The following is a 144179-nucleotide window of genomic DNA, read 5'->3' as shown; positions in this document are numbered from 1 at the left end:
AACCTTTTAGCACACAGTTTTACTGGGAATACCTGAGCAAACTGATAACATTGCTGCTTTTATGGTAGTCTTGTTTCTTACATATCACAGCAGGCTACTTCACAAAGCATTATAGGGTTGTGTGTATGTGTGTGTATGTGAACCTCCATCTGCACATTCAGGTAGCAGCTTGAAGGAATTAACCAATATTATCTATAGTAAAAAGTACTACAGTGGGAAAGATAGCCATAAAAGAAAATAAACTATCATAAAAGGGTTTTTCAAAATGACCTGCACTGCAATCATTGCACAAGTTTACAGCTGGGTGAAGACGCTACTGTTACCTGCCAAACATAAATCCAAACACGTTTCTGATAATAGTACTGTTTCTTCCAAAGAGCAAAAATAGGTCAGCTATGGCTCAAAATAGTCATTTCTTCTTTGGTTTGAGTATGTCAGATTGAACACAAGTGAAAGCATACATGTGGTAGATCGTTTGCTAAATATCATATTAGATGGAAATTGATTAGGAAAAACAGAATGATGATCAGAATGGTGTTCCTCAGCTTCCCCTGTCTGTCTGTGGTATACTTCTATGCATCACTAGCATTTCAATGAATGCACAAAAAATGACAAAACAATATCAAAGTCTCTGATGGACATAGAAGTGATGCTTTCCATTTTTCATTTACAAGAGTCAAAATCCAACATATGTTTTGTCTTTTTTCCTTCCTAAAGATGCAGCTACACCTTCTTCACAACAAATAGGCAGACATCATCTGTGGATTTCTAAGGAAGATAAGATTTTCAAGTATATATTTATACTTCCAAAAAATAATAACAAAACTAGCATTTGCTTGTAATTTTCCTTGTCTATATTTAACAAATTGTTAATAGAAAAAGAAAACAGTAATGATGTGTGCAAAAATAATTTGTAATTGACATCCACAGAGAGAAATACTATATGATGCTTTTTCAGCTCCCTCTGCAGACTAGATTATAAGAAAAGTTTTCAGACAATCTGTACTCATCCATGCTGACTTACATGAACTTCTGCACTCGTGTGAATTTTATCCACCTCCTGGTTATTATTCAAACCTATTTTTTTCTGTGATTTAATTAGTGCTGGGTCTAAGCTGGTGCACATCTTTCACATTGTGTAGCTTACTTCTAAGGTACATCTCTGTGTCTACTACTCCTGAATATCCCCCCTGAGTGTTCCACTAGGGGGCTAATAGGGGCAGCCTGGGAAGGTTAGAGATTAAATCTTACTTTGGAGTTCATTAGGTCATAGAACATTTCCTAAAGTGAATTAATACAATGGCTTTTTTTTTTTTTCTGTGGGTTGCTTTTTGTTGTTCTGTTTTTCCCTGAGGCATGCTCTGGCGTAACTGTTGTTAGTGAAAGCTTTGCATTTTTTCATACAATTTTCAGTCTATGTTTACAGATTAATAAGAGCTAAAATAATAATGTGTTCAGTCCTAGCTATTATGACCTAGGTACTTAAGAAGTATTTTTAAAGGAGGTTAGAGAGTAGTAAGGATCAGGATGTAGTAATTCTACTCTTACACTCACTGTCACCTCATTGAAATCTTAAACATTTGGCGTTTTTATTTCTGTGCCACAGCCCATCTGCCTTTAAGCGGGTACTACCTCACTGTGATGTAATAGTTTCATCCACATGTTGTTTACATAGTGCTTGAAGAGAAAGAAATAATTCAGCAGAAAATAAATAATTCTTACAGATTGCACTGCATTAGAATTAAAATGTATTCTTTGTGCCTGTTGCCAGAAACAAGTGGAAATAATATTCCCATTAGGAGACCTTTGATCTAATAAGAATACTTATATGTATATTGGTATTCTATCAACAAAGGACATAGAATCATAGAATGGTTTGGGTTGGAAGGGACTGTAAAGATCACCTAGTTCCACCCCCCTGCCACAGGCAGGGACACCTCCCACTCGACCAGGTTGCCCGAGGCCCCATCCAGCCTGGCAATGGACACCTCCAGGGATGGGGCATCCACAGCTTCTCTGGGCAACCTGTGCCAGTGCCTCACCACCCTCAGAGTAAAGAACTTCCTCCTTATGTCTAATTTAAATCTACCTCTTTTAATTTAAAGCCACTGCTCCTTGTCCTATCACTACATTCCCTGACAAAAGGGACACATTCCCTCACCAGCTTTCCTGTAGGCTCCCTGTAGGTACTGGATGGCTGCTGTAAAGTCTCCCCAGACCCTTCTCTTCTTCAAGCTGAACAACCCCAACTCCCTTGGCCTTTCTTCATAGAAGAGGTGCTCCAGTCCTTTGATCATCCTAGTGGCCCTCCTCTGGACTTGCTCTAATGTGTCCATGTCCTTCTTGTGCTGGGGGCCCCAGAGATGAACACAGCACTCCAGGTAGTGTCTCACGAGAGCAGAGCAGAGGGAGAGAATCACCTCCCTTGACCTGGTGGCCATGCTTCTTTTGATGCAGCCCAGGATATGGTTGGCTTTCTGGGCTGCAAGTGCACATTGCAGGCTCATGTTGAGGTTCTCATCAACCAATGCCCCCAGGTCCTTCTCCTCAGGTATGCTCTTAATCCATTCTCCACCCAGCCTGTATTCATGCTTGGGATTGTCCCAGCCCAGATGCAGAACCTTGCACTTGGCCTTGTTGAGCTTCATGAGGTTATGACATCTTTCATAATTGCACTGTAAGCAGCAGAAAGAGTATTGTCAGAAAAGATGGCCAAGATTCGTAACACCCTGTTCTTCTGAAGGGCGTTTGTTTTGGCATCTCCTACATGCATAATTTCATTATCAGCTTCCAAAGTGGTACGTACAGCTTAGTGGAGATGAAACCTCATGGATACCTTGAAGAAACCGTTTGGGTTTCAAAACACCATCAAACCTGAATTCAAGTTTGCTTTGTCAAAATATATGAAATATTGTGTCATCTGTAAGTAACTCTAAAATTATTCTTATCATTGACAAGCTAAGATAAAAGTAAAAACCAAAACAAACAAACAAACAAAAGCAACAACAACAAAACCCGACCTATTTATTAAGGAAAATATACAAATAAATAACACAAAGCCAGGTTTACAGAAATAAATGAAAACCATCTTTCTGTCTGCTTGCAAAATTAGATGTAGTGTTTTATCACTCTGTTATTCAGCTGACAAGCTGATTAGGTATTAACGGAAGTATGAGAACTCTGACCTTATTCCTATCAGAACTTTTATTTTCTTTAAATACTGAATAAAAAACAGATCTAGAGAAAAAGTTTTGCTGTTTAACCAATGATTTTCTGGTCATTTTGTAAGAGTCTGTTCAGATGTAGATCTCTGTTATCTCCCTCTTCCTTCTTACCAACCACATCCCCTCCCCTTTGCATCATATTTTACCTTAACAATCAAGGTTTGAGGTTGATTTTATATTATACTATTGAATTTCACTGTATTCAATTAAATCATTAACAATTGATTAATATATTACAAGATAAAACACTATATTCCAGCCAGTAGTGTTTAAATACTCTGTTCGATGTTTTCACATATAGAGACTTCCATTTCATTCAAAATCTTAAGCATATCTATCATATGATGGACAACCAAGTCAATAGGATTATTGCTTGGGGTTTGTTTCTTTCTCTTGTGTTTCTCATGGACAAAGGTTCCCAGATGCCTTCTGTGGGTGTAACTCATCTAGAGCAGCTGTTCCCTAACCTCATCTGTGAGGGATGCTCTTACCATGTTATCTCTGGGCTACCAGAGTATCTAGATGAAATTCTATGAACTAAGTTATACAGGGGTCTGGCTTAAGGGGTCTGATCCAAATCCTCCAGCTGTCTGTTCTAGGAACATATGATATTTTTTCTAAAGGTCCTGTAATGAAAACAAAGTAAGGAGAATAAGCTGCAAGTAAGATAAACACTTGAGAGGGAGAGAGGGAAGCAATACACAAAGCTCTCACTTGTTTTTCTCAACCCTAACCAAGCTGGGACACACACTGGCAACATAGCACTGTTCCCTCTTAACTGGTCTTTTTGGCAAATGAGCAATAGGGTTAGTTTTATATATAAGATGCTGGAGAAATAAATTTCCAGATCAAGTGTAGATCATAATGCTTCTGATCTTGGCTTGGGAGAATTAGATTGTCAAATACAATTTTTATTTTAAAGATGAAGGGCCACCACGGAGACCAGGACGTGAGAAGAGCAGATACTGTGCAGGACTTCAAAAAGCAGAGCAGCTAACAGGCATAGTCTTTTCCAGTATGCTGCTTCCCCCTCGTAGTGCTAGGTAGATGGCATTTGAGAGGAGTTATCTTCTGCAGTATTAGCCAACAACAACCTTTATGTACATTTGAAGAACACGTATTTATTTTAGGATCTCTGCTCACTTGATTCTCCCCTATCAATATAAAGTGAAAGGACCGGTCAACTCCTCTCACCAACTTTTAGAGTGATTAATCCATTTTAAGGCCTATCTGAGTTGTAGCCTCTGGGAGAGCTCTTCACTACAACTCTAAATAGCACAGTTGGACCAGACTGGCTCTGGGTCATGCAGTTGAAATTGATAGACAATGCCCTGATACCTGGATTTTATTCAAATCAAATCCAATAGATTTTAGGAATATTAAGTAAATAATGTACTTCAGAACTGCTACCATATACTATTTTTTATGGAGATTTTTCTAGCTGTTGGCCTGCTTTTATGTTATTAGATTGCTTAGTACTCTAAGGTTGGGACTTATACAGTAAATTGTTGTGCATTTCAACATTTAATTCTAGACAAAGAAAATAGAACTTGGAAACTGTTTCTGTAATTCAAAAAATTGCATTGTTTTGAAATTGTGTATAATTATATAGTTTTACACTATATTTCTAATATAGTGTAAAACTCTTGTTATAGTGTATAATCAAGCATTTAATTAATTATAGTATATAATCAAGCATTTATATTGAATAATTATATATATAATTATAAAACTGGGTAACTATATACAATAGTATATATTATATAGTCATGCAGTTATAGCGCATGCTTATTATTAAACTACAGCTATATACTGTTGTTACCCTTGATCCTAATTCCTCTTCTGCAGATTGCATTTTTGGATATCTGTTGTCATTGTTGTGGAATATGTGGAGCTATAAATTCTTCGTGCTCTATAATCTCAGTCATATTGCTATCTTAACAACTCACATATACACACACATCCTAGGATAATATCCTGCTTCTCTTATGCATAGAATCATAGAATCACAGAATGGTTTGTGTTGGAAGAGATCGTAAAGATCACTTAATTCCAACACCCCTGCCATGGACAGAGACACCTCCCACCAGACCAGGTTGCCCAAAGCCCCATCCAGCCTGGTCTTGAACACCTCCAGGGATGGGGCATCCACTGCTTCTCTGGGCAACCTGTGCCAGTGCCTCACCACCCTCTGAGTGAAGAATTTCTTCCTAATCTAAACCTCCTCTCTTTTAGTTTAACGCTATTCCCACGTGTCCTATCACTACACTCCCTGACAAAGAGTCCTTCCACACCTTTTCTGTAGGCCCCCTGTAGCTACTGGAAGGCCTCTGTAAGGTCTCCCCAGAGCCTTCTCCTCTCCAGGCTGAACAACCCTAACTCTCTCAGCCTGTTTTTGTAGGAGAAGTGCTCCAGCCCTCTGAATTCTCACATTCTGATTTAATGCTTTACTAATGTGTTACTAAATTAGCCAATAGTGAAATATCTCACAGAAAATGGGACTTGTATTTACAAGGTTACACTTCTCAAGTACCACACAGATAGACAAGAAATAATGATTTTTAGCTGTCAACAGCAACAAAGGAAATCAAGATAAATCCATATTCAGTGAGATGACGACCTGGATGTACTGGGAGTGTATAAGGAAGAACTTGAAGTAGGGTTGTCATATCTTTTTGATTGGATGAATCTTCCAAAACTAGTTTACCTATAATAACCTATACATTCTCTGAGAGCCAGGCTACCAGTTTATTTGGATGGTCCTGTCTTGTAATGAGATCTCTATAAAACTCTGGGTAGTAGCTTAACAGTGGTAAGTGTCCTATTGTACATCTGATCTTGAAGATCAACCTGATAGCCTAGAGCACTGCTTCATGTAATCTTAAATACCCAATATACTCTGATATATCTCTTTTGAACTAGAGGAACTGCAGTGTGTGAAGGAGATAGGAAAGTAATCACATACTGAGACAGTAGATTTTAAGTCCACAGCTGATGATGATGATAAAGCCAGGTGGAATGATTTAAATCAAAATTATTTAAATAATCAATTTTAATAAAAAATATTTCAGTCTGCAGGTCATAACCTTGATTTAAATAAACACTTTTGATTTTATTTTGCATTTGTCCTTGCTTTCCTAAGGAAAGGTTAATACACATTAACCGTTAACTATTAAAATACATTAATTTGCAAGTAAATATACATTTTTACACCCAGTTTGTTTCTTCTTTTTAATACGATATATTATAACAATATTCATTTATTGAAGCAATTAAGGCACAGCATATATTTGCTCAGATGATTAGGTTTTTTAATTTCTTACATGTTTTCACAGCTTCTTACAGTTTAATGATGGACAATTATGTAATATAATTTCACTTCTATTAAACTAGGCATTTATATTTCATGTGTATGTCCATATCTCAAGCTTAGAGATTTTAGTTAGACTAAAGCATTTACGTCCTCTAGAGACTATACTGCCTGCATAGGGAAAAAATAACAGTCTAGTATTTCACCTCTACCTAAGACTATCAGGAGAAAATAAATTACATAGAAAAAGTCCTCATAATGTCATATTAATGTACTTATGTTCCACTAATAAGAAATCCTTTTGTGCACTCCACATCAAAGTCCTTGTCAACTGAAACAAGGTGACAATTATTTCCCACACCCTGAGTCTGCTAATCACTGTGATGTGGGGAATGTGAGCACTGTTTATCAGCTAGTCATCAGAGAAATATGACTTTTTTGTACCAAAATAGTGGTGGTTTCACAGAAGCACTCAGTGTCTCATATCCAAACATGGCCAATGTTTGACTCTTCTGAGGGTTATTTGATTTTTCTGAAGGATGGACTAGATGCTGTCAGGGGTCTCAATACCTGTTTAGATTCTAAAGTTCCACTTTGGAATCTAAATTGCTGTCTGGATCAAGCCCTAGGTTCCCATTTATACACATCTCATTGTTAGTGATATTTGATGCTTTGGACATCCTGTTCCAACCACTTCATTGGTCCCCTTGAATGATTACTGAACTATAAGATAAGCAAATTAAATATCTTTCAGGTCATTTGCATCATGGTTTCTTTAGTTATCAGGGAACACACATTTATGTCTATCATTTGGTGCCAGGCCAATAGCCAACATTTCCAATATCAAGAAACCAGGCAGTTCGCATCAATCAGCTCACTGCAAATTGGCAATTAATGTGATGGCTGGATGGGTTCACATGAGCATAACGTTATTAATTAAACAGCAGCTGGGTTAATCAAGATAGCAAAAGTAATTTGTTGGAATAAATATTTTATTAGTGTGTCCATCAATAAAGCAAAAGAAGAGGTTTTAATTAATTCATTTATAAAAATATTCACACTGTGGTGGCTGTAGCTCTGTTTAAGGATCTGGAAAGCGGTCTAAACTGCAGAAGGTTATATTCCCACTTCACCACTTCCTACTAATTGTACTGTAGAGCTCTAATTACAAGTATGTTAGTTACAAGCCAAACATTGCTGTCCGCCACTGAGCACCTATACCTGACAACTGATGTCAAAGGGCTCTTTTCCCTCCTTGTTGTTGTATTCTTTCAGAAATGTGCATTCTACTTTTTAATTACAGAAAGTTATTCTTGAAATATGGTGGGTTTTGATACTTCTCAATGTGATTAAAGACCTGATTTTTCCTTCTCCACCCCAAAAAAAAAAAAAACCTGAGAGTGGCTAAATATATATTTTTTTTAATTCTCTAGGTATTAATTAATAATCAGATTGAGGAAAGTCTATGTTTTAAACACGTATATGCCATAAACATAATATGTAACACTGATTTCTGTCTGTTTGAGGAATATTTATCTGCTAATGCTGAGAAATACAAAGAAATACTGAGAAGCAGAAAGAGGTTGCTGATTCTGCAAGAATAAGATCATAAATAAGGCAAAGACATTACAACAGCGTGTTTTGAACTCTAAAGTCAGTAGGAAAAGGTTACTTTAAGAAGATCTACTGAAAGATCAAGGTGTAAGCTATTATGACTGTTAAAACATTCAGGTTTGCCAAGCCTCATACTTTTTTGGAGGGAAGACCTCCCAGAGTATTTTTCCGTGTTGCTTTCTTCTTTGTGTCTAGTAGATTATTACCTATGAGAGAGGAAATCTCTTCCTGTGCTGGGAGGATGAGAGGTGAAACTAGCATTCTCACTGAGTTTGAGTACCAGAAAAAATATGAAATACAGAACTGGATAACAGTAAATAATTCTAAATTGTTGAGCTTCCTTCACAAACTTTCAACCCACAAAGACTGTGGGCTGAACTGTCACTCCTATTTCCAATACTCTGTCTGTACCACCTTTGCTTACATCAGGAAGAAAAGTAAATGTTTTCAGAGTGCTCTGAAACTTAGCAAATTTGGGATTTACTGCTGAAGGCAGAGGGTGAGGACACCCAATCATCAGCTTTAGCTAGCCTACACCATAGAGTAGCCAGACAGCAAAGGGTGATGCACAAATAAAAACCTGGTCTTTTCTGTAGTCAGATTCCAAATATTGTTATGGGGATGGCGCGGAAGAACTGCAGAGGTTGGAGCCTATATCTTGAATGACACCAGCACACATTATAAAGCACAAAAAAATATGTGCTTCCTGCAAGATATTCCACAAAGCAAGAGGTCACCCCCAATCCAGGGCACATGCCAAGCTGCACTGCCAATTTACTGGGCACCATTGCTGAAATGCCTGTGACCACTTGCAATTCCCCTCATATCCAGTCTGTTATGTAGGCTGAACTCTATTTAATCATGGCCTATAGTCTTCAAATGTCATATGATATAGCTAGTAACCTGATATAGAGGTATAAAAGAGGGAGAATTACTAGGACAGGTCCATTTAGAATTGTCTAATCTGTTTTATTGATTTTTCTTCTTTTTTTTTTTTTTGATACCACAGGTTTTCCATGAATTGTTATTGTCCTGAAAAGCTGTACTACAATTCATTCTTATCATGTTCATTATTTATTCAGCAGCTTTGCTCTTCAAAATATTTCAATCACATGCTTAGGGAGAAGAAACAAACCCAAGTGACTCATACAGTCAAATCTCACACTGTCAGTGGTGAGCTGGAAGTACTGTAAATAAACAGGTGACATTTCCTCTTGAAAAGCCACCTTTTTTCTGTTTTTTGTATGATACTTAATGCAACAGCAGTTTAATCTATGTGTAATGTTTGGGTGGCACAAGCAATATACCTTAAATATAATGGTTTTTTTTTGTTGTTTTTTTCTTGATCCCTTGAAAGCTTTTATATAATCATGCTTCAGTTAACATAAATGAAAGACACTTCGACCCAATGTCCACCTGATAAAGGCTGTGGCAATTTCTCCCAGTAAATATGACTCCCCAAATAACCAAGGAAGCTGCCAATGCTGCAGCTTGCTCAAAGTCAGAGGAAAGCTGGATTAAATTTACTGGCTCATTTTCCCAAAACACCGGTGAGGTGAATGCCCAAGAGAGGAAGCTGGCAGGACTGGGCTGCAATACTGTGACAGCTCTCATTCACACTGAACTCGGCCTGGGTATACTGAAGCTCAATTCTCCATGGGGAAGATTAATCCCTTGGAGGAGGATTAAGCTACAGTGAACTGAGGCCACTTTATTTCTGAATGGAAAAGGCCACACAGGGATTTAATGTGCTTTATCTTACGTGCATTGATTTCACAGCTTTAGTTAATTCATCTTAACTTCCCTGAATTCCCTTGTGTGGACAAGCTTTTTGTCTGCAGAGAGGATCTTGGAGCTGCTTGTAAAGCTCCTGCTGTAGCCCGAGAAGAAAGCAGGTTAGAATGATTTCTGTGCCAGTGAAGGAGCTTATACCTGTCTAGATACTATTAAATTACCTCCTTCTCAGATGGTTGATCCATGACACCCTTAAAGGAACTATTTTAATTAAAAAAAATAATCTCTAAGTTATTTTAGAAATCTCTCATGAACAGCCTCTTCAAGGCTTTCAGATAGCACAAATTGTGTACAGCTGCACAAACAATATTTTCTCAAGCATGGACATGTCTGGGCAGTGCAGTTTATTAGGTTTTCTTTCCCAGTAGAATTTTCTTCATCTTTGGTGATGGTCATAAGAAAACACTTTGTCTGTATGAAAAGCTAATAAGCAGAGTTTCTATTCCCTGGTCCTAAGATTTTAATCCCTTCCTCTCAGTTGCACAAGTGACACAGATCTGGGCTGGGAAGAAAGTTTTTGTGGGAGCTGCTGTTAAAATAATGGCATGATTTTGCTGGTGTTGTCCTCTGAGGAAGTGAGTCTGCTCTTTTCTTGCATAGTGAATGTGGTTTGCAGATAGGCCCTTCTGATAAGGTGTTTCCTAATGCTGATGAATCATAACCCAACTTCACTGTTTAGCTACATCATGATTTTTCACGTATCAAATTAAACTTTGGCCAAGAAGTCCTTCACTGGATCACTTTATGTAAGACAAATGACACCTCTTGTGGATTCTGTAATACCTTTACTATAACTTAATTCTATAGCAGTCAGTAAATATTTTATCTTTTTTTATATGTTAATTAGGTGCTTAGGGGGCCCTCAACATTGAATGTCAACAGAGCCATGTGAGCACAGAAGTATTCAACAAATAAAGGAATGTACATAGTAGCTTAACATCAAGATCCAAGCACTTTCTAACATGGTGTTCAGACCTAAGGTTTTGTAGTAGCACTCATCAGTGCTGATCTCAGTGGGGCTAGAAAAGAGAAAAAGATTTTAAAATATAGTGCGACATGAGCGAAAGAGAGAAAGTCTCTTTAATTTAGCTGTTTGTGACCACTCACTCTGAAATTTACATATAAATTCAGGAAATGGAAGCAAATATTTTCTAAATATAGCTGTGATACCTGTATTTATACAGCATTGTAATAAAAGCTTAAAAAGTGTTCAGAGTGTTCTAATGATTGCTTTTCCTTTTCTTTCATGCAGCTGATTGGATTTGTGTATGCCTGTTACGTGATCAGTATTTTCATGGAGGAAGAGGACAGCTGTAAGTACTGATACACACCTATCCATCTCTGGAGCTACAGTACCTGGGGTGAGACTTAGTCTTGCATTAACTACCAAGATGAAGAACAAAGTTTGTAAAAATGGCAGAATCTGACAGTCAAGTACACAACCAATTTTGCTCAAACCCATACTTACACTGTAGTACTTAGGTACAATAACAGTCAGGATTGTACTTACTGAACTTTTTCATAGGGATCTGTGAAACACTTTCATGAACCAGTTATACTGCTGAAAAGGATGTGATCCATGCTGCATATATACATGAGTTTTTATGTATGTATATTTAAATTTGAACCAAAGCTCATGAAGACATTTAGTCTGTTTTTCCAAATGACGGTTTTATCGGCAGTAAAGTTAATGCAGATGACAGGTCAAGCCATTTACAGTGTACTGTATTACTCTCATCAATAATTAGACAGACCTATTCAGCACTTAAACGTAACTAGATCACACATCAGAAATGCTGACCCCATGTTCTTAACATGCTTTTATCAAGAAAAGACTTATATACATACCCATATATTGTTCAGTGTTCGAAAATGTGAATATCTTTAAAAAAGCATTTATCAAAAACAATTAAATGGTCATTGGAAAAATATGAATATGTTGAATGCTTTGGTAGGAGGCTGTGCGAAAAGTGACGGTGAGAACTGCCTAACAAACTCGCTATACTCACACGACTATCATAGGTATTGTTAAAAGCAGTAGTGAAACTGCAATGAGAATGAGTAAACAGGAGCAAACAGAAAAACAAGACTATTCAAAATAAAAGTGTTTGTGTCAGTTACCTCCTCTCATATGTAAGGAATTAAGCAGTATATCTGCCTCTTTAGGACCAAAAAAAAAAAAAAAAAGCCAAGAAATACATCACATTATGGCTATAGGATAAATAATATACAACCAAATATTTATTCCTAAAGTTTTACTCATAAATCTTAACATAGTTGTTTTGTTTCTACATAGAATAGCACCAGTGGGTGAGATAAATAGAGCACAAAAATAATTCATGTCTTAAGAAAGTATTTGGTAATATCTTGAAAATCTTATTGAAAACATAATTCAGGTAATTCATGGCTGTGATGGAAAAACAGACTTTTTGACTGAAAACAGTGTGAATATATTTTTCCACTGTTACAAACAATACTGTGTTCAGTTCTCCATCCTAATGTGACAGTTATTAGTGTCAAAAGCATTCTCATGCTTTCATTTAGGTTTCTAATAGGAAGTAAGTATATCAAAGAAATTCTCAGATAATATTTAGTGGGAAGAAGTCATAAGAATGTTGTACACATTATTCACTTTGAAAAGGCTAAAGGAACCTGGAGCAGTAAATGAGAAATATGAACACTTGGAGAAGCAACATAAAATGTAGGTCTTAAGGAGGAGCAGAAGCCTAAACAACACTCCCTTAGAAAGCTACAAACTGCTGATTGTCAGGAACTGGTAATACAGGATAGCTCCAAAGGTGAGGGTGGCAGCAAGACATATGAGATGTGGACCAAAGTCTACAGAGAAACCTAGAGACCACTGTTCTTTTCATACAGCTGTGGTGAGTCATGACAGAATCTAGGGCTTCGTATTGATGTCGGGAAACTTTGTGTATGAGACAACTGCTAACAAAATTCCTGGAAGGGGGAGGCTTCACTGAATGATTGGGAAGGCTGGCAGACTGATGAGAAAGACACAGGCTACTGTACTTTTAGAAAAGTAATGCTGTCTGGACGAGCACGCACACATACAGACACAGATATCTGTACCTGGGAAGATAGGCTCTTTACTTTTTCCATAGGTGTTTTATAAATATTTTTAGTTTGTTTAGTCCTTCGTAGTGTGCTTCACATATCAGTGTTTTATGCATGTGTGAAAGAAATACAAAACTCAGATCAAAGAATATAGCATATTATTCTCGGAAAATACCATCACCTGATAAAGAGCATAAGCAGTTTACATTCGGGGCCCCGCAAGGGTTATTGCCAAGATAATGGCCTTATTCACTTACAAAATGCATTTACCCCAGACCTTCTATCCTCAGACTGCTACCCACCATTTTCTGAGAGTTTCATGCTGTATGATATCAACAGAGATCAATGAGAATTCTCAATCAATGAGAAGGGACAATTGACTTATTTATTAAACAATAAAGCATATCAAATGCTAAGGAGATACAGTACCCAAAATCTACCCAGTGTCCATTCTCCATAAAGGAACCGTCTATCTACATTTAATTTCTGCTTGTCTTCCAGAACTATCAATGGTAACTTGGTTGTTTTGGTATGTACAAGTGAAAATCATCTTACTCATCTTGGAAAGTATGCTGTAATTTATCTTTACAACCTTCATTAGGATTATTTCAGTTTCCCATTTTGTACCATTATAGTCTTCCACATTCTTGTGTGAATATATTATTATTATTATTATTATTATTATTATTATTATTTAGCAGAGGATTGTCTGGGACAGAGAAAAAAATCTGTGTGCTGGAAGTGGAACAAAACAACAGAACTGATACATCTAGGAGGTTTACACAACCAGTGGAGTGAAATAATTTCTAGTTTATTGCTTTTTAATATGTATTTTTTCTAAGATCCCAAATCCAATCAGAAGCAACTAAATAGCCCTTTGGTATCTCACTTTGGGCTAATTTGTGTCTTAATGCCCATTTGTGTTTTAGAGTCCTTCATTTTTATAGATAAATACATTAAAGAAATGTTAACTTATTTATATCAATTCCACAGCTATGTTTTAAATGAGGAAACATCCATGCAAGGCACAGTGAGAAAATTATTTGGTTTGGTAACTAGAGAACAGAAAAATGAATAGGGCTTATTCTGGAAAAATTCATATTGTTAACTTGCAGCATAATGAACAAAATTTATTTAAAAGAGAAGTATAGTGGTTCTTCAAAATAGTCAAGTTTAAATTATACAGTTATTACAGTAGGATAAAAGTTCAAGAAACTGCAATGAAATAGCAATTTTATGCATTTTAATATGATGCAACACGTTCTTTTCTTAGGTAAATGCAGCCATCATATTTTTGCAGTAGTTTGCATGCAAGAAATCCTCAGCCATCTGAGAGTCACAGCCTCCCTAATTAAATACATTCTGCAATATTCAGTGCATCAAGTTAACCCCAGTTCTTGGTCTGAAACCTGTCAGGCAGACTTAAAAATTAATAATAGCTGCCTGTTTAGCCTCTGTGCAGTGCTTAAATGGATTTTGAGGCTGACATTTTGGCTGATGGACACTTCTCTGAACAGTAATAATGCTTGAAGAAACATTTATTTCCAGCTATTGCTCACCTTTACCTACATTCCAGACTGTAGTTAACTTTTACTTAGAAAGAAGATGATAGCAGGTCAAAAGGAATAAAAAAGAAGACATGTAAAAGGCACGCTGCTGTAGTGGGGTTAATACCTTCCATCATTCATCCTAATGAAAAAGTCTATTTATATCTCTTCCTTTCATTTTTTTCATTTCTATCTTTGTAGATCTATCAATCTATATAAGCCCTTTTGAAGGAACAGAATAAGTGAAATCCGTAATCATAAAAGCCTGTCACTATCCTGTTTGTGAATCATTTTCTCCAAAAAATGAACTCAGAAGCTTGTTACCACCCTCTCAGAGTTACAGAATGGTTTTAATAAAGTGGAGTCTGGGGACTAGGAAAAATACATTGTTAAAAATGTTATTAAATTTATAAATATTTTCTGGACTTTCTTTGAGAAACAATAGCATTATTGCTGCTAAATACTATTTCATAAATATGACATTGACACATCTCAAAAGTGATAGTTCTGTACTGTATGTGAATATGTAAAGTGGAAGCTGAGTTGCATTTAAATTGCATAAGGAAAAAGACATGAAAATAGAGAGGAAGATTTATGACAAACCTACAATCGTCCTTTCACCATTCATTATAAAAACAAGCCTGAAATATCAAAAGGTCAATCCAAGGAAGTTCAAGCCTCCTTTGTACATAAAAGAAAATAAGGGAAAGGGCTTCCATTCATCATAAAGGAAAGTTTTATTCAACAAATAGAACACAAGAAACACAACAAAATAGAACACAAGAACCACACTTGTGGTTCTTACCACAAGAACAAAGTTAACAAACACAAATTATTTTTTGTTTGTCTCTCCCCTGAACCAGTTGTTTTTAGAGCTCAGTTGTATTTCATAACAGAAGACAATAACCTGATTTTTAAAAAGGAAGTTTCCCCCATACTGCGTTATCTATAGGAACCTCCATATGCTATCATTAGACAAATATTAAGTAAACCAAATTATTAACAACGCTGAAAAACTACCACAACGCTTTATCTGACATATGGCATTACATTTATACACAACATTAAGCATCTGTTGTCTGTAATCTAATGCGAGAGAAAGAATTTTTATTTGCTTTTAATTTTTGTAGTTACATAGGAGGTCCAGCAGTGATAAAATTCTTATAAATACGCTATGTTTTGCAAAAGGAATGAAGAGCTAGCACAGTAGCTAATAGTAGTAACATATCCATATGTCTGTGTGATTACCTTTACATATAAATATACATGTTTACTTAACTAAGCAGTATTTGGGAATCCACTACTACTATCTTTACATCAATTGCAATTTCCCATATGGTTGAGTCCATTTAACTCCTAAAAAATATGATTTTTATAATAAAACAGTTAACATAAAAGATGACCAAGAAAGAGGATACTGCACTACACTTCTGTTGGGCATTACCAGATTCAAATATGCCCAGATGACGACTATCTTAAATTATCTCACTGAAAATGAGTACTTGTGAAACTTTCCAAACAGCAGCCAAAGATCATCACTGAGCTTTAGCACTCACCAGTTTCATCTTTAGGCCATAATGACTTTAGATATTGACACAAAATGTGCTGTTACTGACCAGCAGATAAACATGCTTGACACAGACCTTTTAAATGACAGTAAGTTTTGCTTCCTGGCACTCAAACACCACTATAGCTTCCAGGTTGAGAATATTCTCCTGGCTTTGGCATTTCTGCAAAATGACAATGACTATCAGTATTTTTGGAAAGCTTGAAAAGAGATTTGCATCTTTCTGTTCATCTGGAAGAACGACCCAAAACCACAGAATTTGATGTACCAGTTCTGGTAAGACAAAGGCTGCTGTCATTGCCTTGTAGCTGTCCACTATAAAACAGAGAAGAGAAGCAGATGACATATGATCAGAAATACCACCACAAGTATTCAGGAGGCTCCCTCAGCTCAGCAGTGGCCCAGGCCAACCCCACCAGACATTTAATGGAGCCAAATGTCAGCTTCCAGCTTACGTAGACTACAGAGGCCTGTCCAGTTGGGAGTTTACTGACTAGATGCAGACTCACCTATTTGCTATCGTACTTACTCCACTTTCTCCCATACAGTAAATATACAGGATAAACCTATTATTGCAACAACATTCCATGGTCTTACAGTCCTGTTAGTGTCCTCCTACCTATCATTAGCTTTAATGCATGTTCAGTCTTATATTGAACTTATACAGTGAATTCTGAAGTATTTAATGAAGGAGCAAATACATATGGGACATTATGCTATTTAAATTAACACTACATTCTTTTTTTTTCTTCTTTCTTTTTTCCTTTTTTTTTACATTAATTTATTATACAATTGCCTGAACAAGCATTTGTTCTTGTTCCTATGGAAATAAGTACATAGATATAATTCAGAAAAACAAAGGTAAAACCTCTGAAGTAGCATAAAATAAAAGCTGTTAAACAATATAAATACTGAAGACCAGAAGAAGTCTTGATCCTAGTTAAGCCAGTGGCAAAAAAAAATACAGTGGAGGCATGATTCCCCCTTCTTTATTCTGCTTTAAAACTGTAGATGAATAATCCATTTCAGGAAAACAACTAAGAACAAAACACCCATTCCGTCCTCTGCTTTTACATTCCTCTAGCAAAATGTACAAAATAGTCTTTGTTTCCATATGTAATCTCCATGGACTGTTACAGAACACCTTGTTCTAGCTGAGAGATGGTCTTTAAATAATAGATAGTCCACAATATACAAAAGGGGAAGTCTTGGCTCTGGAATATTTCTAGCAGCAGCAAAAGTTATCTGCCTGAAAGTATCATAAATTTAATGTGGAATGTAACATGTAAGGTTTAACCAAGTAGGGTGTAGATGAAGTATGAGAGAGTAGCAACATCTAAAATACATGTAAACAAATTCAGTTTTTCATTGATAAAGTATAGCCTGCTATAATATGCGACTCACGTAACTTGAAGAAATTCTCGCAGAGTTTCTGTACCACTTGAACAAAATACTTTAGTACATCTTCAGTAAAGAACTCATTTTTTACTGTAGAGTTGCCTCTAATTTCCTCTCCCATCACCAAATTTAATTATGCATTAAACTCTGAGTATCTTTCCTGGCATAGGTATGAAGATGATAGTCTAGATGCTATTTTCATGCTAGCCAGCAGCTTATTTATTTTTCATTAAAGGATAAGGGTAAATCACTCATTATAAGAGTCCTCCAGTGCCTATCCACAATTCTTCCTACAAACATGAGATGGAAATTTCTTCCTGAAATTCAGTAGTAAACTATCACCTCAATCACTTTATCACAAAGAATTTTTGTTGAATATTCCACAGAATATTAATAGATGAGAGCAGTACTATATATATATATATATATATATATATATAATATTTAAATGGGCCTTCATTTAAACATTTAGAAATATTTTAATGGAAAGCAAAATATTTTTATTTTTTGCAGGGTGTACTAACATATTTCTCTGAACAGAGAAATGTGTCAGAACACTACTAGGGCATATATTGGCCAATTCTGACCTTTATGCATAAATAGATGCATATAAACATATATATATGTAAGTGGATGTGTATATGTGTATGAATGTTTGTGTGTATTGATATATATATATATCACACACATATTTTGTTCCAAACATAGGTAAATACAAACTCCCCTTAGCCTTTAGTTGGTTTCCAGACTGATAACTAGAAAGGACAGCATTTAAAGGCTAGTTCATTACTACCTTATAAATTCCTGTTTTGCAAATGTGATTAATGTCAAACATTTCTGTTGTTGATTCTGAATACTATATACCACACCCCAGGTATATATATACATAGATTAATATATACATAAAAGACAACTTGCTTCAAATAGGTATATAATTATAATAACGCATTTTTCCTTAAGCTGGGAATCACACCTTCCTTTAAGATTTCTTGGTTTACTACTGTAATAAATAATATTCTTACTAAAATGGAAATACCATTCCAATTTAGAGGCAATATACTGTATACTGACAGCTCGTTGACATTTCTTAGCTCCATTCCTTGGTCCCCAAATACTCACAGTATGCCCTTTTTTAAAACTAGCAGATTTGATTCAAGCTTCTACTTAGCTAATTTAATATTGATTTCATTTTAGTCTCCACCTTCCACCTCCTTGGCCTTTCTGTTTAAATTAGATCTGCTTTTAAATGGATGCCATCTCAACCCCCTGTTGCCAGCACCTTAGCCTTTTCACTTAAATTGCATCTATTGTTAAATCAATCTTACTCCAGCATCCAGCATTCCTCTCCTGAGCTTTCCACTTGACATCACACACAGGCCTAAGTGGTGCCTGCTCCTGCCCCTAGCTTTCACCCAGCTTCTCCATTAAAATTAAATCTCTTTCCAAATCCATTTTCCACTTGCAGTTGCCACCTTCTTACTTTTTCATTTCTAAATGGCAACAGCTTTGTGTCTGTTTTAATTTGTGGAGCTCGAAAGGAAATTTTCAGATTCCTATACTTCCATACAAATACCATCTCCCCCAAGTCTTAAGATACAGGCAGATGGGATCTTCCAGTTTCTGGCCCTCAGCTTAAATAAGATCCATTTCATTGTTTTTGTTGCCTGAGTGGGAATTTCCCTTAGCCTAGTTACCACATCATACCTAAGAGCTCTATATTGTAACAGCTTTAATTCATCTTTTTAGTGTGAGATGTGTAAGCATGGACCTAGTGGTGGGCCTGTGTTATGGAGGCGGCATACCAAGTCAAAGAGGATACACATTTAATGAGGCCCTATACCAGCAGGGAGCTGGCCATAAATTATCTTGGTAATACGCTGGTAAAGAATCTGGGGATTCAGTGAGCTGAACAGTTACAATTGAGACAAATATTCCCACTGCTTCCCGCTACAAATATCTCAACGTGTTTGACAGACTCGGAAGGCTTATGGATGAATTGGCTTTTTAGGTGGTCAGAATTTTCAATGCCTTTTCCTTTATGCCTACGTCTGGTCTGAGAGAGTGACACTGAAGTTTCATCTTAGAAGAAAGAAATGTCCTCCCTTTTTCTTCCTTGCAGACAATAACCTCAAAAATGGGCAGATCCATACTGACCAGATGAGAGAAGAGACTGTCACTAAATTTCCCTGGAGCTGAGATTTATATTCAATTCCTGTCTATCAATACTAAGCTTTGAAATACAGTAGTTAAAAAAAAAAAAAAAGCCAAAGCTTCTCATTTCTTGTTTTGAGGGAGTATCTCTGATAGAAATCATATACTATGGGTCCCCTTGCATGTAATGTTTCCCAATGTATATATGAACATGATTGCCTTACAGACCACTTGAACAATTACTTTGCAAAGGAGCTACAGTACAAATTCTAAAAGAGATGGCTAACCAGCACAACTCAGTGAAATACATTAAATCAAGCTATGAATATCATGTCTCAGTCAGATAATTTTGGAAGATAATTTAATTGGCAATGTTCTTTCCCCAAATATGGCAAAGTCAAAAAAATACGAATTAGTTATCCATAATTTTAGCCATCTCAGTTCTAAATTTAATAAACCTAAAGACAACCAGCATGTTTAACCAAGATAGGTTGTAATTTTTTTTTCTTGGAAAAGGAAGGGATACCAATGTTGATTAATGATAATATCAAAGCAAGAGAAAGACCCACACAAATAAGGTATCACAAAGATTTGTTAGAAGAACCACAAAGAAAAACAAGATATTCAAATTTGTTTTTTGCTAATCCTTTTTTTTTTTTTAAACCCTATTGATTTTTACTGTAATCTGTTTTTTAGTTCTGTGTACTGAGTGTCTGATGCCATCAGGCTTTCAACCCTTCATAAAATAATCTTTCTAAATTCCTCCTATTTGTAAGCCAGGAATTGTTGTCTATATTTTGTACTTTTCAGATTTTTTTAGTTGTAGCATTTCAATAGTCCTAATTTTCAGGATATAAGAGAAGCAAGATTTATAACAAGAGACGCTGTCTTATTAAATCAGTTGATTTAGCCAATACAGTTTTCCACTTGGGTCAGCTGGTCATATAAAGTATATCACCTCTCCATAGAAAACCTACTTTTCAAGAATAGAATAGAATAGCATAGCATAGCATAGCATAGCATAGCATAGCTCTGTTGGATGGGACCTTCAGCAATCATTGACCATTTCATGGCTAACCAAAAATTAAAGCATATTATTGAAGATATTGTTCAAATGTCTCTTGAACACTGACAGACAAGGGGCTTCAACCACCTCTCTAGGAAGCTTATTCCAGTGTCTTTACCTTCGTGGTAAAGAAATTTTTCCTAATGTCCAGTCTGAACCTCCCCTGGTGCAGCTCTGTGCCGTTCTTACATGTCCTGTCATTGGTTCCCAGGGAGCAGAGGCCGGCACCTCTCTCTGCTTCCCCTCCACAGAAAGGTGCAGAGAGCAGTGAGGTCACCTCTTAGCCCTTTTTTCCAGACTAGATGACCCAAGGATCCTCAGCTTCTCCTTATGGAGCATGCCTTCAAGCCCTTTCACCAGCTTTGTTGTCCTCCTCTGGACACACTCAAGTATCCTTGAATCCCTGAAAGAATAAAAGCATTCTTTTTATATTGTAGAGCCCAGAACAGCACACAGTACTCAAGGTGAGGCAGCACAAATGCTAAATATCTCAGGAGAATCACCTCTTTTGGCTGGCTGGCTGCACTGTGTTTAATACACCCTAAAATGTGGTTTGCCTTCTTGGCTGCCAGGGCACACTGCTGCCTTGTGTTGAGCCTCCTGTCGACTGTATTATATTTATTGCAGTTAATCTGTGTTGGTTATGTGTTTTATTAGCTCTTTATCATAACAAGACTTTTCTTATGAATCCTCTGTGATCTAGGACATAGCTGGACTCAATTCAAACTTCATTTTACATTCTTTTGTTTTGAAACAGTCAATATTGACTGTTTCAATACAGTTGGTTTTGTTAGCTGAAATTTAATCTCAGTACATCTGTGTTTTTCTCAATATTACAGTTTAGGTGAAGCAAAACCAAATAATGCTGTGTTACTCTCACTATTTATAAGATGACTCTTATTCCTTGGCATTGATTTCCGCACATTTTCTTTTCCTTCATAATCATTACAATTAATCAGGACAATGTGCTATTTTGTACAACTGTAATTCAAGACTCACAAGGCTTTCATAAAAATGTATTTTTTACTTCATCTTTCTTCAGGGAGAGAATTTTTTATTGATGAAGTCACTATTGCATTATCCTTCTTTATCATTAACAGATTGATTCCCTGGTGGCTTCAAAATGAGTATTAATCCTGTTACATACTCTATTTCCCTTTTGCACATTCATCTTTCTCCTAATATGAAACGATACCAACTTTCTAACAATGAGAAAAACATTTTCCTAGCCATCATGTTTTCTGACACACAGGACATTTCTTTTTTTTCCAGTCCATCATAAGAAGTGTCCATCATCCACTGGCCATCATAAGATCCAGGTTTTTATTGCTCTATATTATTAGCTCTATTTTCATAGCTGAGAATGTAGTCATATATATTGGGTGTTTTTGAAGAGCTACTTTGAGAGAGAAGAGCTTAATTAGTGAGAGCGATGGTAATGCCAAATATATATATATATATTAAGAGATCAGCAAGACAACTTGAAGATGAAGAAAGAGCAGGAGAAAAGCAGTAACATATGAGGTACAACAGGTTTCCTCATTTGCAGAAAAGCACTTACAGAGAAAAAACAGTGCTCACTGATGCATTTGTGTGTGATTAAGTAGGAGACTTACCAGGTGCTTCTGCAACAGCTCTGAAATGGAGCATAGTGGATGATCTTATTCTAGGAAAGACCGATGGCACCATAGAAGGACTTAATAATGCATTTACAGAGACTGGAGAATGTTGGTTTGACACAGATCAAGAGAAGGATTATTTTGCTGGCTTCCCCATCTTGAAAAACTAAGGGCAAAAACAAAGGGAAGATCAGAGGTCACTAGTTTCTGCTCATCCAGAGAGATAAAAGATTGAAAGGAGAAGACTGATAATCTGGAGATCACAAAAGGAGTTTATCCAGTTCTATTTCTGATCTGTAGACTTGAATTCAAAGAAGGCACAGTAGGACCACAAGCTTACCTGCTGGTTGGTCAAAGAAGGACAATGTGGGAGTTACTGCTAGCATGAGGAAAGGGACGTTCTATCAGTGCTGGAGGCAATTTTGTCTGCTTAGCAGAAGATAAAAGGTAGTTTGGAGCTTAAAGTTGCTGAAACCATGGAAGACGTGCAGTAGAAAGCATTGAGATCTGCCTCCTCAAGGACTGAGGCAGACCATCACTAAGCATGATGGTTATGTCCATGCTGTGAGCAGGATTTGCAAAGGAGGAAATTTATACAATGCCCAACAACAAGAGCAAATGTCATGTGGTAAATCAGGATTTCTATGCAGAGCTTCAGAGATGTTCATGGGGTCAAACACAGGATGATAAATGAGAAGCAGGTTTTTGGAAATGGAAACTGCTTCATCTGTGTGGTGGTTTTACCCTGCTGGGCTGCTGCACTACAACCGCTCTCTCACTCCCTCTCTTCTTCCCTCAAGGGCAGCAGGTCCCACCAGACCCTGTTCCACCGGGGGCTCCTCCACGGGCTGCAGCGTGGAGATCTGCTCCATGTGGGACCCATGGGCTGCAGGGGGACAGCCTGCTCCACCAGGGGCCTCTCCACAGGCCGCAGGGGAACTGCTGCTGCCTGCCTGGAGCACCTCCTGCCCTCCTGCTGCACTGACCTTGGGGGCTGCAGGGCTGCTTCTCACCCCTCTTTCTCCCAGCTGCTGTTGCACAGCAGTTTTTTTCTCCTTTCTTAAATCTGCTCTCACAGAAGCCAAACCAGCATTGCTCCCTGGCTTGGCTCTGGCCAGTGGCAGGTCCCTTTTGGAGGGGCTGGAGCTGGCACTGATCTGCCATGGGGCAACTGCTGGGCTCTGCTTACAGAAGCCACTCCTGAAGCCCTTCCCTACAAAAACCTTGCCACATAAAAAAAAAAACAGTACAATGTGAAATGTAAAACAAAGTTACACAATGTTAGTGTGCCTGATGCTATGGAGAAGAAAATACGAGATCAATATTTTGCTACAAAACCTCATACCTGAACTCTCATACTATGGGAAATAAATTTTACCAGGTTTGTCAAGTTCAAGATATCAAGTCTGTCAAGTTAAAGATGGTAGGCTGTAACTGGACCACAGCAGTTAGCTACTAAACAGTGAGGAAGGGTCAGGAAAAAGGGAGACTTTCCTGAGTGACTGCAAAAAAAATTAACAGGAAGAGATATTAAGCAGATTTTTAAGCCCTATATTGAAAATATCGTCATTAAAACAAACAAACAAACAAAAAAAAAGACAAGAAAATTTGCACCATGGCCTGAATGTGACAGAACTGCGGTCATCCAGGGCTTTGAGGTAGATGTGTACAGATCCTTTTATTGAGAACTCCCAAAGAAAAGAACAACACTAAAGTAAAAATAAATAAATAAACTATAGACTAGTACAATTAAATAGCAAACTCAAAATTACTAGATCATAAAGAACAGAAATGAGAGGTTTATAACATTTCCTCCCTTTGTGTCCATGCGGTTGGCGAACCACTCTTCTCTTCTGAGTCCTAACTAGGTCTCTGGCTTTTTGAATTGCAGAAAACTTTGCTCACCTTCTCCAGTCCTTAGCAGTGTCTGCTCTACATCACCTCTAGGGCCCACCTGGTTTGCTGTTCCTCTCCACAGCCTTGTCTTGAGGAGAAGACTGCCAGCATCTTGTGGTGCTTCTCTCAGTTGTGTCCTGTTCTATGAATGCCACACAAGTGTGCTCTCCTGAACATCCTTTGCTCACTCCCACTCAACCTTCATAAGGGAAGCGAAGATACAAAGATGTGAAGCAAATATTATGTCACAGAGGTTGCTAGCAGCAAAGTTCAGGAACAGTCTTCCATCACTAGAAAAGTGGGAACAAAAATCCAGAATCACTCAATGATACAAAGGGTCCCTCCTGTCCCAAAACCTAAATTATTAAAATAATGTTAATATCTTCTGTCATGAATGGATGAAATGAACTTTCTTCTATGTACAGAAATCCAGAAGAAATTCCAATACAGGAACTCCAAATGTCACAAATGTTTTGAAAAGCACTGCTTTATGCCAAGTATTTGATTTGTAAATACTTTGCTCTAGGAAGTTTATCTTTAATTATTCAATAGAATTGAACAGGTTATACATTATATAAGGGGATATTAATTTTGCATACTAAAATGTCCGTGTCTTGTACTTAAGGTTAAAAACAGCAGTTGAGATATTCTTAGATATACAATAATCAGGCAGACTTAGATGTTGTCTTAAAGTAAATATTTGGGTCATACTGACAAATAACTGAAGCAAACAGAAATTGGTATGTATACAAAGAACAAAAGTCCAGAAATAGAGCCATCTGGGACTCAACTGACAGGGGGGAAAAAAAAAGAAAAAGAAAAAAAATAATAAAGGAACAAAACACCTAACTTGTGAATTAGCAATGAACTGTAAATGGAATAGATCAATTCCAGTTGGTCCTAGCATCTGTACTAAACATTTTAAAAAGAGCTCTGTAGTTTCTGGCACCAAACTCAGCAGCAATATAAAGGCATACTAATACATAACATATCTTCCTGAATCAGACTACCAAAAGAGATCAAAGCATATCTTCAAAAAGCAGATTCAGAGTTCTGCCTGTTCTGAAGTCAGCTTGGACACATTTATTGTGAAGATCGTGTGTTTGGAGATGGGATTGAAGTTGTAGCAGCCTTCTATACAAGTCTTTATTCTTGACTATTCTGCCAGTTTAGAGGACTGACTGGGTATGCATAGCAAAAACTCATTGGCGCTGTCTCTGTCTTGGTACTACGTGAGCTTAATTGGTAGGCGTAGTTTCTGGGTATTTATCATCTTCTGTGCATGGATTATTTTCCTTTACCAGCTTAATTTGTATAAATGCAGTATGGTAATGTTAATGGTAAGAAAAAGAGAGATTAGATATAAGGAAGAAATTCTTCACTCAGAGGGTGGTGAGGCACTGGCACAGGTTGCCCAGAGAAGCTGTGTTCAAGTGTTCAAGTCTAGGCAGGATGGGGCTTTGGACAACCTGATCTAGTGGGAGGCGTCCCTGCCCATTGAAGGGATTTGGATCTGGATTTTCTCGTGACACCCAATGACAGGACAAGGGACAATGGGTGCAAGCTGAAATATAGGAGGTTCCGCTTAAATATGAGATGAAACTTTTTCATGGTAAGGGTGACAGAGCACTGGAACAGGCTGCCCAGGGGGGTTGTGGAGTCTCCTTCTCTGGAGACGTTCAAAACCCACCTGGACACGTTCATGTGTGACCTGATCTAGGTGTTCCTGCTCCAGCAGGGGGATTGGACTAGATGAGCTTTCAAGGTCCCTTCCAATCCCTAACATTCTGTGATTCTGTGATCTGGATGATCTTTAAGGTCCCTTCCAACTCAAACCATTCCACTGAAAAAAAATAACAATAATAAAAATCCCAGAGCATTCTGCATCAAAGGAGATTAAATTAGAAAGGGTGCCAGAGAGGAAAACATTAATAATTAGTGAAATCAAGTGAGCTAAGATTTTTCATTTTCCTAATTTTCTCACTGTATAAAAAAGACTGTAATCACATATAAATTCTATAGGGGAAATACTTGTACCAAGTTTATTATCACCCATATTGAAAGGAATAAGAAGTTATAAATTGGAATCATTTGTAACTTTCTTTGGTCATAGGCAGAAAGAAAGCTACCATTCACTTTCTTTGAAACAATCTTATTTTAGAACTAGCAATAACACCTTTAAATACTAGCCTTGGGGGAAGAAGGGAGGGAGGGGGAAGCTTTATTTGTTTGAAGTGGTTTTAGACATATTTTCCATACGCTTTTTTTCCACAAATAAATGGCAAGTTGTTTAGACATTAGTCATTAGACAAGCATTTTAGCCATCAAGACAAAATTTAAGAAAAACGAGGAACAGAATAGTGACCTATATAGGAAGAAAATGTATCATCAGAAATATTTCATTAGGACAGTCTGATAGAAGAATAACATAAGCTGTAGTCAGCTATGCAGACATGTATAGGATGTCTGATTTGTTTTGCTAAACAGATGAAGCTTTGATATATATTTAGAAAGAACACAATAAAACATTTTAAACCAAAATGGAAAACTGTTCCTCAACAACTTAAGCTTCAAGTATGGATTTGCAGAGAGCACATCATGAAAAATGGTGTTTGCTTAAGCCTAAAAGAAAGAATCCCTATATATTTGCAGCTTAAACTGCTTTTTCTGGTTCTATGTTACTGTTAAGTACTCGTGATATGTATTTTTTTCTATAGACCTTATGGGTGATGACCATACTCTACCAGGAACTTTTACCCTGTAATGGCCATGAGTCCTTAATGACTTGAAAATGATTGATAAATATTTCCTTTAAGAAAATACATGCAATCAGGCAGCCTGCCTTTTAACTTCAGTAATGGCATGGAATGGGTGTAAATAGCTGTCAAAGACATGGCATGGAAAATGTTTTGGAAAGATTTTTTCAGATTCAGAAGGGCTAAGGAAACTGGGATGAGAAGGTTTGAGCCACCTTCACCTCCTAACATCTTTGATGTTCCCCAGACTTCTTTCATCTTACGGGGCAGCTGCATCCTTGGAGAATAAAAGATCTGAACATCTGATATGAATATCTTGGTTGTCAAAACACTAATAAAATTAGAAGAGAGTTCAGTAGCAGAGACCATAGTTAAGATTTTCATACCAGTTTAAGGCAGCTTGTGAGAGGATGTTTCCTTCAGTGCAGTCCTGCAGAGAAGTGTGGTGATCAGAGTGGGACTCACATTTTAAAATGTGGGGCAGTTTTTAAAATGATGATCTATCTCACTAGGTGAAGACAAAAAAGAAAATCTGGTGCCAAATCATAATAATTAGAGTGGAACCATGAAATATTCCGCTCCCAGCTTCTGGTTATAAAAGTTTATGCAAGAGGTTGTTTCTCAGTAGTTTGCTACTACTTCTTGCTGTCTTCATCTTATTACTATCTTCTAATACTTCATAGAGACAGAAAAACAATCACAGTGGCACATTATTACTGATGTTTCTTTTTCTTCCTTTCTTAATTGTCTTGCATGTTTTCCCTCCTTTAGTCCTCTCCATAAATAAGAAGCTATTCCTGGTATACTGCAAAGCAATGTGTGATTCTTCTGCCACATGACTAGAGGCTCAGATACTCAGATGTAATATGAAGTGTGATAGTATTGGCTCCTAACAGATGTCTGGATCAATCTGAGTAGTTCAGACGTAAGAACGGTGTATCTTTTGACAAAACTGAAAAAGTGAAGACCTAATGGTAAAACAAACAAACAAACAAAACCCACAGGTGCTTATCTGGAAAATTTATATATGCTACAAGTGCAAACATTGGAAAGTCCAAACTTTGGACTTCGTGCATGTAGCACTGACTTAACATTTTCCCCATTTTTGCTTCTTTGTCATAGGCTTTGGCTCCTTGTCTTACTACCTGTCACTTACTCTAACTGGTTACAACCACCCCAGCTACATACTTTTCTTAATGAATGTGATTGCATTAATATATTGCCATTCAAAAAATCTTAGCGCAGTGGGAAAAAAATGCAATGTAAAATAGTATTTGGAGCCCCATTGGTTAATAAAATCTTCTGTACGTAAAAGCACACAAGCAAGTAGCTTCTAGCCTGCCACTCTGCGACTGGGGACAGCTGAAGGTGCCATCCATTCCAGCCATCATTTTGAGGGCTTATCCTGATTTATAAAATGGAAAGGCAAACATCAAGAGAATCTAAGCTATTTCAGCACAAGAAGCTGCACGTTTTACTAAGAATTATGCTATCTGCATATCACTGCTCTGTTCATACCCTGCACCTCCCTCCAGGCACACTTAGGATGTGCCAGCTTTGAAAGGAGAAATTAGTGATATACCTATGGGCTGACAAGCTCTGGCAGCTGTTTGCACAGGGCCTGCCAGCAGGTCAGTGGGATATTGCCAGAGAAGCTGAATTCCAGATGAGAGGGTGGCAAAGGAGAAGGTATTTTTTCAGATGTCTGATTCTTCTGTGCTACCTTCAAAGGGAGAGGAAATTTTAACTGGCATATGGGTGAATGCACTGCATTAATAGTAGTGAGGCATACCTAAATGTCATCCATCTACAAAAGAATAACCCTCAAAATTACTGATGACAGTGGATACACCTTCTTCAGCTAGCAGCATGTTGCACTTTTCTCACTCAGACAGATTATGACAACTATTCCTCTGATATGGCCCATGAGTGAATGAACATCATTTTAATGGACTACCCACAGTGGGCAGCCAGCACAAATTTGCACTTCCAAGCCCAGCAGGTAGTGAACTCTAAAAGAACATTTCACACTGGCCATTAAGCATCCAGCATGACCACAAAACTGAGGTGACACAAGGAGAGAAAAATTCCCTGGGAATATGGATCATGTTTTGCAGCCAGCTGCAGATAAAATAACCAGTTTCTGCTGTAACCTGCTATTATCTGTGGGGTGCTAAAAAATCCTCTCCCTAGGATTTTAAGTTTCTCTCTGCATGACTGCAGTTAATGACTGGACTCCATGGGGTGTTCCTTGTTTAGTGACTGAGTATCTCTACTGATGACATGTTGCTTTAAAAAAAGATAATAATAGTGAAGCATAGAACTATAGAACTGTATGGAAAATGATTTTATTTTTCATTGAACTTACTTCCAGTTGTATGCAGCTTTCTGAAGTTAATTGTTGTAATCCTAAGAATGTATGGCAGGTATTATCCATAATCCATTAGTCAGGAATAAACAAAATCAATTATTCAATATCAGCCTTAAACTAATGTTTTCCCCTTGGGAAACCTATACAAATGTTATTGCTCTTTACTTTTGCCCAATTAAATGTGCATACATCTCTCTAGATGTATGCATCCTAAAATTTCAGTCAATGTAAAGTTTTATTTAATGGCCCTTCGCAGTCTTAGTCCTGGGAGTCTTCTAGACATAAATGCTGAAAATGTCAGGTAAAATCAGAGAGAATTTTTAGAATGAAAGGTAACAATTCAAATAACTGATGATGAATCTTCATATTAAAGAGCTATCAGCCATAAAATAGAGTGCATAATGGAAAATGGCACATTCAATTGTCTTGTATGATAGAGCAGCTTCTTGCTTTGAGAATTATCTTCACAAGAATTTTAAGTCAAACTTCAGCTTTAGTACTATATAATACGTCTTTCACTGCAAAATAGAAAGCCTCAGCTGAACGGATTTGAACAGCTCATCTCAAAACTTTTCTGATGGTGCTATTAAATATGTTTTCTTTGTCAAAGACACATCTATGTTGCCAATCATTAATACATACCGACTTCATGTCTTTCTCCAAGAGACCTGCTTGTAGAAGAACTAGTTACTTTAAATTCTCTCTCTACTTACAGTTGCAGATTATGTTGGTGATTGCTGAGAGGAATGATGTGTGGTTCTGAAGTGGTGAATTATCTCAAAAACATACTTGCTAACTCTTTCTATCATGTCCTCAGGGGAAAAAAATCCTCTTCTGAGAGCAGGGAAAACTAAGGTGTATAAATAACCACACACGCACAAAAATAACAATAAAAAAGAATCTATTACTACAGACATGATTTCTTCCAAAAATGAAGCAGTAGTTATGTTTTACATTATACATCTACATATTTTATAAATCAGTTTTTACAAGAGTATATCTGCAAATGTATCTCTTGGTCCCATTAGTGCTTAGAGCAATTTTGATTTTTGGTGTTTTATTTTGTTATAGCATTCTGAAGGGGGCTTGCAACGTGAAAGAAAAGCAGTATAAGGAGGAGGTGAAAATAGGTTGGGTCTGACACTCGGACTGGGCTAGCTGGTGAGCGTAATGTCCTGCTCAGGCAGTTTCAAGAAAATACTCTTGCAGCTGAGGGGATGCTGCATGATTGAAGTACATCAAGTTCAGTTTTCATCTAAGCTACTCCTTTTCTGGACTCAAGAGGAGAGGCAATTAAAATCATCAGCAGCATTTCCACAGATTTTATAGGACATTTCATCAGTCCTTCAGTCTCTAAGCCTCATTTCTCCATCCCCTTCAGCCTGGATGAGCACTCTTTCTTTCTCTGTTTGCCTTGTACATACAGTGCTGGGAAAGGGGCTGTTTCATATTAGGTGCTATGGTGGTTTTACTCAGCTAGACAGCTGAGCTCCACCACAACCACGTTCTCACCCGTCATCCTCAAAGGGAAAGGGGAAGAAAATATGACGGAAAGGGCTCAAGGGTTGAGATAAGGGCAGGGAGATTGCTCAACAATTATCGTCACACGCAAAACAGACTCAGAATAGGGAGATTAATCTAATTTATCACCTACTACTAACAAGCTAGAACAGTGAGAAAAAAAGCAAGCTAAAACCACCTCCCCCCCAGCCACCCTCTTCCACCTCCTCCCCCCGAGTGGTGCAGGCAAATGGGGAATGGGGGCTGCAGTCACTCCCTGATGCTTCATCTCCGCTGCTCCTTCACGGTCCCGCTCTGCCCCTGCTCCCCGTGGGGTCCCTCCCACGGGATGCCGTCCTTCCCGAACTGAGCCTGCGGGGGCTGCCCACAGGCAGCAGCTCTTCAAGAACTGCTCCCACATGGCTCCGTACCACGGGGTCCATCCCCCAGGAGCAACCTGCTCCAGCACGGGTCCCCCACGGGCGGCAGCTCCCCCCAGACCCCCTGCTCCTGCGTGGGCTCCTCTCCACGGGCTGCAGCTCCGGCCCGGGGCCTGCTCCTGCGGGGGCTCTCCATGGGCCGCAGCCTCCTCCAGGCCACATCCACCCGCTCCACCGGGGGCTCCTCCACGGGCTGCAGCGTGGAGATCTGCTCCGTGTGGGACCCATGGGCTGCAGGGGGACAGCCTGCTCCACCAGGGGCCTCTCCACAGGCCGCAGGGGAACTGCTGCTGCCTGCCTGGAGCACCTCCTGCCCTCCTGCTGCACTGACCTGGGGGTGTGCAGGGCTGCTTCTCAGCCCTCTCTCTCCCAGCTGCTGTTGCACAGCAGTTTTTGTTTGTTTGTTTGTTTTTCTCTTCCCTTTCTTAAATCTGCTTTCCCAGAGGCCCAACCAACATCGCTCACTAGCTCGGCTGTGGCCAGCAGCAGGTCCATTGTGGAGCTGGCTCTGATCTGACATGGGGCAGCTGCTGGGCTCTGCTCGTAGAGGCCACCCCTACAAACCCCCACTACCAAAACTTTGCCATATAAACCCGGTACAGATCCTCATACAGTGATTAACGCGATGAGGACATAAATTCAGTTTAGGTCTTATATACGTGCTTGTGTATAAACAAATAAAGGCAGTTGCCTTTCATGTGACCAAAGAATCCTAATGTGCTGTGACTGTCAGTTCTACATTGCTTCTGTAAAAAGCCCTCCTAAATCATCAGAAAAATCACCTTCATCCCAAACTTGCGTTTAGATTTCTGTGGTAGCTTGGAAGTGTGTCTTCTTGAAGCTGTTGAAAATCTTACCAAGAGTAGCAAGATACAAGATTTAGACTAAAACATTGTAATTTAAAAATCATTATGACCGTAAAAGGAACCAAAAACTTATCAAGGGCAGATATCCCCACATTGTTTCTGACAGAAATGTTGAAAGAAATTGGAAGGATTCTGAAAAGACTCACTGTCCCCACAAATTCAGAGAAGATTCTGCTGCTTTTTCACATCCAACTGTTATCTATTTATTCTCAACTCAGTGGACTCACTTGGTTTGTCGTTTCCTTACATTCATGAGAGTCCATTGCTTTATGAAAGTTGGGGAGAAATTAGGTTCATGAACTAAATAGTTTCCACCACCTGAATTTCTAAACACTTCAAAAGGAGCAGAATCTGAAGAATTATGAAATTTATGCTGAGATTGCTCTTGAAACAAGAAGCTACATTATTCTACAGTGGTTTTTATCTACGTACTCTTCAGATATGTGAATAAGCATGCGTGCTGAAAGGAGCATGCATGTCTGGTCAGCGAGCTGCTGCCTAGTCTGGCCAGGCACAGTGCTATGTGGACATTTTAGATGACAGACCACAGAGCCTTCTGGAAGACACTTCCACAGTATTTTTACTTGTTTATTTCTGTTATGCAAACCTGTGCATGTGTTTACTATTTTTTTAATATAATTTGTCCATACTTATTTTTCAGTTGACATATTTTCATTTCCATTTGTTCATTTCTGGCACTGTTGTATTTTCAGTTGATTTCATAGGCGGACTTGACACATACTCCTACCGACAGCCCCCCCAGGAGCATGTTGAGTTAAAGCCTGTAAAGCCTGTAGGTAAGGTTCTGGTCCTGTGGACCACATTAATCCTTCTAACTGGACTGAAAGCTAACTTTCTCCTGAAGTAATTTTGGCATGAGGTTACTAATAATTTAATTATACTTCAATTAGAGCTTAATTAAAAAATAATCCACATAAAACATGATAGTAAGGACACTTTGTCATTGATGACACGTCTGCTAAAACAAAGATTAGTAGATATCACTACATCTGCCATGACATGCCTTGGCTTAACACAAGGAGAGGCTTGCAGTAAAGGATGGGATTGTTTCCTGTTGACTTTTTAGCAAAAAGAGAGCTAGTTTATGGCTTCTGCTTCATAAACCTTAATGGGATTAACCCATTTATGAAAAAGCAGAACCTTCTAGCTACTGGAAGACAAATGTTTGCTGAAAAAATGCTAGTTGGCTTAAAATCTATGTGTAGAGTTTCACTGAAACCTCATTATCTCTTTGTTGTCAGTTATTTGCTCTCACTACAAAAATCATGGTTTTCATAGAGTCTTCCTATGAAGTACTCTCTGCTACCTAATGAATTAATTTGGATACATATCTGTTCATTTTATATGAAATAAATTAAAGTACAGGGAGATGTTAGCAGCACATATATTTTGGCAGAAGCTAAGATAAATTTAAATATATGATATTTCATAGTATTACTGGTAAAACATAAGATGTTCATTTGGAAATTCTTCTTAGATGTTTTTAAGTTGTTGCCTCGATGCTTTCCATCTTTAAATTGATATTTGGGCCTTTCAGGCATCTTAAATGCAGCACGAAACCCAAGTGCAGCTAACTGACTGAACTTGATCTAATGACTTACTGTATTTTACTTATCAGTTAAGAGAATTAAAATGAGTTTGAAGGTTTTTCCTGGTGTATGCATGGTTACATGTTCTAGGAGTTTTAATTTAAAGAGGACAGTTGCTAACAAAATGTTTTGAGTGGGCACTTGACACCCAAACTCTGCTTGAGACTTTACTAATATTTTCATGTTTTGTAAATACATTTTACACATGCTGCAGCTTTCAGTTTGCAGAAAAAAAAATGAACAAAATTTTATTCAAATTTAGTGAGTAAAAATTGTAGGATTATGAAAGCCAAGAAAGGAGAAAAGCCCTATCTCAGTGTGACAGTACATGTTAGAACAGGAAGAAATATCACATTAAGACAACAACAACAACAAATAATGAGGAGTTTGACATGATAATAAGTATACTCTCTGTGTTGGAATATGTATTTTCAGTAATATTTCACTAGATGCTGGCTTTACTGCATTTTATATGGGAAAGATGACAGCAGAAAGGAGGTTTGACCATTCTTAATACGATGCTTGAGAGAAATTGGTATCTGGGAAGAAGAAAGCCACAGCTACAACATTTACATCTCTCCATAAACAATTTTAATCTCTAAAGCTGTGTTGAGGTTAGTTTTAAAACAGTCGTTGAGCAAACTCAATGTAACTAAAGGAGAAAAATAATAATAATAATAATAATTTCAGGAAAGATTTATATATACATTATATACATTCCTGTAAAATCTGTTCATTTACGTAAAAAAAAAAAAAAAGACATAGAATATGAGAATTTTTTCGTTAGCAGATTTAGGTTAAATAGCTTGGAGGATACGGGGGATGTTGGTGAGCTTTTTATACTGGAAAATAAATGACATCTTCCCATTTCCTATGGATAGGTATTCTTGTACAGGTGAAAGGATCTTATCTGGCTTCTTTATGGCTGCTAGAAATATAAAACTGTAAAACAAATTACATTGTATTTTCTTCTTTATTGATGTCATGTTTTTAGGCACTGAAAGCTACAGAAAGCATCTTTACTTAAGCAAGGAGGAAAAATAATATCAGTGATCAAGTCTGAATTAAATTGCTGGAAACCATTTGAACAGTCGGAGGATTGTGCCAGAAATTTGCAGATGCTTATCCGTCTGCAGCACATCAGCCTTCCTGACATCTTTTAAGAAGTTAATTGCTATCAATATCAGTTATATGTAGTCTGAAAATCCATAGTATCACTAAGAAATGTGACTTCTGATATCCAGACTGTGAAAAACTCCATTTCTATTCATTGAGAAGTGAACATGAATAATGCCTGTTAAATACATTAAGAGCCTTAATAAAGGTTATAGATCTTTTACCATCTTCCCCACTTTACTCATGGGAAAGATTAGTGTGATGCTTTTTATAGAGAAAAGCCTGGCTGTATACCCCGCTTTCTCATCCCTTTCATCTCCTTTCTTTCATTCATAAATTAAATAAACATAAGACATTGAAAAAAAAAAACAAGGTTCTGTGGCCTCATTGAAAGTATGTAGAAGACATTCTCAGTTTTTATTGAGTACTTATACTCAGTATGATACGTGCTTGGTGCTACAATACTTGCTAATCATTAACAAGTCTGAGAGTCATTTTCCTTTTCGTCTCTGAGTATAGATTAAATTTGAATCTGTGCTCGCAGGGAATGTTCTTAAACACAAATATGAACAAACATAGCATGTCTGCTGTCGGTTCCGCCTATAACTCCATTAGGCCATTGGACTAGCAGAAGGAGAATCTTTGCCCTGAACCATTCAGTTTCAATTAAAATGTGGCGGGAGGGACAACAGAGGGAGTGGAAAAAAATTGTCATGTTCTCTCTGGGACTGAAACACATAGGTTTTAAAGAAGACTGTTGTGTTTTCATTTGTTCCAAGCATAATATCTAAAGCCAGGTCACCTGGTAGTAATTAAAATTGCTTCCACGTACTGCTAGATGTAAAATAGAGAAGTATGGAGATACGAAATCAAAACAAAACGGAATGTTGCATTTCAATTTCATTGTTTTGTTTTGTTTCATTATGATTATTAATGATTTGAAGAAATTTAAAATGTTGCATTTTGGTTTGCACTTGGGTTTTTTATTGCTGTTATTATTTGGTTGCAGAAGTTAAACTTTACATGTGCACCATTACTGCTGGGATGAGTAGGTGTGATTCATTGCTACTATAGTTTTGGGTAGCCCCATCTGGACAGGCACTGAACCCCTAATTACAAAGAAGACAGAGCATTTCTACAGATGTTCCTAGCTTCTGCTTGTGGAATTGATGCAGTGTCTGGGAAATGACCAATGGAGAGGTTACTGCTCTATGATGGGTCTATGTGATCCTGCCCTGTTTGTATCTTCTCCTGAAACTCTAGCCACCATGAAATTGCTACAAAAAGCCATCACAGATTTTCCAAAATTATCCAGGAGAACATAGCTTACAGGCAGACATGAAAATACATAGATTCAGCAGGCGGGTGACTGTAATGAAGACTATAAATGTGTGAGTCCAGCTGAAATGTACATTTGTAATCAAATGAGAATTCTATAACCTGGTGAATATACATCTTACGCTGTTAAAATATATTATGCTGAAAATAATTTATTATTATGTGAGCTTCAGGCATTTTTCACCACCTCCTGTATTTTTCCCAAAATGTTTTTTTTTGCTTTTCTGGTATGCATGATGCAAAGCTACCACTTTGTAACCAGCCTTTCATTTTTGACCTTATTTCTGTGTCTTACAGCTGAGGAAATTAGTGTCTAGAGGTGTTTTATCCACTTGTTCATTAGTTACTAACCTGTCAGCTGCTGTTAAGGTACTTCTCACAAATAAGATGTACAGAACAGGTTTTCATTTGTTAGTAATTCATATATTCTGTTTTATAGGTCGAAGTAAGTAATGAGCATTGACTCAAGACTTCTGCTGTTGTAGCTGAAGAAACAGATTTTAGAAGAAAAGACCAACCTTGTGACTCATCCTTCTGGAAGAAACCCACCATCCGTTTCTCACGGCATGGGGATTGTTCTTCCCACAGGCTCAGTGTCATTATCAGCATTGTTATTTGGTAGATCCTTGTAGATTATCTGGAATTTTTGAATGATTTCCTTATATGAACACTTGTAAATTGTAAATTTTTTCTTTTTTAATTTAATATTTTTACAACATTTAGTGTTGAGGCATGAAAACAAAACCTGTGAAAACTATGAGAAGGATGCATCTTTCTCAAGGAAGACAGTATTTTTTAACTGACAGAATCATACTGTGCCTGGTCAAGATTGTGTCAGTAAACAGTGATTTTGACTCCAAAACATACAGCACGAGTCAAAGCCTAACAGTGTAAAAGAGATCATTTCAATGCTGTGTTTAAAATCCACAATGTCCACTCCTTGTATTTTCTTAACTGCTGTATGCAGTAGGAATTGATCTATGACTCTTCTTAGCTGTTCCAGCACTAATGTACTCATCTCATTATTGCAATTCATATATGGCTCCTTCTCCTTCCCTAATCTCTTTTGCCCTGAGCCCATCAACAATAATGTCTCTGATTTGAGAGGTAGAATGACCACTCTATGGATGTCAGTCTCTAGGAACCTTTAAATCCAGGGCTCTTTAGGTGTCTGTGTTTTGCACATTTTTAAACTCTTTTCCTCCCTTCTCCCAGGAAGAAGCCAAGCATGAATGTACAGTATAAGGCACCAACTGCAGCCTTAGAAGCCTCTGGGGACTAACTTTTCTCTTAATTTAAAAGTAAACAAGCAAACCTGAAAATGTGTATAAAAATTTGTAAAGTTATTTGTAAATACTTCTAGACAAAGAACATGTATGTAACTCTGTGGTATTTTGTTTTCTATTCTGTCACCACTAGCATAAAGTGATACACAAAAGCTACTTTCTTTGGGCAACTGGTATTTTTTTTTTTTACCAGAACTTTGTGTTTCTCTCTTCTTAATTGTTATTTAAAATAGTGTGCACAGTTGTATACACCAGAGAGTTATGTCTCTTCACAGAGCCTCCGTGCCTCAGCATCAGCATAAATTCATCAGGGTTTGGGGGCATTTGCGCTTTCTCATTTTGTGGTTTCTTTGGTGGGATTGTCAGGAAGGACATTCCTTTCAATATGTTTATCTTTACCTCTCAAATAGAAGCTGAATTAAGGGCCTTTGTAAATGTCCTAAATAGTATTCGGCTGGTAATTTCTGGTCCAACAGCACTCAGATTCTCAGTTTCCAGTCTTCTCTTGAAGGATGCATCCCCTGTCTTTTCCAGTCTGAGCAGACATGAAGTAGATGAAGGCTTGTCTTGATTCTTTCCCTTATAAATTCTATTTGTATTATTCGTTGGTATGAACGTAATGAGAATGTTAATAAATATAATAGAGGTAGAGTCTATTGTTTCTAGGTGACAATGCTCTAGTGGTGCATGCACCTGTTTCCCAGTTAGCTGCACCAAAGACCTCATCATCTTTGGAGAAAATATCATCTGAACACAGGTTAACCTTCCCTGAAATCAAGTATGAATTAAGTGTTAAGACAAAGTCAACAGAAATGACAACTGAATAAAATTCTTTCTTAGTATTCTTAGGGTTGGATATACCTCAAACAGTATGTGTTTGTTTGTAAAATCAGACTGCCAAAACCAGGAATGTACATGAATATAATGTCCTTTTGTACTTATACCTTCCCTCATACACGATGTTCTCTGCAAATTACATGGTTCGCTCAATCTTGAATACTTCATCTTAGCACTCAAAAAATAGGTATTTGTGACAAAACTAATATAAATGATATCATTTTTGAGGCATTATGAAGAAGATAACAGTGAGAATTGCTTTATAGTTGTAATATTTTAATAAGGCAAAAACATTTTTATCTGCTTGAGTAATACTTTACTTCTGCTTAGCACAAAAGATTATTTTGTTTCTTTCTATGATGCCTTAAACAGTGACAATGTCTATCCAGCCACTGCCTGCAGCCTTCTGTGTTTGAAATGGCTCCAGGATTTCGGAGACTAGTATATCTGAGCACTGTTCAGAGCCCAATGGTTTTCAGCAGCTTCCGTGTTTTACCTCTCTCAATTTCAGAGAGTCCATGATGTGGGCATCTAGCACAGATTCCTGTGATCAAGGCAGTTCCCATTTCGGTTTTACATTTCAACACTAATTTCATGGCATTAATTACTATGAGCTGGCAGATCAAAGGCTTCCAACTGAACACAGTGCCACTCTCAGGACCAAAGGGAGGAAAGGGAAGGAGCACTACATCCCAGTCAGTTGCAGTTTCTCCTCCAGAAGATAATATACTCTGTTCTGGCAGAGTTTTGGAAACATATATTAATTTTCAACCAAGACAGAAACATCTGCTGGACAGTATTTTACAAATTTGACTGAATGTACCTCTAATATGCCTTTCTGTGGAACCTTCAGATATTCAGCTTTCTAATGAAGAACTGTGGGCGTGCCACAAAAATTCTGCAAAGACGGAACTGACTGCTCTTCCATCTGAGATATTGATCACTTTTTATCTGGGGAACATAAACTACTACATTCCAAGTAAGCTTAAAATCTTGGAATCGTTACCAATACAGCAAGTCTGCCATCTGTCTCATTTAATGAACAGAACAAACCTGATTGAAAGGAATTTGTCTTCATTAGAACAAACTAAAACACACACTGCAATGCTGAGGAAAACTGTCATTCTTTTCTAAATTAAGACACAAAATAGTACCAAGTAATCTGTACATGCTGGAAAAAAAATATTAAGAGTAATAAATGAACTTGAATGTTAATTTCTGTGTCCTCCAATACAGTATACATATCGGGTAACATTTTGATAAGGAGTCATGAGAAATAGTTCCTTTATTTTTGCAACACATTCTTTCAGTAAGGTGTTAGGTGAGTCACAGAACAGCCAGTTGCATAGGAAATAAATGTTGGCTTTCTAAATAAGCTTGGATAGTTTTGTTAAGCTTAACTGTAACATGCATTTTCAGGAAATGACTAAATCTGTACTGCAAAAGAGAATTTGCCAACAATCCTCACATTTCAGAGTAGATTATCAGTTGGTGTAAACTCTCTTGGTGGCATTAATAACTCATACTGTAACAGTTTATAACAGCTGAAGATCTGTCCTTCAGCCTTCTACACCTTTTTCTATTCCCCAAGTTTCTGCTTAATTCAAGTTTTACAGAGAATCAGATTTGCAACAGTGCTTTGACTGATAGCAGAACTGGAGATGTGACTGCAGAAAGATGGTATTACACATTCACTAAGGACTGAGCCAGGTACAAGCAGTGGTTTTTTGTTTTGTTTTGTTTTTAAAGCAGCTGATTTTCAGTTTTCAGGACCTGAAAACTGGAATTGTATAAAGAAATATTTATGAACCAATATTTGCATGAGTGACATAGAGCGATTATGTATTAAAATTCCTGGTGTTGCTGGAGGTATTATTGATTGGGCTGATGATCCCAGCTCTTTCCGATCCATAGAGATTTTTGGCTCAAAAAATTGAAATTAATGTATTTTTGAAGATCAGTTATGATCCCAAGTTGCTCTCTAAAATTGAACAGTTTATTACCTGGATTTGGTGAAGGGTCTTTATAGTGCTAGGATATGACACTAACTACTCTAAAGAATTTCCAGTGGAGCTATATCAGTTAAAACCATGGGAATTGTGCTTGTTTTTATTTAACACCTGCTTTCTTTCAGTCATACAGTAGAGCCTGTTAAGAAGATGGTATTTAACACATATTAGTAAGAATATCAGAGTCTGAAGAGTATGGGAGCTGGTTAATGTGTGGCAAAATTAACTTTTCCTGTCTAAAGCCCTGGAACCACACATTTGGGCCACTCAAAAGGATATAGTCCTTCCTCAAGAACGGCAGATTTTCTCCCAGACTATTAGTGGCTGTTTTCTCTTTCAAACACCTTTCGATTGAGGCTTCTTTCATTCTTTGCAGCTGCCCCGCAGGGATCTGCTCCATGTTTAGGTCTTGAGTTTCACCTCTCTCCATCCAGTTGTTCACAGCTCAGGCATAGCAAAACCTCTGTCACCTTCAAGCCCCACATTGGCAGGTGTTTTTTTACAGTGGCAACTGCTCTGTGCTTCTCTGCACCCAGCTGTCTGCCTGCCTTTCACGTGGGGATTATCTGATCTAAAAAAGCCAACCCAGCAATCTATCAAGTTCCCTTAACAGACTTTGACGGTGGCAAACAAAAATTGACATCCCAAACTAATTGGCCTGCCTCCTTGTAGAATCAGTCTCATCTAGTTTAATTATAATAAATTACAACCTGGGAGCTCTTTTGTACACTGAAGAAGTTTCTTTTCAAGTTGGCAAAATGTTACTTCCACATACACCTCCCACATCTGTGGGCCATTTCTTTTTCACAAACAAATTCAGCTCTTACCCACCATGCCAAATGCCTTGATAGAAACCAGTTCTTTAGTGCCTGAAATAGCTATGGGCCATGTTATTGCTCACCAGAACAATGCTTTTAGAGCAGGGTGGCTGTGTTGTACCCTGAGTTCACATCGGAGGTTTGGTGGGATAGCACTGCATGGTATTGAGGATGCCCAACATCCATACAGCCTTAAAGGAGTGCTCTCTGTCCTCCCTATCCAGGGAGCTGACTATGCCTGAAGTATAACAGGTGATAAGCCTGGAAGATTAGTTAATTTGCACTGAAATAGTGTTTACAAGCATTATGGACAATTGGGATTCAGATCTATGCAAACGGGCACATGAAGAAGATGCTTCATATCAAGGTTACTGCTGCAGGATCAACCCTTAGAGCTATATCTGCATTATATTCTGGTGGTCTGCTCACAGCTTCTCAGGGTGTCCCTGATCACCCTGGTGTACCAGCAGCACTCTGCTTCACTGTAACCAGTCACAAGGCTGTCCTTCTTAATAGCTAAGGACACAGATCAAGCCTGTACTGCTTGCTGTTTGACAGCTACATGTAAGATGTGCTTCTTTCCACAGTTCGATAAGCAATGGCTGATAAATGATGGTTTCTCACCATAATTTCCATTTTCTTCATACAAGTCATAATTTGAATGATTTTATTTGATTTTAAACAAATTAAGCATCTGGATTTAATTCCTTCCTCCACATGAATACCTGCTAGTTGGTCACACACATTACACAGTCCCGTGTGTGACAGCTTTGTGGCATAGCTGCTATTGCATGGTCTATTGCCTCTCAAAGCCAGCAGCAGACTCAGAAGATAGTCTCACTAAACAGCATCCATGCATAAATAATACTGGGAAGGCGAAAAGGATTCTCCTTGTTTTGCTTATTCCCCTGGGACCTAATATCACAGCTTTAAGCCTTCTGTCCCAGTTTCCTATTTATTTCACACCAGTCTTATGCAAGCATGCTTTCAAAACACTCATGTGAGTCCCTGCCAAGCAGACTCGCTGAAGCTGAATTATAAGTTGGCTGAATATGACTCAAAGAGTAATCTAATTTCTCTTTTTCCACAGCATTGCGTACCTGCCCAATTAGTAGAGCATCATATGCAAGGAAGGGCTACAGCATTTCCTAGTATGTGACATACTTGGAATGAGAACTGTGTTACACGCAAGCAAACAGATCTGCTCCCCACACTGTACAACATAACATCACTAGGGTGTATCGATCCTGCTTTATCTGTATAGCCAGAACCAGAATGGCAAGCAGATACAAAGACCCAAGTGCTTGGGCAGAAAAGCCAACAGCTCCTCTAAACCACCTTGGTCTGATATTCATAATCCACGCAGCAGGACGTTGTTTTTCTTAGCAAGTAAAGCTGCCTGGCTTAAAGGTTGCAGCCAGATCCTCAGGTGTGTGATAACCAATAACCCTGTGTGTTGCTCTTACACATATATATTCACACCCGTGTTTTGGTTTATAAAGGCCATAAGTCTGTTTGCTCTGAAATTTCGATGAGCAGCTGTATCTAGACTGCTGTGGGGAGTGTTCCTTGGAGTGTTTTAGAGACCAAAATAACTCCTGTGGAGACCACTGCCTGCCTGCAGGAGCACACATAAGACCCATCCAGGCTGGCAGCTCTGGAGGAAACCCAGAGGAGCCCAGGGCTCAGAGAGGAGCAAATGGCCCTGACTGCCACAGCCAGCTCCCACCCATGGGCTCTGTGGCCTGTATCAGCCTGCTGAAAACAGCCCTGAGAGCCCCATCGGAGCCCTCCCCTACTTTGCTGGGAGCTGCATTTAACTGCATTTAAACCCAGGCCCTGAGATTTGCTGTGGCCCTGCCTGTGACTGGCCAGGGACCTGACTGACCCCGACTCCCACGTGGAGTGCCTTGTCCAGTCCTGGGCTCCTCAGTACAAGGGAGACTTGGAGCTACCGGAGAGAGTCCAGCAAAGGGCCATGAAGATGGTGATGGGACTGGAGCACCTCTCCTATGAGAAAAGACTGAGAGAGATGGAACTGTTCAGCCTGGAGAAGAGAAGGTTTGTTATAAACATTATGAAGCACTTCTTTACTGTGCAGATGATGAAGCACTGGCGCAGGATGCCCAGAGGTTGTGGAGTATCCTTCTTTGGAGATATTCAAAAGTCATTTGGACATGGTCCTAGGCCCTGTTTGAGCAATGGGTTGGACCAGATGATCTCCAGAGGTGCCTTCCAACCTCAAACGCTCCGGGATTCTGTGACCTGACTCACTGAGGCCCCTTCCTGGCACCACCTCAGACCTGCCTTGTCACGGCCGCCTTTTCTGGTGAGCTCTGGATGGTGGCCACTGTCCTTGTTGGGCACAGGGGGAAAGGGCCCATCACCTGTGGCTCCTGGCTTGCCTCCTCCTCTTGCTAAGCATCCTTCTCCCCCTTCCCCTGACAGAGGCTTACATCACACCAGTGTTCCAACCTCATCTCTTCCACCCTTCCCATCCTCACTCTGTGGGCTGGGAAGAAGAACCTTGTTTTTGTTTGTTAGTTTGTTTGTTTGTTTTGTTTGTTTTTCCTATATAAATTATCCTCCACTGACAAAATAACCTCCCTTTTGCATCCCTTCACCATAAGGGCTCTGGTGATGAAAATAAGATGGATATAACAGACTGTGTTTACAGGGGATGAAAGACCCTGGCATGTAGTCCATTTACTGATTTATGGCTTGCCAGGAAGTTTTCCAAATCTGCCAGGAATCTTAGTGTTAGGATTAGAGAGGTTTTGGCCTTCTTTCCGCAAGCAAGCAAATATGAAAAGCTGTGCTCAAAAATGAGTTTATAATGATGTTTGAAGATGAAATATTAAAGTCATGTGTTCTTATAAAGATATTATACAAATTTAGACTCCACCTTTTTAAAAGTGTTGTGTGTTGGGGGAAGTATTAGACTCAATTATGTAATTATCAGATGTGTGAAAAGTATCTGATTTAAAAGACAATCCTATGGCTCTGTCCAGTTATTAAGAAATTAGACCTGTGACTATTCTTAACTCAGTAAATCTATTTCACATTACAAGAACCTGAAAGGAAAATCAAACCTAGCCCTGTGAAAGAAGAAAGATTTGGGAAAACAATAAATCAGACAAAAGGGAGCATTCTAAAAGAGAGTAGATATCTAAAAGTAGATAATGAAAAGCAAAGTAGAAAAATAATAAAAAATGTGATTTTTATTTAACATCGTCAGGAAGTGGTATACTCAAAATGATTATTTGCTAGAATGAAAAGCACCACAGCACACATGCACACAAATATATACCTTTGTCACTGCTTTTATCATAGTGTAGGGTTTCTAAAACCCTGACAAGTTTTACAGCCTGCCTTTCACCATTAAAATTTAATATGCCAAGGACTATGATCTACAAAGGAGCATTAAAACGAAGGTTTGACAGTTCTTCTGCCATCGCAATGTGCACATTATGCCACCTCATGGTTAGTGGCAGAAACACCACATTCAAGATTGCTATTTCAAAAATATAGCAGAAGAAAAAGAATAGCACATCTCCTTCATCAGCATATATTGCTGAAATGTCACAAGTCCCACTGGGACCAATCAACACACAGTGCTAATATCTAATCTGTGAATTATATACAGTATGTAAGGACAAAACACTGCAAAACATACCTCCTTTTAACAGTTGAATTTGCTCTTTTACTGCAAACAGATTGCTAACATAACAGATAATCCAAATCTGACTTGGTAGCACCCCATAGACAACTCCTCCTATGGAACTACATTCTCATTTTTGCCTGGTTTTGGTAGGTTGCCATTAACTGAAAGCACACGGTGTTATCATCTCCAGGAAACATCATTTCCTTGCTTCTATCACTCCAGGAAGAGGAAATATTATTCACTTACAATTTGGATAACTAACATGAAATTCCAGCCCTGGATGTGGATAATAAACACCTAATTAAAACACCTACTAGTGTTTTAGGGTGACCTAAACATCTTATGGTAAAAATAAATAAATAAATCCAAAAGCTCAGGAGAATATAATTTACACTTCAGTCAGAAGTTCATAATACACTAGCAATCACTAGATTATATTTTTACATCAGAATAAGTTATATAGTGAAATAGTAATTGAAGCTAGCAGAATAGATGAGCCCTGCAGCGTACGGTCAGGTAGGTGGTGCACAGCTTCTCAGCTACACCAAAATCATTTTGGAGAAAATGTTTGCTAAAACAAATGGGTTGGACTCAGGTGAGTATGAGCATGAATATGTATGAGTAGAAGTAGATTAATTTCACTTAAGTTTAGGAATTTTTATGTTAAACATCTGATTTTAGGAGCCCAGTCACCTGACATGTGGTAATCAAGCTCTTACTTTGGGCATCTGAGTCCCACCCAGAGTTAGGCCAAAGGAATGTAAAAAATATACTTCCAGATCCTTTGTTTTTACTTTCCTGATCTTTCAGTGAAACATACTCAGCTTTAGACAGTTCAGAGTATGGTCAATTCCTGAATATCTGAGGAAAACTAAATAGACCAAAACCATATTTAAAACAAAACATTTCTTAATCAGGCACACACATGCCACCTTGAAAACTGGAAATCAGGTGTCAAAAATGTATGTCTTTCTGTGTTTTTTTGTTTGTTTGTTTATTTTTTTCCTGTGGTTAACTACAAACCAGGTAACCCATCCAGGACACATGAGAACTCATAGAATCATAGAATCAATCACTCAGGTTGGAAAAGACCTTTAAGATATCCAGTCCAACCTTTAACCCAGTACTAAAGTCCACCACTAATCCATGCTACTATGTTCTAAATCTACATGTTTCTTGAAGATCTCCAGGGATGGTGATTCAACCACTTCCTTGGGCAGCCTATTCCAATGCCGCACAACCCTTTCAGTACAGAAATTTGTCCTAATACCCAACCTAAACCTCCCGTGGCACAACTTGAGGCCATTTCCTCTTGTCTTATCACTTGGTGCTTGGGAGAAGAGCCTGATCCCCACCTCTCTACAACCTCCTTTAAGGTAATTGTAAAGTACAATAAGGTTTCCCCTGAGCCTTCTTTTCTCCAATCTAAACAATCCCAGCTCCCTCTTCTGCTCCTCATTGCCCTTCTCTGGAAATACTCCAGCACCTTGATGTCCTTCTTGTAGTGAGGGGTCCAAAACCGAACACAGTATTCAAGGTGCAGCCTCACCAAGAACAGAGGGACAATCACTTCCCTGGTCCTGCTGGCCATGTTATTTCTGATACAAGCCAGGATGCTATTGGCCTTTTTGGCCACCTGAGCACACTGCTGGCTCATGTTCAGCCTGCTATTGACCTCAGGTCCCTTTCCGCCAGGCAACTTTCCAGCCAGTATATGACTATACATAGTTTAAAAATGCTCCTCTGAACAGTAATGTAGTCTTCCCATCATGACAGAGGATACAGAAACCTTACTTGGTTTTATCTCTTTGAAAAAGCTTTGTAGTTTAACTTTGTAAAAGTGAAAGTGGAAGTCAGGCACCATTTGCACTTTGAAATTCAGCTTCTCTTCTTAATGTAGTTGTTTGAAAAAGGGGCTGTGCCTTGTTTTTGATGCAATCTAGTTCACAGATAATAAGAAGGCTTTTGCTTTGTATGTCTAGAAAGGCTATGGATGGGTTCTTTCCCCTTTATCGAGGGAATGCACTTGCTGGAGCAGTATTCTGCAGTACAAAATTATTGATGCATTTAGGGATTGTTCTCATTTCTCAGACTTGCCAGAAATTTCACATTCCCAAAAGATGATTTACTGTTCAAATAAATTAAAATGACAGTGTCACCAGAAAAAATAGCAGTTACTAGTTATTTCCTGTTCAGAAGCAATTGTTTATTAAAGTAAAACAGAATATATGTTGCTAATTATGCCAGTTTTTAAATTTACACTGCATAACTATCTAAGAGCCCTGAAAACTCTTTCTGGAGATTGTTTAAAGAAGGAGATAGTGTGTGTAGCAAAAGTAACAATGCAGTCAGAATTTATTGGGAATAAAAGAGCTATAAGCTGTGCGTTCTTCCCCTACTTCCAGTTTCTGGGATAAATTTGGCCATCCATGAATAATGTATTGCAAGAATAGCTCCCTACCTTTGATATTCATTCTGCTCATCCAGTGGAACTATTACGACTCTCAGTCTGCTCTGTGTGACACATAATTATGCATACCATTAGTCAGTATGTTAGAAGTGGGGGGTCCTTAATAAACAAAGTCTCTGCTTCAAAATTGCCTGCAGATGACTTGCTGGCATTCGCTGGAATATCCACGCAAAAGCTATCTTCTGAAAACACTCACATCCTCTATAATGATCTTTAAAATAATTGATGAAAACTTGCTTGGGCCAACACATTAGTAAATAATGGTGTGTAGATATGTCTTTGTCTTCCTGGAGAAGAATGAAAACAGCTTCCTCGGTGGATGTGGCTACTTACTGTACTTTAAGACAGCTGTTACTTTAGGTCCAAGCCTTACAGAGAAACAAAGAAGAAAATGCAACCCTTTTCCCTTTATGCTATAAAACTGCAAGGCAGGAATGCTCTATCTGCTGCTGAAACTTTAAGGAAACAGAAGACACTTGGATTTTCCTGAAGACGCAACACTGCCTGCTAGTGAGATCTCACCCTAACGGTCCAAACTGTAGTTGTGTCTGTGACATGGAGTCCCACTTTGAGACTTGGACTATACTCTTTAATCTCTTGCTACCACATTCCTCTGTGAAATGAGAATAATAATAGTTATGTAACGTTTGTCCACAGAAACAGGATTTCATTCATATTTGACATTTCATTTAGTGGAGCCACTGACTATAAAACACAGTGTTTTGTATGGCAGCTATATCAGTTGCTCCCAGGTCATGTTCTGAGATTCAGCTTCCATTGACTTCAGGTGGGAACTACCATGTAGTTGCAAAGAGAAAATCATTGGCAAAGGACCAGAGCTGGACCTCCTTCACAAAGCAAACCTGTGCTGGCACCAACCTCCTTCCCCCTTCCCCTCTCCTTCCCTGAGCCCAGTCTGATAAGAGGAGGCCTGGGGCCTGCCCATGGCTATGTTTAGGTGTAAAGATGAGAGCACAGCAGCTGCTCAGGCTCTCTGCTGCCTAGTAAACTCAAGCAAGCTGGGGCCTCGAGCACCAGCGCTGACTGAACCAACATTGCTGTCATTAATCCCTTGGTATGGTTCTGAGCCAGGCCTGCTGGTACTCTTCCAGTCAGTGCATGGCTTGGCCTGGGGAAAAACATGGGCCAGGGACTGTCCCCAGTAGTCAGTATGGATGGATATCAACTAACTAAAGTCCACTTTAGGCTGTAGTAGCTTTTGGATGAGCTGCACTGAGACATTTGACCCAGAAGTTAGATCATAGGCCCTGGCCCACTTTATTTTCTGTACCGCTGTGACCACAGTGGCAGCTGAACTGGAGGTTTGTCACCTACACAAAGGGACAGGCATGTCTGTGGTACCAGCACCACTTGGCAAAGCTTCAGTGCCAGGACACCAGCCTCAACACCAGGCCCCACAGCAGGGGCAGAAGGATCACTACAACCCTGGGGCTCTTCTTCCTTCAGCCTGAATGGACAGGACACAGAGAGACAGTCAGTATAGGGTGGGAGTTGAATTTTGGCTACACTTGAGCTCAGTGTAGGTGGAAGGCTCATAGGTCACAAGGTATCCCTTGCCTTTTCTTGAGTGCTTTATTTTCTTCCTTTTATATACATGAATTTTGAAAGGTATATCAAAGAAGAAAACATAGGAAAGAGAATATTCCATATTCAGAGGGGAGAAGTAATTTAGAATAAAGATGCCAGTCACAGAGAGGTTAGAAACCCAACAGAAGAGAAAGAGAACTATCAGGAAACTAACAGAAAGGGTTGGACTTTTGCATTACGTTCATGTTTCTGATATTTTTTTCAAGGTGTCTTATGAGGGTTTGCAATTTGATAGTGATGTTGGCCACCTTCATAAAGAGAGATTAAATTATTTGTCCTTTATTAAATATGAGGATTATACATAACAAATTGTGCCACCTTTTTCACACACAACTTTAATGGTTGTTCTTCATGGACAACGTAAAGGACTTCAGTTATTGGGAGCTACACATGAAAGTATATTACTGTGGGGCATGAGGTTTTCTTTTTCATTTTCAGCTGGATAAACTAATTAACCATAGCTAAGTTCAGGATCTAAAAGTAATGTGTTGTCATTTACAGGACTGCTTTTTCTACATCTATTTTTCCCTCAGGGGAAAAATGAGAAATGAGGGGGAAAAAAAAAAAAAAACTTCCATGGGGTACATGAAGAGACACAAATAGAAATGTATTATTCTTCACTGTAGTTAAGAGTGCTACTGAACACTGAAAAGAAAAGCATAAAAACATAGCCAGGAAATCTGATATCGTCTCCAGACTTTGCCTCCACTCAGTTAAAAAGTAACTGAGACGTTGTACTCCCTGTTGCTGTTAACATGACATGAGATCCTATTGCCGACACCAAAACTTGGTATTATGTTGACTTCCTGTTCTTATTTTTGCAAGGGATCCTTTCTGTAGGGCTGCAGTGTGGCCATTGCTCCCGGATATATCCTTTCTCCCCAGCCAGAAATTATACCTGTTGGGCACCATTTGGGATCATTATCTGAGGACTTGTGATCTTTCCCAGATTTCTAGCAATCTCATAATCTTTTGGGGTGGGTTGCCTTGTAGTGAGTGGTATCTTTGATCACGCTGTAAATAACCAATGCTTGGTTTGTTTGGTGTGAATCACAGGCTGTTAATACAGTAGATGTTAAATTCAATACCCCTAGGACACATGCAACTTGGACATGGCACACTTAATGCTATATAGCATGTACTTATTTGGGTGACCCTGCAGACGCAGATCTGCAGACCCTGCAGACCTTAAGTTCTCTGTCTTTTAAACTGGCCCCAGTGACAGTAATAAAGATGATTACCAATGATCAGAGCCACAGTAAGAGCTGAGTTAGTGCCTGCTGAAATGAGTGCCTGCTTGTCCCTTCAGTACGTTCAGTGAGCTCCAGTCACTGCTTGCTCTGGATTAAATCTCCATCCAGTCGAGGAAGAGGCTATCATAAATAGGAGTGCCTCTGTGCACATGCACCAGGCACTCTGCATCTCAGTCCTTTTGGTTTAAAATCCGCATTCTATACATTAAGTGGATAAAGTGTGACTGTAATGATTTGCCATTTTATCCACTTTCCATTCTCTACTGCACGGGAGACTAAAGGGTATTTAGGAGCAAAGAGACATAAAATAAAATGAAATACACCAAACTTAAGTTCTCCTGCTGACTCCTCCTCGCTGGCGGTGGGGCCATGGTTCTTCACGCAGTGCACATACTGCACTCTGTGCTGAGACTGGAAGGAACCCCAAGGGGAGAGGCTGCCCTGTGACCAGTGACAGATGCCATGTGTTAATGTCACTGCACTCTTCCGCTGTGTCCCTGCAAGGAACAAGGGGAAGGGAGGGTCGTACAAGGCAGAGGTGGCAAAGGAGAGGTGGCACAACTGAGAAGTTGCACATTTCAGTCTCACCTTTTTCCTGAGAGAGATTAAATCCTCGCTATGTGGTGCCAGTGCTGTCCCTTCAGTGCAGATGAGCGGGTTGACGGACGGAGGGGGCCTGTCAGAGCCACGCTCATGGGCTGTATATGGAGGAGCTACCACCTTCCTCCTGATAAACTCATTTCCACTGTGTGATGAGGCCTGGTACAATAAAATTGCAAGTCAATGATACCTCACCCCAATTTTTTTTCCCTCGGGGGCATGGGGAGGTCACAGAATTGGTGCTACATAAGGGACTGCCTACATTATAAGGTTTAGGGACTATTCTCCTTGATCTTGGCCTTTTCCAAGTGTTTTGTTGGTAGAAGCAGAGTATCAGGACTGGTGGTCAAATGGTAGTTACCTCCTGAATAGCCTGAGAAGAAATCATCAGCAAGGATTTAAATCCTTCAGATGCTGCACCTGGCAAGCAGTCCAGTGACTGAAATCTACAGGTATTTGTTCAAATCAACAAAATTTGTTCAAATTAACAAAAATAAGAGTCAACCAGTAACTCAAACACCTGAAGTAACTCATAATGTTAACTGACTGCAACTGCCATGTCTTGCTTCAGCTTACATCCAGGACCTAAGGGCTAGTTTCTTTTATGGCACTGATGTATTCCTTCTCATTTCCATATGTTTGCTGTATTACAGCAGCTGCCATAGCAAATCCCACCACGCTTGTTACTGTACATATGCATAACAGCTTGCACCAGGCAGAAGGCACGGTAGGAAGAAAGGCAAACACAGGCAGAGGAATGAGAAGCAGCTCACCACCTCCAGCCACGTAGCAGGTCTGGCTGAAGCCAACCCAGGCTGGCCATCCTCTGACACTGCCTTACAACTCTGTTCTTGGAAAGAGCTCTGGGCTTTCCTCACCCTCTCAGGAGAGAAACAGGCAAGGCATGGTGATGGAGGGTGCAATAGAGCATGTAGAGCAGGGAGGCAAGGTGACCAGCTCAAATGCTTGTTCAGGTGAATCCCTCCCTGCCTGGATTGCACATCAGAAGGCATGCTTGCCTCCTCTGTCTGAAACTCTGCATGCTATCACACTTTCCCACTTACCCTGGCAATGTTGGACAATGACATTCACTGTGCCACAAGTTAGGGTAGCTCTATAGTCCACTGGCTGAGCAAGGGCCCCATCTCTGGGTGCAGATGTTCACAATGCACTGAGGAGCTAACAATGTTAAGTGGCCTGAAGGTGTTGAGGAAGACCCAGCCTGTCTGCAGTGACTCACTTGGTGTTATTTATCGCCAAAGCAGCCTGCAGCTTAACGGTAATGATGAAAATAGAGATGTTGAAGACAAAAGAGGAAAGAAGATTGGGCCATAATCAGAAATGTCTAGAAAGCATGAGGTTTTTCTACTGGAAAATGAGCAAATTTCATATTTTCAAATGAGCAAATTTCATGACCAAATTTCCATAGTTAATGGCATCAAATTAAAATGCTTTGCAGATGCATAATATAGCAAGGCTCAGTGAATGTGAGAACAGCAGATGGCTTATATACATCTGAGGAGTTTTTTAATATTAAACAAATAAATGAAGATTGGAGAGGAGTGTCAGTCACACATCTTGTTGCATGTTTAATCAGGCAGATGAGACATCCCAAATTTTAATTGTCTCCATTTTTTAGTACTCCAATCTAATTTCAAATTGCATAAATGACGCTCTTTAATTTTTCTTGTCTGGTTTGAAGTCTTGGTATCTAGATTATAATTTATCAATAAGTTTTACAAGACAGAGAACAAAACAACTACCAAAAATCCTACTACTCATTAAAGTATGAGATCATGTTTCTTTATAATTACTTCTCAAATAATTAATCATCCATCTGTTTGGATTATATTCTTCAGTACTATAGTCATGAGTTAAAAAACATGCAATGAATTCATGGCAAGCACAGCAGGAAGCTGTGCTAGAAGAATAAAAATGATGTTTGGTACTGATTTAGAGGCTGCTGCAAAGCCCATAATAAAGATGACAGTTTACCCCTTCATTTACCATCTGGGGTCATCTGTCTTGTAACTAAAAGCTGAGCATAACCATGAAGTTCTTTTATTATTTTTTTTTTGCCAGGATTTTTTTCATTTTTCCTCCCAGTAATCCCTAGTCCTAATGGCACTGTATAAAAATGCCCTCCCTCCTTGACTTGAGAGCAACTGATCCCAGGAGAGGTCTGCTTAGTGCCATCCATAGTAACAAGTAGGATAATGTCAGGAATACAAAATATCCACAAGCTTTGTCAGTGATGCCACCGCATGGATGAATATCCACATCCAGCAAAGAGTTTTATTGTGACCACCACCATCCTTCTTCTGCCACACAACTGTAGAGCAGGGAGCAGGAGGGTGCTAAAAGTCTCAGAGGAAGCACTGCTACATTATCAAAGCCCCCAAGCAGCAGAAAAAAAAAAAATATATATATATATATTGACAAGAAGATAAAATTTCTGACTAGAAACCATTTCATTGTGCTGTATGGGTATTAATTTTATCTCTCATGGAAAATGCAGGAAGACAGAACATTATTTGACACCTCATGACCTTTCTGAATATCGGGTTAAATCCTTTATGTCATTCATAATGAATGACACATATATATGGCATGTTTTGTGCACCCGTCTGCACTCAGACATGGCACTGTCAAATACAAGCCTGTTGGGCTTGCTCTGCATTTGGGAAGGTGAAACTCTCCTAAGCTGTTTAAGTGTGAGTGAGACATGACAGATGAGGTGTGATTTGTGAAACCCTGACGTGTCAAGCCTGATCTGCCATGTAACTTGTCATTTGTATTTTTCACCTATGTAATCCCGCGGTCTGACTGACACAGGCAACCAAACAGGAGAACAAAACATCGCTGAATCTCAACATGGGTTGGTCCAGGATTTTGACTGGGGCAAGGAGGGAGTTCATCACCAGCACTGTCTACACCGAGCCTTCACAGAAGCAGTTGCTGGAAGGACAGCTCATAAACTAGCCTGGACTCCCTTGTCAAAATGCTCCAGTGAGAAATCTGGGGAGGCAGAAGATTCCCAGTAAGCCCTGCTGTTCAAGCAGGTGTTCTTATCTGGTTTGGTGTTCCCTACACTGATGTGATACAACTCTGTTTCTTTTCAAATTAAATCAATGTACAAAGATATACTTTGATCTGTACCATAATTATTTCCCACTTGCTGCCCTAAGGTGTGGCTAAAAGCCACAGTACACCCACAGTGCAAGTTTCTCTTCCCTTTTGGTTAAAACAGTTGGAAATGTCCAGATTCATTCTTTTGACTTGCCTCAGCCCCCCCGGGTGTGGAAAACAAAGAGGAAACTTCTCTTTAGTTTCTGAACGGGTTTCTTAGGGAAGCCTTACAAACAACTAAAGGAGGGCAAGAGTATTGACAGTTAAGACTAAAAGGACACAAACAGCATTTGTGTTCAAGTGCTGCCTAACCACAGCGCACACTAGGATGGCTTGAGTTGCAGCTTCAGACAGCACAGGCTGCTGCCTCTGTTGCTTGCTGCTTCCTTTGCCCCAGCTCTGCAGCAGGCTCCAGCTAATCCACGCATCCACTGGCGCTTCTAAGCCAGGGAGCTACCGGGCTTGCTCGAGCACTCAGCGTGCTCACAAACCCAACGCTCTTGTTTGCAAGCATCTGAAGTGGAACGCTGTGTCTTGCATTTCTTTGAAAGCTTCCTCTGAGTGGGATTAATTTGGGAAGACTATGGCAGCTGTTGCTGGATGAAGTAGTGGCTTCACTGGCGAGTACAGTAACTAGGCTGCCTGAGGAGCTGTGAAGTACCATGGGCCGCAAGAACCCAAGTGGAAACACTACAAGGATGTGTTTGGACTCATCCCTATGAGGCATGAGAAACCTGAAGTAAAGTTTGAGAGACTAGGGATAAAGGGTGAACCAGCTTCTGTTTCTAACAGGAAATCTTTTTATTTATTTCTTTATTTTCTCAATTTGCTGGTATAACAAAGAAACAAAGCTGGCATGGGCTTAACTCCAGAAACAGGTTTACTGGTAGTCTTGCTTGAATGAGTAGACTGAGATGCATCTTGAGAAGTAATCAGTACAAATTCCTTATTTTAAAGCAAAGCAGACAATGAGGTTCTTCAGGTTACTCTTTTCCCTTGGAAGTACAAAATATCACAGATTTTGCTTTTGGAGGCTACAACTGATTCTAAACTCCATCAGTGGTACAACGGTATAAATGCTAGCGATGAAACCTAGAGGAAGGACTAAATCCGTCCAACGTCAGAAGAGGTCTGACCAAACTCTTTGCAGTATTTTCATTCTGTCAGGGACTCAGAAAAATCTCAGAAATTGTAAACTATTCATTGTACTTTTGTCTCCCCTGTAATACTTCTGCTCTGAATAAGTCTCAATGTCTTTTGAAAAAGCAGACACTTAGGGGTTAACCCAGGGTCAGAGCTGCTGAGTGAAATTCCCAGTGAAATACAGATACATAAAGTTGAATTTCCCCAGTCTGAAGTTGAACTCTAGGGCTGAAGAAGGCGATTACAACCTGTTTACAGTGCTGCGTCAAGAATGCCATAGGGAGAAACTAATTTCCTAACGTGTTCCTAGCAAGAAAATTACCACTTTAGGTTTTCTGTTGTTGTTGATCTCGTCAGGAAAATGGTAAGAAATTACACATATACAAAATCAGCTTTTGGACTGCTGTAACAGGGAAAACACTATGAAACACCTTACAGCCTAGATCATCAAATGAAGCTTTCTAATATTCTTGGGAGGTACATATTCCCAGGTCAATAGCACTCAGTCCAAGTGCTATTGGTAATATAAGGCCACAATTCCTAGAATTTATTCATTTAAGCCTTTTGTTCTGTTTGCTCTTTGCTTTTCATTTTCAGAATGTTTGGTTGAAAGGGATATTTGTTTGCTGCATTTCTGTGAATCAGAAAAAAGGGAATTTGAGTTCTTAAGCTTAAGTTCAGATGTTGCTGTGTCCAAGAGCTCTTTCAAATAGTGACAGCTGGTTTTAGATGGTTTGGATTTTTGTGGTGAATGGTTCTTGGAAATTTTTTGTTATATAAGAACTTATATGGAAAGTCAGCTCTTAAAACACACTGTCTACATCACGAAATAGTTGTAAACATTATGAGGAAGTGACGAAAGCTGAAATAGTATCCTGATCAACAGGTGGCCCTGGGGAAGATATTCTTCACTATTTGCCCTATAAATAAGCACTGGAGTAGGAAAAAGACCTGCCCTGGGGAAAGACACAAGGCTAGCAAGAGAAGGTAATCCATCACCCCACAGTATCTGCCAATTTGTCTTCCATGTAAGCACTCAAACCAAAATAATTTGAACCTCAATGGAATTTGAATACTAGCCAAGTTCCATAGCTTTTATGCTAGCACCACCACCAGATATATGTAAGTGAACCGCAAAGAAAAAAAATTTAAATAATGAAATTAATTACCATGATAGAAGTGACTGTGAAATCGTCTTGCATATACCCTCTTACCACAAACACAAACATCCTTGAGTATATGTTGGCATGTACTCTCCACTGTCTGACCACACACTTTTTTTCTCCCCCCAAGACCTTTGTCTCATAACAGGGCAATGCAGGGATGATACAACCAGGAAACTATTCATTGCTGTTTTTCCTGCTTTTTCAAGACTTCCCCATACTTTTCTCACTGTTTCAAGAAAAAAAAATCAATCACATCCCTAATATGTTACTAATTTTTAAGGAAATATGCACAGAAGTACAGTATAGTCTAGCTTTCCGTATCTTTAGCTGAGTGACATCCACAGCAATGAATAGGATGCTCTGATAATGAACTGAAAACAGTTGAAAATTAGTCTGTAACCAAGTTAGTCAGCACTGAATTGGGTATAGGGTCATGGCCAGCTCAGCTCCTCCAGGTACTCAGACACTAATCTGCTTTGGACTCACGATCTTGGTAGGGAATTTCACAGAGCTGGTCAGTGGTGGTTTGTGGGTTTTGTTTCATTTGTGGTTTTTTGATTGTTTTGTTTTTAGCCCAGAAAGTAGCTTATGGGTTAGGATCATCTTACTTTTTTATTCAGTATTTAGATCACCTACTCAGAATGATTCTTCCTTGTAATTTCTTCCTTACCTGAAGGAATTCAAAATGGTCTTTCCCACCTCCCAGGCAAAGGTTTTCTGAGCTCAGGTTCTCACAGACTCCTGCCTAAGCTTTTCTGTTTTGCATGAGTTCATTTCTTATTCATAGAAAAAGGAACCAAGACAGACTCTGCAGCTGGAGGGGAAGAACTATCACCTGAAAATTGGGATTTCATTCTAGTCACCTCTGGCTAATGCTCAAATGTTTGAAATATTCACTGGAATTATGATTTAATCCCACCTTGAATAGTTCTATGCTCTTGTACCCTCTTTTTCTGTCTTCCTGCCCTGCCAATCTGGCCATTCATATCACTAGGCTTCTGTCTCCTCCCATCTTCCTCCACATGCACAAAATCCTGGTACATACATAGATACCAGAATACAATATGTATCCTAGTCCCTATGTAAATGCTACAATACAGTAAGTACCCTATTCAACATGACGCTTAAAGCTTTTGACACTGCCTCGTCTGAGTAAGAAATTGGAACTGAACTACTGGTTCACGTGGGCCATCTAGTGGTAAAACAGAAGTATTACAAAGAGAAAACCATTTCAAACTTTTCAGAAAATGTTTTAATATAATCCGCAAGACACAGGATTATTTTACTGATCAGTGGATGCTTTCACCACACAGCAGTAAGCAAGATGATTGGGCTTATAAGCCATACTCTGAATAAGATGAGAGTATGGCCAGTCTTCTCTCCAGCATTAATCCTGAAAACTACCAGTCATAGTTTCTGAGAAATTAAAAACCATGTTGTAAATCTTGTAATCACTTAGAGCAGGAAGAGGTTTACTGAAAGTTCCTAAAAACAATTTCAAATCCTCTGTTGGGTGCCTATGTCTCATTTTTGTATAGAGGAGAACTTGGTGGAAGATGCCAGATATACGAACAATACGAACAGACAGAGGCTCTCATTTCACTGGACATTGAAGACGGCGGTTGCTTTGCTTACAGCTCTGGAGTTTCAGGACTTTGAGAGCACCCACCAGCTCTACAACCCCTTCTCACCTTCACAGGGGTTAGGCTGCCCATGCCTAATGACACTGCTCACCTGGGATCAGATGGCTGTGGAAGGTCTGTGCAAGAAGGAGCTGTGAGAAACGTTGTAGAAAGTTTCTGTGCCTTGGCTCAGTGGTTGCGTTTGTGTGTTTAAGCTCAGGCTCTGGGCCCTGCCTGAGCCGTGCTGTAGATATGCCTGTGCCTGGCCATGGAACTCACTTATCCTGACCCTAACTTGCTGATGTGACTTTCTGGCTTGCCCTTGGACCTGCCATGTCACTATGGACTTGTCTAGCAGCCTTCAGACTGTGGCTGACCCAGGCTATTGTCACTGAACCTCTTCTGCTTTTCTTACAGAAGTGCTCCTCTTAAGAAGGCCATCATGCCAGCCGTCCTGCCACCTTCCCTGGTAGCCCTATTCGTGATTTTTCTTCTAGGCAACGCCCTAAATCAAAAGCTTTTAGCTCTGTCTTGGATCACATGAGCCTGTGCCTTATACTACTTCTGATGAACAATAACCTTCAACATATTTCAATTATTTGCATTTTCCACCCAAAACCAGTAGCTCACCCAGCTATTTCAGCTTTCCCTTGTTTGCCTCCAGTCTATCATGCAGTTACCACTAAACAAAAGTGCAAGTCACTGGACTGAAAGTTTCCATCATGCCCACCAGCTTTGTGACTGTATATGGGCAACACATAGCATAAGAGCATCACTTTTGCAGAAACAGTGACTGAAAATTTAGCAGGTAAGCAGGCAAACATTCTGGTCCTGCGTACTCTAGCAATAGTGCCAAGAGGCAGAAGCAAAGAGATTAATGGCTGCATACCTTCTTGGACTAAGTTGACACAGACAGCTCCCTCACTTTCACCATCACAACAGAGAAATAGTTCCCAAGACCACACCAAGCAGACACAGGTTAGAGCAGCCTACTGAATTATCACTGTCACAGAATGTTCAGAAGTCAAGAATCATAAAAATTCATTGCCTTGATAACAGACATAAATGGAGGGAAAAAAGGTCAATCAATGTTAATGTTTTATCCATGATACCTGAAAGAACAAAAATGCACATCTGCTCGAATATATTTTATTTCAAGTATCATAGAAAAGTCACTGCCACCATCAAAAAGGCTTTACAAGATAAAGGATACAAAGAAAAGACCCATACAAATTCATAATAAATATACTGCTCTCTTTCATCACATTACACACAATATTCCTTAAAGTTGCACACTTAGGAACTAATTACTCCCATTGCAGTTAGCAGACATCTCACTTCTAAGGTTGGTCCCTGTTTTTAAGGCTAAATCCCGCCCTTCTCACTTAGGCAAGTTCTCAGAGGTATTCCAAAGAACTCAACCTGACTAAGAAATAAGTGGCTGGACTTGTTTCATAAGTATCTTAGCTGGATAGACTAGACCAGGTTGGATGAGGCCCTGGGCAACCTGGGCTATTTGTGGCATCTCTGCCCGTGGCAGTGCGGGTGGAACTAGATGATCCTGAAGGTTTCTTCCAGCCCAAGCCATTCTAAGAGTCTATGATTAGCTGCTATATTTATATGCAACTGTAGAGCATGATTATCTCTTTACACTGGTTCTACTCAGGAATCAGATAATATAGTTAACATGATAAAATCACCCATATGAAAAAGAGATTTACTGAATTTGGCTGATTTGACAAGCGTAGAAATCCACCACATCACATGTTTAAGCTTGTGGTTACCCAGCAGTGTCTTTCCAGTATAAGGAAACATTAACTGTGACTACTATTTTAATTACTACATTTCACATTTTCTCTGTCTCGTGAAGTTGTTTCATTATAAAGAATAAGTTAGAGTGCCCTTTACCTGAAAAACCTGAGAAGTGTACCTGACTCTCAAGTGGTACTTGAGAGTGTAACGTACTACAGTATAGAGTTGAGGTACAAACCTGAATTTTTCATGAACTCCAAATCCCCATTGATGTTAACAGGGTTTGGAAGCTGTGCAATAAAGAATTATAGCTGACTGTCTCATCTTGGTAAATTTTTGAATGCTAAACAAAACCACTGAACAAAATTTAAACTAACCATGTAGCAAAGCAAAAAATCAAACAAAAAACAAGAAAATATTGCACTGCACTGAATGCAACTGCTATTATCACATTATGTCAATATTAGTAGGTTTCTTATACACATTCATCCTTTTACTGAATTCCAGATGTACTAACTATCCAACAAGACAGAAAGAAACTACTGTCTCCACTGAGTTAATCCTCAGATTAAAAGTGAGAATTCTACTAAGTAACTACAGGAAAAGTTAGAGTATATAAAGCAAAAGTTCATTTTACATTCTTTTACATACAAAGAAGTCTGTACCTAACATCTGCCTGCTGATTCTAGGTACTGTCAAACAGATTCTTGGAATATATATAAAATAGAATTTGAAAAGAATCGAAAGTGAAAGCAGCACATAACTACACTCTCCACACTTACTTACTTTATCTGATATTTGCAATGCCTAATTTACACTACATCTTCATATTTATGTAGACCTCACAAGATATAAACTCTCTGAACAACACTGAATGTACCATGGAAAGTTTCACAAATAGGATAGAACATCCTTTTTGTGTCTCCTCGCTATCGTGCTTCCTTACTATTTTGGACAATTTTTCAAATGACAAAATAGTTCCCGTCAAGAACCTGGTTACACACACATTTATAACAGGCCCAAGATCCAAAGTCTTCTTTGCTAAATCATTTGAAGAGGTCAGGATTTTAGTAAGCAATATATCTTAAATCTGTAGTGCTATCATAGTTCGCAACATTTTACAGAGATAACCTTCATATTTTGAAATATAAGAATACAATACTTTTCCCTGGACTAAACATGAAATTGTTCAAATTCATCAGCATAATCAAGATGCCTTCCCTGTAGGAAAAAATGCATTTTTCTGTAGTTCACATTAAAGCGTGATCCAAGACAACTACTATGGTACAAAATGTAAATTTTCAGATTAGTGGTCCAGTAGTGCAGAAGAAACACAGGATAAGTCACTGTAAAGGAAGAGAATTGTTCTGGCTTTCTGTCACATGCACTGCACTATATCAGTTTAATTATGCAATGCAGGCAAATAATTCCATTTATAAATAGCAATGCGGCACCTCTGACAAGATACTCAATCAAAAAAATAGACTTGCTGAAATGAAGAAAACGTTCCTGTATAAATCGGAGCATAATTATAAATCAATTCTTTTCTTTCCTCATCTTCACTGGGGAAACGGTGCAGGCTCTTCCGTGCTGTAAAACATTTTAAAAGTACACATCACGTTACTGTTATCAGCCTTGGCAGTATCTATCTTGGCAAAGTTATTCTGTGTAGCTTAACAGCAAACAGAATCACAGTAACTAACATATGGAGAACTGTGAAGATACAGATTCAGAAAGCTGGTTACAACACTATTTTATTATTGAAGAAGGAGAAAATTAATTGCTCATTTAAAACCAAGACTCCACAAAAAGATTTATTCATGAGGTACTGTTGGTTCCTACCAAAGATACCAGCACTCATAATACTGGAAGAAATGTATCAAAGTATCAGCCTAACGTGGCCTGTGTTGTTGAGGACAATAAAAAATGAATCCTGCTCTATTTGGTCATGTTGGCAACTCTACACAAAATTAACAGGTGAATATAAAAGTGATATTAGTTTAGTTATTAAAAAATCATAGGTAAGTATATTTTTGTCAGTAGAAAACAGTTTACATTTTTTTGCCCCATGGTTTATTTTCAAAGTTAAAAAGGCACTCTGCCTTATATTAGCTAAAAACATCAACTACTCATCACAACATTAAGATATGAAATAGAAGTAGCTGTACACAGATAGGGGAGATAATGAAGAGTAACTTTTGGTTTGATATATCAGGTGGAAGCTAGACACATGCAGCTAGTTGACACCAGTTTGCTCTGCTAGAATTAAAGTTCAGCGCATCCAAAAGCTAGTTACACTTCAGTGTGGTACTGCCTACAAGGCAACTATATGTGTGCACATACGCATATGAACAAACTCACATGCACTGCAGGACTTACGAGAATAGTTGGCACTGAATTTTGCCACATTTACTTGTATAATGGCTAGAGCAAGCTTACTTCTGCCTGTAACACAGTATGTAGATAGACACAACAGAATGTAGCAAAAAAAGCTAGAAGAATTGTAGTGTAATATTAGAACACAGCATAAGAAAAACTGGATTCATCTTATACTTTACTCTATTTATCCCATAAGCACACTATTAAAATTCATAAAATATGTGAAGCTTATGGATACCAACATGGAATTTTACATTGTTTTGTTATCTTTTCGCAAAGCAACGTAGGACTATATAATGTAAGGAAACAGCCTTAAAAGTTGTACTTTGTACAAGTTTATTTCTACATTCTCACTGACCAGGTCAGCATACATTTCACTTCTTTAAATCAGTGTCCAATTTCTCCAATCTGGTGACTCTTTTGATGAGAAATGAAATCTGGAATCCAAACTCACTTAGGCTATTGATTATGTCCATTATATTCCCAGTCAATCAGCTGAGATAATTTTATGTATAGCCAGTTTAATATCCAAAAATGCTATTTCATCAGAATGGTTTAGGAGATACAGAAAAGAATAAAGCAAGTTTGATTGCTTCAAAATACTCCTGCATTTCCAGATCACTCACTTATTGTAAACAAAAAAAGTATCATAAATTATCAGAATTTCACACATTAGTTACTTTCAACTTCTTTCTGTATAAAGAAATAAACTAGAAGCTCGGTAAAAATTCAAAAATTTCCTCAAAATGCTGCCCTGCAGTTATACACTATAGACACTATGTTGCATCCCCCTGACATATCTGTATACTTAGCCCAAGCAGCATTTATAATTTTGGTATTCTGGTTAGAAAACACTTTCAACAACAGTAACTCAGTTCAGAACTGAGGAAGTATCTGGAATTATGAATGGAGCATTTTTTTCCATTTTAATGTCTTTGTGCAAGGCAGGATAAGATGTTACAGAGACCATTCAAAATGGTAGAAAATCACAGTACAGACAAGACTTAATAGTCTTTGCCCAGTCTACTGAAAAGAGTGGCTACTTCTGCAAGAATGACTGGCATTTTGATGTCACTTTTACAAAACCATTCTACTTCTAGTACCCCTTGTGTTTTATAAGCCTATAAAGCTTGTAGAGTAAACTCAGAAAGCAGCAAGCGGTACTTGAAAACTAAAAGTCTTCTTCACCCTAAAAACTGATATTTATAAACAATAAATTTTTTACCTTCATTAACGAAGAAGTCAGCTATGTAATATGCAGCTCTTACAGCTGACGAGGAATGTGGAATGCCTGTTGATTTCTTCCATTCAAAAGGACTTTTTTCCGGATGCCACTGGACACTATAAATTGGATATTTGTATGCTGCAAAAAACACATTTTTCATCAAAGCAAGTAAAGCAAGATCTATGTCTTAAGAGTGATGTGCTTAGTCTTACTGCAAAACAAACTCAAAGGACAAGCTACCAATATATCTGACTTATCTACAGCTTCATAAAAGCTTAGAGAGCAAGTCAAAACAGATCCAAGTCTTAGGATCCCCTTGAAGGCCCAGTCAATACAGTGGCAGCTCCCATCTGCTCTGTGCCAGTGGAAGCCAGTCCTTAACTTTCATATAAAAAAGAATAAAAGCACAGCAGCTGATGACTGCTCTGTGATAAACCACTTGCAGGCACAGGATACATATCTTACTAGCCTAATTAGGTCTTCTGATCAAACTGTTATTCTCCTCTTCTGGAGGACTGCCAGCATGCCATACAGAAGGATTCCATAGGCTGACAGCTGGGCCTTACTGTAAAGCTGCTAGTAGTACACCACTCAAAATAAACTACTCTCTAATGAGCTAACATGTTTCTTGAGCTGAGCAAATGCAGTGCAAAACATACACAACCCAGCGCAAAAGGTTTTTGGAGGAGAACAAGTACCAGTATTGCTGTCAAAGTAATGAGGGATATTGCTGTTATATCTCAGTACCATGAATTGTTCTCCTCATACAGCACACAGATAATAAAGCATCGCATAGGAACGCAAGCATAAAGAGGCAGATAGCAAGCAAGATACAACAGAGGCACACTGCACTATGGAGGGGTTAAACTACTACAAAATGAGTGCTGTACACTTGGTATCACAGCACTGCAATATTGCTAAAGTGCAACAGCGTATCTGGAAGGGGAACAGTGGGTGAGAGAAGTAAGCAGTTAGGCTCAAGGATATGTACTCAAAAGATAAACTCTGTCTGCAAACTGTATGTTCCTCACAGTCAGCACACACAGGGCCAGCACTCACCCTGTTATTCTAACAGTAAGCTTGCTCTACAAATTAGCATAAACTGACACATCTGAAGAACTACTTTACAGTCATGGCTTACAAAATAAATTTATTTTCCTACCTTCCATGGTAGATATATACTCCACTTTACCATCAGTGTTAGTGGTCAGAACATTGTAGAATTTATGAAGCTTTTCATTCTTTGTGAAATTCTGCAATAAGGAGGAAAGAAAATAAAGGTGTGTTATTTGTTTACTTATTTCTAGTTTTAAGAGAGAGAATACATTTATGTTAATGAAATAAAATGATTAAATACCTCCATGGAGAGGCTCCATCTATGAAAGTTTGATGTCAATGGCTCATTAGCAAGTGCACGTAATAAATCCTTAGGAAGATTCTTGAACAACCTACTGTCTTTTGCAGCTGTCACAAAGAGAAAAGAAAAAAAAAGATATTGTCCATTACTCAAACTGCTAGCAGATCGTCTATTACTGAATAGAAGGAGACCTATTTAATAAAACACATTAAAACAACCTTTTTTGTTTCTGTGGTATAACTTTCTGATTTAAGAATACAATGCAAGGAAAAAAAAAATCAGTGAAGTAACTCCAACAGGTTCCAAAAGTGATGTTATCACTGTCTTCCAGTCTTGACCTAGAGAGAAGCCAACTTTGCCACCCAAGTTCCCACAGATCAGCATAATTCTTTGCCACTCATTTCAGTGACCTTTCCGTTCACAGTGGCCACAATTGCCAGAATTCGTGAATACGACATGGTCCACACATGGATTACTCACAAAAGGATAAAGTCACATAAAGTTTAACAAGAGGCAACATTTGACCACTGTTGCTGAGCGGCACAGCTCTACCTTCAGGATTTTCTCCAATTTCAGTTCTGTTCAAGTGAAACAGCAATGCAAATATTCACCATTAGGAAAAGATGCGAGGTGACAAATGTGAATGCACTTGCTCTCCAAGTCTGATAGGTTTTGGGACTGTGAATTTTGTCCAGCTCAGTAACAAAAAGGGACCTAAGCCCACATTATTTTTGTAGGTCCAAATAACCAAATGACTTATGGAGCCACAACTCTGTTTTTTGCTGATTGCTGTTGGGATTCAAGTAGCTTGTGCTCACATCTCTTCCTTAGAAGTCATAGAGTTGCACTGCATTTATAAAGAGTCACAGCAACGTATTAAGAAAGCACTTACGACAATCATCAGAAACCTCCCAAACATTCAGCCTTTTCTGTTTATTACAAACAAAACCACAACACCTCTCATGTCTGAGTTTTGCTGAAATGTAATAGAATTTCTCACCTGAGGTAAAGTTTAAAGGGAGTGCCAAACCAGTTGTCTTGGTATTAACAAGTAAAACTTTGTTGCTTGTGAGATATGTTAGTTCTTCGTGTCCAAGGCATGTCCCCCATACCGGGAAATAATCTCCTTTATCATTAGCCTTCAAAATAAAAAGCAACAAAATAAAGAAAAAGTAATGAAGATTTACAGAAAGAAGACTGAATAGAACTTCCTATTCTTTTCACTTTCCTTGTCTGCTGGAGAAAAGTCAGCAGCCAGAGCAGAAAGGGATTTCTCACTGGCAATGAATACCTCCTACCGTGCTAGTAGTTTAAGCGCTACTCTCAACTGGCTGTAGAATTGGGCAAAGTTTTCTAAACTATGACATCTGTTACAACTGTAATCAACATCAGCTGAAAATAAAATAAAGCCAGTAAAGAAGAAAAAGGGAAGAACATTTACTTTTTTTTTTATTCAACCTGAATACAGAAGATCCTTCAGAAATCACAGAGGTTGAGTATAAAGCTCAATGAATCTCCATTCCTTTCCACAATGCACTTACAAGACAAAATTTTACTCCAAAATATGTTATTATCTAAAAAAAATTTTTTTAAATCTCTTAGGCTCTGAGAAACTAAATCTTCCATAAGGATTCAGTCTGCCTGATCTTTCAAAGAAACAGCTGTCCCACAAATTCAATCTTTCCATAATAGAGCTAATGATCATATAAATAGTAATAAAAATAATAATATAGCCTTTCCCAAGCCTTTTTACATGTTACAGATTATGTTAGTGTTTACTTTAAAAATGTGCTATATTTAGCTACCAGTCCAGTGGAAATAAGTAAAACGGTGTAACATGCTAATGTAGATCTTTCCTATGCACCTCCAAATATGTATTTAAATCTACTTACAAGTAAGTAAGAACAAAGGTGTTTCACTAGCTGTAGCATATATGTTAAGGGAAGCCTTAATGTTATATTACTGTAAATTGGATTATTTGAGAATCTCTCTAGAATTCCTTCAAAGTCTAAACTTTAGGTGCACATAAATGTAATAATCTCTAAATTCTTGTAATTTGGTTCAACACTGAATGTCACTGAACACTCTGGGCTTTTGGAAGACATTATTGTTATTGCAGGTTCCAAACAGCAATAAAGCTACTGTATCCACCCCAAGAAATTGGAATTTAAGACAATGATACAACACGTAACAGGAAAGGGCATCAGCTATCTGAATCTGAAGCTATGAAATGATTTTTTAAGCAGGAGCTAGCAATAAGCTACTTATTATTGGGCTTACAGTTAACACACTGTATGCCAGTGAGAAACCGAGAATATGAGCCTCCCTGTCATTTTGATCTCTGAGAAGTGACAGTAACAAGAACAGAGTGTTCCTTAGTAATTACCTCTAATGCCTTGTGGTAAAATATCTTAGCAACCCTGGAATATTCTGAAGTCTTAAGATCCACGCCACCTCCTGGAAAAAGTACCCTGAAAGACAACATCCAAGAATCTGATTAGCAACGATGACTGATGGTGATCGAACTAAAACCTGGACAACAAACACAGAGAAAGGTCTGACAGTGGTTTTAAGGGTAGGATTCAGGTCTAGATTAGGACACTTAGATTTCAGAAGCCTATAGATGGATATCTAACCTTCAATTAGGGACAGCAGGGATCTAGTCAGAAAAGTCAGCAGTGACTCAAACACGTTTTTTAGAGAAAGCACCTAACTGGTTGGAAGGTTGAACAGCCCTGTAGGCTCCACTGGCTGTACTGACTAGCTCTCCATTTATTATGTGCGTCTAGACCGCTATCACACAGGTATAATAGATTTCATGGTCTTAATAAGAAGGCATTTAATAATAATTTCCAACTGCAAAGAACCTCGAGCTAAGGTTAGCTAACAACAAGAAAGATTGATCCATCTCTTTCTTATTATAAATTTCCACAGTATAGAGAATCCCTCTCTCTTATTAGTTATAGACAACTGTATTGTGGAAGCCATTAGGTGACAGTGGAGGGCAACAAGAGGGAATATAGAACATCCTTGCCCACCCACATAGCACAGACTCAACTGCCAGTCACTGCAAAGACAGAAGGATAAGGGAACTGGATCTATTTACCTAATACCCCACCTGCATTGATGGAGGTGGGGAGGCAGAAAAATTAGGAGATTCCATAGGTCCTTCTGGCAATGGAAGAGAGGGTGACAGTCACGAGAAAGGGATAAAATTACTCATTTTGTCTCCATTATGAGAAGACACAGGGGAGAAAGCATAGCTGTCATACACTTGTTCACACCACAACACTGTAAAGACCCACATCTTAATGTATAGGGTGTGCTGTATAAGACTGATCTCCCCAGACAGCCACAAATCTAAACATGCAGGTCTTACTCACATTGATTAACATTCTGTTATATGCATAAGCTTAACGAAAATATTCATGGTTTAAGATGTTCATCTCATGACTACAAGTAGCCTGATCACATGCTAGGGGATCACACACAGTCAAGCTACTGAAGTGTAGCACCAGCTGATTTAACTCTTCTGAAATGCACCGTTAGCTTCAGGCAAACCTAAAAGGTTTGTCCACAATTAAATGTGTGCTGAACTAGATCACATTATCTGACATTTAAAAATGCAGGAAAAACACTTGGGCGGACAGTTGCCGTAGGTCAGCTGACAAGTTAGAATACATTTGTCTAACAGAGATCTAAGCCACAGAATCACACCAGGCAAGATGGGCCATTAAAGAAGCAGGAGAGAAGGAACCCAAAGAGAAAGGGTAACAAAGACTGGAAATCAGAAGCTTTCACAATAGAGGAAGTATGGAGAGGATGGGAAGGGATGGGAAGGTCTGGGAAGCGAAGACTAAGAGTGACAACACGCCCAGTAAGCACTACTACATTTCAAAATTAAGGTGATCACTCATATGAGGATAAGGAAAAAAAATATAACAAAGAGGAAGTGACCTACTTCACTTGTAAAGTATAAACCAATTGTTAACCTCTACCATACCACTTTTGTCTACCTGCAGACAAGCACTGTAAAGTGCTAAAATGAACCCTGACATTGCTTGGAGATTATCTGACATGCTCCAAAAGGAATGAAATGCAGCAGACCTATGTGGGATGAAACAGTACTCCATCTTAGAACAGATTTACACGTCTGCAACACTCAGCACAACCTTTCAACAGAGCAGAAGACAACATCCTTAAGGATATGCCAGATCTCAAAACAGGAATTATCACATATTTCAACAGAAAGCCAGTGCTCTAAACTTACCCATTAATAGAGTGGAATATTTTATCATACTCTTCATCTGAAAGATTTAATCTGAAACACCAAAAAATAGTTACAGAACACATGAAATATACACATTTAATCACAAAAATATCATAGTTACTGAACTGAAACAAGGGGCATAGAAAATACATAGAAAGCATACTTTAAACATTTAGAATAAAATAGTCCCAGTTCAAACGAAACATTTCACATGAAACAGCTCAGTAGAGACTGAGAATCCACATAACTGAGAATAGGGCCCCGTTAAGTACGGTTCAGAATTAGGTAGTCTGAGACCCCTATGCAACCACTCGTTAAATTTAACATTTACATAAGTGGCATAGCTATTATTTCCTGCAGACTGGCAACTCCAGTTTCAGATCAATTCCAAGAACTGCGACAGTTAGTCATGCCCATTCTTCCGCAAAGCAAAGGTAGATCTGAGACGTAGAAAGGTGAGAACGACCTCAGCACCAGCAAAACATCAGCAAAATAAAATAGTATGATGGCTACCCTCGTGCAGAACTGGTACACTGGGTATATTCAAAGCGCCCAGCTTTACGGCATCTAACTTTGTTGAAAGAATTGGAAGCCTTGGTTTCAATGTGTTGTTAGTACAGCTTTTGGTCAGCAACCACTCTGAAATTTTCACCAGCTACACGAGAAACACTGGCTTATAATTCAGGCACTTCACTGGTGCCTTTATTGGACTGTGTGGATACATCCTATTGTGATTTTTTGCAGCTCCATTAGTATTACCTTTAATTTTGGATAATTATCATTTTAACATTGGACAATAGCACATTTAATACTTTATAGTTAACTGTTGGCTACGAAGTATCATCACTTCTTTTACTTACTGTGCTACTTTTTACCCAGCAACCCAAATATTATACAACATGGAGTTAGCAACCCATGCTTAGAGACGAACTGGATTTAGATTTCTTCAAGGACTACTGATAGTCTTCCTCCATTAGTCGAATTCTAAGACTACAGAATGTGTCAAAAGACAGTCTCTATCTATCTAGATATCTGTGTTTGTAGCACAAAATACATTAGACTGAACATAGGTAACTTCAAAAAACCACCAATTTGAACTATTGAGGTTAATTTTACAGGTTAAAACAAAATGAAAAAAAAAAAAAGTAAGAAAGTTAAAAATTGTATGTTCCAGTCTACTTTTATTCCGCTTTCTACAATAGTTTGTAAATTGCGGCATCTTTAAATGGTCTTTGATGAGCACTTAGCACTAAAAATATCAGCAGAACTACCTTCTGCGCCTCTAATACCCTCATGTTACAGGGTTATTAACCATTTGTAAGGATATAAAAACCTACCTTAGTGGCACAACTCGGGCACCAGCAGACTCTAAAAACTTAACGTAAGAAGCTGCAATATACGAATTTCCAAATTTCTGGAACTTGTTGAAGTGACATTCCTGTGCCAGTACCCCTGAATGGTCCAAGAAAGAAAAGCAGCATTATATAACACAAATGTTATGTGCTGACAGAAAAATCTGAGTCCAGTTTTTGATACACCACGTTACAATGATTGATGCCTTTATTGCCTGGAAGAACTATGAACAGTGAGGCAATGGGGTATCAATCGCAATACCTAGCCACAGGGTGTCAGATAAGCATGTTTCATCTGACTTCCCTGTTTTATGGAAGTACTATGACTTATCTTCAGTAAGTTACCTACAATTTAAGACTGAAACACGGTATGCACGGTGTAATGTTATTTATAAAAGCTTCACTGCACACAGGTCTCAGTAAGACAGACTTTACCGTTTAGAGCCCATGCAATCCAGCCAACGTTTTGGGATACCTTTCACACTTCACAGCAAACCACAGGGTTTCACGTCAGTTTTTTAGGAGTCTGCAAGCGCAGAGGTATGGCTACGTTGTGAGTACCCCCCACCCCCTAACACCCCTTACCGACGATGGGCCTCTCGTTGGTCTCTCTCTGGCGGCTGGGCAAGGCGGCGGAAGAGGCAGAGCGAAGCTGGAGGAGGATGAGGAGGAGGAAGGTGGCGGCCAGGAGCGGGGGGAAGCCAGCACGGAGCCCCATCGCCCGCCGCGCACCTCAGAACCAACGGCTCGGAGCCGGTGAGGCGGCTGGCCCCTTGCGGGCACCGCCCCGCCCCTCGCTCTCTGCGCCGCGGGGCACACTGGGAAGTGTAGTCCTGGCGGCGGGGCCGGGCTCCGAGCAGAAGCGAGGCGCGATCCGCGTCCGACTGAGGGGGGGAAATGGCGGCGGGCGGGGCCGAGGGGCAGGGCCTGGCCCCTCGGGGCTAACGTGGCGCGGGCGAGGTGTTTATACCGCTAAAAAAAATAAAGTTCTTAAAGACAGGGGAGGCCGGTTCAGCTAGAAGAGGTTTATTGATAATAATGGTGTTAACATGTAAAAAAAAGAATTAAAAAACATTTTGCATTACATCACGCTTGTCAGTACTTGCATCAGCATTTCACAGCACGTTTGTTTTCTTTAAAGGCACTTCTGGTCTTACTAGAGAAGAATAAGGCACTTACGATTTTATTTACTCTAAAGCTCACGGGTGCTCTATCTCCACCCACCACACTACCACCTTTGCCATTTGTTATGCAAATTTTCTGATTATTTAATCATCGTTAATAGCAGCAAATTCAATGTTCCGTGTACAGACTTCCTACTGAACATGTAAACATTAAAAATAATTAACACTTCATGAAAAAAAATATTCAGTGCTCCATTATGTTATATATTCATGTTACCATTTAATAATAGATCCAGGATATTTTTGAAGACACTTCGGACTTCATAGAGATGGTGTAGTTCAAATGAAGATAAAACCCATAAATGTTGTCCATGTACATCTACAAATGCAATAACGGAAGTAATCTAAAAGAGACAAGAATCAGATAAAACCGCAACAATCGGGGATTGGTTTCATAGGAAAAGATTGAGTTTTCCTGTTCACTGAAACATGGCCGATTTCTTTATGCAGTTCACATTCAAGGACTAAGACTGAAGGAGCAAAACTTTAAGACAATATTTTCATTTCTCGAGTTCATACAGGATTTGGAACTTGAGTTAAACTCTTGAAGAACTGCCAGATGTCTGGCTACTTAGTTTATTTTCTAATAAAGAATAATAATCATTTCAATGAACTCGTCAATGTAAGGACCTTTTTTCATATCACAAAATAGTTCAATTAGAGAAAAAGAAGGATATGAAATATGTGCATATATGAAAATGCATCAGGACAATAATTTCTTTAGCTTTAGGCTCTGCTTCAAAGATATCCTGAAAGACAAGAATGAAAATGCACTTGAGGCAATGAAAGGATTGAAAAAAAAGAAAATCTTTGTCAGTTTTTAAGGAATTTTGTAACATTTATCTTACCATATCAGAGGAAACTAACACCAAGTATGGTATAGGACTTTCATAGGTGTTCCTCATGCTAATAAAGAGAAGCTGCCACTGGCTTTTGCAATGACAGAGTATCAATGATAAAGTAACACATTTCTGACTTAGTAAGATATTGTTATTTCTCTCCCCTGAACACATATTAATACAGCATCCCAATGTTCTAATGATTTCAAAATAACTGAAGTTAGCAGTTCCAGCTACCTGAGAAGTAAAGCATTATTGATTCATTTATATGAACATTCACATGGAATGCTTAAGTATCTAATATTTATGTAAAGACCCCCGACTTGTTACAAAAGAGATAAAAATTGTGTAAATGAACTCCAGCAGTTGCTGTATTTCAGGAATTTTAACAAAAAACAGTCAAAAGTAAATTAACATTTCAGATTATTAAATACTGGGGAATGTAGGATGTTACTGCTATGTAATATATGTGACAACTTATACACACACAGTATTCATATATGAATCATGTCCCTTAGAAAAATCCATTTTCCATAACTACAGAGAGATTTTTTCATTACATATAAGACTCAACAGAAAGTTAAATCATCCAGTGCCCAACATGACATAAGTTGGCAAGTTGCCAATTACTTTCCTGAAGATAAGAAGGAAGATAGCCAGCAATTCCTAAGCTGAGGCTCAAAGTGACCTACAAACACCCTTAAACCACAGAAGAATTTCTAAAGCTCAGATCTATGAAGGATAATTTACTTCACCCTTCAAAACAAAGTGATACTGCAAACAGCTAAGAGCTCTTCACCTCTAACACTCTACAGCAGGAAATAAAAGTGTTTGCATTACTGGGTTGCTTATAACTTGTTCACAGACAGTATCTCTGAAGAAAGAAAATCAGAATTTTCAAAGTTCTTTTGACTCTCTTAACAGTTCCTCTTGGTTCATGCTGTCCTTTGAAGAACATGTACATGGTGTTTTTCTCATCTTCCTCTATGAAACTAGCGGATTGCTGTGTTAATTAGCACAAAATGGGAAGCTGCACAAGCAGCACAGAGATAACAAATGTTTCACTATTGCTGACTAATTCTCAATTTGACTATGCAATCTTAGCAGTGCAAACTAACAAAACAACCATTTCCCTGAGAATCAATCCAAAAAGCAGCCTCTTTCCCCCAGTTGTAAATTAGGCCTGTATTCATACTTCTGCAACTAGTCTACCCCATTCATATTCTGTTCTACTTAAATTATTTGGCTTTGTATCTTATCATCTTGACAAGCCAAGATAAAAGAGCTAAGCGTAAGGTTCTGGACTGCGTTATTACAGAGGAGTTTTCTCCAATGACTTAAGAGGAGCAGTATCCATAATATACTATCCAATGCACAACTACAGACATACAACTTAATCAGTTACAAACAGTATTGCAAACATGCAGAATTCATTAGTCTCCTCAGATGTACATACTGACACACTCCAGTTAGTATAAAAGTGCAGTCAATGTAACCTTCAGTGCCCTGCAAAGACATACTGATTTCATTTACAGTAACTTCAAGTTTACATGAAATATTCCATATTAAACTTATTTCCACTTCCAGTCTTCATGAACTGCTGTAATACTGCCATAAGGTTATTTATGAGCAACCAGGGAAATGCTCTGGAGATAATCTGCAGATGACATTATGAAGTCAGTCCATTCCCTGGCCAGCTCTTCGAAGGAGACTCCTTCCCCTCCATATTCCTGTGGGAGAATGCTGACTGGAAAGTGTTCAGTCAGACTCTGCATGTAGTTATTTCCATGCATATACACCTAAAGAAAATATATGAAAAACATTTACTTCAGTACAGCTGTTAGACTCTTGGGTGAAAACAGACAGCAAACAAACTCAGTGCAAGGGCTTAAGCCCTCAGCTTGGTTCTACTAAAGAAGTGTGTTCACAATGAGCTCCTTCACTGAGGAAGAAAGTACTGTGTAAGCAAGTTTCACATGGATGCTCTAACTCTGTCCTGCTTAATGATTATTCAGACTGTCTGCAGATTGATTGAATATGGACTAAAACCCAGAGAACTGCATTCTATGCAGCTGCAAGCACAAGAGCCAAAACTAACTACACCCGTATAGATAAATTGACCTAAACAAGGGAATATTGGGGTTTGGTCTTGTCATGATGGGTATCACGTAGTTGCTTTTCAGTCATTTCAGAAAAAAATAACAATGTTCGACACCTGGCTATTACTATCTGGTCCTGCTATATGCATTTACAAACAATATTATGTGCTAGGTATGTAAGTTCAGACAGGTGCCAAGGTAAATATTCAGAATTGATACCTTAGTCTTTCATTTCAGTCCTTACAATTCAGTTCCAAATGAAATTAGATCCTGGACTGCTCCTCCACTTTAACCCTTTTAATACAGCCATTCCAATTGTTCTTTTCTTGCTTTATTACAGCTGATTTGAAGCCTTGTTCATTACTTTCAGTCAAACTTTTATAGGCCTCTTATTAACAATTGTCAAGAATTTTCTGTGATTACTATTACACAAGGACTACAAGCACATGCACTCAAAAGGTAGCTAGCTGCCTTTAATGCTTCCACATCGGGCACTAAGATAATAAGTGAATAGTAATTATTACTATGAAGGTATGGGGAGCTGGTCCTTCTAGTTTCTTTTCAGCTCATACTTGCAACTCTAAGCCAGTTCTATTCCATGAATCATGGATATTTAGCTTGTCTTCTTTCAGGTCTTTACTATCCATCTGTCCTCTTTCCCACTTTTTGAATTCTAGCCCTTGAGATTCTCTGAGCTGGATCTGGTGATAGGGGGCTGTTACATGGACATTAATATGGCATGGGAAGGGCCACAGCATCAGGCTGCTGGAACATACTCTTTCTTTATCATCTGTGTGTCAGTGAGTGACTACACAAGACTGGCAGAAGCAATCCTGCCTCTCTGCCATAACAAAACACACATGCTAGGAAAAGGGGACTAGCAAACATCAGTGACTGGGAAAATCTTGCTCTACTGTCCTGGAGTGCAGTGGCTACTGTAAATGCACAAGATCCATATGCTGAGACAAGGAGGCCTCAGAGGGAGAATAGCAGAAGACTGTGCTGTTTATTTTGTACCTTAGCTCTGCTGTTAACACTCCACGGCATTTCCTCTTCTGCCAGCTGAAACTTTCAATATCCTTCCTGTACTGCAATAAACTAGAATTCTTCCAGAATTCTTGGCATGCTTTTGCATCCAAACGCAGAGTTTTCCAATTTAAAACTATAAAACAATTTGCAACAGCTAAGAAGCTGTTTGGAAAACAAATTTGAACTTCAGCCTGACCTCTTTATTGATGCATAAATGCCTCTGCAGCTTTTTCAGAACTAGATAGCTGTCTTCTACTAATTTTGCACAACTTGGAGCATAATATCACTGTTCAGTGACAATTTCTCACTGGCATTTATAGACTGAGTGCTAGGAGATCTGGGACCTATTTCTTCCTAATTCCGCAGAAGTTTTGCTGTGTGACTTTAAGCAAGTTATTTAACCCCTCTTGAGTTACTGTGGGCTTTTTTTAATCTTTACAGCACTGACAACAGCAAACACTTGCAACTCTCACATTATTGGTAACTGTGAATGTTTTACAATTAGATTCCAGAGGCCAGTACAGCATTAAAACATAAACATGACATATCCTCTTCAGTATTCAGATCCTAAAGGAAATGCTGCAGATTGTAATGTAGGGGTTTTGTGGTAGAAAGAAATGTTTGTGTGCACTCACCCGTTGCTTTATTTTTTCAGTGAGAAAAGGCTTAATTAGAGCGAAGACTGGGTGGAAGAATAAAGGCTCATTAATCAAGTGGATACCTCGAACTTTTAGTGGAAAGGAATCCTGTCAACATATATGAAAAACAGCATGAGAAAAAGAAATTATTGAAAAAGATTCTATTGTTAAGGACAAATCTGTGAAGAATACCTAGTCCATAGGTTAGGGAATTCCTCCTGACCTTGCTAATTCCTGCACTTTGGAGTGCTCTTAGTTTACATTGCTTAGAAAAACATTTCTTATTTCTCCGATTAGAAAGAAAAAAAAAAATCAGTATAGGAAGAGGCTGACTTAAAAAAACAAGCATGAAAACCGAATTGCACGTAAGTAATGCACATGAAGCTTGTGCTAAGCTTTTCCTCCGAGGTACAGTTCTTCACAGCAGAGATCCTGCTGCTCCTTTACCAAAAAGCTATCTAGCCATGTGTTTTCATAGGCAATTCAGAACCTGGAGGAAAATATGTATTTTTTTTCTTATATATATATATATATATATATATATATGTGTGTGTGTGTGTGTGTATATATACACACAAACTATCAAAGTTGCTATCTTTAAGTTAAATAAAATATAATAAATTAGATAAAATAATAAAATATTATCCAGAGAAAAGTCTTGAAATTAGTAAGAATTTGCCCGATAGAAGTTGAGTTTTACAGTAAGACTACTGTCATAAAATTAAAATTGTATCTTCTGTACAGACTTTATAGTTTGAAATACTGCTAGTTGGATTCAGGATTCATCAAGAAGTCCCACAACTTTGCAAGTTAAAAGGGAGTACAGCAGTGCTCAAAGACAGTATTATGCAATGGGGAAAAAATAGCTTCCATTAATATCCCAACTGCTACTACTACTGCAACCAGAGTTTTTCTGCTTATAAAAATGGCACTTGTCACAAACAGTTCTTCCCACTAATACAGTAGTCCTTTTCTCCTTATTTCACGTACTATTCTATGGCTAAGGAAAAATAATAATAAAAAAAAACAACAACCACATGCATTTCTTAAGTGCAAATTCTGTTAGATTTTAATGTATGATAAAGACCTCAAAACTGTCAGGTTTTGGTTTTACTACACATTATTATGTGTTATCATATGTTTAAAGTCTACTATCTTGTTCTTCACAGAACAATTTGGTTTTGCCTGTGGATAACATATTTTTCAAGATAAAGTTCGTTACTGGCAGTACTATGCTTTCCACTCTGTATTGCATTTATTTCCTTTATATTAATTACTGTTTCTTCATGCAGGATAATAATTTGCAAGAAAGATACATTTCTTAAGAAAAACACAGAGTTGAAAACCATGTTCCTATTTTTTCTTATAAACATATTGATCAACACTAAAATAACCTCTGGGGGAACTATATAAACCCAGCTAGAAAGATGAAAAGAATCTTAAAAACCAACCAAACAAACAACAATAAAAAAAACCACCAACAACCAGTTAAGTTGATTCCTTATACAAGAAAGCAACACTGGAAACAATCTGTTTTTCTCTCTTTTTCAATTGCTATAATAAGCCTTTAGAAGCCTGAAAAGCATACAATAAATCTGAAATAAGTCAAGATGGAAACATTCCATTCAAAGAATTTCCTGGTTCGAGGTAATGGATTGAAACGTTCAGATTTAATTGCAAATATAATTCTACATAATTTCTGCTCTCAATTTCAAGGTCATAAAATTACTAGTAACTAGTTTACTACTTCAGAAATAAAATAAAACACTCTCAATGGCTGTTCTTGTGAGACCTGGCCCAGAATCATATGAATATGATTTCTCTTATTCTAGAGGCAAAAACATGGGAAGACCTGTTAGATTCATTGAAGTTCTACAGTAAATATCAAAAATGAAGAATGGATGAAGTTCTGATGCTATTAGCTCACTGACTAAGCTTTGACTCAACCTCAGATGTGAACCTTACCAAATCAAAATGAGAGATTATGTCCATAGCTCATTTCTACATCATAGGTTAACAGTTTTATTATTACTGATTTTTAGATTAACTTCAGAAGGACAACAGGATTATACCACTACCGTGTAGCTTCCTTGTCAATTCTGTCTCCTTCCCCTCATTTTTTTTTTTTTTTCAAATTCATCAGCAAAATTCAACTGAATTTGACAGAAAGGAAAGTCTTAAAGACAGTAAGGTCCATACAAGTTTTGTTAAAGTCAGGAGGTGAGGTAGCACTAACTTGCACAAAATAATGCTCATGTTGGTGGGAAAAGCAAGCAAAACAAGTATTATACACTGTTGGTAGCACATGGATGGTCATGTAGCATCATCCATACTGGCCAACAAGTTAGTATTCTCTTGCTCTTAAATGCTCCTAGCACATCCTATTTCTCATCTTCTCTGAGTCTCAGTGGAGGGTGGGGAAAAAAAGCTTTGAATGTCAAGTTAATGTACAAAAGAGTAGAACAGAAAAGATCCTTACAAAAGTAGGCTTCATCTACACATGAAATTCCTGTATTGTAACAGGTCAGTGGAATTCTAATAAAACATCAGAGGTTAAAGGGCATTTGCTGCTATACAAGAATATACTTGTCAAATCGAGCACAGCTTATGCCTCAGCTGTTTGACATTTCATGGATTTAAGATTTTGTTCCTTCAAACTGCATGACCTCTAAAAATGTCTATGGAAGGAAAAATTACCGTAAGTTACACTGGAAGAAAAATTGGGAGTTATAGCAGTGAAGTAACATAAAGCAGTATGTCATACTTACTGTGAGCACAGCAGCAATTTTCTTGGCCACTGCTGGACTGATTTGAAATGCATGAGCAAATCGCCACCCTTGAAGATCAAAGATAGCCTTGACTCCATTCTTCTGAGTTTCAATCTCCTTTACAATGAGTTCAGATGTGATCAAACTTACACGAAACACATCATATGCTGTAAATAACTTGGGATCCCATTGTCCTGAAGAGTAAATAAGATTGCACTGCATTACCACAAGCATACAACATACACCTGTACTTTCACTTGCTACTGCTTCTAATGTTCTTCTCAGGAAAAAGTAACTAGCTATATCAAAGGTTCTGAATTAAACAGATTTTCCAGTACAGAAATTCTTTTCTGTGCCTGTTCTATCACTCATCTTTCATGCTATTTCTGTAGATGGTACCAGAGTAGTATGTGACATCTACTGTAGACTCCAGTAGAAGATTTTGACAGGAATGGCTTAAGTCAGTAACTGTCATTTCAGCAGAACACAAAACGAAGCACAGTATAGCTCAAATGGGCTAATCATTGTCTATGGCCTTCAGGAACTCCTAAAAGAAGCCACAGATCATCAATTCATAGCCAATTCATAATTTTTCTTCAGTACAGTAATACTGCCAAGATTCAGTGAATCCCATTTTCATTTCTGAGGCCTGAGAAAAGAATTGCATGGTATGAGCATTAACCCTGGACACAATCTTCAGAGAGCACAACTTTTCAAAGAAAAGCCTTTCCTTCTGCTAGATGAGCTGATATTAAAACAATTATTTGAAAGTTGACAAAAATAATTTCTATGTCCAACACAACCACAAATAAGTATGGCACCATGTGATCATTTAACTATCTTTTTAAAGATGTCATCAAAATCTTTTGAAAAGATTTTGGGGAGTGCATCATACAAACCAAGGATGTTCGGAGTGTATCTTATACAGGACTCTTCAGCTACATATGTCTAAATGGTGAAAACCCAGTGAACTCATCCTCACATAAACTGGTACATGGTACATGGTACTGGTACATGGTTGGTACATGGCTAGACGTGTGCCTTTTTTCTGTTCCATCTCTCCCCTCCGTGCTGCATCTGCACCAGCACAGTCTTAGCATCCAGCTTTGAAAATTCCCATAGGAACAAAATTACTGTTTGGAAACTCAAGGTCAAATAACTGCATATTCTTGTAAGTGTTAGGTTTTTAACCTTCAGGCTTTTAGCTTTAAGACTTTTTTTGATGCAGACAATAATTCTATTTAAAAGAAAATCAGTTCATCATAAAAGATCGTATAGCTTTAGCCATGCTAGTTAGAAGTCAAATGATATAACTGTTGCAGCTCAATGAATCCATCTTTATCTTAATATGAGGGTACTTCTATCAGGTAGCAATAAATACGTTACTTTTCTAGTTAAGATATTCTGATATCATCTTCAATTTTATCAACTTGCAGTGTTGTACCCATAAAATACTTTTTTGCTGCTGAAATTGTGATAATTAAAGAAACAAACAAAAACACACACAAAAACATTAGTGCAAGAACCAGGTATGAAACAGGTCCAAGAAATTTTGTCACTCACCAATTCTGTATATTAGAACTTTGCTTCCATATGGGTCTCTTGATCTCAGGACTCCGTGATAGCCAGCATGCAAAAGACCAAGAATGGAAGATGGTTGTAAATCTGCACTTATTTCTGGGCATTCAATTCTCCACTTCTGGTAATTCTTCAGTAACTGGAAAAAATAAATGTGCATGTCAGATATGCATCAGGTATTACATAAAAATCACAGTTAAAAATGTGCTTTTCAACATGTGGTCACAGTCAGAGGTTTAGTTCATCAAATTAGCTATCATTTCACTGTGTAATTTAAAAAAATCACTCCTAGAAGCAGAAGGCTGCTATCCTTCATCAAATGAGCAAGTCATTATGAATTTAGAATCTTATCAACTTGTTAATGGACTCCAGTTATTAATTTTACATCGGAAAGGAAAATTGGACTATACAGAAAGCACCAGTAGTTTCTATGTAAAATAAATCTGGAAAAAAAAAAAGTTTCTCACTCAAGTTACATTTAGGATTATTCAGTTTGATAATGAATCAGATTCATTCAGGGTTTGTAGAACTTGGAAAAGATGTACAAAGTCTTACAGAGGAAAATTCCCTCCTCACCCTCCTCCCTCCAAAGTCTGGGCCCATTTTGTACACACAATTATTAATAATTTCATTTTACTGTTTGAAACACCTATGGTCATCAGCGTATCTTAAGCACGTTTTCAAAGTCCTTCCTATCTCTCTGAAATTACAAAACACAACCGTGTAGTGGATTCATCTCTCCCATTATGTATTAGACCCCAGAGTGGAAATAGCAAGAATCCATTTTGCTAAAACAGAGATCCTGCCCATTGTCAGGAACACGACTGCTGCCCTTGTTCCTCAGGCTGGAAGGCAGCATAATATGCAGGCTCTTCTAAAGGATAGGAAGGACTATGTGTTGAAAGGACATGGTCTAAATCTAAGGAAGAGTCAATTAAAGGTGTTTCTTTCTGAGGTAACATCTGGTAGAGGAATTACACGTAATACTGGGAAAGATTATTGTTGAGATGGATCGTGAAAAATTAAATAGGTGATGCACTAGTTCCAATTTCCCAGTTTAATTACTGTTTCCCTTTTCAAATAAAGAAATTAAGTCATGGTGGAGAAAAGGAACTGCTATGCCCTGCAACCGAAGTTTATTTACAACAATTTGAATAGGTAAGTAAGGAGTTACAGAGGATTTTTTTCTAAAAAGCTTTCTGTAAATTCATCAGCTATAATCTACCTCTGCTGTGCTAAATTGTCCAGCAATGACTTTGTAGAGTAGAGGGATAGCTCTAGAAACTAATTTAAATTTTGTATTAGAATTTCCTAGATAGCTACAGTTTAGACTCCTAACTGAGATTTTCAAAGGATCTAAGTGAATCAGAATTTTTCAGTACCTCATTTCACAACAAACTCACATACAGGTTTAAATCTCAAAGGTAGCACACACAGGCTAGCCTTTCAAATTGCTGATGTATTTCATCAAACAACGAAAAACAATGGTCCAACTCAGTACAGTTTCACAAGCTGAGTATGCTCAGCAAAAGCAAAACGTCACCCAACACACTTTTATTCCTGTTAATTTCTATTTACTCATCTCTAAGTTATACCACATTCCATAACAGGAGCAATAGAGTTAAAAGAGCCGTCAGCTCCAGCTAATAAAACATAACCTCTAATAAATAACAACATTTATCTATGCAAGGATGATTTTCTTCACCATCTTCATAGAATGGTTGGAAGGAACCTCAGTGGATACTGAATCCTTCCCTTGGAACATCACAGCATCAGCGTAGCTACAGACTCAGGAGTGAAACCAAAGACTCACCATTGTGTACCTCATAGCCCGCTTATGTTAGATAATTAGTCTTAGCAGTAATTTCTTATTCTTCCTTCTACTTTCAAGTTTCTTGTATCATTTCGTATACAACATACTATTTTTCTTCAGCTTAAGGCTCTTCTTAGACGAAGGTCCTGAGTTATTTTGAAGATCTCTCAAACAAATTGTTGTCCGGGAACTATTTACAGGGCATTATTGTTTGTTGACATAATTTATTTACAAATAGATGATGTACTGTTCAGCAATTATCTATATCCTTCCTGGAAGTATTACCTATAAATAAGTGTTTATAGGTACAAAAATGAGAGAGTTCATCTGCCACACTAAAATCCCATTTGATTTGGCAATGAGCAAGTTGATAAAAGCCTCATCCTAAAACATACACTGTAAAAAAGAAAAATATTTAAGTGCTAAAGAATTTTACTTAAAGTCTTATATATGTTCTAGTCTAGGCTAATCTAACAACCAAACAAAACAGGCAGTGGGGAAGTAGTGGGGGAAAAGAAGTTAATCTCTGGAACAGAAATTCACTGTGATTGCAAAAATAGGCCAGACGAGGTGCCATGACTATCTCGCTCTGTAAAGAGTCCAGCACCAATAAAGGGCACTTTTTTGTGGCAACCAGACAGCATTGTTAACATACTGTGTTCTTTTCCTCTGTCTTTCCAACACAGATGCTTAAAGAGCAGCAAAAATACACAAACGCCCTCAAAAAAGCTAACCAAACATCTGTACCTTCATCCTTTGTCCCTTTTCTTCTAACTTCAGATGTACCACAACATAATGAACTAATTAACGATTACTTAAATGTTTTACACAGTTCTCTAAAGAGCTGCCTGCCAAAACCAAGATGCGAATAAAAATATGTTCATTCAGTCCCCTGAATAATCCCAATTTGTCAGTACAGTTAGTTTCTTCTTTTCATGAGCATTAACCTTTCCCAAGCTAAAAACAGCAAGAGCTCAAGTTCTGAACCTGGGGAGCAAACAAAAGGTGTTCACAGCTTGCGACACACTAAAGAGCCTTACGAAAGATATAATTTACCTACTGGCTGTCCATTCAGCAATAAATATATGGTTGGAACACTTCTGACACCCTCCATGACGTGGGCAAATGCCACATCTTTTTACATAGACATGGCTAAGCTCCAGCCGTACCTCCCTTGTCCAGGAAGCTACGAAGTAAATTGCTCTCAGATTTTGAAACCATGTGATTTAATGACCTGAAATAGTGATTTATGGCTGAAGTAAAGGTTAGCAATCCTCCACAGCATCTGCAGCTAGTTAGGAGATATTTTCTTTCAGTCTTTATTTATGTAAACAATCACTTTCTTAGCAGCTGGACATACTCCAGTCACACGGAGCTACTTACATGAGTAATTCCTACATATTCAAAATTCAGAAATTATCAGTGCATACTTACAGTTTTACTTCACTTTGAAAATATTTAACATTGTTTAAATGCAGAAATTCATGTGGAATATTTAAAACATAGGAAACTTTTTTTCAGCAAAAGCAGCAGGGAAAATGTAAACTTTATATATAATAATCAGTCTGAATGCAGAAGATAAAGCAACTTAATATAATCAGGAAAAACAGAAGCATGGATTACAGTGGATAAATGCAATGTAAATGTAATAAAAATGTCTCATGCACCTACAAGGAAAACATCTCAATGTGTAATTATCTGTGTTTACAAACTGAATAACCTACTTAGAAGCTGCTGAGCATCTGAAAATAGATGCAAGATAGCTTGATAAATGGGTAAAGCTGGATGAAAAACTCCACTGTCTGGAGCTAAGCATTAATTAAGAGCTTTTTCCTGAGGTCTTTTGGGGATAGTTCCAGATTTCTGAACATCAGAGATAGAAATGTTACTGATTAATCCTAGTTTCACGTGATGCAAAACAAAGAAAGGTGAACTTAGTACTTTACTTAGAATTAAAAGAACTAGAAAACAGTGTTTGTCACAGAACCACTATAAACATAAATATATGCAAAAAGCTGTGTATGTATTTTACAATTTTTATATACGCACTTTCATCTACACACAGAAATTAAATATAGAGTATATACAAATATTTTAAATTCTATACCAGTATATGGACACAGAACTTCCCTAATTCCACATGTATTACCAGCTGGGAGAAGACTGGCACATGCATAAGTTTAGGCATTTGGCTTAGCACAAAGGGAAGAGTGGCCGACTGATTTATGTTTCTTCAACAGTCAGTTCAGAGAACCTACCAGGGCCTCTTCCACTCTTTTCATCAAATCTCTCATTGACAAAAGGTAAGAAAATCAGCCAAGTAACTGGTTTGAACTTAGTATTTATATTTGACTGCTGTGAAGATCCTCAGAGATAAAGCCTGAAATCCAGCAGTATTCAGACACTATGCAAGTATACATGCAGTATGCACATACAGCAGTATGTTTGACACACACCGTACACCCTAGATTTTCTATGCAACCTACTTGCAGCATAAAGTTTCCTCCATAAATCAAATGCAGGGCAAAGAATGAGTCCAGCTATATGCCTTTGTGTCAACCAGAACTCTAAAAGGATCCTACATATATAGATGGTTTTGAGTGCTCTAAAAAGTATGCTTAAAAAAGTTTAAGTGGTGTGTTAGGAAAAGCATTTCAATGATGCGTTTTTACCAAATTTTACTGTGACTCTACCTTTGATTACAGCAAGAAAGTCAAACGTAGCCAGCACATAAAAAATAAAATTAAATTAAAAGAATTAAACCCATTGCTTTAGCCTAATTAATGAAGACTTAAACCCATTGCTTTAGCCTAATTAATGGAGACCCACGGCCCACTTTTCAGTTTAAAACACATACAGTTCATAGGTATACCTGTACAAATGAACAAGCAAACAACATGCTCAGGTCCGGTATGAATTTATATCCAGACTGAAATCTTTTGCAGCGTTCAAAACATGACTCAACAGGTTTGCTCAGTGCCCTGACTGATCTGCTATGTGGACCCACGCTAACCAGGAGTCCCACACTAAGCAGGAGTTTGGACTTGGTGATCTACAGAGATCTCTTCCAACTTAAATTATGCTGTGATTCTCTGATTTCTATATAACTTAAGCAGAATATATTTGCTTCCAGCTTGAATTGCTGGTATCAGCCACAGTAATGGCCACTTCTCTCCAAGGGACTCAAGGGAACGGCATGGAGCTGCGACAGGGGAGGGTCAGGCTGGGTGTTAAGAAAAGGTTCTGCACCCAGAGGGTGGTCAGGTTCTGGCACAGGCTCCCCAGGGCAGCGGTCACAGCACCAAGCTGCCGGAGTTCAAGAAGCATTTGGACAACGCTCTCAGACACATGGTCTATTTTTTATGTAGTCCTTTGTGGAGTCCTACGATCCTTGCATGTCCCTCCCAACTTGTGATATTCTATGATTAACATCTGACCCCTACCTTTATTTCTCAGGGTGATTACAAAGCCGCAACTAGAAGATGCTGTGACAATGTAACACCATTCCTTCTAACTGTTAATGTTTTGGGGATGTAAGCATTGCTTTGAAGTCTCACAGGACAAGAACTGTCTTATTGACTTATTCAGGGTTTGATGTGTTATTTGACAGTTATTGTTAGCCTGTGTCATCAGACTTTCTGTTTATTCCTGGAGACAAATCTGTGACAGGATTTCATATAGGATTTAAGGATTTCATCTTAACACATTCTCATGGATAGCATTCATGCTTTGAAATCCCATAGCGGAAGGTATCTGCTTAATTTCACCTCTTCTTCCGGAGGCTGTACTTAAGTGGTTAGGGTTCACACATACATCTCCAACCACTTTCAAAGATAAGGCATTTGGCCAAAATTAATTTTTCCTGTGATTCAAAATGCTGGAAAAGGATTTTCTTCTAAAACAAGAACAGTCTGCTACTGTGCTTAATTAAATATATCACTGACTTTAAAGCATACAGACAGTTCTAGTTCTTCTTTGAGTTCTTCAGCACCAAATACTTGTTTCAGTGGTGGATTTTCTTCTAGCATGTCATATGTATATATCAATAGATCAGTACTTTGAAACAAGTCTGGAATTGCCAACAGGAAAATGTAAAACATTTCTGTTCCAATAAGTTAACATAAGTGACTCAGAAATTGAATGTCTTTTCACTATCTACCAAATTATTACTTTCTGAAAGATATCCAAACATTGATAAACTGAAATTCCAGAGAGGCCAATAATCAGATAGATCTGTGTCACATATTAACCATCAAGAGACAGTTTGGTCAGTGGCCAGACTCTGAATTAATATTTAAGGCTAAGTATAAGCCCATGCCAAGAAGGATGCTTAAGAAGAGCTTGCAGTCTTTTGGTCACAAGCATTGACAGAGCCACAGACTCTGATTATCCCTTAGCTGCTCTACAAGTGCTATGCAGTAGTACACAGAAGCCCAGTGGGGAAAAGGGGCCGTGTCAGCCTCGACTCCAAACTGAGAGGGGACATCTAACCAGGAGGGGAGGAGCACCCACTGTCTAGACAGACGGGAGGAGGGCTCTGTCTTGATGAAGTACTAATGTAACCTATAACCTCTGCATAAGGTCACACTTGGGTTGGACGAATATTCATCTTATGACCACCACAGACTTTTGCACAATAATTCTCTTGGGCTTTTTAAGTACACGTTGACTGCAGATATTTAAAAAAAAAAAAAAGAATGTGTTTACGTGTTTGTTGTGTTCTTCCCATGCTATCTCCAAAGGGAAGTAACCTAGAAATCAGTGTCAGCTAGTATGTGGAAGATTAAGTACAAGTTGCATTTGGAGAAAGAAATTTTAGGTGGAAAGATTAAACGTGTGGGTTTTGATCAAAATCTCTCAGAACAAAGAAGGGTCCAAACAAGAACTTTAGACAGTTCACAACCAGTAGAGACCCAGAAATTCTAAAGAGATTCTAAAAAGACTTAGTTCTTCCAAAGCAGGTCTCCAGCCCCAGAGGGCTGACTCTCACAGAGTATAGGAAATCTGCTACTCTGTAGGCTCTATCTCTAAACCTAGCTTCAATTTTACGCTCTTGAAGAGTAGTCTCATCTATAACGTCTCACAACTTATCAGAAGAAACGTATGGACCAAATTCTGAAGTGACACTGCCCTGTCTACAGGATTATTAACTTCCAGGATTGCAACACGTGTAGGAGTGCACGTTACCTTCATTAAGCTCTACTTTTTGGAACCTAGTAATACCAGGGGGGGAACAGCTTTTGTTGGGAAAGAAATAAAAGAACAGCACAGTCCTACAATTGCTACTGCACAGATGATATAACCAATCTCATGAACTTCAAGCAAAAGCGAGATGCATGAATAGCCAGAGGAATCTGGATTGACTTGCTTGTTCTTCTGCTGAGGAGGGATGATTTAAAGCTGTAATGCCAATGTTATGAATCAAGCGAGGTGAACACAAAATACATTTTTAAGCTAATTATTATTAAAAGCACCCTACAATTTCTCACATTCTTGTTTAGCCACCCTGATCCTGCAGTATACCCACATGCAAACAATCTTCAGTTGTGGCGACACAAGACACTGAACTTGGAAGATCTACAGCACACAGAAGTCAGAAAATAAAAGGTGGGGTCTGTTGTTTGCTGCTTTGTCATCAGCATCACACTCCATGGAAACACAGTTCCCAAGTGGCACAAGCAATAAATGCTTTTGCCCTGGGAAGATTCAGAAATACTTTCTATTGAGAAGGATTAGTGGTTTCCTTTATGTAAAGGAGGAAACAATTAATTATAATTTGTACCTTTAGATACTGAAAATAGGCATGTACTGTCTATAGGGCAAAAAGCCATGCAAACAGCCAGGAAGGCAACAAAACTTACCAAAGCCTGAAAGGTGTTAAACCATCAAACTCGAAGAGAAAGGAACTTATTACTGACAGCTTTACACTAGGGTAATTCTAAACGTGTAACAAAACCAGCAGGTGTACTAGGTGCTGGTGGCCTAAACAGGATACTCAAGGATGCCCTTGCAAGGATGCTGCTCCCTGAGCCGAGCTGTGACCTTACCACATTTACCATAACCTTTATGGCTTTTGGTGGGGTCGCACCAAGCTGGCGGTGGCACCGCACCTTTCCGCGGCTTTGCTCCCACGTTGCTCCACGACCAACATTTCACTACACCCACAAAACACCCAAGCAGCACGCATCACCCACCCATCCACCCCCGGGGAGCAGCACCTCACGCCTCAGCCTCCATTTCCGAGCCCGCCCGGGACCTGCTCTGCCCGCGGGCTGACACGAGGGGACCCCCGGGGTGCGAGGCTCCCCTCCCCACCTTACCCTCCAGGCCAGGTCCACGTTGAAGTCCCGGGCTCGCAGGAACCTCAGCAGGAAGGCGTCGCTGAGGGGCTGGGGCCAGCGCTGCCCGGGTTCTGCGTCCGCCCGCCGCCGCAGCTCGGCCACGGCGCCTTGGGCCTGCGGCGAGTGCTCGGGGAGGTCGCCGTCCCCCCGCTGCGACATGGCCGGGGGCCGCCGCTCAGCCCCGCCGCACGGCCGGACCCATGGCGAGGCGCGGGGCGGCGGCGGCTGCAGAGCCCGGCCGGGTTGCCTCCGCCCCCGGTGCGGCGGGGCTTAACCCCTCCGCACCCTCGGCACCCTCCGGGTAACTCTCCCCAACCACCCGTCTTTTTTTTTTTTTTTTTTTCCCTCCACATATGGAGACTCAGCCAGTTTTCAGAACTTTCTGCTTTCAGCGCATCGCAGGGAACTTTTGCTGAGTTTCCTGGGGAAAAAGAGAGGTTATGTCTGCTGGGAGAAGGGGCAGGCAACTCAGGCAGAGCACAAGGAAATTACCAGCATATTCAGGCAAAAAATCAGGAATGCTAAAGCCCATCGCGAGTTCAACCTGGCCACTATTGTAAAGGATAACAAAAATGTTTTTACAAATATATTCACAGTAAGAGAAAGGGCAATGAGAATCTCCATCCTTTACAGGATGCAGGGGGGAACATGACTACTGAGGATAAGGAAAAGGCTGAGGTTCTTAATGCCTTCTTTGCATCTGTCTTTACTAGCCAGACCACTTATTTTCAGGGTACTCAGCCTCCCGACCTGGAAGTATGGGACAGGGAGCAGAAGAACCCCTCCGTGAGTCAGATGGAAACAGTTTGAGACCTGCTGCTCCACCTGGACTGTCACAAGTCCACAGGGCCAGATGGGATCCACCCAAGGATGCTGAGAGAGCTGGTGGATCACAGAATCACAGAATGGTTGAAGTTGGAAGGGACCTTCAGAGATCATCTGGTCCAACCCCCCTGCTCAAGCAATGTGAGCACATTACACAGCATGGCATGTGATTGCAAGCTGCTTTCCATCATCTATCAGCAGTCATGGTAATCTGGAGCAGTCCCAGATGACTGGAGACTTGCTAATGTGACTCCCATCTATAAGGAAGGTCATAAGGAGGAGCTACAGGAACTACAGGTCTGTCAGCCTGACCTCGGTGCCAGGAAAGGTGATGGAACAGCTCATCTTGAATGCAATCACACAGCATGTGCAGGACAACCGGGGGATCAGGCCCAGTCAGCATGGGTTCATGAAAGGCAAGTCCTACCTGACCAACCCCATCTCCTTCTATGACCGGGTGACCCGCCTGGTGGATGAGGGAAAGCCTGCTGACATAGCCTACCTATACTTCAGCAAGGCCTTTAACATGGTCTCCCACAGTATTCTCCTGGAGAAGCTGGCAGCCCATGGCTTGGACAGGCACACTCTTTGCTGGGTTAAAAACTGGCTGGATGGCCAGGCCCAGAAAGTGGTGGTGAATGGAGTGAAATCCAGCTGGCAACAGGTCACCAGTGGTGTTCCCCAGGGGGCGGTGTTGGGGCCCATCCTCTTTAATATCTTTACTGATGACTTGGATGAGGGAATTGAGTGCACCCTCAGTAAGTTTGCAGTTGACACCAAGCTGGGGGGAAGTGTTGATCTGCCAGAGGGTAGGAAGGCCCTGCAGAGGGACCTGGACAGGGATGAGGTTCAACATGGCTAAGTGCTAGGTCCTCCGCTTTCGTCACAACAACCCCATGCGACACTTACAGGCTTGGGGCAGAGTGGCTGGAAAGCTGTGCAGAGGAAAAGGATCTGGGGGTGCTGATTGATGCTTGCCTGAACATGAGCTGGCAGTGTGCCCAGGTGGCCAAGAAGGCCAACGGCATGCCGGCTTGTGTCAGGAATAGTGCAGCCAGCAGGACCAGGGAGGTGATCGTCCCCTTGTACTCTGCTCTGGTGAGGCCGCACCTCGAGTACTGTGTTCAGCTTTGGGCCCCTCACTACAAGAAGGACATCGAGGCCCTGGAGTGTGTCCAGAGAAGGGCTACGAAGCTGGTGAAGGGCCTGGAGCACAAGTCCTGTGAGGAGCGGCTGAGGGAACTGGGGTTGTTTAGTCTGGAGAACAGGAGGCTCAAGGGAGACCTTACTGCTCTCTACAACTACCTGAAAGGAGGGGTCGGCCTCTTCTCACAGATAACTAGAGATAGAACAAGAGGGAATGGTCTCAAGTTGCACCAGAGGAGGTTCAGGTGGGAAATTAGGAGACATTTCTTCTCAGAAAGAGTGGTTCGGCATTGGAATGGGTTGCACAGGGAAGTGGTGGAGTCACTGTCCCTGGGCATGTTTAAGGAAAGGTTGGATGTGATACTTAGGGACATATTTTAGGGGGTGATGTTTGTGGTAGGGAGGTGGTTGGACCAGATGATCTTGGAGGTCTCTTCCAACCATCATGATTTTATGATTCTATGATCTCCTGTTGTTTTGGTTTGGTTGCTTTTATCTCCCCAAAAGGAGTTGTGCCCATCCTCGTCACAAGAGGGGATGTCCTGCTGGTGCTGAGAGGGGCGGCATGAGGTTTGAAACCTGGAAAAAGGCTCAAGAGCCTGGGAGCTCTTACATTAAATACTCCTTTTTGTTGCCTTGCTGGTGTCCTTGGGCCTTGATGATTTACTGCTGCAGCAAAGACTTGCAGCTGTAGCAGTATCTCTTAGATGTTGGATTCTGGTGAATTCTTGTGACAGACTTTTTCAAGATAGCTGGAATTAGTACTCCTTCAGCAGAAACTTTAAATTTGTGTAAAACCTGCGTCATAACTTTAATAGGTCTTCCATGGCAAGAGTTCAAGTGTTTCATAGCCAGCTATTTTAGACTGACTGCAAAATACATGCGTACATGTACATATATATTATGGATATGTATATAAAAGGTGGCAGAAACACAATCTTTCTGGAGTTTAAAGACTTCACCCGGTATCTGCTTAAGCTGTTTTTTCTTTAGCTGTCCTCACATGAGAAGACTCACAGTACATACTCCAAACTCCCATCCACTTGCCAGTTGCACCGAAGATCCCACGAGCTCGTTCGGAAAATGGGCAGAGCAGCTTTGGGTGTGCTGTGAAAGTCAGCACTTGGCCCAGAAATGAAGTCTTGGGTCACAGAATGGTATTGCAGGCAGGCCTCAGGTTGTTTCAGAGATTTTATAGACATGATCTATGACTCAAAAGTTATTTTTCTGGTCAAAGATGTATGAAAAGCATTTACATGCCATATCTTTTAGAAATAATTATTTTAATGGGACAACTCACTACCTCGAAAACTTTTAAAGTTCAGAGGAGATAAGGCTTAACAGGTATTTTATGGCCTATTTATTGTCCAATGTTGATTACTTTTCTGAATTATACCAAGACTGGGTTCTTGTATCTCAAAAATTCCCCTTTCCGTACACTGTATGTAAGAAAATATGTATTAATACAAACTTCATACTATTATACTATGGGATGTTTCTAAGGCTTTAAAATATATCTTTTAAGTTAAAAAAAAAAAAAAGCAAGCAAACAAAAAAAAAACACATTCAGTTAAGTAGACTGAGAACAGGGCACAGGTTATGAGGATTCCAGCCTCATAACATACTGCCTGTGTGCGAAACCCTGACACTGTTGAAATAAATTTGTTGTGTATTTCTGTAGTACTCAGTGCAAGGGAATCCTTATAATTGTCCTGGCTAAAGTTCAGAGTGGTCAGGAAGTAGGAGCTGTGAGAGTTTCTAGTATATTCATAGCAAAGCTTTTGAAGCAAATGAGAAAATATTCTTTCTTTCTTTTCAAATGAGAAAAGATAAAAAAAAAGAAAGAAAAAAAAAAAGGAAAAAGAAAAAAAAAAAGACCCAGTTTTTTTCTTCAAAAAGTGCGAGTCCGTGCTCCTTTGTTTTTTACAGGACACTATAAAATATCTTAAACTTTTTTTTTTTTTTTAATTTCAACCCTACAGTAGCAGTTATATTTTCTTTCTGTGAATATTATGAATGAAATAGAAGGACCTTGTCTTCCGCACACACATTTAAACTAGCATTAACATACAATTTCAATAGGATTGAGACTAAAAATTGAACCTTCAGAGATGCTGAACATTTAATTTCAGTCAGTGAGGACAGCCAATAGTCAGCAACTCTGTAAGTTAAGTTCTAGTTAACTTGTTTAAACTTGTGCAGAAAAAGACATCATGGAATGTTTAACTTTCAGATCTTTGACCATTTATTTTTTATTATTTTCTTAATGAAGAATCCACAAAAGTGTAAGTGCAGCAGTGTTAGTCAGGAAATCAGGGCAACAACTGGGAGAACTGTTTTACAGAGTGCCAGATGGCTTGCTCTTTCGCCTTGCCTTTCTCCTTAAAGAGACATACACAGGTAACATAAAATAGCCTTTCTCTACCAAAATAAATAAATAAATAAATAAATAAATAAAGTATTTTCACATATCTCTACTTCTTCCAAGGTGGAGAGGCATTTGAGAGGAATTGTGTTACCCTGTATTAACTAGGGAGACATGAAATTGCATGTCACATGGAAAAATACTACTTATCACTCATGTATTTATCATTTACAGGTAAAAATAACATTCCTGTGCAAGCAAACTCCTGTACAAATGCAAGCTTCCAGTGACATATAGAACAGAGAGTCAAATCAATGGGGCCACCAGTTTGTCATGAGTCTGTTCGCAGACAGTAGTTTGGAATATTACTGTTTCAACAGGGATGGAAGAAATAAATCTTTCAAGCTAAGCAAAACCAAATCAAGAACTCATTATTTTATCTGAAGGCTGACCATTTTGAACAGAAAAAAAAAATGTATAATAGATGTCTGCATCTGGGCTGAGGCAATCCCAAGCACAAATACAGGCTGAGTGGAGAATGGATTGAGAGCAGCCCTGAGAAGGACTTGGGGGTGCTGCCGGATGAGAAGCTAAACATGCAATGTGTGCCTGCAGCCCAGAAAGCCAAGCATGTCCTGGGCTGCATCAAAAGCAGTGTGGCAAGCAGGGTGAGGGAGGTGATTGTCCCCCTCTACCGTGCTCTCGTGAGACCCCACCTGGAGCCCTGCGTTCAGCTCTGGGGCCCCCAGCACAAAAAGGACATGGACCTATTACAGCAAGTCCAGAGGAGGGCCACAAAGATGATCAGAGGGCTGGAGCACCTCTCCTATGAAGACAAACGGAGGGAGCTGGGGTTGCTCAGCTTGGAGAAAAGAAGATTCCAGAAAGACCTTGTAGCAACCTTCCAGTACCTACAAGGGGCCTACAGGAAAGCTGGGGAGGGATTCTTTGTCAGGGATTGTAGTGATAGGACAAGTGGTAATGGCTTTAAACTAATTCTAATAGAAATAGATTAGATATTAGTAAGAAATTCTTTAGTGTGAGGTGGTGAGGCACTGGCACAGGTTGCCCAGAGAAGCTGTGGATGCCCCATCCCTGGAAGTGTTCAAGACCAGGTTGGATGGGGCTTTGAGTAAGCTGGTCTGGTGGATGACATCCCTGCCCATGGGAGGGGGGTTGGAATTAGATGATCTTTAAGGTCTCTTCCAACCCAAACCGTTCTATGATTCTCTGTCATCCTTCTCTGTATTGATCCTATAGGAATGCTGCAGCACGTGACAGTAGTGCTGAAGATGTAAACCCCAAGGTTTAACAGCTCTGGTTGCTGCAGTAAATGCTTTCTGATTTTTGTCTGAATTTCTCCATGATCCATCTTTCTCATGGTCTGCCTACTCATTTGTGCTGACAGCATTGCTCAAAACTTCTTCATACTGTACTAGACCTTAAAGCTTGTAATGTTCCTTACAGCAGGGTTAGCAGGTGTCAGTAACGTAGCAATAGCCTTTAAAAGTCTCACTCCTACAATGTGATTAGGCAATCTCAGGAGAGAATTGATGGTAAGAACACTGGCAGAGAACTTGTCTGTGATTTTATAGTACAGTAGATTATTTACAAAAACAACTCGGTATGGAAGCAAAAGTTTTAAACCAAACAAAAGCATAGTATAAGCCTACCTCAAGCCTCTAGTTAAATTAAATCAGGTTTAATTAATCTGCCTTGTAAAACACTGCAACCCTTGGCGTGTGAAGAGATGATGAAAAACACTTGTGATGAGGAACTGGTAGGGTAACTCAAAGAGTGTATGTTGATTGGGAGAGATTTTGATCCTGCTGCCTTGCTGTAGCAAGAGTGTGAATCACGCACACCAAACCATTTTGCAGAGGTGATGGTTTAATAACTGCCAGATTTACGGGCATCCCCTCAAAGTCTGGGCATGTTAAAGAAGCGATAATGGCCAAGCCCAGCCCTGACATATGGCTGGGAGAATATATATCACACTATAGGTGCTTAAAGAAAGGGAGGAAAGACCTGTGTAGGTTCTCTTCACCCTCTTGTCTCTTCCCTTCTTCCAAATAAATTTGTGCCTGTACCTATTGGAAAGGATTTACCTATCAGCTTCACATTTAATTGAAGACTGCAGGCTTTAATTTCACCTTTCAGTTTTCCACTTATCCATCATTTTTAGTTGAAGTTTATCTAACTAATTTCACAGCGTTTTCACTGCAGAGCTTCTGTAAACTAATGGTGAGGAGGAGCCAAAAAAAAAAAAAAAAAAGGAAAGAAAAGCTAGCAAACAGAACAGCTCTTCCGCAAACTTCTCATTATTCCCTGCCTGCATCTGTGCATTTCACAATGTCTGTCTGTGACTGTGTGTTTGGTCTGGCTGGCTGCAGTGTCCCTCCCTGGGACCTATGATCATAATTTTTTGCTGCTTTTGCAGTTTGTCAAGATTTCTATTGTATAAAAGCAATAAAAGATGCTAACTCAGGTTTCTGAGGCTGACAGCCACTGAAAAGCTGAGAGCAAAATCAACAAGCAGAATCAATAGGGTGAATATTTGTGCGTTCAAATGCCTTGTCTTTCTCCCTGAATCTATTCTAGGCATATAGTTACTGCCTTCAGCAGCCCTCTACGAGTTATGATTTACCGTAGCAAATTACAGTTTCTTTTCCCTTACTGCCAAATACTCAATAAAAGCATGTTGTTTCAAGGTGTGGTTCTCCGCTTCTTTGTACCTGACTTGATTGCACTCGGCAACTCCTTAGTTCTGTTAACTCTTTAGTCCTGTTTGTGGTATGCAGCAGGATACACAGGTTAATAAATACAAGTCCTGGCACAGAAGCAGCATCCACTGCCCTGAGTTAGCAAATTTTTGCCTGGGAAGAGCTAGGTTCTTCTAAATGGAGTTTTACCGGCAGGGAGTTGGGTGCCTGATTCTGAGCTCTCAAGGTGTGCCCTTCTTGGAGTCCTGTCCTGCAATTTTGCACAAACAAACAAACAATCGATCAAACAAACAAAACATAACAAAAACCAAGAAAATCAATATCTGTCATTAAAACATAGCATCTGGAGGAGAATGGGAGGAATCAGTTTATATTAACGCCACTTGCTGGTTAGAACATTTGCCAGGACTGTAAAAACCCCAGGTTTGATTCCCCTCCTCCACCTCCAAATGCTTATCTCAAAAAAAAAAAAAAAAAAAATCCTTAACCGCTGTAAAATGATACTATGAGAACACTCTGTCCTTTACTTCTAGTACACATATTTTGCTAGAGTTATTTGGGTCTTAGTGCATGGTAAGATGAACCTGACTGGAGAGCAGAACAATCAGAGTACTAACAGCAGGAACTTTGGTTCAGGATCCTGCTCCAGGAACAGCTTATATATTTTACAAGCATAATATACAAAGATAGAAAGAAAGAAGGACTGCAGAGCAGTTCTCTCGTCACTGAATAAACATTGCTGTTGTGTTGTAAGCTGCTACAGTAGTTTGAGGAAGCCTGCATGAGGTATGAAAATTTCAAAGGCACGGAAAAATATTATTTTTATCTTTTGGAAAAGGGACGTTTTGGGAAAAATAAAACATTTGCAGCAATTGCTGAAAAATATTACTTTAGAAAAAATGGATGTATTAAATGTAATTTAACACATAGAATCTACTGAGATGTATGTAGTAAATAAGTTTGCTTTGAATTTAAACTCTGAATTCTAAATACAGAGAGTAGTATACCTGACATAGTGTTTCATCTGAATAAGTAGCAAGAAAATAACAATAAAACAATATCAGTACTGCTGACAGTAAACACAGATACTCATTGAACACCAGAGAAAATACAGAAATATTGGGGATATGAGAGTCTGAGTTAGATTCCCAGGGAATGAGAAGGGAACTGGAAGATGAAGGGGTTCCAGGCACAGAAAAGCTGAGAACCACTTCTGTAGAGATTTAAGCCTTAAAAATGAAATCAAATTGCAGTGCTATTGACTTCAATGACCCCTGTAAAATTAATGTTTAATTTTATTTCCTCAGCAAGTCTGCATTTTCTTATATTCCATGAGTATCATTGATTACCAGTGCTGTGGAGATAAGAATGGCATTGATTTTTATTGATATGTTTTTCATTGATATGATTTTCATTTATATGATCTATTAGTAAGCAGAGTCACAGAAATATATATGTAATATATATATTTTATATATATATATATAAAAATATATATATATATATTTGGCAAATAAGATAGTAATGCAAAGATTACTAAAACAATTTCCAGGGAAATAATTAGTACATGGTATATTTTGTTCAGGGGAGATGCTGAAGCTCTGAAGACATTCACTTTCCTCAAAAATCTATGAAGTTTACTGCTTCTGTGTAAAGAGGAGTTAAATCTACTTTTCACATGAGAATATATATCATTGATTCTCTGAACCACTGGGAAAATCATATGCAAGCTGATACCTGTGATTAAAAACTTAACATAGAAACGGGCACCTGCAGATACTGCAACAAGTTATCCAGGTTCACCGTGAACACATTTGTGCCTGCAGAAACACAAAGGGTAAGTATCCACAGCTAGTTTTGACTTCCTGACCAAAAATCTGACCCATTTTATGGCCCTTCTTTTAGTTTTGTATCTATTTAGTTCTGCATGCTATCTCAGCAGACCACCATCTTATTTGAAACAACAGGCCTCTTCTCACCTAGACAAGCTTTGGACTGTCTAAACATAGGTGCTATGACCAGAATCAAACCAATTTAACAAACTGCTGCCCAGTTTATGTTATGTCTGGGCTTACCCAGTAGCCTAAGCTTTCACATCTGTTTATGAACCAAACACTAATGCAACCAGTAGGCCTCATTCCTACTGGTAAATAGGTTTATGAGGTGGAGAGGAATATATTGCGCTGTTGCCTCACTCTAGGTGAATAAAAATAATTTTCCTCAAATAGAATTTACGTTGTAATGATTTAGATATCGAGACAAAAATCAGCCACCAATAAATGGTGCATCTTTTCTGGAAAAGAAAATGGTTGGTTCCAGAGAGGTACAGAACTGTTTTCAACTCTCTGTAAATGCTCTTCATAAATATACTTTTGAGTAGGTGAGATATATAGCTTCTACCCTATTTTTCCTTTCTGACACTGGATTAAAACCTGGTCTATGCTGCCTCCAATTGGTATTGTCTCAACTCTTTCAGATGATTAACTGACCTAACTTCATTTGACACCAGCTTCTCAGTTTCTAGCTGAAGCTCAGTCATCTCTACTGGATTTCATACTGTACTTTTACTGACCATGTCCACTGCCTTGATGACATAAAGCTTCATGGACCCAGGCATTAATTTATTTACAAAAGAGCCTGAGCATGAGAAGTAAAGTTGGATCTGAGACCTGTGGATTGGAGTTCCACTGCTTCCTCCTGGCATAGTACTTGTCCTGTTGGCTGACCACACGGGATAAAGATGATGCAAACACGGAGGATGAGAAATATTACCCATGTGAACCAAAGTGAAATCACAGTCCATATCCTGCCTGCAGCACGTCACCAATCTTGATTGGAGAGCCTTGTACAGGGTAGTCACCAAAATCAACTTCTCAGTACAGCTGCTGCTCCAGGGACATGTCTTTTACTAACTGATTGATTGATTTCTCTTTGCAAGATGTCAAAATTGTGGGGGTCCAGAGAGGAACTTTAAGAAGTTCATTTGCAGTGAAAATGCATGTTTTTTGAGAGATTTTTTTTCAGAAGCTGTATTGAGAAGCCACTGTTCCTCGTTGGCTATCTGAAGTTAGTAAATGACTGGTTTTAGATGGGTGAAACTCATGATGCCTGGTTTAGCCTGGATCTGTTTCAAATTTGACACCACCCCCAGCAGAACAGTGCCAACTGCTTTCTCCGCACTGTTTGCTCCCAAAGCCAAGGTCATACCTTCGGCCTGGTGGAGACGGAGGGACTGTGGTGGCTTTCATCTGCAGGCATGCTGACTGGTTAACCTGGGCAGGCAAGAGGGGACTAAGAAGAGCTGAGTTCATGTTGCAGCTCTTGGGGAGAGAGAGAATAGAGTCTGTGTTATTTTCCCTGACCTTATGCTTTGGAAGAACTTGGTATCTTTGGGCCTTCTCATCAAATGTAGTCAACAATATCTGTCAGAGTCAAAAGTTCTGAGTGGGAGAGACAGATAAGAGACAGACTGATGGACTGACAGACAGATGGGCAGGCAAAATGATCACATAAAGCACATTTATTTCCTTGAGAAGTCAGATCTACGTCAGATGCAAAACTGCAAATCGTATGCTAGTGGGTGGGATTTTCAAAAGTCCCTAAGACCCAAAGCCAATTTATTTATGTACCTCATCTTAACTATAATAACAGGAGAATTAGGTACCTAACTGACTTTGAAGTCCTATCATAAATGACTTTAATAGGATTTGCTGTATCACTTCAGTAGTCTTAATCTCGCTGTATTTAAAATAGTAGACAATAGGAGTTTTGTCACTGATTTAAGAGTCTATAATTTTATAAAACTTACATAAAAACAATGATAGTACCTGAAAACCTTGAAAATTTTGAAGTTAGATGTCTTCATTCGCATGCATTGTCTTGATGCTAAAATGACACCCAGAAAACAAGGCTTTAGATTAGTGTCAAATATTTAACACTGAAGCACTGTTCTTGCAAGTTTTTACACTAATTCAGTCAGATAAGAATATATGTTGGATAAGGGATCTCCCACTTTCTATGGTCAGTTAAAATATATTTTAGAGGAGATAACCAGTGAAATGTTTCAAAGACACGGTCAAGGAATATCTTCATTTGGTTTGCATTACTTCTGCATGTGAGCTCCGTAGCAAAGAACTGTAATGCCATGGTTGTTTAGGTGTACTGACACTGTCAAAACCTGTGAGCAAACTTGAACTCATAACCATGTTGTAAAACAGATTGCAGAGGAAAGTGAGCAGAGTGACTATGAGTGTAGATCCGACACTAGTGTCTGTTGGGTATTATGAAAGTAAAATTGGTATGCGCCACTACATAAATTATTTTCTAGTCGAATGGAAAGCAGATTTGAACAACAAACACAGAATCCAACACAGAATGATACAATCATTCAGGTTGGAAAAGACCTTCAAGATCATCTGGTTTAACCACCCCCAATGCCACCCACTAAACCATGTCCCTAAGTACCACATCCAACATTTCCTTAAACACCCCCAGGGATGGTGACACCACCACTTCCCTGGGCAACTCGTTCCAACCTCTCTCACTCTCAGTATTTTTTTTCCTAGTTAAGTCAGTTAAGTTGCTTTTTTAAAGAAATACTTTTTTTTTTTTTTTCCCCTAACCTGAGATCAAGAGGTTTTTATATGTTTTTCAAATAACTAATTTAATCTAGGGATAAAATTAAATCTGTCCAGAGGAGAACCATCCAGTTACTGTATTCTAAGATTTCAATATTTGCTTTCATCTTATAATGGAAAAAAAAAAAAGACAATAATAATAATAATAATGAAAGAACTATGAGAGCATACTGTGTCAAAATGTTTGGGTTTGGATTTAAAATATCAGATGTATATTTAGATATCACACTTGAAGTGACTAAACAGTCAACATTGAACATTTCAGGAAAGAACTCAGTCCAAATTGGTAGATCTCTGTGAAAGCAAATTAGTACATCTGTATGAAACTTTGAGTTTAAATGAGGAGTATCTTCTGCGAAAAAAAATAAAAAGTTCTGAGTAGTTTTACTGCAAAACCTAAATGAATGGCTTGATATTTAAAAGAGCTTAAACTGTCACAAAGTACCAAAGGAGAATAAAGCACTTCAGAAAATTATAAAGTTTACCAAGAAGCTTATTTCTAGGAACTTATAAAGAAGTTGGGCAGAGACCAAGCAGTGCAGTTTAACCCATTTAATTTCTAAGCATTAGGGCATTATTTGCCCATTTCCCAGACAGTAATAGCAAAGCTAATAAATAACTACATTGCATCATCTTTCCTTGCTACCTTCAGGGTAGACCTGTTTACTTAAACCTTTGCCTGCCAAGCAAAACAATATTTGAGTTCTTGAATGATATATAAACTTTAATCCAGGTTGGCAATCACTAGGTATTCACTGAATCAACTGAGTTAATAAACGAATTAAGCATTTTTATTCTTTATTTTATTTACAATTTCTTCATGGAACTCAGCTGAAAAGAATCATGATGCTGTCTATATTGCCTATACTAATCATATCCAGAGATTTTATAGCAGCATCATTACAGGATATATAATAGACTCATTTCTATCTCCTACCAACATTTTTCTTTCTTCAGTGTGTGAAGGTAGCCAGAGGACAGAACTGTCCTTAGATACTGAAACAGTCTTTCCTTGTGAGGTCCTTGCTGCTGTCCAGGCAGAGGAACTTGCTGTGATATCAGTGACATTAAATGAAAGGCATGAGCACAGGAGGAAAGAGAAGGTACCTTCATGAAGTGGTTAAGCCACAAAGGTGCCTGTGATTCCTAAAAGCCACTGACAATGAATAATATTATGTATGCATAAATATTATGTATGCATTGATGCTGTTATTGATGTTACTGCATTACCCTCTTCTCTTAGCTTCTGTGTAGGCATAGAACAAAAAGAGGGTCCTGGCCTCAGACAGCCTGCATCTACATATAAAAAAAGATATAAAAAGGCACAGTTCGAGGGTAAACAAAACAAAACAAAAACAAACAAACAAACAGAAAACAAACAACAACAACAAAAAACAGTAAGACCATACTAGTCAAAACAACAGGCATGAATTATTGCATGTTTGCAACTGAGGTCTTGAGAAGCCTGGAAGTATACCAGACAAGAGTTTCAAGTTGGAAATGAAAGGAGAAAATAGAAGACTTTTATCATATGGAGCTTTTCCCAATAGTGAGGGCAAAAGGGAGTCTGCACCTAATTTTAAGTCACTGGTACAGAAAAGCTGGTGTCATAGATTAGATGGTAGCACTAAAAAATGCTTCGATTTGAAGAAGCAATATAGTTTTGACGTGACAGAGAAATGGGAGTATAAGAATGCACAGAGAGAGAGAACACTTTTAAGGAGCACGCAGAAAATTTTTACAGCAGCCTCATAGATAGGTGTGAGCAGGACAAGACTGTATTTGACAAGACCAGAAAAAGGCCTCAATAAATGAGACAACATGAATGAGATAACACGAATGAGAACACCAGCTTTGTGAACAGACAACGAGAATTCTATCCTAGACGTGGTATGCACAGAGAAGTAGTGAAAAAGAGGTATGAACTAGGGACGATAGAGAAAGGAGTCTGATAGATGTTCAGGTATAATCAAAATGACAGGCAGAGAGATGACATTGTCTGCCATGGCATTGAAGAGGAGGCAGAGAAGGGCTGAGTAGGGAGGGGGGAGTTTGCTGGCTAATCATCCATGAGACAAGCCAGGAAGGCATACTTGTATTTTAGTTGCTAGTAAGAAATGTTTTGGAGGGAAGAAGTGGATGTGACAATCCTAAAAGAGTGTAAGCAATTGCACAATTGCGTGGAAATAAATTGGACTTGATATATATTTGAGAAGCCAATACAACCATAAAACCGGCACATACCGTACTCTATCTCAGAATAGTTATTAGTCAACTCTGTCTTGTTGCAAAGGGGTATCTCATCTTTGGATTCTAACAGAGCTATTTCCATCTCATATTAGCCTATTTTTAGAACAAGTGGGTAAAAGGTTTTGCTTCCAAAGGAAAATAATATGGTCTTAACACAGATCCCTGGGATGGCCTGTCACTAACCTCCTTCTATTTTGAGAAACTGCCATTCACTCCAGGTTTTTGGTTGTTGTTTCCTTTTTTTTTTTTTTTCCCCTCACACACTCAATATTTAACTCATAGCAAAAGCCATGATTATTCATCATCTTTAATCATCTTCATGCTCTGAGATATCCTGTGCAAAATCTACTCGGTTTTTAGGACATCTTCACCTGCTATTTCACAGGCTAAAGCCTGCAAGCAAAGCACTTTTCTTCCTCTTTACAAAGGTTGTGTTGGTTTGGCTTTCAGTCAAGTTACTCTTCTGCAGTTCTCTCCTCAGACTGACTTCTCTCTAAGCTCTAATATCTGTCTTACAGATTGTCCCAGAAAACGTTTCTAAAGCAGTAATGTTGTTAAGTCATTTGAAGTTACTCCACAAATGAATTTAGCCTTAAAACTAATAGCAATTTCAGAACGTGACAGGGAAAAAAAAAATCCTTACTTAACCTAAGCATTTTTCTGGTTAGCTTGAACTGGAAAACTTAAAAACTAACTGAAGAAAACATCATTTGTCCTACTTTAGCATTAAATAATAAAAAAGTCATATTTTCTTCTTTTGATCTTGAAACATATTGCTCCTAGTTCTTACAAGAAGTTATAACAACCGAGCTAAACGACTTGTTTAAATGAGTGAAAATTTACATAACCTTATTTCATTGAAATAGAAACTAACCTCTTTCCCATGTCCTAGCTGAGGTCCTACAAAGACACATAAAACCTATTCAGTCCTTTTTCAGCTCTTGAACTTGAATTCTCTCTTCAAATTATATCTGATAACAGTATGTGCAATGTTAAAGCATAGAGGTCAGAGTATGTTCCTTCTGAATGCTGATTTCAATATGCTCTCTACTGAGTCTGGCACAGACAGTAGCTCCTTCCATCCCCCTTTCAGGACTCACAGAGCCAAGGGCTTCTTTTTTTTGGCTCCCTGCTGAAATGGCCACCTACAGTTCAGCCAGAACTGCATGCGAGTGCAGCACTTCTAGCGGTAGCTCTGGCGATTTGGCCGCTGATGTAATCTGAACAAATATTTTCAGTCTCCTCTTTAGCCAAGAAACTGAAACAGAGGCTGTAAATAACAGTTAGGTCATCAAAAATGAATTTAACGAATACATAAATGATAAAATCACATACAATACAAACGGTAGTATATAAACAGTGATACTTTAACAGTAAAACCAACTAACTCCATCAACTCACAGGTGTTTTGGCTTAAAAAAGGTTTTAGTTTTTGGCAATATATATACTGAAAAATGAAGATACTCAGATATAAAACTAAACAGCAACAACAGACTGAAGAAAAAACAGACAATATATAAAATTTCTTTCTCCTTTTCAGATCTACAATAAAAAAAAAGGAAGACTTTAAACTGTCACCTTCATATTAATTGAGGATTACACTAACATTTTCTAATCTGCATATTTTAGATTACTCAAATCAACATTACTCCAGAATGCATTGCAGATAATAATTAACCCTCCTTTTCCATGATCTATAAATCAACTACACACAAAATGCTATCTCAGTTTATGATTAATTTCTCTATATTTTTCCAATGACCCAAATCCTTTTCTTTTTCTTATGTGAGATCAATATTCTTTAACTCGTTCTTCATAGACTATGTTTTCATAGAATTGTAGAATAGAATCATAGAAAAATAGTTGGAAGGGACATTAAAGATTATCCAGTTCCAACCCCCCTGCCATGGGCAGGGACGCCACCCCCTAGGCCAGATTACCCAAGGCCCCATCCAGCCTGACCTTGAACACCTCCAGGGATGGGGCATCCACAGCTTCTCTGGGCAACCTGTGCCAGTGCCTCACCACTCCCTGAATTAAGAATTTCCTCCTAACATCTAATCTAAATCTCCCCTCTTTTAGTTTATAACCAATCATCCTTTTTCTATCACTATTTTCCTGACAAAAAGTTGTTCTCCATCTTTTTTACAATCCCTCTTTAAGTATTGAAAGGCTGTTTTAAGCATGAAAAATACCCGACGAGGTGTTTCCCATCTGAAAGTACCCATTGTGAAAGTGAAAGATTAACTTCTTGTGTACATCACCCTAGTTTGTATATCTCACTCTGATTCTAAAAACTCTGGTGAAAAGAGCCTTTGTGCTTTGGCTATGAGCAAATGAGACTTTTCATTATTCCTAAATGTCGCATTGCATTTTGTTGCAGTGCATTTATCAATAACAAGGTCTGAATTCTCTGGTTTTGCATGTGCACCCTTTAGGGAGTTTTATTATAGATTATCTACAGGCTATTCCACTGGCTGTTTACATATGCTTTTCCTTCATACCCTGCCTCAATGTTAATTTTAAACATTTATTTTTCTATGAATAACAGAAGCCTGGGTTACAGTAAATTTATCCTGTGTCTCTCAAACTGTTCCACTATGGTTACTTCCAGTCACCTTCATGCTAATTCTCCACAGCTGCTAGTGCAGCACCTCTGATTCCTCCTCAGTATTAACTTCACTTTCCCTCTGGACTCCCCCACGTCAGTTCCCCAGCTCCCTCACCTCGAACCTGATGCTCTCCCAGGCCTACATTGGCAATCAGAGCCCTCTGATGGCTCCAGCTTTTGCTGGCCTGCTTCTCAGGTAAGACTCGTACAGGCCATGCAAGTGCCAGCACTGCACATACCCATGCAGCCTGGGCAGCTGCCTCGGGCCACTTACCTGCCACTCTAGCCAAGCAGAAAGGATAGGAACAAATTTGTTGTTTCCTTCCTCACCTCTGCCCATATTCCCCTGTCTGTGTGGATTAGAGTTGCTCTCCTGGGGTCTACAAAGAGATGAGAAATGTCCTTTGAGAGATACTTCCCTCGAAACCACACGCAGAATGAAAACCTGAATTGCCAGAATTCCACCTTAAGTTTCCTCAAGGGAGAGGAGAGGAAATCAGAGCGGCCCAAGGGCTGAAGGTGTTGTCAGCTTCTCCTGGCAGCTGGAGGAGCTGTGGAGCTTGCACGGGGGTGCTGGACAGATGTTTGACAGAAGTAAAACCCTCTGGTAGACGAGCAATGTCAGGAACAAGTAATCATGCCAGAAGCTTTTACTGACAGATTGAAAGATAGGGGAATGATCGGGCAACTAACAGGGCATTGCTCTGTGGCTGTGCTTTTTGCAAAGCTCTGAGGGTGTTGGCTTGCATTAGAAAGCGTGATTGTGCGGCAAATGGCTAAAGCATTGCCTGAGGAAACACTCCTTGGTCTCTACAAGGAATTTGGCACAGCATCTTCAATTTGTACCTGTATAATATACAATATATGCCTTCCTGCTCCTTGCCTCAGCCATGCTCAGTAACATGGCAAAAATCTTCCTGCATTTCTTATTGGAAGTTAAACTTCTTTCAGGAGTGAAGCAGCAGTCTGGTAATGCCAGTCTTTGTTTTTATATAATATGTTTAGAGAACTACTTGTGCAAATCATTTTGAATGGGACAGAATTCTTCTTCAAATGTAAAAAATAATATGGAAAATAATCTACAAAAATAAATAAATATTTTGAGGGTACCAGAGGTGAAGAATCACTGAAATTTTTAATTGAGAGCTGTATACCTCAAAAGTGGTGAAGAGGTAGTTCTACTTCTGAAATAGAAAACCTGTTTTTGGAAAAGGAGAAACCCAAGCACTTGGAGAGAAATCTTATTCCTGTTGCCACGAATATTCATGTTGGAGATTAAACTAATGAATTATAGTTATTCCACAGCCACACTAATTCCCAGTTGCCCCTGGATTTCTGAGATGTGCTTGGCAAGGCTAAGTGAGTCACACCAGGGTAGCTTATTTCAAGCACCACCTAGTGGATCTCTTTAAAAATATATATATCTATTAGCAAAATGTTTTAGCTTTTGAAAATAGGAATGGCAGCTCTCAGTTTACCCTTTTAAAATGTTCCTATTTGATAGCTATTGTTGAAAACAAGACACATCTCTGAAAAGCACTAAATTAATAAAGGTGAAAAAAATACTAGCATCAGTCAAACTGCTCCATGTACAAAATTTGGCTTTTATGGAGCTTCAGAATGAGACATTCTCTTCCCAACTTATTAGGTCCAAAACATTAAGAGAGCTATGCCCTTTAATGATCAGAATTCCCAGAGTAAAAAAAAAATGAAGTTCTCCTTTGAAATGAAAGCAAGTGAGTGAGAGTGATTGAGATGTCATAATTTTTATAAGGAAAAATAACTAACCAAAGAATGAAAGTACTCCTAATGTTGTTTACTGGTCAGTAAAATGTGGCTATATAACTATATAAAAATATAGTTTTAAAAATGTGACTATAGAGTATGTTCAGAGACACGTGATAGGCCTTCTATCTGTGTAATTTCCTAAAATAAAAATAATATAACACGAATCAATAAATAGGTTTGTTAATACTTTTACTGATTTCATTGTTTTAATTCAATTATGGATGGAGGGTTACTTATTTAAATTCTGTAGTTGATCTGACTATTGCTTCATAAAGTATGTCATTCATACTTTAAACGTTTTCTGTGAAGGACATTTTTCAGGAAGATTTCAGACCTATTATTGCAGGAAACTAAGATTTGATTGTAAATGTTAAAATATTGTGATATTTAAAGTGATGTGTAGTTGGCCTGAAGTAAACTGAGTTTACTCTGACTCAGGACTGAGACCAAACCTTAAGCAACTTAGTACTTATGCCTTATTTAATATTAGCTAGCCAGTGTAGCCCTTGTAAAATTAGGGAATAGAGATGGCCATGATCAGGCAACTAAAATATAAAATAGAAAAACTACCGTGAAGTGTCATTAGAAAACAAGAAAGTACTGTTGTGCCAGAATCAGCACAAACATTTATGAGATGCAGTTAGTGATGGCTGAAAGATCAAACAGTGGCAAACAGAAATTTGTGAAAGAACTGAGAAACCAATGTTGAGAAAAAACAATCCTGGGCTCCCCGCCCTGGAGACATTTTTATGTGGACTAGAACTGATGGAGTTGATCCAGCAGCTGATCAGAAATGATTATTTAGGTTAATGAAAAGCCTCAAAAAAATGGTCATCATCTGTGTCAAGTGAAATATAAGGATTTTGTTTGTCTCTCTTTGATGAGGCTGTTAAAATAAAAGTGGATTGCAATAGCCAATGGGTTGTAGGTTTCGTCATGCAATGAGTTCAGTAAGATTTATCTCATATTTATTCAATTAGTCTAAATTTAGAAAACAAAAGTTATTGGTTCTAATGTTTGTATTGTGTTTTGAAAGTATTTTTCACCCATTTTATACTAAAACCACAGTATTGTTATTTTACAGTAAGGCATGACTGAAAATGGATTAATTCTTGTAAGAAATATAGAACTACAAGTAGTGATAGAGAAAATATGTAATTAATGAGGAAATGTAGTTATTTTTAGTAGACTGAATGAAAATGACCAAAGTACTATGTGCCAATCATTACAATTTTATCTTTAGTTTGAAGTTATGTAAGGTATTTTGGTCTGTATGTGGCACAGTACAAGATATCTCTGCTTTAAACCAGAATTTAAGTTCCACTCTTCCTACAGATAACAATGGGGGAATCATAGTTTGCTGCATATTTGCTCATGATATTCTTTTGTAAATATTTGGATATAAATATATGTATCACATTTATTTAGGGCCTACTTAAATAAATACATTCATACTGGGGATGCTGTGTGGCTGTGCTGATAAGATATATGCAAAGCTTATATACTTTGAAGAAAGCAAGGCTTTCCCCTTCTCCAGATCTACATTAAATGTTTTAAAGTGACGCACGTACAAAATATCAAATGTTCTGACTCATAGGTCTGGTTCTCCCACATACTTTGGTCAAGGAAATGGGCAAACAGAGAAATTAACTAAATTCTATTAGACTTTGGTGATTAATTCTTTCTGTTATCATACTGATAAAGGGGTGGGTGGCTGGATTTTGTGCCTGCAATGGTAAATTGTAAAGATTGTTTAGCAACGCAGAAATAACACATTATATTAATCATAATGCTGCCTTCTGCAGCTTCTATACTTTCGATGGGCAAATTCAGCTTGGTGTCAGTGGGAGCAATTCTAATGTACAATGATACCGGGGCTGAATTTAACCTCTCATATTGCTCAGGGAGAATGAACGTACATTTTTTTCCTGTTTTGTTCAGTGAGAGATCATGGCACACAAGATGCACACAGAAATACAGAAGCTTTTTCCTTCAGTAGGATCTGTGCTTCCAAGGACTGAGAAACTGGCTGGTACCTAGATCAGGATTTATTAACAAGACCTCAGCATCCCAGAAGGCAGATGTTTTTAAGGAGATGCATCCCTTTTGTCACCCAAGGACAAAGAAATTTACCATAGTTCATTGTAAAAAAAATTGATTCTAAAAAGGTGCTTTTTAAATAAACAAGCATGACGATATAATCTACATAATCATGCAAAATTGATTATATAAAGTGATATACATATAAAATTAATGTATACCCTTAGATAGCAGAGGAACATGATACAGATGAAAAAAGATAATTATTACAGATATTTTGAAGGCAAACATATTTCGGGAATACAATTCTTCACTTATTGCATTTTTGTACCTTTACTGGGTGTTATTTTCTTGAACATCAGAGAAATTATAAACTTAATCTAAAATTAAAGAACTGCATTTCAGTGCATATTCTCAGGCAAACAGGTTACCATGTAAGGCTTCACATCTAAACTGCTAGGTTACTTTGGGCCCCTCAGTACAAGAAGGACATCGAGGCCCTGGAACATGTCCAGAGAAGGGCTACGAAGCTGGTGAAGGGCCTGGAGCACAAGTCCTCTGAGGAGTGGCTGAGGGAACTGGGGTTGTTTAGTCTGGAGAAGAGGAGGCTCAGGGGAGACCTTACTGCTCTCTACAGGTATCTGAAAGGAAGTTGTGGGGAGCTGGGGGTTGGCCTCTTCTCGAAAATATCTAGCGAAAGGACTGGAGGGAATGGCCTCAAGTTGTGCCAGGGGAGGTTCAGGTTGGAAATGAGGAGACATTTCTTCTCAGAAAGAGCAGTCAGGCACTGGAACGGGTTGCCCAGGGAGGTGGTGGAGTCACCATCCCTGGGGGTGTTTAAGGAAAGGTTGGACGTGGTGCTTAGGGACATGGTTTCGTGGGTGACATTGGTAGTAGGTGTGATGGCTGGACCAACTGATCTTGGAGGTCTTTTCCAACCTTAATGATTTTATGATTCTATGATTCTATTTACCTCCAGCTCCTCAAAGAAGTCTTAAGACCGGAATGAAACATGCAAGCAGCTGCCCACGAGTATAAATGTCACAGGCTAAATGGAACTAGAGAAGTTTTTCTTACTAAAAAATGTTTGGACGAACAGTAATATATCTGAGCCCCGTCTATGCCATAGTTCCATGCTTTTTCTCAGCTGGCATATAAAACAATTTGGAACATGAGCATACAGCGTACTTTAAGAGGGTTTCTGCTTGCAGGGGTCTGCGTCTGTGTTTTAAAGCCACACACAAGATTTATTTATTTATTTTTAATAGACGGTTGTTGGTTTTCCTAGATGTTATATAGTTTGCCAAGGAAGTCGTAGAGGTACAGTCTTAAAAGCGCAGTGATGTGGGCCCCAAGTACCCCTGATATACAGACCCTGGCTACCTCTACCCCAGGACTTGGTTGTTACTCATCCCTCTGGGCTGTAGTCAGGGTGTTGGCATAGCTAAGCTTCAAACGTTTTTAAAATGAGCAACATTGTGCACCAAAAAAAGAGATTGCTCGTTGTGACTAGGAGCAAAGACAGCAAGAGAAAATATTAATTTTAGAAAAAAAAGGTGAGTGAGATTTAGATTAAAAAAGCAGACTGATGGACAGAGAAGGTTTCAGGGAATTCAAGAAATTAAGTTGTTTGTTTTTTGTTTTGTTGTGTTTTGTTTTGTTTTTAAGATTTTATTAAGAAGAAATAATATGAGAAGATCCATCAGCAACTAATCATTATCATGGACCCAGCCTACTATGATATGTGATTATACAATCACTTAAGCCAAACAGCTAGTACACATTGTTATCAAATATACCAACATTTTACATTAGTATATACCTGGAAAAAAAGCTTGCCAGTGTCGAAAGCTCCTGTCTTACCTTGTGCTGCCAGTTAATAGAGCCCACCAAAAATAATATTCTGGATAACAAAGGAAATAAAATCAAAGTAATTAGGAGGTAAAATCATTGTTGTTTCAACAATGGAATGTCTTTTTTAAAGACCACCAACCTAGGTGCAATATTCTGTAACAGTGTTACCTATTGGCTATTACATTCTATTTAACTGTCCATCAATTACAATTTTATATGTACTATGATTATTTGCAGTCCTTTCATAAAATGTTTTCCTCTGAACTCTTTTGTAAATGCAAGCCCATATTTCCTCATTCCCAAGAAGTGCATCAACAACATTAACATATCATACAACATTATCACTCTTTTATGGTCAGTGTATGTTCCAGAATGCCTGCTCTGTATATTGAAATTCACCATTCCATAGATGAAAACATACCACTCAAACCTTTCAAACCCTGGAAAAGAATGCTTGCTGGAATCTGGGATCTGCCCTGGCCTTCAGTGTAGGATTGTATTTCACACAGGATGAAGAGCATGTAGTTGTTTAATTACTGCTGCCTAAATTATACGTGATAAATATATTCCTATTTTTAATAGCTCAGAACTATCAAATCTCACTTATGGAGAGTAACTGTTTAGTTATCTGAGGCTGCGCTGATCAGCACTCATTTGTGGCAGTGTTTTGAGGGCTTTCACTGATGTGATCATCCTTCATGCCAGATGAAGACGAGCAGCCCACCCTCTTAACCACAGAGGCAAGGAGCAGAGGTTCAATGCCAAGGTGCAGCTTGAGGTGTGCTAAGAACTGAGACACTCTGGAAAGAGAAATAGAAGAACATTGATAGCATCCATCTCCTACCTCTGTAACTAGATGTTTCATAATCTTTTTGATCTGTTTGACTACACTGAGAAACACAGGCATCATGCTATTTACAGTTTGTCTGCTGTCTATTAATAGTTTGTAAGACTCTCTGGGTCACTTTCTATCTGTAGCTAAGACTGCACCTGTTTTCCAGTCCAGTGAGAGCCTCTGAGATGTATTGAGAAAATAATGGTTATTTGGACTTGGTCTTTTTTACATTTTAGGTGCTAAGAAAAGAATTCTTGCTACATTTTCTAAGAGCTTAAGAACTTTTGTCTGAAATCCCAACTATTTTCGAAGAAAGCATTACCATGAAATTTTCCTAATTTTTAAAATATATATATTCTTCTGCTTTTGTCCAGCAAAACTGAAGAGAAAAATGTTTCTCAAAAGGGTAAACTGTCATTCTTTTGTCCTTTCAATTTGCTATTAAATTGACAACAAACTTCTGAAAACAGAATGGAAAAATCCAAAAGGGTTTGTTGAATGTAACAGGGAAAACTTTGATAAAGACCTACTGATTCTGTAGTGAAACAAAGGATCCTCTTGCTCAGCTCCATAGTAGTCTAGAGCTACATAAGACCTTTTCACAGTCATAAGCCCACATCAGTTTGGTATGTGTTGCAAACAACCACGAGGAATTGGAGTCCTGAAGTGAATGTAACTGTTGGTTGGCAATCCCTGTCCAATGAAGTCCAGCTGGAGAATTGAGAGTACATTGGCTTAGACATAGCTCCAACTGCACCAACTCTGCAAATCACACACATGGATGATGCAAATCTTCATTATGGTAATCTGATGGCAAAAGCTTATGGAATCAAACTATCACAGTTCAGATCACAAGCAATTTTCCTGAGGATAACTACTAGAAGATGAAAAATAAGAGATAAAAAAGGGACCTAAAAGCATTTTGAAAATGAAATGTATATACCTCTGAGGTCTCTAGGGACACATAATGCAGGAACTTGAACTATAATGTTACAAAACTAATTGCCACAGAGCATTCCAGCAAGTCCTCAGAGTGGTGCATTATTCCCATCAAAATGGTTCATTTGAGCTTAGGACTTTTTAAAGCTTGCAATGCAGACTGGAATCCTGCTGAACTTGCACTCTCTTTAAGGATAATTTTCACTCTACCACATTCCTAATGATACAGATAAGAAGGAACAAAGTAGATTCACTTCCCAGTACAGATACCAGCCTTATCAAAAATTGAAAATATTTGCAGTACATTGGATTTGTGTCACACATATTGCAGCGACCATTACAAATAAATTCTAAATTCTTACTGGTTTCATTTATTTCACTATTACATTGCATATTCAACTGAATAGAGGCTATTAAGTCACTAGCAACCAGCACTTTTTCAAAGGCAACACTTAGTTGTATAAGAGGAACAATATTTAAATCCCTGAATATTCAACAACTTTTGTCTTAAGAGGAACAATATTTAAATCCCCGAATATTCAACAACTTTTGGCTTAAAACAGTAATGACATGAGGCCAAATCCAATGAGATTAAAAACTAAACTAAACTAAATTAAACTAAACTAAACTAAAATGTCTTTTCCTTTCCCTGAAACCTGTTTTTGAAATCCTTAGATGCTTACTTGCAAATTTTTTTTTTGTCCACCAGGAAGGCCAAAACCATTAAAAAAATGGTATTTCATTGTCCTTTTATGATTCCAAAGAGAAGAGGTTAAAAAATACACTTCCTAAATCTCCGGATAAAATCCTGACAACTGGCAAGGTAATATCAACCAGATGGTTTAAAACCCATTGTTTCATTGGCCTGGTTTCCCTAATGGACTGATATGGAAGACTCCTGTCTAGTGTTCCCAATGTCATATTTAGGTTTGTAAAACCAAAACTGGAATTCTTAATGCCATATTCAATATCTAACATAGTAGGCCACGTAGTGTCCCTGAAATGGTGAGAAATCTGAATTAGCTCCTCAGTGGAAAGAGATTAGGACCCACATTTATTGTGGCAGCATTCTAATCACCATACTAAAAAGTATTCTGGTGTTGAAGTTATTTCACTGTGGTTAAATAAAATAAGGATAGAAGATGCCAGCAGGGGAGAAAGTGTAGAAATGAATGTCTAGCTTACTGGTAAGACTATCTAAGGTGCGGATGGACGGATAAATAGCTGGATGGATAGATAGACAGATGTGAGGTGGGGGTTATTTCCACCTAAGTGCCCATGCTCTATGTTTGAGTTACTTTTACTTTTCCTCTGTCTTATTGCATTTTTTTTTTGCGTGTAAACTAGATCCACTTCACCAAACAGTGAGAAACCCCTTATGACATAGCAGTCTATGGAGTAGGAAAACAGGAAAAAAAAAAAAGAGAAATGTGATTTTAAAGACTGAACATAAAGGGTCCCTCCTGCTTTGTAACAGTGTTGCTCCAGAGGCAGGGTTGCAGTCTTATTTGCTCTGATGGTCTTTTAAAGTAGTCCTATCGTTAAGTTTACAGATCTAGGAAAGGTCAGCTAGTTCTTCCAGGTGTCATAAAAGAAGACCAACTTTACACATACAGTTTAAATCCTTTTTATTTTGTGATGCTCCAAAAAGTGCACATAAAAATGATCACTTTTCTCTTTCATACATAACAATATTCGATGACTGTATTCATATCAACCCTCATTCTTCTATTTTCTAGCCCAACTAAAGCAATTTCTTTCCATCTTTTCCTTCAGAATGTATTTCCCAGACCCTTCATCATCCTCGTTGCTTCCCTCTTGACTCTAGCATCTATGTTTCTTGATGGGTACTTGTCAGAACTACAGACTGCACTACAGTGGAATAAATGAGCACTCAAGTCATAACTACACCAATTTTATGTAAGGTCCAGTATAATGCTCACAATAGCAAGAAATTATTATCCACTCTAACCTGAGTCTTCCATGCAGAATGGTTGCTTACCCAGTTATTTGGATCAGTTTGCATAATTGCTAAGGAAAAAACAAACAACAAAAAAGACATTCCTTACTTTGTGAGGAAAAAATACATGTGCACGCTGTAGCAAAAGGAACTGACTGCAAGTGATGTACCCTTCACTTTGCCCAGACCACTATGTTTACACTACAGATGGTACAGGATTTAAGGCATTATCTCCCCCAAAGCTATACAACATTTGGATTACGATGCTAGTTTTTCAGATTCAAGCCCATAAATGCTTGACTATCCTCATTATTTGTCAGATGAGCCTTGGCTTTTATTGAAGATTATCTGCTACTGGAACCACCTCTGCATGCTGAACGTGTGTTTACAGTGATTAAGGCCTGCGTGCTTTATTAACGAGAGGTGAAAGTAGCCATACACGTAACACTGCGTTTAACCAAGTGAGAAACTCGTGGGCACTCTCACACCAAATCTTGGCGTTGCTGCTAAGGGTGACAATGTGTGTGTGGGGGGCACTAACAGCAGGGACTCCTGTCAGAAGAAGTGCTTCAACTGAGGGGCTTCAGGGCCTGGCCTGGCTGTGATTAGGGCTGGAACTGGGATTGTGACTGGGATTGTGGCTCGGATTGGGGCTGGTGCTGGGACTGGAACACGTCCCCGTCCCACAACCGCCACAACCGGTTGCTCCCCGCGCATGCCTCCAGCTCCTCCCCTCCCCCCCGCCCCGCTCTGCACATGCGCAGTAGCGCTGAGCCCATCACCATCAACTCTCCCCAGCTGTCCCCGGCGAGCATGCGCACCGCGCGGCTCCAGCCGGGCACGGGAGGCCCAGCGCATGCGCGCCGCCCCCTCCCGGTCGCCATTTAAGCCGCTGGCAGCGCGTCGCCGCTCCCCCCCGCCCCCCCCCACGTGACATGGAGGCGGGGCCGGGGAGGGAAAGGTCAGCGGCGCCGCCGGCGGAGGGGGAGCGGAAGGTCAGGGCGCCGCCGAGCGGAAGTGGGAGCCGGAGCCCGTCCGCCATTGTGGGGAAGCGGAGCCCGGAGCGGGAGCAGGGGGGGGAAGCGGCGCTGCGTCCGGCCGGCCGGCTGCCTCCTGCGGGGACAATCAGGCGGCGGGGAGGAGAACGAGGAGGGCGAGGAGGAGGCGGAGGAGGAGGCGGGCGGGCGGCGTGCGAGCGACCACTCGAGGCCCAGGCGGAGCGAGGGGATCGCGGCTCCCCGTGAAGAATGTCAGCCACCAGCGTCGACCAGGTACCGGCCTGCCCTCCCTCCCCTTCTCCCTCTCCTTCCCGGCCGCCTCCGGTACCTCTTCCCCCGGCGCCGGGGCGGCGGCCGCCTCCCTCCCCGCTCTCCCCGGCCGCCATGGGCTTGTGCGGGCGGCCGGGGCCGGGCTGGCGGGCCCCTCCGCAGCCCCTATTTATAGCCGCCCATCCGCCCCGCTCCGCCTCCCCAGGCCCGCGGGGCCCCCCTGCCCGGCGGCTTTGTGTGCCCGGGCCCTCCCGGGCTCCTCGCCCCGCTCCCCAGGCGCCTCCGTGCCGCCCTCCTAGCGTTTTGGGGCTGCAGCTGGCGCATCCTCGCTCTCCACGCCTCTCTTTCTCTCTCCTCACCCACCTTTCCTCCCTTCGGGCCTCGTTGCTTTCTCTTCCTTCCCCGCGGCCTCCGCTCTTTCCACCCGCTCTCCTCCGTTTCTTCCCTGTCGCTGTGCTGCGATCCTTCCCGGGCCTGCGAGGTTGTTTTTTATTTTTAACTAATCTTTGCTAGGCCTCTGCTGCTCTTCTTTTCTCGGTGCGTGCTTTTCTGCCTCGCTCTCCGCTTCCTCCTCGGGCCTCTGCCACTCCCCAAAAGTTTTCTCTCTGCAGCCTCCTTCCCTCTTTTATTTTCCCTGTATGCCTTTAGTGTTTTGCTTCTTTTGTTCCTCTGCATGCTCTCCGGTTTCCTTTTATGCACTTATTTCTAGCTCAGTGATCTCTTAGCTTTTCACTGCTGCCCTCTCTTCTGTGGGGGCCTGCTGCTTCTCGACTTTCTTTTAGTTTTATGTCTCTTGTTGATCCGTGCGTGCCTGGATGAGATATATCACAAAAGAAGATATAGCTGGGGCTTTTAATATTACAGATATTTTTTCTGGTTTGAGGAGAGCGGAGTGACTAACCAATGCAGCTTTAGATGGAGCTGTGTTAAACAGACACCTAACTCTGAGACAGATGCGTGTGAAAGCAAGATGGAGGTGGTTATCTCTAACCTACACTAAACTTTCAAACCAGTAAATAACCCAGTCTTTCAGGACTAAAAATTGCTAGAGTGATGGAGCCAGGGGACCCAGTCATGCTTAATTGTACATATATGAGGAGATGAATTAAGTTCTCAGGATTAGTAGTTGTTTCTGTCTTTAAGCTGTTTTATTTTGCTGTAGAGGAATTAAGGATACTGTGATTTGTACTGTTACAGTGATTCTTAGTGCATGACAGATTAACAGTGTTTTGTAATGACTAATCCTGAAAAAAAATTCTCCTTAAGGTATTTCCGTGTGTGAAAGTGTAGAGACTTAATGTAATTGCCTAAATGAAGAATGTACAGCTTGTAGTTCAGCTTGCAATATTACTGTGTATTTATATACTTTTGTATATCTAAAAGGCAAGACATGGTAGGTTTTTTCTCTGATAAATAATCTTAAGTCAATTCTAAAGATGACGTATCATAATAAGGTTCTAGCACTGGCAGTGATCTTAAGCTAACTTCCTCTGTTTCAGTTTATGCTATGTTTATTGCTTATGTTTCTCAAGGAGGGGCAATCAAAATTCATTTCTTCACACTTTCACCACCAGTTAAACTTCACATGCTGTAAAAGACTGTAGAATACTTTAATGGTTTTCTGTGAAGTTCTTTCAATTTTAAAACGATTTTGTTGGGTTTGTATATCAGCATGTTTTTATAAGAGTTTGAATTTATATTTAAATTGAAAAGAACAGAACTAGCAAATAAATGGAGATATCCTGAAGTAAACATCTGAGGATTCTAACTGAACTTTTCTTTTTTGCTTCCCTCCCCCCTTTCCTATATACAGAGACCTAAAGGACAGGGAAATAAAGGTAAGTTGATTCCTTGTAATTTTGTGTAAATCTCTGATCTTGTTGTTTGTGGAGGTTAATGTGTTCTGAGACAATTATGGGAAGAGAATGCAGCTATAGGATGTCTTATTTCAGAGCAAGATGACAGGAAATGGTGTGCCAAATATTATTTCCCAGCATTTTTTCTATTGCACAATGGCACATCAATTTAAAATGTTTTATTTTGCAGATGAAGATTAATGTCAGGAGTAAGCAGATAACATAGCTATTTATCTTTAGCTGATGTTCTGTGATATGTTTGTATAATCTCTTTAACAGTATACCTTGGGTCTTTCTGTAGAGTGAATAGAATCAGTTTACTAGAATCATCAGGAAGAGTCTTTGAACAGCTTCCTCAGCTTGAGAGATAACAGCCACGTGACTATTTAGTTACTCATATCTGTGAGCAAAACAGATCACCCTCCTTATTTTCAGAAAATTTCTTGGCTTTTCACTTTAGTATTAGTCAGTCAAGACTGTTTTCTTAGTTTTTCTAGGCCCTTTGTTTTTCTTTTTCATATTTCTGTCCACATCTTAGTTTTTAAATACCATACTAATCGGGGTTTCTTCCCTCCCACAGAAACAAACAACTAACTACTTAATATTCTTCCCTCAAAAATACTTGGCAAGTCTGTCTTAGACAGCATCTAAGGTTATATCTTACAATTTATTTCTGGTCTGGGATTTATCTTTGATCTCAAAATAATTTATCTGGGATTTATTTTTATTTAATCAGTACACTTTTGCCCATTTATTTTTTTACCTGCTCAGTAAGCTGGGCTGTAGAATAATATGCAAACAGCTACCTGCATGATGTATTCAATATGCTTGTTATTTCTGTATGCAGTAAAGAACCATTTTTTGGAACTTGTGTACTTCTTGCCAATGCTGTTCATTACCTGAACTAATCTAATTGTTCTCTGTGAACTGTCATTTAAAGTTATCCACAGTTTACTTATTCAGTTGTCCTGTCTGTGCAGATTATCTGCTTCTCATTGTATATGTCACTTATGTGTTGACATGTGGTTCCTGAATCTTGTTGAATTTGGCCTGTTCCCTTTTAATTGTGACATGCATTCAGAGAAAAATGAGCCTGTTTGCTTCCTCAGACCTTCTCAGTTTGGTCATACTCTCATGTTCTCTCATATTCTAATACTTATGGAGCTTTTAACTCTTTCTGTCTCTTTAAAACAGTTGTTTGTCTTTCATGTTGCTCTTAAATGAGAAGAAAAGTCAGTTCCATGTTAGCAAGTAGTTTGTGGCTTCCTGTTCTTTGAATTACAGTAAGCTTTTTTCTGAGGTTATTAAGATGCATCTACTAGAGAATCTTACAAGTAGTTTTTGGAACTGTACTCCATATATATGAATTGAGAGTGAAAGTATTAAGCATCTCTGTTTTGGATGCTGTTTTGCAGTTTGTTCAATAAGGAAAACAAGTCAACTTTACTGACTTATGTTAGCATTTTTTTGTGCTGTAATTTGTAAATACTTCAGAATGTGTGGATCAAAATGCAGCTCATAAATTTCTAAATAAAAAGGTTTTTACATTTTTTTTAATTTGGATTTTTGTGGAGTGCATCCTATTAAATGTGTATATATATATGTAGGCTGCTGGTGGGAATATGATCTCAATGAAAATTGTAGTGAAACAAACCAATAATCAGCTCAATTTTGTTGAAATATACATTAAAGCAAATAATTTATGAATCTGACTTATAATTTAGCCTTAGATTAAAGGGGTAGGAGGTTGAAGATGGTGGCATAGGGTAGCACAAATAGTCATCTTTGTATCAGACTCATTCAAGAGGATATGTCAGTAGCAGAAATCCTTACTGTCCACATGTTAGCAGACTAATCTTTTTCAGGTGTCATGATATAGTCCCAGCTTAAAGGGACTTTAAGGGAAGATGTGATTAGTCTGAGTCAACAGACTAATCTAAATTTGATTCTGTGCATAAGAATGATGATGCTGAAAAGGATGGTGAAAAGGTTACTGTTTGCATGGGCTGATAGAGCATATGAGAGATTAAGAATAGGCAGTTGAATGGGTGTATGCATGTAAATAGAAAGTATTTATATTGAAATAAAAATACTAAGCCTGCAAATGATAGAAGTAGCTGATTTGTATTGTCTAGTAAAATGTTGTTAATGCTTTGTTCTAGTTAATTATAAGTTGGTGTAATGTGCTTTTTTCCTTTGACCAGAATGTGTGGGATTGAAGTTGTAGGGCGTAGAACAGTACTATCAATCTGCTGGATGTTAATTCCAGTATTCAGAGACTTAAACCAGTAAATTATCTTATCTTGAAAGTTTTCTTATTCTGTTTGTCAAATGCTGTACTGTTGACATGAAACATCAGAATTGATAACAATCAAGTGATGTCTTGAGATGAGGGTGATAGGGACCTGGTGTTCCCCAAGCTCCCTCTTTGCCTTTCTTTTGTTCATGCCAGTGTATCACACCTACGATAGGAAAGTGCTGACTTTTGTTTACATATGTATGTATATATCTTTTTGGTTTTGTAGGAGGCTTAAACATAAGATTATTTTAAAGCAAGAATGAAATGTTACTTGTTTATTTTAGGACTCATTTTCCACATTAATCAAGGTATAATGGCTTCTTCTAAGGAAAAGTTTATTCTTATGCCTTTGGCCATCATTTGTGCATTTTGCAAGTGGTTATTCAAAGGATAGTGGCAGTTAAAAGAGCATAAGCTTTAAGTTCCTTTATTTGATGAGTTGTTTCTTCACAACATTTAATTACATTGTATGTTTTCACTGTTTGCGGAAGCATACAGTATTTTCAGGGTTGGATTGATACAGATATTTTTAGTAACTGTAGATTAGTTTCCATTAGTGTTTTTCATCACTGCCCTGTTCAGTTGGAACACTTAATGTGAGGTTTGGGGTATAAGGCATGCATCTTAATCTGTTTGCTCTTGTTAAATCTGTGTGTGGGCTACATTCTTCATGATTAACATGTTATGTAAAGTCAAAATGGAAAGCCAAAGGAACACTTCTAGTCATGCCATTTCACTGGGGAATGTATACATTTAATAGTAAAGATGGCAGCGTGGAACTACTTTGTGTCACTGACTTAAGATCTCAATACAGAATGAATAAGAAAGGAAATCCATTTACAATAGCATTCTGTGTCATAGCTGACCAAAAATAAATCTAAGTTATCTTTAGATACCTCGGAAACAAACATGGCAGATGTTTATTAGTATAAAGAGATTAATTTTGGTAGGGTTCCAGTCTCGACATGCTTGTATATTCCTTTTTTTGTGGCTGCATGCTTTTAAGACACTTATCCCTCCATTTACTTTTCTATTAGAAGAAAATTGTATTTGAAAATTTTGCTGTCCATACTATTTGGTTAAGAATAAGCAATGGATGTGGCATGGAGAAAAGACTTTGAGGATCATCCTCTGGTGTGACTGGGCCAAACATAAAAAGGAATATAGTGTTCCAGCTCATTAGTGTGTTTCCATTGTGTTTAAATTCAGGATGATTAATGGCCAGAACTGAAACTCCTTATTTATGGGGAAAACAAAATAAAGCACTAATATTAACTTCAGTTGTTACTTAATTTATAAGTATTTTTATATCTTGTTTTAATAATGCTCACCATTTCTGGTCATAGTTGGCTGTAGCTAGTATGCAAACATACTGTGCCAATATGTAGCAATTGAAGTGTCAAGTGTTCTGACTTTTAAAACCCCTGGGAGATATACAAGATGCAAGTTGCTTCCCTCCTCCCCAGGTATTTGCTTTGGAACAAATCTTTTATTGTTCTGTGTTAAATTATGATTTTTCAGCTCTTGTTACTGCTGTCTGACACTAATGTATTTTTCCAGAATTTTGGTTATTTCTTATGATTGTCTATTCCATTGTTATTTTTTCATCTAGTTTAATTCCCTGAAGATAGTTTGAATTACTGAAATCAAATGTGAAAAAACTAGGAAGTGACATGGTCCAAGTACTGCTTGGTTTGCAGTGTGAACTTTGGGGGAGGGAAGAACACAACCAAGCAACAAAATCTGCTCTTAAAAACTGGCTACGACAAAGGTGAAAGTTTAGTTACGTGGTTGTATATACTTTTCAGAAGCATTTGCTAAAAGAGGGAAACAGGAGTCAACTCATAACTCAGATTTTCCATCTGTCAGAAAATCTACTGGAACTTCTGCTGTCATGAATTTGTAGTGCACCTTATTGATTACTCTAAAACTTGTTTTCACTGAACCTACTAATAAAAACAACAGAAAAGGTATTCAGAAAAAGTAATTTCTTTTTGAGAAGTTAGTCTCAGATTGAAGTTGTATAATTTCAAATCAACAGCCTCCTCATTTAAATGCCTGTTCTGCTTTGCACCATGGGAAGCAGTGGAGTTTAGTAGAAATTTGTGCAATTTGACTTTGTTTAAATAATAGCTTGGGAGGGGGAGTTGAGAGATGCTTCAAATAATTTGGGAGCTGCAAAATCCCAGGTAGGTGTAATGCCTTAGATGAAATTAAAAGTAATAGGCTAAGAAGAGCAGGTAGGTAGAGATTCCAGTGTGAAGTGGCACATATGCTGGGAAAGGATTGTAATCACCCTTGGGGACTTTAGTTCCTGCTTATGTCTTGTCTTGTCCCCTCTGAACTTTGGAGATGCTGCTAATTTAGTATAGTGTAATAGTTATGTAGCAATTACAAAATTAAACAGCTGGAATAGCTCTTCCCCGTTGTCTTGGTGGGTTATTGACTTTACTCTCAGCAAGAGAAAAATACATGTTGCAGCTTTCCCTCAACCTGTTGAATGTGTGGTCTGGTTGGTCTGTACATATGCACTTGGTCTGGTACTTCTGGAAACGCTGGATTTATTGCCCATGCAAATAAGGTGTGACTGTAGTTTTTTGTCTGTGGAGTTCAGGAAAATTCCTCTTTCAGGAAGGAGGAAACTCCACAGACAGGAATAGTCTGTTCTGGTTGCAGTCTTTCCAGGCCTCTCCTGAGATGTAATCGGGGGACTTAAAGACAAAATGAACTATTTTCTTTAAATTGGCAATGTGGTGCTTAATGATAATATATTCAGTCTCAAAGCATAAGGAGAGGTATTTCAGTGCACAGGTGATAAAGAAGTGTTACCTAGATTGAAAGTGTGTGATAGATTTCCAGAGAGTATACCTAATACAGATTTACTTTTAGTTTCAGTACAAAACGGTTCGATTCATCAAAAGGATGCAGTAAATGATGATGATTTTGAGCCATATCTAAGTAGTCAGACAAATCAGGTAAGTGAACATTACTTTCTTGAATTTAACTTTGCAATTCAGTGGACTCCCAGGCCTAATTTGATGCTCCTTAGCATTGCTTACTTGTCTGAGTACCTGTTGAAATACAATTTTATATCTTATCATATCTTAAACAGGTAAAGTTGTCTTAAATTCTGGAAAAGATTCAGTTGAAAAGCATGTTCTGATATCTCCTGATCTTGTGTTCTTACTTCAGAAAGATCCAGTTACAAGAAGCTTAAAATAAAACAAACTCAAAAACCAAAGCAAAAGCCCACACTGTAAATTTACAATGAATTAATCGTATTTTAGATTAAGTTCAAAACAACAGTTTCATTGGCTCTGAGGAAATATTAACTGTATGGATGTGATTTCCTTCGACATTGGTAGGAGTATCTCATAGCTGATGGCATAATAGATTGAAGTTTAATATTACTATGGCTTGGTATAACACTTCTGCCAGAAAGGTAATGATTTGTTTTCAGAGCTGTGAGTTGTCTCTGTAGTCAGAAGTTAATATTCATTAAGTTAACTTTATATGTTGTGACTGCCTTGAGAGATGGGGAAAGGGCAAATTATTAAAAGGCTTTTGAGAATTTTTCCGGCTTTCCCATTTCATCAAGTAGTGTGATATTAAGGAGGTGTCAGCTGGATGATGATGGTGCCATATTTTTTCCAAAACAACATCAGAAGTTACATGGGGGGGGGGTATTCTTTCAAGTGTCTTGGTGCTTTCTCACATAAAGAAATAGCTGTTGTGATTTCCAGGGAATCTTGGTATTTGTATTTAGCCAGTAAACTTTGTTCTTCTAGACCACAAATAATACTTAATGGAAATGTTATGGTTTGAGTATTGTTCCTCCCAAAACAAATAGACATCCTTGCATCCTTTCTGCCATCATGTTCCTGCAGTTGTCTCCTATTAAAAGTGAGAAATCTGACAAAAAAAAAAAACACCACAACAAAATAGCAAAACTTTAAATCCTAGTTGCAGATATGCCTCTCCGCTTATGAAACTACTGTTGTTATGACTTGTTTTTTAAGATGTTTTGTGGAAAAAATGGCAACTTCTAACAGGTATTTTATTCATGTTGCCTGTGAGGAGCGGTGAAAGTGCAATTTGATTTGTATAATCCTTAAAAACATTTTGGATGGTATTAGAGATTTCTTTGTCTTGTGGATGTAGTCTGTATTGCTGATCTTTTGTTTTATTCTCTTGCAGAGTAACAGCTATCCACCAATGTCAGACCCATATATGCCTAGTTATTATGCTCCATCCATTGGATTTCCGTACTCTTTAGGCGAAGCAGCATGGTCAACTGCAGGTGACCCTCCAATGCCATACTTGACAACTTATGGACAGATGAGTAATGGTGAACATCATTACATACCTGATGGTGTATTTAGTCAACCTGGGGCATTAGGAAATACCCCTCCGTTTCTTGGGCAGCATGGATTTAATTTTTTTCCTGGGAATGCAGACTTCTCTACATGGGGGACGAGTGGATCTCAGGGACAATCAACGCAAAGCTCTGCTTACAGCAGCAGCTATGGCTATCCACCTAGTTCTCTTGGGAGAGCCATAGCAGATGGACAGGCTGGATTTGGCAGTGATACTCTGAGCAAGGTGCCTGGTATTAGCAGCATCGAGCAAGGCATGACTGGACTGAAAATCGGTGGAGATATGACGGCTGCTGTAACAAAAACTGTAGGTTCAGCTCTGAGCAGTACAGGTATGACAAGCATTGCAGCCAACAGTGTGCCCCCAGTTAGCAGTTCAGCACCTAAACCAACCTCATGGGCTGCCATTGCAAGGAAGCCTGCTAAACCTCAGCCAAAACTCAAGCCTAAAGGTAACGTGGGCATTGGGGGCCCTGCTGTACCACCCCCACCTATAAAACACAACATGAATATTGGAACTTGGGATGACAAAGGGTCAGTGGTAAAAGCACCCCCAGCCCAACCAGTACTGCCTCCTCAGACTATAATCCAGCAGCCTCAGCCATTAATTCAACCACCACCACTGGTGCAAAGCCAACTGCCTCAACAGCAGCCTCAGCCACAGCAACCACAACAGCAACAAGGACCTCAGCAGCAGGCCCAGCCTCACCAGTTGCAGCAGCAACAGCTGCAAAACCGCTGGGTAGCGCCTCGTAATAGGGGGGTGGGCTTCAGCCAGAACAACGGAGCTGGTACTGAAAACTTTGGTTTAGGTGTTGTATCCGTCAGCTCCTCACCTTCTGGTGTGGAAGTGCACCCAGTGCTGGAGAAACTAAAGGCCATAAACAACTACAATCCCAAAGACTTCGATTGGAACCTGAAGAATGGACGTGTGTTTATAATCAAAAGTTATTCAGAGGACGATATTCATCGTTCCATTAAGTACTCTATCTGGTGTAGTACTGAACATGGTAATAAGCGCTTGGATGCTGCTTACCGTTCCTTGAATGGAAAAGGCCCGCTCTATTTACTCTTCAGTGTGAATGGCAGTGGACACTTTTGTGGAGTGGCTGAGATGAAGTCTGTTGTGGACTACAATGCATATGCTGGTGTCTGGTCTCAGGATAAGTGGAAGGGCAAGTTTGATGTCAAATGGATCTTTGTCAAAGACGTTCCCAATAACCAACTGCGGCATATTCGCTTGGAAAACAATGACAACAAACCAGTTACCAATTCGAGGGACACTCAAGAAGTACCCCTAGAAAAAGCCAAGCAAGTGCTTAAAATAATTGCTACTTTCAAGCATACCACCTCAATCTTTGATGACTTTGCACATTATGAAAAGCGTCAAGAGGAGGAGGAAGCCATGCGTAGGGTAAGAAATCAGTATTATAGTAGCTCTCCTGTTTTTTCTACTTTTGGTAAGCTTATTTCATATGACTGAAATCTCTGGGTGTGAGGGTTGAATCAGAAAGTGATGCTTTTTTCCCAAGGTGTATGTACTTGATACAACTAGCTCTTAATGAAAAGATTTAAGTTCTTTTACCTGTGTTAACAAAACAACAGTTACATGTTTAACCACAATACTAATGTGGGCGTGCATAAGCTGACTTCTGATGTGTTTTACTTTTCAAAGTAAACAAAACCTGAATTGAGTGCATTAACTGAAGTCTTCTAGTTTAGATTTTTTTACGTTTCTCTGTATGTCATTAGAAAGACATGAAATTTCAGAAGAAACTTCGGTTATTTAACAAAACATTTCAATTCAAATTGTTTTAACAAAATTTTAACAGCAAGATTACTGTGAAAAGTAGGTTTTCCTCTTGATTCAATTTGTATTTAAGTTTGTGAAATGTACGAGTGATATACACTGATGACTTTGTACAGTGTCAAAATTATTTTTTGGACAATTGTGATAGTGCAATTAAAAAGTTAATTTCTGTGATGAAAATTATACCAATGATAAATCTGTAGAGAAAACTAGTTCCGGAGGGGTCAGTATTTCAGAAAAATGGGAAAGGCAAAAAAAGCATTTAATTAAAAGTATTTTTTAGTACTTCTGTTTGTTTTGTGTACCCCTCTCCTAAAAAACTTCTATTCACCATTGGCCTCAATATTCACTTTTGCTGTATTTTTTTCTTTCCAGGCTTGCTAGTAACAGTAAATAGATGGTTTGTCTCATGGTGAGAAGCATTTCAGGGGTCTGGAACTATTGTACTAGTTTGTTGATGTGCAAGTATTCAGAAGTAAGAATTTTCATCACTGGGGTTTGGTGGTAGTACTTTCTGTTCATCAGTCTCACCACCTACTGAACAAAACCCCAAAACTTTAGGGTTTATGCTAATTAGGAAACTTGTGGGCTGTAAAGTGCTGAATTTGTTTTTATTTGAAGCTGCCACCATTCTGGCTGTGTAAGAATTTCACCTGCTCCACTGTCTCCTTACTTCTGTTAGGTTTCTGATAGTGTCTAGTGATTCTAGCCCTTGAACATACCTAATCCGTCAACATATGTTTGGCATCTCCTGTAGACCCGTGTCGTGTATACCCAAAATCAAGTTTGTAGTTTTATTGCACAACTCTGCAATAAATTATGTTGGAAGGTTTTTATTTGGAGGCAGAATGAATATGTGTGTATAATGCCTTTTGAATATACTTATCTTTTTCCCTTTTTAAAAACAGAGTTGCCCTAAATCAGTATTGTTACTTCTGTGCCATCTTGATGATAGGAGATCGGGCCGCATTCATATCTAATATTCTACATAAGGGGAAAACTGATGTTTTCAGGCTTTAATACAACTTCATTGTTGTTTTGATAATGTTTCAGAAGGATTATAGTGTTTCTGTATGGCCTTCGTGTTTCAGAAGTTTCTTAAATTTCTGATTATTTAAGACACTTTCACAAATAACCTTGGTTGCTTCAAAAGCTGATACTTTTGTGAAAGAACTTGTCAAAGGAGTCATAATTCAGACATGCCCTAGTGTGTTTATTTGTGGTTTTGCTTCCTCTGTAGTAGCTAAAAGCCATGAAATGTAATGGGGGAAGGGAGCATGGCTTTAGTAGTGTTTCTGTGTATGCTAAACTTAAAAATCAAATTACTAAACTCAGCATTTATTGGGTCTCTAGATGACAAAGAGGTTATATATATTTTGTGTAGTAAAGGAACATTGCTATTTCCTGTAATATTCTTGGTGAAGCACATGTTCTCCATATGACTCAAGCAGTGAGCTCTGCATTTCTCTGCTGAAACAGCTACCTTTCCCAGCACTAACGGGAACAAACATACTTGCACAGAAGGCATTGATTCTTCTCCAGCATTGTACAACTTGTTTTTGTGACAAATTCTTAAACAAATAATGACTTTAGTGCTGGATATCTAGTGAGACTTCTTTTGTCGATGGGTTTAAGATATGCCTTGAGCAAATTAATATGTACTTAAAATGTAGGAAGTCCAAATTAAACTAATGCCAGGTACTGAGATGATTTTTATTCTCTTACACTTGTGTTGATTTAAAATGTCTAGGTTTCTTCTTCTGTTATGACACAGTATATAAACAACCTATCCTCAGCCTGTAAACATACAGTTAACTCCTTCGTGATTCAGGCATAGCTCAGAAATAATTACTATTGTAAGCTCTGTTTTATGGTTAATTGAGTAATCCTTTCCCTAGTGCTGTCTAGGTTTTTATGGAGCTATATATAAATTAGTGCACTTTCTACTGCCAGTAAAACTGTATATTCTATGTATAAAATGCCCGTTTTCTGTGGCAGCTGCGGGGATCATTTTGTTTCTAGTGTTTGTTATGAAAAATGTGTTAATGGCTGTTAATAAAATATTAAGTGCATCAGACAGCAGGAGTCACTTGCGTGTTCCTTCAAATTCAGTTAATATTTTGTTGTTACAGAGGTGGTAACAAACTTTCATACAGCCAGTGATCTAAACATAACAGCATGTGATTTATGGATTTAATTTACTTTATAACTGTTCATCATTCCAGCTAACTTATTTTAAAGTAATTGGTTGTAAAAATTTAATCTTAACAGCTCAGGGGGATCAATAATTAATTTCCAATATGACCTATCAGTATATTTTATTAAAATAGGGCAGTATACTTGTAAAAGTGCAGTGAATAGTCTGATGAACATGAAAGTTTCTTAACTTTGCCATTTGATAAAGGTTACTTCCAAATGATTGTGAATAGTCACTTCAAGTGTAAATACTAGAGCTGCAGTTTGTACTGTTGTTTGATGTGACCCTGTTCTGGGTGATGTCCCCAAAAGTGGGATTGGAAACAAATTTGTGCAGTAATCATTCAGTTTTCTTATGGCTCAGGTTAGTGTCCTGTTTTAAGTGTGCAAATGGTGTAGTCCTAAGGAGCAAAGAAATCTTGCCCATCTTTCATTAGGTTTGTCAGTAGTATGTTGAAATCTAAAATTGTTAGTCCTTAGTTTGAACTACTGCTTTGGGGTGTAAGTGTGCATAATTGCATTCAGATTGTTTGAAACTGTTGGATTGTCTTTAAACAGAAAGCAGTTAGAAAAAGGTGTTTTTTAAAAAGGAGCAGAAAAAAACACAATTTAGGAGTGCATAATTACAGTAGAAAAATAAGTTGCAAAAAAATCAGTATTTCAGGTGCATAACTATGTAGATGAAACTAACATGGTTTTGACTAAAAAAAGGCTGTTAATACTCCAACTTCACCCACAGGTGGTGGCTTATTAAACTATAACTATCTGTTGTCTGAGGACCTCTTGAATTCTGCTGTTTGTAGAATATAATGTAAAAAAGGTCATGGTCCCACATAACTGTGGAATGCTGACATAGTAACTGTAACATGTAATTGTCATGTTAATGTGATAGTCCTGAAAAATAGTTAATTGTTATCCATAGGGAACGATAAAGGAAATGCAGTATGTATTCATGTTTAAAAATCCAAATGCAAATTAGATAACTTTTCAGGAAACCCTTAAATGGCAGGTCAATAAACATTTAAAATGTTAGCTTTTTCCTGTTGTACTACATATCTTGTAAGAGGGATGCTGATATAGCTGCACTTGATTTAAGTGGAGTAATTTACTACTTTCTCCTTTATTATGATACTAATGCAACTTCTGTTTCTCTGATAAGTTGGGTCATTTCAGACTATAGTGTTATATAGTGTTATATATAGTTCCACTCTAGGACATTGATGTCTTTATGCTTGATTAGATATTTCTTAAAAATATCTTGAGGGAGGGAAGTGAAAAAACATCCATTAAGAGTAAACTGACTCTTCCCTCCTCCGCCAACCCATTCAACTACTATTTTTGTAATGTCAAATTCTGATATAGACACACAATCCTTGCACAAGTCAAGGAAAACAGGTAGTTAATGGACATTTTAAATGTAGCTAAATATTTGTACTATTCTGTAGTACTGCTTTAAGTTTGTGTAGATATGTCTAAAGGACAACCAAAACAGTAAATAAAACAGGGTTTCTAATACCTTGTGAGAAACTTGTGCATTTACCGTATGCTTTTGTTGAGGTTTTAAAGGTTGTTATCTTACGATTTGCTTGAACTTGCGTATCTACAGTTTCTTCTTTGTAAATGCAGTGATATTGCAGTTCTCAAGTCTTTTTTAAGAAAGAAAAATGGTCAGAAAGTATTATCAGAAGACTTTTTGCTCCCTTGATATTCATAAGATTAATGTGTTACCCCCTGGTCTTGGGAGAAGAGGATTGTTTGAAGCAAGGTTAATTTAGATATTGATCCAGAAGTTTTGTCCTGTGATGCCATGCATAGTTTCCGTATCTTCATTTGCTTCAGCATCTTAAGTCATTTGGAAATACCTAAAAATGACCTACAAATTCTCTTAGAGGCATACAGATTTCAAATGTACGTGTTTTCTTTGCATGTGGCTGAGATAGTTGCTTGTGCTTAGAATTTTTTACAGGATGGCGATGGTTTAGAGTGGTCTGAGTATTAAAAAATGGTGTCAGAGTGACTATGTAAGGGTTTAGGTAGTGGTGCGGCCTGCCTTCCTGTAGGAAGGAAAAAGGTGCTGCAGCAGAGAAGGTCCAGTATGGGACTGTTGAATGAAAGAGCTGGAATGTAATTAAACTCACAGGTGGTCTTAGTTTAGAAAGAGACTTAGATGGATCTTCCTTTTTGCCTTGAAGTTGCTGCCTGCAGAATGAAGACTGCAGAGTCCTTTTTACTGAGGGGAATTAAATTCTCTGACTCTAGGACTGGAATGACCAATTTCTCCTGTAAGATAGGGACCCCTATTGGAAAAGCTAGGAATATCAACCAACTGGTTTACCTTACTGTTCAGAGACCAGGTATTTTTGGAATCTAATTCTTTGATGTTCTTGAATATGAAGGTAGATCCTTAAAACATCAAACTTGAATTGAGTGTTATCTGTGATAACTTTGCTATTTCTAAATGCCGTGTCCAAGTAGTCTTTTATAGGATAAAGGAGCAATTCTAAATCCCTTCTTCCAGAGCAAAAGCAGAGCCCTGAGTGTATGTTAGTAGCTGTTAAAAAACCATGCAGCAGCCTTTTGCTTCCTGCTGCATCTCCTCAGATGACTCTGAAAACAAATTGACTAGAACAGTAGTGCTTTTTCCTGCTGTTTGCAGGAAGTGGGAAGAAATGTGTCTGTATAAGGTAGTCACAGCCCACATGACTTTCTAAACTATTTCAGCTGTATTTCATTATTTCATGTCATGGATGGACTAGTTAGGAGAAAATCAAGGAGAGATTGATAGTGGTGCTTTGCTGGAAAACCATGTCAGCTTAAAACCATACAAAGTTTATATATCTAGCAAAGCTGTTTCTGTACATTCAATTGAACTAGGATTGTTGAGGTTTTGTATGAAAATTGATTGGCTTTAACCTCTAGAGTCATCTATTTGAAATTAAGTATTACAAAGTTTTTTTATTGAATGATGAGCTGTTTGAGCCAAGTTCTGTTTAAACACCTTTTCAGGGGTCTGATAGTGTTCTTAATAAAAAGTGGTAATTATTATTGTATGCTTCTCTACTTAGGCTTATGGTTGGTTGTGAAAATGTAAACTTGTATGTTAATTCCGGTTTCATATGGAATATAATGAGAAAGCAAGATAAAAACGTTCACGGTTCCTCGAGGCAGACTGTAATTTGAGTTACACATCTGCAAAGATTGGTGAGGCTTAAGGAAAGTCTGAGAAATTCTTCCCCAGTATATTTTGTAGACCCTGCATTGAATGTCATAACCCTTCCAGGGCTACTCTAGATTCCCTAGCAGAGCAGTAAAGATCTTGTCTGTGGGCTTCTGAGTAGAAGTAACAAAGGTGTCGGTCATCTTTCTGCTCCTTTCACTGTGACAGTGATCATCAGTGGATGCAGTTTCTGTGGATGCAGTTTTGAAAGCTATCAATTGTCAGTCTTCTAAAGTCAATATTGCACTGCTTACATTGTTAACAATTAGTAATGAGGAGCTAGAAACTTGATTTTTTAAAAACTTTTTAATGAGCTTGCTGAAAATGGCTGTATTGTAGCTAACTAACATCTGATATTTTGATGTGTACAGCACTGGAGGGAAGCATTTGCTACTGCTGTTAGAATTGACCAATCCATCACTGAAAATATCTGTCTGGGAAAACAAGACTGGAAAGACTTTCCTAGCTCTAGTACAAGCATGATTTCTGCAGAGCCTTTCTTTGTGTTTTCATCACATGGTATCTTCAAACTAGTTAGGTTTCTTTCCCCACCTCTGTCTTGAGTGTTCATACCCTGCTCTTTAGTATGTTGTAGAAATTCAGATATGGATTCAATTTTTTTAAAAGTATAACAAAATGATGTGATCTGTCTGTTCCACTAACAATGCTCTGCTCAAGTTTAAATTTATTTACCACTTCCATTGTAATTTTTCAGTTTTGCTGTTGCTAAGTGTTGCAGAGGTTGAAATAAAGTAAGATGCCATCAAAAATGATATGAAGAGTAGATAAATAAGTTTGGTAGATTTTCTTAACATTTACATGCTAGAAAGCCTTACTTATTATCTGGACATGAAATGATCTGCAACAGCGAGATCTCATGATTACTAATTCATAGGGCTTACCAGGAGAAGGAACTGCTCTGGAGTTTTAAAGCTTCATTTGACTTCCTTTGACTTTGTTGATTTTTAATTTGTGGCTTTTAGTTTGAATGTTGTAGTAAGAAATAAAAAGGAGAAGATATCTGCCACAGAAGAAACTTCTGGGTCCATGTAAGGCTTCTGGAAATCCTTCTCATTTGACCTTTTCACAGATTCCTAGAATTCACTAGAAGTACTACTCAGAAAAATGTATTTTATCTAGTTGTGAGGTAATAAATGTCTTAAGAGATGAGTGAGAAGTCAAAAGGGACTCTTGCTTGGCAAATTTTTAAAATTTTGGTAAAGTACTTAGTTAACAGCTGATGACATTCTTGCTGTAAATGGGGTAAACTATTTTTAGCATTTTTTCAGTTTTCTCAGTAATCAGTTCTTCGTTGTGGTTCTGAAGCACTAAGGTCAATTTTTATGCTGTTACAGCTATAATGACAGACTGGGGTGCAATAAACTGCAGATTATGGCTGATGCCATCAGTAAATGAGATTTCATGAACTTTGCTGTGGCTTCTCCTCACCACCTCTACAGCTGCCTCTGCCAGGTGTTTCTGCCCACGCAGCAGAGCTGGCAGAGCACCTCACTTCAGAAATGCAGTCTGACATGTTAGCTTACTTTGCAGATGAACATGAAGATTAAACCAAAGTTTGCATCGAAGCAACTGAGATATGCCACATGCTGGCTTCTGAAGCTGCTCTAAGCATACTACCTCTTGTGACAGAGGGGCAAAGCAGACATCTTCAGGCATGAACGTTTTAAATGTTGCAGCAAGATACACGAGTTCAGCAAAATTTTGTTTTGCAAGTATAGCTGATTGTGCTGGAGGTGAGCGTGTGGGGAAGCTATCTGCAATTTGCTTGGGTAAGTTTGCAATCCTCAATAGATTTCAAAATGGACACTTTGAAATGCTTGTACCTCCAACTACTATAAAAAAGCACAAGCCCTTCCTTCAGGTTTACTTCCTCTCACCTTTAAGCTTCAGTTTATGGGACCATGGAGGAAAAAAATCAGCTGAGGACTGTAGCAGCTCTTTTTGTTAGGTCACCACTTAAATTTTTGCTGCTAAAAATCAGTCTTTCATTTCCCTTTTGGGGAAAAAAAATAAAAATCCAGAAACCAGCATTATGCTTCTTGGCAGTTTCCCTCAGATCAGAAAACATTTTTGTTAGTTAGAAGGCTGAAATTTTGTTGGCACAGTGATTGTTAAATCTGAGGATAAATTACCCTGCAGTTGCTTTTCAGCCTGGGGTCATTCTATTAATGCACTGAATTTAGAGAACTGAAATTTTGAAATAAGTCAGCCTAACAGTTCAGACCAGGTTGCTGCATTGCTCATTTCATACCTTCATTCTCTCTAGATTGAGACATCTTTCTAATGCCTGAGCCTCTTTAGGTTCACCTTTGTTTGGTTTTTCTGTTTGTGTAGCAAGTTGTTTGCGTGTGTGCAATCTGCTCACCACATGGTCTATAGCTAACAGTTACTGCTAACCAGCTGTTGCATTCCCACATAGTTCTAATTCAAATGGCTAATTACTTTCCACTCCTGCTCATAAACTCCATCTAAAGCTGGATAACCTCACTTTGGCAAATTGTAAAGTGAAGCAGGCTGTGCTGGCCTTTGGCAGGCAACTTGAATTGACTAGAGAAGCTTTTTACCCTAGGATGCTGAGGAGAGATTTGGCAAAGATGTTGCTCATCTGAATGTAAGGAATAACTAAGATCCTTTTTTAAATGGGAAACATGGTACAATCCAGACAGTACACTGGAAATTTCCTCTGTGCTGATGGTGGAAAGCTGCTTGGGATATAGTCTTCTGATATTCTGTCAATAATCACTGGTTATACAAAAAAAGGAATACTTTTTGAGATAGGAAGTGAAGTTGTTAGTGAGTGATCTGACTTAAGGCTGGGGAGGGTTCTAGTTTGCTTCTGAGCATAGTCTTGTCCTTGTGTTTTGAAGAAATCAGGTTTTGCCTCAGTTCATTTTGCTGTATACAGTGCCAAATGTCACTGATACCGATATATCTGAAGAACAGTGTTTGCACATGTTGAAAAATGTCAGGTTTGTTGGTCTGCTTTAAGTGCTTAAATATACATGTAGTAATATGTAACCTCGAGACGACAGGAAAGGTGCATTGATTTTTCTTAAAACCTTTTTTTCCTCTCTGGAGTTCGAAATGGACTTGAAAATTGTAAAACCTCCCTTATTTAGTCCACTGGAAGCAGGTATTTGGGATATTCCCTTTCTATAGTGAATTTTTTTGAACTGAAGTGCATTTGGCTCAAGGGTGCATGAAATACAAGGCTGGTCAGCTTACTGTGCAGCAGTTCAGGATGCAGAGAAGCTTTGTAGACAGCTTGAAGTGTTTACATCTGTAATACCTGCAAATGGATGGCAACTGATGGTATTACCTGTGTATAGATACCAATATTTTAAATACTGCTTTGTTATTTAACATAGCAGTTTCATAGGCTACCACAGTACTGCAGGAGTGGTTTTCAGCACTTTGTGCAGTCCTTTCGGTTATGTCTGCTAATAGTACAGCAATAATCTAAGATGTACATGAGCAGGCTATTTTTGCATGCCTTACATGTATAGTGAGGCATGAGGCCAGTGATCATGTGCTTTTTAGCCTGGAGATACTCTTAACATACCAATTTATATTAATGACTGATAGTATCAATCTCACTTTAAAAACACTATGCAAATATTGGTCACTTAACTCTGAACTAGGAAAAATACTGCAGAATAATGTGAATGTTGTTCCTAAAATATACTGAATTTCTGTAGATTGTACAAGTTCAGTTATGCAGCTACTGAGACAGTGGGATTATTACTGTGACTAAGAACTTTGTGCAAGTCTTACTTTTTTTGTGTTCATCTTGAAGCAACTGTTCTTGAGGCAGGAGTCTCTCTTGGAGAAGACTAGAGCATTAGCTGTATGCTAATAACCAATTTAAGTGTCACATACACTTTTCATTATAATGTCTTCTGGGGAGAATTTATTTGTGATCCTATGCTAATTTTCACTTTTTCTAAATAGTTTCTAGCATAATAAAGTTTCAATATGATATGAGATAGTGGCTTTGAAATGGTTCAAATACCTCCTGGTTTATTTTGGTTTTCCTTGCTATGTTTGTTCCATTTATAACATACTGTGTAATGCAATAATAATAAAAAACACTGCAAATTACTTCTGTTCTCCTTTAAATGGGGGAGGGAACCACATCTTCCATGAAGGCATTTTAAAACATTTATGTAACCTTCTCAGTTTTACACGTTTTTTAAAAAAGGAAATGCTATTGGAAGAAAAGTTCTTAGTTTCCTGAAGTCAAACAATAGTGTCTTCCTGCAGTCTGGTTAGAAAGATACATAATGAAGACAAGAAGAAATAGTTCGTTGATGTTTTTTTTTCCTAGAAGTCATATGTAATTGTATGTTTAATGAAGTAGAGAAAATTGGTGATAAAGAATCTGTGATAAAGCATTGAAAAAGTTACTCCTCTGTTAGTCTTGTAATATAGAGGAATGTTTTGTTAGTCCCTGTTAGAGATGCAGTTAGTATTTTAGCCTTTAACCATAGAAAGATGTTCGTTGTTTCTTTTATTACACATGTTGCGTATTGTCTTCCTTTACATTAAAGGCTACATCTCAAAATGCTGTGGCAGCTTGGTACTGAATATGAGCCTGATTCCAACTCAGGCATGCATTTAAGTATTGTTTTTGCATTTTTTTCCCCAGCCTATTCCTAATGTTTTTGCATTTCATTGGTAAAAGTAACTTTTTAAAAAATGTATGAATGGCTTTTTAAATATCTTTTACTTGCCCTCTCAACACCATGATGCATGGAGGTGGTGGTATTGGTGCAACTCGTTCCTTTACCTTTTGATCTTAGGCGCATGGAAACATTTACTATAGTGGGCTTTGAATAAGGTACCTGGGAATACGATCCTCACCTTTTCAGGTATTTAGTGGACAGATCGAATATTTAAATCAATTTAGAGCATTTTTGACAAATTAAGTAGCAGATTTACCTCTTGTATTGTTTGTAGGTTCTCTGGATTCCTTAATCAGTTCACTTTGTGCAATATATTTTATTGGCAGCCTTTTAAAAGTAATGTTACAAAACCTTTGGTTTTTGACAGCTGTTTTTTGAGCATCTTTGCCTTTTAATTTGACCTATAGTTGTGTTTCTTCAGTGCCTTATTTTCAAAAAGTTGTCTTCAACTACGTATTTCAGATTTCTGAAAAAGCTTTTTCTTTGAAAGCTAGTTGCTTGATTTAAGAGAAATGACAAGCAATGCTATTGCTCTAGTGAGAAGAAAACAAAGTTTATGTATGTGTATTAACATTATTTTTCTTTGTTTTTGTTTTCTTTCAGGAGAGGAATAGAAACAAACAATAACTATATGGAGATGTCCTGCTAGAATTACAACACTAATGATGTAGACTCTGGAAATGCCTAATATGTCTAAGAAGACGTTATTAAAGCTTTTTTCTGCTTAAGGTGACATCTTTGAACACTTTAACACAAAATTGACTCTTCTTGTAATGGTTCTCATCAGTGCATCTGCCCTTATACTCTCTCACCAAACACACTTGAGAACTGTACCTTCGTCAAGCACTTTCTGTCCTGAAGCTTTTACCAGTATCTGCTGTCTTTTGTATTTATGCATCCTAGCTAAGGCACAGGAGACCGAACGAATGCAAGGATTCATTAACTCTTTGAATTTGTTAAATACTAACATTTAACCATTAGAAGTGGTTCAATGATGTGAGATTCACATTGCTTCAACTTAATTTTTTTCTTTGTTGTAGTTTTTTTTAATTGTCAGTTTTTAGCTATTCAACAGATTAAAAGCAAATCATGCCATATTTAGTCCTGGAGTAAAACTCAAGTCTAAATGTTCATGTGAAATTATTGTAGTAATCTTTTAATATGGCAAAGCAACTTTAAGCTGCAGTTTAGCCAAATGAAACGTAACATAAAATTATATTAGAATGACATTTCCCTTGTTTCAAACTGTTTGGTGTAAGAGAATATTAATATGCAGCTTGGTGGACGCCACCAGTTAATGCACATTTCTTTTTTTCTGTAACATGTATACTGAAAAAGTGCATTTGTCTGAGGAACTGTTTGTTTGCTACCACTCAATGAATCTCAGTTTTGAGTAAATGTACCTCAGTCTAAATCAGACTTTTTATGACCTTTATAACTACATTTAAAATAATCTTTAATTCCTATTTCTGGGTGTTTGCAAGCCTGACAGATTGCTATCATGAAAGTGAAAATTTACTCCTCTAGGTGATTCACTAGCTAAATAAACATAATTCTTGTTTAGCAAGCATATACTGTTTCTCAAATCTTTTGTTTCATTGTCCCAATGTTCAGCTATTTTTTCCCACATATTGAAAACATTTTTAAAGAAGTACTTTGATCCATGGGGATGACATTTGTAGCCATTTTAGCAAGATTTTTTGTTAGAACATTCGATAAGAGTTTTAGAATACATATTAAAGTGATTAATGCTATACTAGCTTTTAACTTCTCAAAATTATGTCTTTTGTTTCAGTTTATATAGCCAAGCACATTGTCTGCTGGAAGGGAGTATTAGAAAAATGTTAAGCAGGTGTATTGACTGTACAAAATACTGAACAGCTTGTACCAAACTCCAGGGATAGCTTTCTCTTTTTAGAACGGCACTGTAGAAGTCAGATATGTTATAGCTTAAAATAGCAATACCACATATTATTTGAACATGTTTCATGTCTTAATGTCCAACACAGATGTTTATATTGTGTTTCGAGCCTTTCATTTATAGATTCTGGCAATCAAAGTTCTGAAGCTTAAGTTCTATAGCTTTGTTTTGAATATTGGCTATTTTGCTGGATTTTACTTTCTCTCTTCTTAAGCCCCTAGCTCTCTTCTGACCTTGCATACAGAAAATCTTCAGTACATGCCATTTCTTCCTTGTTATTTAAAATACTATTTTATAACAAGGAGTAGCAGATATGAATCTTAATGTTTACTGCCTGGTTTCTGGAAGCCCAAAGTGGAAGCCACTCCCATGTTTTGGAGAAAAGAAGCAATCACACTTAAATGCAGATAGGGTAAGGAAGGGAAAACTACATGCTTATTATCTGAGGAGTCTAGGAGATCTAGGAGAGAAAGGTTGCAAGCCCCAAACCCTATGAAACTTGGCTTGAGCCCCAAAATTTCTACTTCCATGTCTTTTTCTTGCTAACAGATTTTGTAGGTATTTGTTTCCCTCTATTGGTTGACCTATGGATTACTGCCTGTTATTCTAACTGTAACTAATTGTTTGAAGTGGCAAAAAACAATGTTGTAAGTTCAAAGAATGTAGTCCTTCTGATGATCTTTCGAGAGATCAGCATGTTTCTACTTCTTTGTTGCAAAAATACCTTAAGAAAATGCACAGACATTTCCAGTTAAGAAAGCTGCTGTTAGTCAGGTATTCAGGAATTGATTGCATGTACAACCTTAGTTTGCTTCCACTGCAGTATTCATATTTTTGCAGACTTAAAGTATTCCCTGCTTTACCCCTTGCCTCTTTTACTCTATAGCATAAGCGTTGCTCTTTGATTGAATCAGGTTTAGTATAAAATGGGTTTGTCACATTGCAGACTTGGAAAGCTTGCAAAATGAGAGAGGATTGTAAGAGAAGGAGGTGATCACATTTAGAAAGCTGTGACAGTTCTTATGCTGTTCCAGAATTGTTAGCAATTCTACAAATAGAAGAGTTTCATTGCTGGTGGTATTAGTCATGTTGTGACCGACTTGCAGACTGCTGAGAGTTTAGTATGTGCAGCTGAAATGAAAAGGAGTTTTATGTGCATATAAAGTGCTGTAAAAATAGTGTATAATGTTGTAAAATCAGCTATGGAGTCCTGTACTGGTTAATGGACACATGACACTTCTAGCCTTCAGCTTTCTTATGCACGAGTTATTTTCCTCCAGAAAGAAAAGGAATGGTGCTTAATATCTCAAATAAATGTAGAAATACTTTTTTTGGGTCTGTTTTTTTCCACACAGCGAAGCTGTCATAATGGCTGCTTGCTAAAGAAGGAGTTGCTAGAACCCTTTTTCTGTTCATGATGCCACCTCCTTTGTGTCAGCATTGGTTTTCCTGTGATCAATCCTGAGCCAGTTAAACCAGCAGAAAACTTCTCAAACCGGGCAGTTCTGTGAGGTTGAATGTTTACAAGGGAGATGGTGGGAGGAGGGAAGGATGTAAGTTCTTTCAGGAGCACCGTTGCACAGGCTTAGCTGCGTTACAACTATGTGCTTACAAGTTGGTGAACCATATATGCAGTAGTATTGTGAAAACTGCACAAGAGAGGACACACCAAGGAAAAAAGACAATCAGATGTCTTTTTCAGTGTAAGGTTTTGGTAGCGTACGGTAAAATAACTTATCACATGTTTAGTGATAGCAGGAGGAGGGAAGAAATGCTGAGTATTTTCCATTTTGAGTACTTTGTTTTACAGATTTGAGAAGTCAAACGTATGGACAGGCCAAGCCTTTCAGCAATTGAGTGGGACAAATTAAAGTTTGAGCTTTGCTAATCTTTGAGTGTCTTGATTTTGTAATATCAGCGACTTTAACACAGGATATTTTTGGTATTTAACAAGAAATAGCTCCTGTCAGTTGAATGCTTGGGTTGCTGGCTGATGCAAAACATGGGTGCTACTTTATTTGTGGGAGATTTGGATTGGGAAAACTTCAATATTTACAACTAGGTAAAACTTCCTGTTTCATGTCTTTTGCTTTACCAGGCTTAATTTATCAAATACTTTTTCCTATATATCATCTTGCTCTTTTTTCTATTTCTTTGACACTCCAGCAGTTTCATAACACTGTCTGCAAAGTTGAGGTGCAAAAGCCCCTTGCCGAAATGATTTCCATCACAGACAAATCTGTCACACCGAACATGGTAAGCTTTTGGTCAGGTGCAAAAAACTGGATATTTAGGAGGAAGCATATTAAATATTTTTCATTGCTTAGTCAAAGTTCTGTTTTGAACTGTTCTGTAGTGTACAAGGGTTTCTACACCTGTAAAATGTTCTTTAAAAAAATTTTAATTGTTTTGATACACAACTGTCAGCACACTTCATAGAATCATAGAACAGATTGGGTTGGAAGGAACCTTAAAGATCATTTAATTCCAACCCCCCTGCAGGGAGGGGACACCTCCTGCTAGACCAGGTTGCCCAAGACCCCATCCAGCCTGGCCCTTGAATGACTCCAGGGATGGGGCATCCACAGCTTCTCTGGGCAACCTGTTCCAGGGCCTCACCACCCTCACAGTAAAGAATTTCTTCCTAATATCTAATTAAATCTATCCTCCTTTAGTTTAAAACCATTACTCCTTGTCCTATCACTACATTCCCTGACAAAGAGCCCCTGCCCAGCTTTCCTGTAGGCTTCCTGTAGGCTGCAATGAGGTCTTCCCAGAGCCTTCTCTTCTCCAGACTGAACAACCCCAGCTCTCTCAGCCTTCCTTCATAGGAGAGGTGCTCCAGCCCTCCAATCCTATCTGAAACTGGCAATTTAAGTGAAAACAATGAAGCAACATTTTGAATTCTGTAAGTAACAGTTATCTTCATTTTGGCCCTATTGCAGCTATGTTTTCAATATTGTTGGTAGTTCTTTCACCAGGAGATATCTAAATACTTCAGATGATTCAGCACGGTGTTGGAATCCTCTGTGGACTGGCTGAATTTTCTGCTGCACTAATTTTTAAATTAATAATTCAAGGTATTCATATACAAATAGTGCTTTATGAAGAAGTGGCCTTCATGTGACTTTCAGTCATTTAACCTAATTTTTGCTGCCATTTTGTGTTACAGAAATATGCACCTATTTTCAGTGTCTTGTGTATTTTTTTGACAGGTAAAAATACAAATAATTTACTCATAAAATTAAGAGTGTTTTTTTCTATTCAGTTGTGGCAAAATCTGTTTTAAACTGTTTTTATGTACATTAGAGTACAGTAACAAATGAGTTTTTGGCATGAGAATTGACAAATCAATCTTAATCTCTTCGAAAGCTTCAGTGAAAGTAACCTGTTTATATCCTTATTTATTCTATTTTCAGTCTAGTATGTCCACCATAGTTTGGTGTGGGAGAGGAGAGTTTCTTTGTGTTGTAGGAGTTTTAAGTAAGTTTGGCTACACTTAAAACTACAATATTAGTGTACAGCTGGCACGTTATCAACAAAGAATCTGTACTGTCTATTCTATTTTATATACTTGAATAAAGTGCATTTTAATATTATGAATATGGGTCTTTTGGTACAGGAAGTTAAATTTGTACCTAGTCCAGGCTTTTGACCATATTTTTCTTCCCATAGTAATCCTGAAACATATGCTCAGTGTGTGGGGATCTGTAAGCCTAATATGCATATAACACTTCTTTATTAAGATACCCTTCTATGCATAATGTTTCTATTACCTGCTCTTACCTGACTGTGCCCTTCCCCAGAAGTGGGTATCTGACAAAGTCAGACATGAGTAGGATTTTTCCTCCAATCAGTTTACCTCTGTATTTCACAAGAAACTATTTTGCCATGGTGCAAGTAGAGCACAAATGGGTTGGTCTTCTGATGCCACTGATTTCCCTCTCTGGACAGAGGAAATTTGCTGATGGTTTAATTTGTGATGGTTTAATTTGTCTTGGTCTGTTTCAGCCTGTTGGCCACAGAAATTGGCAATGTAAATAGAGCAGCATGGCTTTAACAACTCGACGTATTGAGTCTCCCACGTTGTTTAGGCCAATCTTTTTAACATAACTCTACAGTGTTTTCTTTCAGAATGTGGAGGCGCACCGTTCCTTTGGAATTTTAATGGGCATAGCTATTTACATACAAGGATCTGCTCTAGGTGTTCCTCTGATATTTGTTGGTGGTGATAACTGATGTGGTAACAGTGAGAGTTTATAAGCTGTTTGCATATCCTATATATACACTTGTCACCTTAGTACTGACTTAACTTCCTTTGCCTGTAAGATTAGCTCATAACACTTGAGAAACTTTTCTTTAGTTTCATCCACTCAGACTATTAACATTTCAACTGCCTGCAGAAGTTTATGTGCATCTTGAAAATGAAGTGGATGTTCATGTAATGTGAAACAAGATGCTCTAGATTGATGATTGTACTTCAAGTGGAGCTTGTGGGCTTTCAAATGAACGAGCTGTCTTTATTTGTGCCCTCATATGTGAAGCATTACATGTTAATCTTGAACTCTGAATTTATGTATCTTTTCATTTTCTGCAAACATCTGAAAGAACCTCAGATGTTAAAAACCAGAAATCCTTGTTTTATGCTTAGAACAGGAATAAAAATTTTCAAACTAAGCATTTGAGCAAGCTAAATGGAGGTTTAGCTTCAGTTTGAGATAATCTAATGCATTTCAACAAAATGGTAAGATAGGTTATTGGTCTTTCATTATCTACTGTAATTGTATATCTACTGTAAAAAAAACACAAACATTATTTTGCAGGCATTAATGTCTGCAGCTGCTGTTCAATAATACCCAAGAATCTCAAGTATTTGCATCAGTTCAGTGTAGCAGCTATGTAAAGTAGAGGATGAAAGGACTGAGATCTTTTTTACAAGAATACAGAACTGTTAAATTGGTTAAAATTAAGATGTTTGTGCTGTGTGACTGGAATATATTGGATGTTGAATCTATCCCACTTCAGCTAGTCCTCCAGAAAATGTTGCTACTAAATTTTTACAATTTCCTTAGTTTTTTAACTTAAATTGGCTGCCAATTTGTTTTACAACAGGTTTGCAGCTTAGCTCTCATGAGATGCTTCACTGGGTCTTGTGAGTGTGGTGCTTCATCAGAAAATGTGTAGAACTATTTAATTTCATCAAGTTAATGTAAAATAATTACTATTAACTTGAGCTGTATTCCATTCAACGTCATATTTCATTATAATGCTTGGTCTTTCAGTTGTATTGATCTTCGTCTTTAATTTCAACAATACCACATGCAGATCAATTCAGAACTTCTTAGTTCCTGAAATTTATGCTTATTTTGAATGTTAATAAATACCTATCCTATCTGCCCCTTGGGTTTCTAGTGACTTGATGATTTCTCAGAAAACCTAAAGGCCAAGGATGGAGGCTTGTCCTAGGAAGTAGATGAAGCACTGGAGTACCAAAGAGAACTGATTTCTGTTCAAGACAAGGATGTTAGCTAAGATAATGTTGTGAGATTGATTTTTTTCACTTGTTCTTCAGTCTTAACTTCTCAGATGCCAGAAGAATTTTTGAGCAAAGAATAAAATGTATTATATGTACATAGAACACCTTATTCCAGTTGAGCTCCCAATTTGGTCTGCTGGCCTTTTTCATTTCTTTCTTAAAGCGCTTCAACTTTTCTCTTAACGTGAATTTTGCTGTTGGTTTTACATCAGTTTACTATATTAGAGTTAATTTGCACTCCGGTGTAAAATTCCCTACTTCACGTTTTCCTTAAATCATATTTCTACTGAGGCTTTGAAGGTTAATTGTGTTCAGCATAGGTCAGGCCCTGTCCCCATTCTACCTCTCTGCCCCTTCCTGCAAGGAGCAGTCATTGATGTTTTCTAGACTTCCTCAGCTAATTTCATGGCCAGTGATTTTTCTAGCCTTGTTTATTTTGAGTTGCTTATCTGAACAAGCTATTCAATTGCTAGTTTATTTCTATGGATAATTACTAGTCTTTGGAGCAGGTTATATTGATAAGTTGCATCATTT

General features: G+C 38.5%; 4 protein-coding genes and 1 long non-coding RNA gene across 17 annotated transcripts in view; 3 read left to right on the top strand and 2 right to left on the bottom strand.

The window, feature by feature from the left end:
- NKAIN3 (sodium/potassium transporting ATPase interacting 3) overlaps positions 1-37698 on the top strand; it is a 372374-nt gene extending 334676 nt beyond the window's left edge. For 8 of the 12 annotated variants that reach the window (XM_083823891.1, XM_083823884.1, XM_083823879.1 and 5 more), the window contains 3 exons: positions 11195-11255; positions 32908-32991; positions 34799-36686. In XM_083823891.1, coding sequence (XP_083680017.1) covers positions 11195-11255; positions 32908-32991; positions 34799-34848 — 195 coding nt within the window. In that variant the 3' untranslated portion in view covers positions 34849-36686. The other 4 variants (XM_083823885.1, XM_083823886.1, XM_083823888.1 and 1 more) reach the window with 3 other exon arrangements.
- A 21300-nt stretch (positions 37699-58998) lies between these two features.
- GGH (gamma-glutamyl hydrolase) lies at positions 58999-71050 on the bottom strand. The gene is made up of 9 exons (XM_083823878.1): positions 70784-71050; positions 70184-70298; positions 68847-68897; positions 66963-67047; positions 65577-65715; positions 64577-64683; positions 64382-64472; positions 63220-63357; positions 58999-61205 (listed from the first exon to the last, which is right to left on the bottom strand). Exons 1-9 carry the CDS (start codon positions 70914-70916, stop codon positions 61084-61086), a joined length of 981 nt encoding a protein of 326 aa, XP_083680004.1. The 5' UTR covers positions 70917-71050; the 3' UTR covers positions 58999-61083.
- A 153-nt stretch (positions 71051-71203) lies between these two features.
- Positions 71204-88796, bottom strand: TTPA (alpha tocopherol transfer protein). 2 transcript variants are annotated; one of them, XM_083823894.1, is made up of 5 exons: positions 88467-88796; positions 80319-80472; positions 78756-78949; positions 75985-76095; positions 71204-74020 (listed from the first exon to the last, which is right to left on the bottom strand). In XM_083823894.1, exons 1-5 carry the CDS (start codon positions 88644-88646, stop codon positions 73841-73843), a joined length of 819 nt encoding a protein of 272 aa, XP_083680020.1. In that variant the 5' UTR covers positions 88647-88796; the 3' UTR covers positions 71204-73840. The 2 variants fall into 2 exon arrangements, with proteins under 2 accessions (XP_083680020.1, XP_083680021.1); XM_083823895.1 differs by lacking the exon at positions 88467-88796 and adding an exon at positions 83207-83275.
- A 122-nt stretch (positions 88797-88918) lies between these two features.
- LOC310894134 lies at positions 88919-98159 on the top strand. Its single transcript, XR_014579590.1, has 4 exons — positions 88919-89728; positions 93058-96332; positions 97132-97383; positions 98023-98159. It is a non-coding gene; the product is annotated as an uncharacterized lncRNA (long non-coding RNA).
- Positions 98160-115373: 17214 nt separating this feature from the next.
- Positions 115374-137760, top strand: YTHDF3 (YTH N6-methyladenosine RNA binding protein F3). The gene is made up of 5 exons (XM_083823868.1): positions 115374-115731; positions 117542-117566; positions 122773-122858; positions 124081-125673; positions 136792-137760. Exons 1-5 carry the CDS (start codon positions 115708-115710, stop codon positions 136813-136815), a joined length of 1752 nt encoding a protein of 583 aa, XP_083679994.1. The 5' UTR covers positions 115374-115707; the 3' UTR covers positions 136816-137760.
- The last annotated feature ends 6419 nt before the right edge of the window (positions 137761-144179 follow it).

The sequence above is a fragment of the Anser anser genome (genome assembly GCF_964211835.1).
Source record: "Anser anser genome assembly, chromosome: 2".
Taxonomy (NCBI): Eukaryota; Metazoa; Chordata; class Aves; order Anseriformes; family Anatidae; genus Anser; species Anser anser.
Note: the sequence above shows the minus strand (reverse complement) of the source record. Positions and strands in the feature narration are given on the sequence as shown.

Coding starts and splice junctions, on each gene's coding strand:
- GGH (XM_083823878.1), bottom strand. CDS start 70,916: ATGGGGCTCCGTGCTGGCTTCCCCCCGCTCCTGGCCGCCACCTTCCTC. Junction 65,716..66,962: donor TTTACCACAAGGCATTAGAG/GTAATTACTAAG, acceptor TTTATTTTGAAG/GCTAATGATAAAGGAGATTA. Junction 64,473..64,576: donor GATGGAGCCTCTCCATGGAG/GTATTTAATCAT, acceptor TCCTTATTGCAG/AATTTCACAAAGAATGAAAA.
- TTPA (XM_083823894.1), bottom strand. CDS start 88,646: ATGTCGCAGCGGGGGGACGGCGACCTCCCCGAGCACTCGCCGCAGGCC. Junction 78,950..80,318: donor AGTTCTAATATACAGAATTG/GTGAGTGACAAA, acceptor TTTACTCTTCAG/GACAATGGGATCCCAAGTTA. Junction 76,096..78,755: donor AAATTGCTGCTGTGCTCACA/GTAAGTATGACA, acceptor ATATGTTGACAG/GATTCCTTTCCACTAAAAGT.
- YTHDF3 (XM_083823868.1), top strand. CDS start 115,708: ATGTCAGCCACCAGCGTCGACCAG. Junction 117,567..122,772: donor TAAAGGACAGGGAAATAAAG/GTAAGTTGATTC, acceptor ATTTACTTTTAG/TTTCAGTACAAAACGGTTCG. Junction 122,859..124,080: donor TAAGTAGTCAGACAAATCAG/GTAAGTGAACAT, acceptor ATTCTCTTGCAG/AGTAACAGCTATCCACCAAT.